This window comes from Panicum virgatum, chromosome 6K, assembly GCF_016808335.1.
Source record: "Panicum virgatum strain AP13 chromosome 6K, P.virgatum_v5, whole genome shotgun sequence".
Lineage (NCBI taxonomy): Eukaryota > Viridiplantae > Streptophyta > Magnoliopsida > Poales > Poaceae > Panicum > Panicum virgatum.
In genome coordinates this window covers 43,419,537-43,552,848 of record NC_053141.1, presented here as the reverse complement: position 1 = coordinate 43,552,848, position 133,312 = coordinate 43,419,537, and the positions used below count along the sequence as shown (strand labels likewise).

The 133,312-nt window shown below is 48.5% G+C and overlaps 11 protein-coding genes, 1 non-coding gene and 2 pseudogenes across 24 annotated transcripts; 9 read left to right on the top strand and 5 right to left on the bottom strand.

Annotated features, from left to right (window-relative positions):
* Nucleotides 1-19,778: 19,778 nt before the first annotated feature.
* Nucleotides 19,779-22,090, top strand: LOC120712812 (protein CUP-SHAPED COTYLEDON 3-like). Its single transcript, XM_039998704.1, has 2 exons — nucleotides 19,779-20,450; nucleotides 21,376-22,090. The coding sequence occupies exons 1-2, from the start codon at nucleotides 19,968-19,970 to the stop codon at nucleotides 21,850-21,852; spliced, it is 960 nt and encodes a 319-aa protein (XP_039854638.1). The 5' UTR covers nucleotides 19,779-19,967; the 3' UTR covers nucleotides 21,853-22,090.
* Nucleotides 22,091-35,046: 12,956 nt separating this feature from the next.
* On the top strand, nucleotides 35,047-37,788 carry LOC120712811 (NAC domain-containing protein 46-like). Its single transcript, XM_039998703.1, has 2 exons — nucleotides 35,047-35,831; nucleotides 36,885-37,788. Exons 1-2 carry the CDS (start codon nucleotides 35,160-35,162, stop codon nucleotides 37,416-37,418), a joined length of 1,206 nt encoding a protein of 401 aa, XP_039854637.1. The 5' UTR covers nucleotides 35,047-35,159; the 3' UTR covers nucleotides 37,419-37,788.
* Nucleotides 37,789-40,431: 2,643 nt separating this feature from the next.
* LOC120713523 lies at nucleotides 40,432-41,401 on the top strand (annotated as a pseudogene).
* A 2,910-nt stretch (nucleotides 41,402-44,311) lies between these two features.
* Nucleotides 44,312-47,611, bottom strand: LOC120712810 (non-structural maintenance of chromosomes element 4 homolog B-like). The gene is made up of 7 exons (XM_039998701.1): nucleotides 46,686-47,611; nucleotides 46,473-46,544; nucleotides 45,881-46,124; nucleotides 45,689-45,773; nucleotides 45,069-45,291; nucleotides 44,888-44,979; nucleotides 44,312-44,758 (listed from the first exon to the last, which is right to left on the bottom strand). Exons 1-7 carry the CDS (start codon nucleotides 47,254-47,256, stop codon nucleotides 44,747-44,749), a joined length of 1,299 nt encoding a protein of 432 aa, XP_039854635.1. The 5' UTR covers nucleotides 47,257-47,611; the 3' UTR covers nucleotides 44,312-44,746.
* Nucleotides 47,612-51,081: 3,470 nt separating this feature from the next.
* LOC120712809 lies at nucleotides 51,082-52,750 on the top strand. Its single transcript, XM_039998700.1, has one exon. The coding sequence runs from the start codon at nucleotides 51,314-51,316 to the stop codon at nucleotides 52,442-52,444; it is 1,131 nt and encodes a 376-aa protein (XP_039854634.1). The 5' UTR covers nucleotides 51,082-51,313; the 3' UTR covers nucleotides 52,445-52,750.
* Nucleotides 52,751-70,524: 17,774 nt separating this feature from the next.
* On the top strand, nucleotides 70,525-75,038 carry LOC120712808 (cilia- and flagella-associated protein 91-like). Its single transcript, XM_039998699.1, has 3 exons — nucleotides 70,525-71,299; nucleotides 71,493-72,066; nucleotides 73,947-75,038. Exons 1-3 carry the CDS (start codon nucleotides 70,917-70,919, stop codon nucleotides 74,898-74,900), a joined length of 1,911 nt encoding a protein of 636 aa, XP_039854633.1. The 5' UTR covers nucleotides 70,525-70,916; the 3' UTR covers nucleotides 74,901-75,038.
* Nucleotides 75,039-76,491: 1,453 nt separating this feature from the next.
* On the bottom strand, nucleotides 76,492-76,564 carry TRNAF-GAA. Its single transcript has one exon. It is a non-coding gene; the product is annotated as a tRNA-Phe (tRNA).
* A 499-nt stretch (nucleotides 76,565-77,063) lies between these two features.
* LOC120712806 (protein EMSY-LIKE 4-like) lies at nucleotides 77,064-80,852 on the bottom strand. 4 transcript variants are annotated; one of them, XM_039998697.1, is made up of 8 exons: nucleotides 80,582-80,852; nucleotides 79,677-79,876; nucleotides 79,478-79,587; nucleotides 79,176-79,362; nucleotides 78,543-78,749; nucleotides 78,385-78,447; nucleotides 78,214-78,277; nucleotides 77,064-77,510 (listed from the first exon to the last, which is right to left on the bottom strand). In XM_039998697.1, exons 1-8 carry the CDS (start codon nucleotides 80,607-80,609, stop codon nucleotides 77,452-77,454), a joined length of 918 nt encoding a protein of 305 aa, XP_039854631.1. In that variant the 5' UTR covers nucleotides 80,610-80,852; the 3' UTR covers nucleotides 77,064-77,451. The 4 variants fall into 4 exon arrangements, with proteins under 4 accessions (XP_039854631.1, XP_039854632.1, XP_039854630.1 ...); XM_039998698.1 differs by having other exon boundaries at nucleotides 79,185-79,362; nucleotides 80,582-80,760; XM_039998696.1 differs by lacking the exon at nucleotides 77,064-77,510 and adding an exon at nucleotides 77,684-78,073 and having other exon boundaries at nucleotides 79,185-79,362; nucleotides 80,582-80,762.
* A 5,179-nt stretch (nucleotides 80,853-86,031) lies between these two features.
* On the top strand, nucleotides 86,032-87,385 carry LOC120712805 (3-oxoacyl-[acyl-carrier-protein] reductase-like). Its single transcript, XM_039998694.1, has 3 exons — nucleotides 86,032-86,505; nucleotides 86,670-86,899; nucleotides 86,977-87,385. Exons 1-3 carry the CDS (start codon nucleotides 86,181-86,183, stop codon nucleotides 87,253-87,255), a joined length of 834 nt encoding a protein of 277 aa, XP_039854628.1. The 5' UTR covers nucleotides 86,032-86,180; the 3' UTR covers nucleotides 87,256-87,385.
* Nucleotides 87,386-88,590: 1,205 nt separating this feature from the next.
* LOC120712804 (potassium transporter 26-like) lies at nucleotides 88,591-92,563 on the bottom strand. Its single transcript, XM_039998693.1, has 8 exons — nucleotides 92,351-92,563; nucleotides 92,018-92,240; nucleotides 91,378-91,626; nucleotides 90,861-90,911; nucleotides 90,475-90,735; nucleotides 90,252-90,304; nucleotides 89,812-90,181; nucleotides 88,591-89,570 (listed from the first exon to the last, which is right to left on the bottom strand). The coding sequence occupies exons 1-8, from the start codon at nucleotides 92,561-92,563 to the stop codon at nucleotides 88,756-88,758; spliced, it is 2,235 nt and encodes a 744-aa protein (XP_039854627.1). The 3' UTR covers nucleotides 88,591-88,755.
* A 2,298-nt stretch (nucleotides 92,564-94,861) lies between these two features.
* Nucleotides 94,862-96,611, top strand: LOC120713522 (annotated as a pseudogene).
* Nucleotides 96,612-101,794: 5,183 nt separating this feature from the next.
* Nucleotides 101,795-107,252, top strand: LOC120712803 (cylicin-2-like). 3 transcript variants are annotated; one of them, XM_039998692.1, is made up of 3 exons: nucleotides 101,795-102,049; nucleotides 102,192-102,388; nucleotides 106,442-107,252. In XM_039998692.1, exons 2-3 carry the CDS (start codon nucleotides 102,291-102,293, stop codon nucleotides 106,911-106,913), a joined length of 570 nt encoding a protein of 189 aa, XP_039854626.1. In that variant the 5' UTR covers nucleotides 101,795-102,049; nucleotides 102,192-102,290; the 3' UTR covers nucleotides 106,914-107,252. The 3 variants fall into 3 exon arrangements, with proteins under 3 accessions (XP_039854626.1, XP_039854625.1, XP_039854624.1); XM_039998691.1 differs by having other exon boundaries at nucleotides 101,795-102,056; nucleotides 102,189-102,388; XM_039998690.1 differs by having other exon boundaries at nucleotides 101,796-102,056.
* Nucleotides 107,253-121,223: 13,971 nt separating this feature from the next.
* On the top strand, nucleotides 121,224-125,507 carry LOC120712800 (squamosa promoter-binding-like protein 14). The gene is made up of 3 exons (XM_039998682.1): nucleotides 121,224-122,076; nucleotides 124,367-124,503; nucleotides 124,592-125,507. Exons 1-3 carry the CDS (start codon nucleotides 121,694-121,696, stop codon nucleotides 125,245-125,247), a joined length of 1,176 nt encoding a protein of 391 aa, XP_039854616.1. The 5' UTR covers nucleotides 121,224-121,693; the 3' UTR covers nucleotides 125,248-125,507.
* A 760-nt stretch (nucleotides 125,508-126,267) lies between these two features.
* On the bottom strand, nucleotides 126,268-130,903 carry LOC120712801 (G patch domain-containing protein 11). 8 transcript variants are annotated; one of them, XR_005691019.1, is made up of 5 exons: nucleotides 130,174-130,903; nucleotides 129,738-129,803; nucleotides 129,398-129,502; nucleotides 129,111-129,213; nucleotides 127,771-128,173 (listed from the first exon to the last, which is right to left on the bottom strand). XR_005691019.1 is itself a non-coding variant. In XM_039998684.1 (4 exons), the coding sequence occupies exons 1-3, from the start codon at nucleotides 130,801-130,803 to the stop codon at nucleotides 129,443-129,445; spliced, it is 756 nt and encodes a 251-aa protein (XP_039854618.1). In that variant the 5' UTR covers nucleotides 130,804-130,903; the 3' UTR covers nucleotides 126,268-126,663; nucleotides 129,398-129,442. The 8 variants fall into 8 exon arrangements, 5 of the variants coding, with proteins under 5 accessions (XP_039854618.1, XP_039854617.1, XP_039854621.1 ...); XR_005691020.1 differs by having other exon boundaries at nucleotides 127,771-128,110; XR_005691018.1 differs by having other exon boundaries at nucleotides 129,118-129,213.
* Between the last annotated feature and the right edge of the window lie 2,409 nt (nucleotides 130,904-133,312).

The following is a 133,312-nucleotide window of genomic DNA, read 5'->3' as shown; positions in this document are numbered from 1 at the left end:
GTGCTCTAACAACTACACTAAATATATTTTCGCTAAATATTAATCAAAATATTGCAAGATACAAATCGAACTCTAACATCTAAGTTACAGATTGTTGGCAAACATAACTATCAAATACATATAAATATATTTCATAATTATAAAAAACTTTATATGAATACAATTATGTACAATTTGCTCCGTATTCAAGGTGAACCAAAATTGAATTCAATCCTCAAATTTAGATTTTGCAAGTTTAAGTACTAAAATATGCAACTATAATATAGAATAAAGCAACATAAAAAGTGATGATTGATATGAACTCCTATGCATAGAAAATGAGAGGTAAATAAATTACAAAATACATCTCTTCTGTCAATGTAAATATTTTTAAAGAATTAAATAAAAAACTAGCTACCCGCGCTATTAGCGCGGGCCACCTTGCTAGTGTTGTCTGATTTTATAGTTAAAAGTTGAAAATTAGTCTTTTGCGATAATTCGAGAGTAAAAATTGAACTTTTTTCTTTCAAAAAAAACTCGACCTGCTGGGATATGACGGCCCGGGTACTTGTGTTAATAAAAAGACCTTCTCATGCCGGCTGAGAATATCACCGAACTCTTATCTCATCCATAGACGGCGGCACTGCAGTACACGTGAGAGTTGAGACTGGCTAGTCTTAGATCCGTGCTTTGACGTGGGATAGGCAAGGAGTTTTTTTTTTTCCAACGCGCAACGAAGTGTGCCATCTCTAGACGGTAAATCCGCCTTCAAACCCCGACTGGGAGGGTGCGACGCGCACAGCCAGACCAGCCGGACCAGCTTGCGCTCGCATCCTAGTACCATTTCATACCAGGTCTCCATGGAAAACGTGAAATTAGATCGAAGACAAATCTGTTCATTTTTCGATTTCTGAGGAATCCGTTCGTATTTCGTGCTATTGCTGCTACCTGAATGTGAAGGACACGAACAGTAAAGCCAGTAACCCATTTGGTAACTAAATGGAAACTAATAAAGAACTAGAAACAATACTAGTACTAGTAGCACTACCACTCCTAAATAAACTCGGAGTGCATGTTTCAGCGGACGCATGCATGCGAGCAGGAACTTGCAGTTCCTGACAAGCCTAGCAGCAGGCAGCCGCAGCCAGCCAGCCTGCACTGCAAGGCAACCGAGCGGGTCGTCAGACACGGCTGTCTTGCCAGTGCCAGGCCTCGCCGCGCTCCCTGGCGCCTGGCGAGAGCGACTCCTAGCCTCGAATGCCAGCGCGACAGGGCCCTGCGCCGCGCACGCCCGCAGACGCCGGCCGCGTGCATCATCCACTGAACAGGCTCGTCATCAGGTTGTAAATCTTGCTTCTTATGCATGCCACTTGTTAGTTGGTGGGGGTGGTCAGGCGGCAGCTCTTGGGCGATGGCCGGCCGGGACCGAGAACCCAGCCGGCGCTGGAGCTCCGGCGGCAGCGAGCAGTGTTGCGCACACGGGCACAGCGCCTCGGCAGCCTACAGGCGTTAGGACGACGAGCGTGTCGATCGATCGTACCAGCACTGTGACGGGGTAACCACCAGTACACGGTCTTGCTTGCCGCCCAACCCCTGGCCTGCGCTCTCTAGGCTCCTAGCCTCAGGTGGTGGCGACTGCGAGACCCGCTGGGGCCGGACGGCCGGGCCGGCCATGGCCCATGGGGGCGAGGACAGAGGAGAACGGGGGGGAAAGCACGGGGAGCGGCAGCAGGAGCCAGGACGGGGGCGCGCGCAGTGGTGGACACGGGGGAGAGGGATGGGCAGCGGCACGCCGCGGCAGGCGGCCGCGGCAGCGCATGGCAGGAAAGCTGGACGATCGCGTGTGCGCGCGCACGAGCGTCCCCGCGCCCCGACTCGTCACCTCCGCCCGCCGCTCTCGCACGTGGCCATGCTCCCCTCTCCCTCTTCTCTTCTCTTCTCTTCTCCCCTGCAGCTGCAACCCTGCCACTGCCACTGCCACCCTTCTCTCTCTCTCTACGAGTAGGCCTCAAGGGAGGGGCAACAAGTAGCTGGGCGCGGCTGCCATGGCTGGCAGGGGGGCGCGCCCTGGCCCCTTGGGCGTGGCAGTTTGGCGCCTGCGACGCCGCGCGCGGCGAGATGAGATAATTAAAGGCTGCCCTGCGCCGCGCCCAACAAACTCCGCGCCCTCGGCCCTCGCCGTGCCCTGGCGCGCGCGGCTTCCTGATCTCCTCCGGCGGGCCAGGCCAGCAGGGCCCAGGCGGGGAGCGAGCTGCGAGCGACAGTGGCCGGCCAGGGCAACAGTGCGCGCCTGATTTGCGCTGCACACGCTCTGCCGCGCCCTGCAGTGGGAGTACGTCTCACCCGTGTGCCCCATGGGTTTCTTCGCGCACTGTGCGCAGCTACTGCTTCTACATGCATGTGCCGCCGTCCTCGCTCGCCCGTTATCACCGTACCATTGTTACCGTTCCTTGTTGAGGCCTCTTCCTTGTTACTGCTGGCTGCACCCAGGAGAAAGGATTAGTCTTTGGTACGTATACTCCAGGAGAATGACCTAGTTGATGACCAACTTGGCTAACGCATCCTAAAACCCAGTTGAGCATTGCGGATCAGCACCCTTTTTTCCCTATAACCTCTACAAACGATTTTGTAAAAAGCTTTAGTTCGGGTAGGTTTGTTACAACCAGATGTCATGGTGGATAGTGGACTTCAAATCAGAGTACGTACAATCCAAGCACAAGCAGAAAAAGATCGAGTAAAGTTTGTCATTTCGAATGCCGCGATGTGGTGGCTACTAGGTGGTCGTTTGGGTTTGAAGCGTGTCTGTTCCTGCGTCCTCAACCGACTGATAAATTGACAGGCTTGCTGTATTCTATTGGTGAGGTGAGAGGAGATGTGCTCTGTAGAGAGGAATGCCACGGAGTCCGAAACTGGCGGCCTACGCTGAATAACTCACGTTCTAGCTGTCTTTAGCTCCAGTTTGCCATTTTGCAACGGCAATGCGCCAATGATTGGGACACGATAACCAAAATTATTGCCTCCTAGCTACACAGCATAGGTCATTTGTTTTCCTCACCTAGCTTAGCTACACCTTAAAAAATATTTTTACCACTCGTGCACGCACGCATGGCGCATGTCCTACACTCCTACGGCTACGTTACCCTTCTCGGAATTAGCGCTGCACCGCTCGAACAGTAGAATCCGGCCGGGGCAGTCGGGCACAGGCCCCTAAGGTTGAAAACGGACGGATAAAATCCGGTCCCGTTCCGTATTTATATATTTATCCGGCCTGATTCTGTTTTTATGGAAAAATACGGAAATAGTACGGGAAGCGAGAAGAGGTGTATCTCGTCCGTATTTACGGGATCCCGTTTTTAGCCGGAATGATCCCGTATTTATAAAATATGGTAAAAATTTAATTGGCACACTATATACCCTCTTTTGTTACTAATCAATTGATGTACTTCACGGTTTAATCATAGAAAACATGAAATATTGATCATATTTTTAGAAAAATAGCTTGCGCAAAAGAGCATATAGTGTTATATTCATAAAAGGTGAATGATGATTAAATAATAATGCATTCCGGTAGAATTTCCGATTCCCACCCGTTTCCGTAACCTGAATATCCCGTTTTTACTCCCGTTCCCGGCTATTTGGCTCCCGTTTCCGTTTTCTATAATAAAATACGGAAACGAAAACGGTTGAAGTGTTTTCCCACATGTTCGTGTACGTTTTCATTCCTACATGCCTCTGACCCTGGCCCTGAATGAGGCCAAAGAATTGAATCACATCGGCCTGCCTCCTCTGGGCTCTGGCCACCTTTCTTTTCCCCTCTGCTCCTTCCAACCTTTTTACTCCTCTCAGGTCGTCGTCTTCTTCTTCCTCGGGGGCGCACGCCCGTGCAGAGGGTCGCAGCGCCTCAACCCCCCATGCGGAACCGGGCATGCGTCTCATGATCCTCAGCTTGCCTAATCAGAACATGGCATTGGCACAGCTCGATCACGCGAATGTTAGGCTCTGCTGTGAGCATGACAACATCTCCATGGTTCAGCCAAGAGCGACGACGAGTTGGCCATTCGTGTTTCAGTAAGGTCCTGTTTACTTGCCTTCAAAATTTCAAAATTTTACAAGATTTCCCATCATATCGAATATTTCAACACATGCATGAAGTATTAAATATAGTTAAACAAAATAACTAATTACACAATTTGTCTATAATTTGTGAGACAAATCTTTTGAGCCTAATTAACCCATGACAAGATAATAATTACCAAATAAAAACGAAAATGCTACAGTGCTTTACACCCAAAATTTTACGCATATAAACAAGGCCTAAACCTTGGAAGTGGTTAACATTGCAGAGGAGGTTGTCACCATTCCAGGGCAGGGCAAGCCCTTTCTTGTTGGTGATAGTTCCCTGGAACATTATCAAACATTTGATCCTTTTTTGAAGACATTAACTGAACATTGCAATGTAGCAACGATCGACCGATCGATGGATCGTTGATGTTATCCGTTGAAGCACGACGTTTTGGCAGCGCTTTTTTTTTTGGAACGGTTTTGGCAGCGCGGTTGATCCAACGGGAAAGGGAGAGAGTACAAAGGGGAGAGTACCGGGATTCCGGAGGCCATGTACAGTGCTACAGGAGAAATTGATGGCCGTCCACGTCCTCGTGCAAACTCGCTCCGATAGTCCTCCCAAACCCCGATGCACGGCAGCAGCACCTGCCATTCCTTCTTCCGGTAGTCCAAAATAAATGCATAACCAGACAAATGCACCAAGACAGAGACAGTAGAGAGAGAGAGATGTGAAAGTTTCATGGTGCAAACAAAAAGGTCGTGCATGCAACTTGCATGTAAGGTCTGCATATATATACTCGGTTTATGTTAAGCAGCAGGTACTAGTATTGCGCAAAGGTAATTTATTTGTCAAATGAGCATGCATGTTATCTTCCAATGCAAAAACGTCTTCATTACACACACACAGAGACAGATATGTATACTGATGGTGTGTTTGCAAGCAGCACATTGTACCCTCAAAGAAGTACACGGCAACAATCTGTACCTGGCTGGCATACATGCTTGACTACTCGTCAGGTATCCGCAAGGCCCATTGCACCATCTGCATCTTCACTCTGTTGCACTGGCAACATGTCCCAGTGTTGTTCTCTCACATCAAATCAATACCAGCCATCAACCATCAGCCAACTAGCCAGCAGTACTTTTCTCTTACAGCAAATCAGCACCGGCCACCAGTCACAGCGAGCCGAGCAGAGAGAGTAGTATTTGCTCACACATCTACCTTTCCGAATGCACATGTATGTCCAGATATCCGGGTACAGACGCATGCACTCCATTCAACATCTCAAGCACGTACGACGAAGGAGGTGTACGTACGTGCACAGGCACAACTACACCCATGCATAAATACATGTACGCGTTGCACGGCGGCGACGAATAAAGGATCGGATGTGCACGCATACGTTTTCGGCCTCGTGTCCTTTTTTTTTCTTTTGTGTTCAAAAGTCGCGTTGCGTCAATGCAAGCATGTATATTATTATATATGTTCGTGTACGCACGCATGCATGCTGCGTGCAGGCTCTAGGCAGGTGTGGTATGCCGAGACTTTTCACCAGCAGCTAGCTAGGTACTAGCTTAGTAGCTAGATGTGCAACAGTTTCCCGTTAAGCTCCATCAGGTTTCCTCATCGGGCCCATGCCAGGTGCCACCCTGCCCATCGCCATCCTTTAATCTCACCATTCCTGTCCCTCTAGAGAGAGAGAGAGAGTTCTCATTGTCATGGAGGCATGGTGCGTGGTAGCTTTGGAGGTCAACGACCGCCTCTGGGCAGAAATCGCAATGGGCGAGGTCCGGGCAACGAGAGATTTGGAGATCATCGGAATTTCCCTCAGCAAGCGCAATTCCCCAATTACGGCCAGGGTGACTTTAGAGGTAGGCGTAATTTTTATCCCCAATGGAGGCCAAGAGGTACAAGCAGGGGGAACTTGCACAATCAGACCAGAGATGGTTGTTTCGACCTTAGAGAGAATCTTAACCAGAACAGGCGCAATATGGAAGGTGGAGATCCAATGACAGAGGGGAGCAGGAAGGTAGATGACCCACAGCTCAAGGATTTGGATCATTCAGAGCACACAAACAAACTAGAAGGAGATAAGGATCAGGGTATTACTGCTGAAAAAAAGGATGACCTGAAGAGAAATTCATAAAAGAAAGGAACCATGGCTTTAGGTTTCTGTGGAAGATGTGGAAAAATTGGCCACTGCTCAGAAGAGTGCCTCAAACCAATTCTGTGTGGTAGATGTAAGCAAGAAGGGCATGTGGCAAGAGCTTGTGAAGATGTGTTGTCCTGGGAGTGCATAGCCCCCTTTGTGGGTCTTGCATCCCCAGCTAAGGTTTTCATGTTATCCAAAATGAGGGTCTGGAGGAAACCAACAGGGAAATGACCAACTGTGCTTTGATAAGAATTACCAAGGGATCAGTAACTGTTAGGCAAATAGAAAATGAGTTCAAAGCCCAATCAGGGCCGCAGTCCACTTGGAGATGGTTTGCCAAGAGAATTTCAGAAAACATCTTCCAGATGATGTTCCCAACGGCCAAGAAGGTGGAGGAGCTATCCTTTTTTACTGGTATGCAAATGGGCATTGTACCTGATGTGACTTTCAAAGTGGAGCAATGGAATGCTAATGTAGGAGCTAAAGGCATGCTTGAAATAGCTTGGTTTAGGATTTTTGGTATCCCCATGGAAAAAAAAGATCTGTCCAAAGGGCTTGCATTATTGCTTCTCTAGTTGGTTTACCTTTGGAAGTAGACTCACAAAATCTAAAGAGGTGGGACTTTGTAAGAGTCAAAATTGGGTGTAGAGATGTGAGGAAGGTACCAGCTGTAGTGGAGGGTCTGCTGGAATTCTATTTTTATGACTTAACTTTTCAGAGAGAGGTACCAACAGAAGGAGTAACTAATGCTGCTGGTACCAGATGGACTAGAAACTCAGAAAGACATGATGAAGACAGCCCATCTCCTAAAAAACCCCAAAAAAGGAGATCCACCACAGGAGACCAAGAACCCTGTGCAATCCAGTGAAGGATTTACCAAAGACAAGAGCACTGAAGTTGAAACTGCTAGAGAGGAATATGTAAAAGATCATGTAGAGCTGAACCATGTGGAGGAGAATTTGGATAAGGATCAAAATCAGAAGGGAACATCCACTAAATATGCAACAGTGGGGATTCACACAGACTATGATACTTCTAAGGAGGTGGAAGATACCCTTGAAAACTCTAAGCATGGAGACTGCTTTGATGATTTCATCTCTCCAGGAGGGGAGCACTTTACTTTTGGCTCTTTCCAAAATGTGGTGATTAAAAACCTATGGAAGGTAGAGACTGGAATGAACTCCTCAACAGTAATAAATGAATATGGCTCTAACATGTTCAAATCCAAGTCTGATCCCCTAGTTGCTGTGGAGGCAAAACAAGCTATTATGTCTGGTCAACATTCCCCTATAGAGCCCATCTTGGAGAATTCTCAAGCTCAAGACTATCTACAAGAGGACCAGTTGGCAGAAGCTGATGATGACTCTCTGGGAAGGGTGTCAATCCCAAGTCCCTATAACAGCACCCAAGAAACTGTGGAAAGACCCATCCAAAAACCTCTCTCACAAGAATCTCATACTTTGGGAGAGACTGTTCCAAGTCAAAAACAAAGTGACAGGCTGCAGCAACAAGGCAATTTCAACAAGACAATTGCTGAAAAGGCAGAAGCCATCCTTGCAATGAAGAATCTTGAAGGTAACTCACTCTCCTCTAAGAATTCCTTTGCAATCCTAGAAAACAATGATATCATTATCAAAGCTGGTAAATTAGGAATTGATTCCCAAAATCTTACTTATGAAAAAATAGAGATTCTAAAGGATCTAGAAAGAGCCAGAGCTGGCCTTTCAACTAGGACTGATCCTAATACCATCTCAATGAATAAGGCAGATAGTGATTCTCTCCCCTCCGAGGAGCTGAAATTACTGGAATGGCATTCTGAAAATTCTGAAGATGATGGATTTCAACTGGTTTCTAATACAAAAACTAAAAAGAAAAGAAAAGGACTTATTTCTAGGCAAAATAAAATAGTTAGGAGAGATAATCCTCCACCTTTTGAGGGGGAAATCTCTCTTGACAAGGGAGTATCCAATATTAGCTCTGGTTACAACCTTAGAGATAAGAGAACTCCAAAATACAAAAAATTTACATGATAGGAGTCTTATGGAATTGTAGGGGAGTGTCCAAGAAAGGAATGTCTGGTATGCTAAAAGAGTTGCTAATTGACTATGATGTGGATTTTGTGGGACTGAAAGAAACTATGAGGAAAAATTATACTGAGAAGTTTTTTAGGAAGATTGATTTTGGTAAGAAGTATGTTTGGCACTGGATCCCATCTAATGGAAAATCTGGTGGCATCCTTTGTGGGATTAACTTGGATAGATATGAGGTGGCAAGCTTTGTTGAAGGATCCTTCTCTGTCTTGGCAGTGGTCAAAGACAAAAAAGAAAAAAGAAATATCTCAATTGTCACTATCTATGGGCTTGCCCATGAGGAAAATAGGGAAGCTTTTCTAGCTGAGATCTCTCAGATTTGCACTTCTAATAAAAACCCCATGATGTTGGGTGGTGATTTTTATATTTTGAGATTTAGCTCTGATAAAAACAAAAGCTTCACTGAAAATAAAGCTTATGATCTTTTCAACTGGGTGATCAATACACATGAGATGAGAGAACTACCTTTGCAAGGAGGAAAATATACCTGGAGTAATAATAAAAAACCCTACTTTGGAGAAGCTGGACAGAATTCTGGTCTCAGAAGAATGGGAAAAATTGTTCCCCTTAACCAATGTAAGAAAACTGGCAAGAGAATTATCTGATCATAACCCTCTGTTGTTATGCTCAAGACAGCCTACTATGGGAAAAACCAAAGCCTTTTGCTTTGAAACCTCATGGTTAAAACACCAAGACTTCCTCCCAAAAATAAGAGAGATCTGGGCTAAGCAGGTTACAGAAAAAGATGCAGTGGATAAATGGTGCATCAAAATAAATAGAGTAAAGAAATTTTTGAAAGGTTGGGGATTGAGTTTGAAAGGTCACAGTAAAAAGTATAAGAAAAGTTTGAGGGAAGAATTGGAAGGCCTAGAAAAAATGGAGGAAGATGTTTCCCTGTCAGCCCCCTTGTTAGAAAGGAAAACTTTTATTCTAGCTGAAATCAGTAGACTTCTGGAAGAAGAGGAACTTTTCTGGCATAAAAGGTCAAATAATAAATGGCTTGTGGAGGGAGATCTGAATACAGAGTTTTTTCATAGAGTGGCCAATGGAAAAAAGAGAAAAATACTATATTCAGTATTCAAAAAGATGGTCAGGAGAGAGAAGACATGGATAAAATCCTAGACTTGGCAACAAGTTACTACAAGGACTTGTTTGGTAAATCCTCAACTGCTGATATTAAGTTAAGTCAGGATTGCTGGACTGCTAAGGAGAAAATAACTCAAGCTGAGAGTGAGGCCCTGTGTAAGAAGTTTGGGCTGGAAGAAGTAAAACAAGCTATTTTTGGTATGGAAAAAAATACTGCCCCTGGACCTGACCACTTACCTATAGAATTCTACCAGGGGTGTTGGGATGTGATTAAGGATGATCTCATGGAGATATTTGAAGAATTCTATGAAAACAAGATGGAAATTAACAGACTGAATTATGGAACAATAACTTTGATCCCTAAAATCAAGGAGGCTAATCAGATTCAGCAGTATAGGCCAATCTGCCTGCTTAATGTGGTTTTCAAGATTTTTTCCAGAACCCTGATGCTTAGGATGGAGTCTGTAACATCCCAGTTTTCATCATGATTAAGGGGGAGTGTTGAAATTTATAATGCAAATTTCTAGAAGGTTCTATAAAAATAAGGATAAACTATGGCGTAATTTTGTTCACCATGACAAGGTTCTAGAATGTTCCACAAGAATCATAAGAAGACAAGAAGCTTGGATATTTTCTTGCCATGGTAAAATTTAGAATTTTCTAGAACTAGATATTTATGGAGAACTTAGATATTTATAGGGAACTTCCTAGAGTGTGACAAGTGTCACTCATCCAAGAGGGTATGGGTGCCTATATAAGGAGGGTGCCACCCCTTGCCATGCCATACTACTCCACCCCATCCCACACACATCCAAGGGCATGGTAGAAGTGAGCATAGGTAGAGTGTGCTAGGTGTGTTCCTTTGTTGCTCCAATAAGGTAAGCGTCTTTATAAGTGCTAGTCTTCCGGTTAAGCTTAGTACTTAGGGTATAAGTTGTGATCCATCGAAGGTTGGCTCTGCCACCCGGGATCACAAAAGGGTCTGGGCTTCATCGAAGGTTGGCTCTGCCACCCGGAAGCCAGCTTCATCTGTTGGTAGGCTCTGCCTCCCGGAAGCAAAAGGCGGCTCTGCCGTCAAAAGGACCCGGTACACTATGTAACTAGAAGCTGACCGACTCTGAAGTGAGTTGGTGTAGATCCTTAACTTAGTAGGGCCACCTCAAATTCCAGCAATCACTAAAATAAAACTTAGGATGCAATTAAACTAGTAAGGTGAAATAATACTAATGTTATACGAGGTATTACATAACTATTAGGTAAACTATTTTATACTCTTGCCTTGCATTAGTACATTCGTTCCCTCCAGTAACCAGCATACGCATGCTTACACCTACGACAAAAATCATCTCGTTTCCATAAAAGTCTCTTAAGTCACCGTACCATGCCAAAATTCCCAGACAATCATGACAGCGCCCACCTCCTTTGCCATAACTTCATCATTCCCTGGAAGCCACAGAGTACCCACACCATTGACCTTGAAAAGACCCGTCATGGCAGCACTCACCTCCCTAAAAATCGGGGTCGCCACGCACAGTGCCGGCCGAGATTTTTTCCGCCGAACCGCCTCACCCGCTCGCTCTCGCTCGCGCACGCGCGACACGCCGGCCCCACGACGGGACCGCGCACTGCCGCCGGCATCATGCCGTGCCGCCCACTCCCGCGTCCCCACCTCGCCCACGCTGCTGCAGCGTCCTCGCCGGCTTTGCCGCCTCGGCGCTCACGCCTTCAGTGCTGCCACTGTTCGCGTTGACGGCGAGCTACCGCAGCCCACGCCGTCGCCGTCCTTGCGCGACGCCGCTGCTGCTCTCCTCGCCTATAAAAGGAGCAAGGCCGCGACGAGCCCCGTCACCAGCCCAAGCACACCGAGCCGCTTCGCTCCGCTAGCTAAACCACTCCTCCCGAGCCCAGCTCACTCACGAAACGAAGCTCCAACAGTTGGCCCTCTTCCTCTTCCTTACTTCCAAAGGGATAGATGTCATACTCGGTATGGACTGGCTCACCAAGCACCGCGGAAACATAGCCTGTGCTGAGAGAGCAGTGACAGTCACCAACCGCCAAGGGTTAACAGTCACATGCCAAATCCAGCCTAGCCTGTCAGACTCCATGGTGAACCACATCCAAGCAGAATCCCCAGAGGAGGTGCCAGTAGTTCGGGAGTTCGCAGATGTGTTCCCAGATGAATTACCCGGTATGCCTCCAGAAAGAGATGTAGAGTTCACTATTGACTTAGTCCCTGGAACCAAGCCTATAGCAAAGAATGCCTATCGATTAGCAGCCCCAGAGCTTGCCGAGTTGAAGAAGCAGCTTGAAGAGCTTCAACAAAAGGGATTTATTAGACCCGCTGCTTCTCCGTGGGGAGCCCCAGTGCTCTTCGTGAAGAAGAAAGATGGAAGCATGAGACTTTGTGTGGACTACCATGACCTGAATGCAGTCACCATCAAGAACAAGTACCCTTTGCCTCGGATTGATGACCTGTTTGATCAGCTGAAGGGAGCTAAGTTCTTCTCCAAGATAGATCTAAGGTCAGGTTATCATCAGCTCAGAGTGCGACAAGAGGACATCTCCAAGACAGCCTTCAGGACCCGTTATGGCCAGTATGAGTTCACAGTGATGCCTTTTGGTCTGACTAATGCCCCTGCCTTTTTCATGACCCTCATGAATAAGGTGTTTATGGAAGAGTTAGATCGGTTTGTCGTGGTATTCATAGATGACATACTGGTCTACTCTAAGAGTGCTGAGGAGCATGGACAACATCTCAGAATTGTGCTGGGAAAGCTCAGAAAACACCAGTTGTATGCCAAGTTTAGCAAGTGTGAATTCTGGCTGCAGAGAGTCAGTTTTCTGGGTCATGTCTTAACAGCTGAAGGTGTTGAAGTGGACCCAGAAAAGGTCAAGGCAGTATCAGAATGGAAGTAACCAACCTCAGCCTCGGAGATCAGGAGTTTTTTGGGATTAGCCGGCTATTACCGGAGATTCATCGAAGGTTTCTCTAAGATAGCCCGGCCTATGACCGAGTTGCTCCGAAAGGACACGAAATTTGTTTAGTCTGAAGCTTGCGAGAGAATCTTTCAAGAGTTGAAGAGGCGACTAACTTCTGCCCCAGTGCTAGTCTTGCCAGATAATCAGAAGAGCTTTGTCATTTATTGCGACGCATCCCGACAAGAATTGGGTTGTGTGCTTATGCAAGAAGGAAGAGTTGTAGCTTATGCCTCAAGACAGTTGAGAACACATGAGCAGAACTACCCCACCCATGACTTGGAATTAGCCGCAGTAGTGCATTCCCTCAAGATTTGGAGACATTATCTGATTGGGAATAAGTGTGAAATCTACACGGATCACAAGAGCCTGAAGTACATTTTCACCCAGTCAGACCTCAACCTGAGACAGAGAAGATGGTTGGAGTTGATCAAAGACTATGATTTGGAAATTCATTACCACCCTGGAAAAGCTAATGTGGTGGCTGATGCGCTCAGTCGTAAAGCATATTGCCATCACTTAGTCACACAAGCCCCAGAGCTGAGTGAAGAAATGAGGAAGTTAAACCTAAGGGTTGTACGCCGCTCTTGCAACTATAACCTTAGTGTCCATCCCGTCCTGGATGACCAAATAAAGAAAGCTCAGATGGAAGATAAAAGATTGGTATGGATTAAAGGTCGCAACAGTGAAGGCAAAGCCCCAGATTTTAGAGTAGATAAAGATGGAGTCTTGTGGTTCAAGAAGAGATTATGTGTGCCTAACCAAGGTCATTTCCGCAGGACCATCTTGGATGAAGCCCATAACTCAGCCTATTCCATTCACCCTGGCACTACGAAAATGTACCTGGACCTTAAGGAGAAGTATTGGTGGAATGGTATGAAGGGGGATATCGCTCGATTCGTCGCTCATTGTGATGTGTGCAAAAGAGTCAAGACAGAGCATCAGAAGCCTAGTGGATTACTTTAGCCGTTGCCGATCCCAGTATGGAAGTGGGATGAAGTTAGTATGGATTTTATCACCGGTCTACCAAGAACCCAGAGCGGTCATGACTCAGTTTGGGTGATTGTTGACCGACTCACTAAAGTGGCACACTTCATCCCAGTGCGTACCACTTATGGTGGTGATAGATTAGCCAAATTATATATTGAGCGTATTGTGAAGTTGCATGGAGTACCTAAGAGGATTGTGTCAGATAGAGGCACCCAGTTCACTTCGAGATTCTGGAGCAGGTTACATGAAGCACTTGGTACACAGTTGGACTTCAGTTCAGCCTATCATCCTCAGACTGATGGCCAGACCGAAAGAGTTAATCAGATCCTTGAAGACATGCTAAGAGCCTGTGTTCTTACTTATGGCAAAAATTGGGAAGACAGTTTGCCATATGCAGAGTTCTCTTACAACAACAGCTACCAGTCAAGCTTAAAGATGTCGCCATTTGAAGCCCTCTACGGGAGGAAGTGTCGCACACCTCTCATGTGGACCGAAGTCGGTGACCGCATTATTGAGGGCCCAGATTTTATTAAAGAAGCAGAAGACAAGATAGCAGAAATCAGAGAGAATCTAAAGGCAGCTCAATCCCGCCAGAAAAGTTATGCCGATAAAAGAAGACGTACTCTCAGCTTCGAAGTTGGAGACTATGTGTACCTTAAAGTTTCCCCAATTCGCGGCACACGCAGATTCCAGGTACGAGGAAAGTTGGCTCCACGTTACATTGGACTTTTCCCAATTATCAAGAAAGTGGGAGCGGTAGCCTATAAACTTCAGTTGCCAGCAGAGATGTCAGATGTACACGATGTATTCCATGTGTCCCAACTCAGAAAGTGCATGCGAGTACCAGAAGAACAAGTGGCCCTAGAGACAATCGACCTGCAGGATGATCTCAGAAATCAAGAGGTACCAGTAAAAATTATGGACACTGTGACGCGAAGAACCCGCAACTCAGAAGTCAGGATTTGCCGAGTTCAGTGGAGCAGGCATTCGGAAGCAGAAGCAACCTGAGAGAGAGAGAAGACGCGCTCCGAGCTGAGTTTCCCAGTCTCCTTATTGGTGAAGCTGAATCTCGAGGACGAGATTCAACCTAAGTGGGGTAGGTTTGTAACATCCCAGTTTTCATCATGATTAAGGGGGAGTGTTGAAATTTATAATGCAAATTTCTAGAAGGTTCTATAAAAATAAGGATAAACCATGGCGTAATTTTGTTCACCATGACAAGGTTCTAGAATGTTCCACAAGAATCATAAGAAGACAAGAAGCTTGGATATTTTCTTGCCATGGTAAAATTTAGAATTTTCTAGAACTAGATATTTATGGAGAACTTAGATATTTGTAGGGAACTTCCTAGAGTGTGACAAGTGTCACTCATCCAAGAGGGTATGGGTGCCTATATAAGGAGGGTGCCACCCCTTGCCATGCCATACTACTCCACCTCATCCCACACACATCCAAGGGCATGGTAGAAGTGAGCATAGGTAGAGTGTGCTAGGTGTGTTCCTTTGTTGCTCCAATAAGGTAAGCGTCTTTATAAGTGCTAGTCTTCCGGTTAAGCTTAGTACTTAGGGTATAAGTTGTGATCCATCGAAGGTTGGCTCTGCCACCCGGGATCACAAAAGGGTCTGGGCTTCATCGAAGGTTGGCTCTGCCACCCGGAAGCCAGCTTCATCTGTTGGTAGGCTCTGCCTCCCGGAAGCAAAAGGCGGCTCTGCCGTCAAAAGGACCCGGTACACTATGTAACTAGAAGCTGACCGACTCTGAAGTGAGTTGGTGTAGATCCTTAACTTAGTAGGGCCACCTCAAATTCCAGCAATCACTAAAATAAAACTTAGGATGCAATTAAACTAGTAAGGTGAAATAATACTAATGTTATACGAGGTATTACATAACTATTAGGTAAACTATTTTATACTCTTGCCTTGCATTAGTACATTCGTTCCCTCCAGTAACCAGCATACGCATGCTTACACCTACGACAAAAATCATCTCGTTTCCATAAAAGTCTCTTAAGTCACCGTACCATGCCAAAATTCCCAGACAATCATGACAGCGCCCACCTCCTTTGCCATAACTTCATCATTCCCTGGAAGCCACAGAGTACCCACACCATTGACCTTGAAAAGACCCGTCATGGCAGCACTCACCTCCCTAAAAATCGGGGTCGCCACGCACAGTGCCGGCCGAGATTTTTTCCGCCGAACCGCCTCACCCGCTCGCTCTCGCTCGCGCACGCGCGACACGCCGGCCCCACGACGGGACCGCGCACTGCCGCCGGCATCATGCCGTGCCGCCCACTCCCGCGTCCCCACCTCGCCCACGCTGCTGCAGCGTCCTCGCCGGCTTTGCCGCCTCGGCGCTCACGCCTTCAGTGCTGCCACTGTTCGCGTTGACGGCGAGCTACCGCAGCCCACGCCGTCGCCGTCCTTGCGCGACGCCGCTGCTGCTCTCCTCGCCTATAAAAGGAGCAAGGCCGCGACGAGCCCCGTCACCAGCCCAAGCACACCGAGCCGCTTCGCTCCGCTAGCTAAACCACTCCTCCCGAGCCCAGCTCACTCACGAAACGAAGCTCCAACAGTTGGCCCTCTTCCTCGATCTGTTCCGCGCCAAGGTGAGATGGCAGGCAGCTCCCCCGACCATTAACTCCACTAACAAAGGCCCAAAGCACCTACCAAGCCGTGAGCACTTAATCCAAATCATTCCACCAACCAATACTGTAAACTCAATATCTCCTTCATATCAACTCCTTTTCATGTGACTCTTTTTTCCTAAACTCTCCTCAAATCATATACTATCTATTCCTCCTACCTTCATCTCCATTTGAGCTTATTTTATTGCTTGTTTGTGTTTGTTTGCCGGTTGTGCCGTTCTCACCCGTAGATCACGGAGTGACCGAGGAGGAGCCTGCCAAGGAGCCAGAAGACCCGTACCGCGAGCAGGAAGCCGCCGCCGACGCGTACGAAAGCGAAGGCAAGTTTCATCGACCCCTACGTGAGCGGTTGCATCCATGTGAGGACGTTTAGCTGTAGCTTGGGTCTAGGATCGATTACATATACCAGTACTTGAGTGATTGAGTGTGCTCATACATGCATATGAGTAGTTATGCATATCCAGAGTTGAGACTAGGATATGAAGGGTTTTGGATGAGGCTAGGGCAGCTGGGTATGCTGGAGCCGGCGCTACCGTGGTGGTAGACTGGCAGGTGAGTGCTACCGTGGTGGTAGGCTCGAGTTGATATGTTGAGGGATGATTGCTGCCCTGGTGAACAATATGACCGAGTTGTTTTGACATCTCACCTAGCTTACTTTAGTACGACCACATGTTCCGGTATGGGCCGGGCTTAGCCTAATCCCACTGGTTAGCCTGACGGTCGCAGGGATGGTTTACGGGTATAGACCATTGGGGTCAGGGTCCGAGGGTTTGTGCGGCCGGGCTGGGGCGTGACCACGGCTGGGTGTCGGCTATGTCGGTTGTCCGTTCGGACAGCCGAGCGTGTGGGTACAGTGTACGACCTCTGCAGAGTGTATAATCCATTCGAATGGTCCGTGTCCACGGTATGGACAGGCTACAGTGTGGTCCTGACAACTAGTGAGCTACCTATTGTGAGTTGTGTCGGGAAGAGTTGCATACCATTAGTTGCATTGTTAGTAGAATGTGCTTATTATGTGTCGTGCATGTCAGTCCCCTCCCGTAGGGTGAGGTAGAGCTTGCTGAGTACTTTTGTACTCATCCCTGTTGATTTTTCTCCAGAGGATCCTGACTTTGTGCCAGAAGACTACGAGTAGATCGTGTCCGCACCCAAGCTGATCGAGTGGAGCCGTGATGGATGAAGAGCTAGTCCTGCATGTCGCTATGCTAGTTGTTATCCTATGGTTGTTCTGTGTAGCTTTGTGTTGTCACTTTACTCCTCATGTACGTGTTAAATAAAACTCTGTATGACTCTGGACTCCACTTGATGTAACATGTATTATGCCGGAGACCTTATTCGGTAATTAATACATGGTTTAGCCTTGATCTTCGGGTCGGGGCGCTTCAGAGTCTGTTATGGAAAGAATAATTAGTAAAGTGCAGAATGTTTTTCTTAAAGGGAGAAATATTATGGAGGGCACAATGTGTCTGCATGAAGTCATCCATGACACAAAAATCAAAAAGAAAGAAGGACTAGTGTTGAAACTGGACTTTGAAAAGGCTTACGATAAAGTTAGCTGGGAGTTCTTGTTTGACTGTTTAACCCAGAGAGGTTTCCCAGCAAGATGGTGTAGTTGGATAAAGAAAGTTGTGGCTCAGGGAACCCTCAGTGTTAAAGTCAATGACAAACTTGGTCCTTACTTCACAAGTGGTAAAGGTGTTAGACAGGGTGACCCTCTGTCACCCCTTCTTTTTAATCTCGCAGCTGACACTTTGGCCAAAATGATTCAAATGGGTCAACAAAATCAGTTGATCCAGGGTCTGGTCCCTGAATATATAGATGGAGGTCTAGCCCTGTTACAATATGCGGATGCCACGATTCTTTGTGTCCAAGATGATATAGAAATAGCCCAAAATCTGAAACTTCTCCTTTATTTATATGAGGGCATGTCAGGTTTAAAGATTAACTTCAACAAGAGTGAAGTAATCATGATTAGTCAAGACACTGAGAAAAGCATGATGTATGCAGATATGTTCAATTGTGCAACTGGAAGTTGGCCTATAAAATACCTTGGGGTTCCTGTCTCTGGGAATAATGCTCAAGTCTCTAAATGGCTCCCCCTAGTGGAAAAAATTAATAAGAGGCTGGATGGCTGGAAAGGTGGGGCTTTGTCTTTGGGAGGAAGATTGACTCTACTCAATACTTGCCTCAGTAGCATTTCTATTTACAGTATGTCCATGTACCTGCTGCCAAAAACAGTTTTAAAAAAAAATGATGTGATCAGGAAAAATTTCTTTTGGCAAGGTGGTGGTCTGAAAAAGAAGTATCATTTGGTAAAATGGAAAAGAGTCAGTCAGTTGAAGAAAAAAGGTGGTTTAGGAGTGAAAGATTTAAGGAAAATGAATGTAAGCCTTTTATGCAAATGGTGGTGGAAACTGGAGCATGATCAAGGTTTGTGGCAAAAGAAAATAAAAGAAAAATATCTAAAGAGCTCCTGCATCTCTATACTCAAAAAGAAACCTAAGAATTCCCCTGTGTGGAACCAACTAATCTCTATTAGAGATGTTTATACCTCTGGCAGGAAAATCATTGTGGGAAGAGGTAATTCTACCAGTTTTTGGAGGGATGTCTGGCTATGTGACATTTCCTTGAAGGAGAAATTCCCTTTGCTCTTTGATATCTGCACCAAACCAGATGTTACTGTTGCTGAGATAGCACAGCAAGGGTGGAGACTATCTTTTAGAAGATGGTTGAATGAGGATCTCCAAATTCAGTTCAGAAAGTTAACTGATTTATTGAACACCTTTGCAGTAAACAATGAAAATGACAAACCCCGATGGAGTTGGGGCAATAATGGTTTGTTTTCTGTCAAATCTGTATATGAGCACCTTTGCATTAACGAGTCCGGCGCCAATTATAACTTGATCTGATCTGGAAGGCAAAACTTCCCTTAAAGATCAAAGTTTGGCTTTGGCTAATAGAACACGATGCTATTCTTACCAAGGACAACCTGGCCAAGCGAAAATGGTCAGGAGATATGATGTGCTGCTTCTGCAACAATCCTGAAACCATAGATCACCTCTTCTTTAACTGTCCTACTGCGAAATACATTTGGAGTCTGATAGCGTTGGTTTTGGGTGCTAACCACAGACCTACCTCGTTCGGCCAATATTGGCAGTGGGTCTCTGCTCTCCTTCCAAGCAGAAAGCATTTTCATATGATAGGGTTGGCCGTCATTTGCTGTGCGATCTGGAAAACCCGCAACTCATGCTGCTTTGAAAAGAAAACAATCAAAACACCGACGGAAATTATTTGCTTAGCTAGCTCTTTTCTGAACTACTGGGCAGGACTCCAGGCAGGACACAACAAGGAGGATCTTGAAGCTGGGGCAGCAGCACTCCTCAAGACGGCGCTCCACTTTCATGCTCAAGCAAACAGAGATGATACTGGAATGGTGCTCCTTCAGTGATGTGGTGGTTTCTGCGTCAAATTGTGCTTTTGCCTTTTGTTTCGGTAGTGCATTAGGCTGGAAAAATTTCCGCTTCCCTTCGGCTCGTGGCTGTGCGAACATTTGCTACTTTTATCTCGTTTTGTAAGGCTCTGTAAATAAGTGCAGGGAGCACGCACTCTGTGCTGCATCTTTAGTTGCTGGTCTGGATGCTTGTGACACACTTAGATTTCTGAGACTTTGTAATTTCGTTGCTTTTCTAGTAATGAAATTCGGGCTTTGCCCTTCGTGGAAAAAAAAAATGGTGCGTGGTAGCTCCCCACTATATAAGAGCCCCCCATGGGCTTCACACACACCGCACCAAAACACAAGAGCAGCTTAGAACTCCTTTTCATCTTGTAGAAGAAGAGAAGAGAATAGAGAAGTTAGCTTGGGTAGGGTTCTTGGGCGTCTCCCACACCGCTTGGTCCTACTCCTTCATCACCTCCTGCTTAGCTTTTTGATCAGATCACCACTACTAGTGTGCAGTCGTGGGTATGCACTAGCACCACCAGGCCATGGGCGACGCGCTGTGGGACCTGCTCGGGGAGGAGATGGCGGCGGCCGGCGAGCACGGCGGCCTGCCCCCGGGGTTCCGGTTCCACCCCACCGACGAGGAGCTGGTCACCTTCTACCTCGCCGCCAAGGTCCTGAACGGCGCCTGCTGCGGCGTGGACATCGCCGAGGTGGACCTGAACCGGTGCGAGCCGTGGGAGCTCCCCGACGCGGCGCGGATGGGCGAGCGCGAGTGGTACTTCTTGAGCCTCCGCGACCGCAAGTACCCGACGGGGATGCGCACCAACCGCGCCACCGCCGCCGGCTACTGGAAGGCCACCGGCAAGGACCGCGAGGTGCTCAGCGCCGCCACCGGCGCCCTGCTCGGCATGAAGAAGACGCTCGTCTTCTACAAGGGACGCGCCCCGCGCGGCGAGAAGACCAAGTGGGTCCTCCACGAGTACCGCCTCGACGGCGACTTCGCCGCCGCCCGCCGCTCCTGCAAGGTACAGTGATGCATGATATCTCTAAATGTCCAGCAGGTAACTACTGCTCGTGCTGTCATGTTCACATGACCACATCAACATAAACCATGCATCCAGCCCAGCTATACAAGCAAATGCTGCAGTAGCACTGCATGAGTCCATGAACAGATTTGTTCAGTTTTTTTTTCAGGGCGGATTTCTACAGTTTTTAACACTAAAATGGCGTTTCAGCTAGCATTGTATTACTCCATGAATGGATTTGTTAAGGTTTTAGGGCAGATCTTTTCAGTTTCTTCTGTATTCTGCCTATGACTTGAAAACGCAACAGTGTGACATTAGTAGAGATGTGATATCCTTGACAAGAAGTAGGAGTTGCAGACATATGCTGGCTGCAATGAATGTTAGCGTGCATGCGTATGCACATAGCTCAAGGAGGGACTTGGGTGACAGTGACACATGCACATAGCAATGAGCTAGTTCAACTACAGTGCTGCGCTCAGCTTCAGGCCTTCAGCAGCAGCATGCATGCATGGCCAGGAGTAATTCCATCTCTGCTCAAAATCTATTTGCACTGACACGCAGGATCCAAGCCCCTCCAGCCAGTGATCCTGCTGTTGCTGTGTTTGTGTTGTGCGGCTGTGCCCTCAGGGCGCATCATTGCTGTACTTTACATAATCTCCAAACACTGACATGCCTCCCTTCCAAATCTTTGTCGTACAGTACAAATAATAAAATCATCCTCAAATAAACTAGTAATGTGTGCATCCAGTGTGCTCATTTGTTCCTTTTTTTAATATGTAAATAAACGTGCTATCTGCTGAAGTTGGATCAGGAAGGAATTTTCTATAGTACATCATCCTGTCTGTTCTGCGCCTATAGATCACAATCCACAGAAAACATCCTTTTTTATGTTTGATTTACTGAATCTTTTCTTATACACATGCAGGAGGAATGGGTGATCTGCAGGATACTCCACAAGTCAGGCGACCAGTCCAGCAAGCTGATGATAATGACGAACCCCTACTACCTCCCCATGGGAATGGACGCCTCCAGCTTCTGCTTCCAGCATGACCCCGCCGCCGCCCCTCCCCTCCCAAACCCTAGCGGCTGCACGAGCGTCGTCAGCCTCCCCTTACACCACGGCGACCACGGCATGCAGCCTCCACTGCTGCCCGCGAGCAGCAACCAGGTCAGCAAGATCAGCAACGGCTACGGCGGCAGCAGCAACGCCATGGGCATGCCGCCATACCCTCTTCCCTTCACCTCCATCGTCGCTGGCAGGCCGGCCCCGCCGCCGCCGCCGCCCCAGGCCGGGGTCAACGCCGGCCCACAGGAGCCACTGCCGGCGCCACCTACCTGGCTGGATGGCGGGATCCTTTATGAGCTGGGCCCGGGTGCAACGGCGCCCAGGGACGCAGCATGATCCGGACCGCTGGTTCCTTAGGGTTACCGCGCTGGTCGATCGGTTTACCTTGTGAGATCTTGTCCTGCGGTTGCTCGGTTGCTAGCTAGTAGATCCTGTGTAATCTTTCTTTTTTCAGCTTAATTTGCAAGGGAGATATTCAGACAAAGAGCGCTTGCAGCTTAGATCTCTCAGTAATTTCTTCTTTGCTAGTTTCTTATTAGTTATTGTCAGCAAATCATGCAGTGTTTGGATATTCAGACAAAGAGCGCTTGTTAGTAACTTGCATGCATGCATTTGGATCATCAGAGTCCATGCTCTGTTGATCCATCCACATGCAGTGTGGTACAGATTGGTACGTAGAGTAGGTCTGAACAATGTTTAGGTGCGTGTATATACAAATGGCCTCTGTACAGTACGTGCTTGGTTCAGTCATTCGCCGGTGGTACTCAATCATGGCGACGAACGTACAGTGGGGTAGTATGTAGTATGCAAGTATTATCGGCGCCACTGTGCGCACAGTGCGGTGAGGATTTGGTCCCTGGCGCCAAGATCTCAAGAAGAGGCCGCGCAGGCGCGCACACGTCCTGCAGCGAGCCTGATCCTCTGGTAATGTTTAGAAAAGATTTCGTACACGGATGCAGCAGAAGAACATACAGTAACAAAAGAAGAAAATTGAGGTTTAAAAAAGATGCAGTGTGATCAGCGTGAGGGATGGATGGGAAGATCAGAATCAAAGGACTTGTTTAAAAAAATAGGTTTTAAAAAGAATGATCGCCGTCAGTCGTCAGAGAATGATCGCCGCTGCGTGCGTGGCTGGCCGGGGCCCGGGCCGGACGGAGCTGGACACCAGGCCAGGACAGGAGGGGGCGATTTGACGGCTTACAATAATTCTGTTTCTAGGAGTAGTAGATGCTAGTCGGAGCAGCTAGCAGCTGCGACTGCTGCGGCGCGGCCTGCTGCAGTGGCCATGACGTGGTGCTTTGTTTTACTGCAGTGGCAGCGATCATGATCCATTGATCCGCTGCGCGCTTGCTTTCGCACCAAAGTGGCAGCGATCATGATCCATTGATCCGGTGCTCATCATCATCTCGGGCCTCTAGCCAGCTCGGCAGGCTAGAAGCTCGGCCTCGTCATCTCGGGCTCTCGTGTACGTCAGCCAGCGGGTTAGCGTGATAGGGTGTGTTTAGTTCCCACCAAATTTCCAAACTTTCCATCACATCCATCACATCTTCTATCACATCGAAACATTAAATACAGTAAATAACTCATGCATGGAGTACTAAATGTAGTTAAATAAAAAAACTAATTGCATAGTTTTGATGTACGTTGCGAGACAAATCTTTTGAGCCTAGTTAGGTCACTGCTACAGTGTGCTACAGTGACTGATGTGGCTTTTTCTCCCCTTTTCACCTCATCTAACACACAGCCATATTAGCTTTGCTGCAAATCTCGTACGGACCTGGGATATGCAGGCGGTAACACTGTCTACTACTCCCTCGGGCCACAGAAAAATGCAATTATGAGAGCCGTTCCCGGTCAAGAAAGATCATATTTGACCAACTTTATATTAAATAATATTAGCATTTATGTTTCTAAATAATTTAGTTATGAAAATATATTATATAACTAATTCAATGATATTTATTTTATATCATGGATGTTAGTACTTTTTTATATATATATTTAGTCAAAATTTGAAATGTTTGACTCATCGAAATATGAGAATTATTTTTTTTTGTGGACGGAGGGAGCAACCGACTATCGCTCTGTTCGGATGAGTGGTTCTGGCTGAGCAGCCCAGCCAGACTCACCCAGCTGACACAGGCTGAGTGGTAGGTTCGTTCTACATGTCACTAATACAATTCCAGCGGAAAAAAAAACGGACATGAGTAACAATTAATGGAGGTGATGTACTTAACTTTTACTCTACTAATAGAGGGGGTACTTAAGGCCTATATTTGTATCCCACCAACTAAACTTTACTTGTTTTAGCTAATGGATAAATTTTAGCTGGGTGTAGGTAATAATTAAGATAAGTGGTAGCTGTTAATTCAGCTACGATCCAGTCAAATCACCAGCTAAACAAAACTTTAGTTGGGTGGGATCCAAACAAGCTAAGGCCTAATATAACTGAAGTGAGCTTTGCGGCCAAATAAAATTACCGAGCTAATTGTCCCCAGGTGAGCGTTTACGATATGATTTTACTACTACTCCTGGTTTACAAGCATCAACAGTGCTGGAGTGGATAGATAGGCTACGAGAACGAAAGAACCGAACGCCTTCTTGAATTCAATGCGACGCTCGCCTTCTTGTCGAATTGCTGTCGGCCGGCCGGAGTCCGGCGGAGCTGTAGAGCTGGTAGCCCGGTACTCATGCGGAGGCGTGCATGGCGTATAGCTCGTGGCCGGCCGGCTTAGCTTGTTACGAACTGTCGGCCGGTCCATCAACTCCGGCCGGCCGGGCGGCGACCTGTCGCTTGCTCTCTGCAGAGCAAAACGCTCTGGCCAGCAGGGTCGCCACTGTAGAAACTGGGCAGCCACTGTAGCACATATCTTTCCACAGGGCTGCACTGTAGTGAGATGTCAAATTGTAACGTTTGATCGGGCTGCACTGTAGTGTCTTTCAGGGTCTGTTTGGACAAAACATAGCAAGTCTGCAGTGGCATTTTAGTCCTACAGGGAAAATTCCGTGCGTATTCTTTTGAAGAAACAAATAAATTAACGCGTCCTATACATGGAGTAGACTGCTGCATCGATCGTTAAGATCAAATGCTGGAAACAAGCTAGATCGTCGCCGCTGCCGGCGGCGGGGCAGCAGCGGTGGTCCGGTGGAGGACCAGCTGGCCGGTAACTTCTTCAGTCCTCACGGTGGCCGGCCGGCCGGCTGACCGACCGCATTGCAGCATCCTGCACGCTAGCAGTCGAGCACAAACATCATCAGGCCTCCTTCGTGGTGGGCCCATTTACTTGGGCTGCCAAACTAGGCCTTGATATCTACGATTGGGCTTTGAAGCCCGCTTGGATCTCTGCCAGCTTCCTTCACTTGTTTTTTTTCTCCCTCTCAAAAAAACAAAAAATCTTGTTTTTTTTCCTTCATTCATGTGACTCAAAAAAAAAAACATCCGGCAGCTGTTGGTCCCGCCAGGCATTGGCTTCTTCAGGTTCAGCTCCATCAGCAGTTCATTGGAAGACCAGAAGCAGCCGAAGTTCCAAAGACCAGGGCTGAAACACGCATGCTCCATTTTGTTGGAGTGCAAAACATCTGATGCAGGAGTAAAAGAATGATTTTCCGAGAAACACTTGGAACAAATGCTAGAGAACGATATATAATGGTATTTGCAGTTCAGCAGGGCATCGATTGGCCGCACCATGAATGCATACAAGTCGTTAGAGTAAACTGCACTTTCTTTCAGTCAGTGAAATCTTTGTGTATTTGGCAAGGTGCTGATTTCTAGTCCCAGAGATGATTAACCTTAATGTGAAACTGACGGGAGCTTCAGAGTTTAGTTCTTCAAGGGACAGCCGATAGTCCTCAAGTGTCCAAACATCAAGTGATGACATTGATTTATCAAAAAGACCCAAGGACAACTTTGTATCAATTTTAGTGAAGAGACTATGTGCTAGTAGCAATTGCAGGCGCTTAGTCACTTTGTTCCCTACTACCAGGCAACAGTATTTTTCTCTCACACCAAACCAACACCAGCTACCAGTTACCAGCCAGCCAGCAGTACTTTTCTCTCACAGCAAATCAGCATCAGCTAGCAGCCACAACCAGCCGAACTGAATGGAAATTTTTCCGCAACAGTACGGAAAACAACAATTCTGTTGTCTGCGGGCACCCACCAATCAAAGCTCTTACCAGTTGGACCAACGTCGAAGAATAATGAGATCAACCTTGACTGCATATTCCAAAAATTGAGAATTTCACTTTTCGCATTTCTTGGTAGCCCAGATAGCTGAATGCGGATGACAGGGTAGTAAGCTCTGTAGGAACTCTAAATGGCAATTAGTACCAGAGCTAGAAATAACGCTAGTTAACACCAGCACTCAACCAAAAATAAACTCTGAATGCATGTTTTACCAGACGCATGCATATGCAATGACGCGAGCAGAAACTTGCAGTTCCTGGCACGACTAGCCCCAGCAGGCGCAGCTGTCACACCCGGTTTTAAGGACAAAACCGAATGCATAACTATATATATGCCAGGATTAAGTTTCGTACATATAGAGACATTATAAGTGAATAATCACTAACAGTATCACGTAAAAGCAATAATTAAAAGATTATCAGAGTTATATAGCTTATTCTGGAAACGATGGCTTCAACTTCACAGGCAATCGACTGGGGGTTGCGTATGCCTAGAACTCAGCAACATTTTTAAAAGACTTCACCACAACTTTCTCCTTCTAAGCAGCAGGAAGCAAGGGTGAGTACACTTATGGTTGGTATTCAGCAAAGTCACAAGAAATAACCAGAATATGATTTATATTTTTATTAATCATGTGAGGGTCCAAGCCGCTCGTGACCGTGAGCACGGCTGATATATTAGTTTTACACTCTGCAGAGGTTGTACACTTTCACCATAATTCGCGTAAAAGTTCCGAAGAACTTTGAACCCAACCACGCAATGTGCTAGCTATGCACAATACCATACTTCCGAGGTGTGATTGCATAGGGACGCTACGAGGCCTTTACAAAGATTCCCTAACATATGACAATCCGCTAAGATTTCAAGCCAAAGCGGTCATAACACTGTCCTAATGAGGTGGTACCTTACCAAAGGACCATTAAACAATACCAATTGCCCCAAGAGGACCGAGCTATACCCCGTCGATGCATCCCCTCTTGCCCTTTCGGTAAGATTGTCACAAGCTAGAGTCTCTAATTAATCAGCCAAGACCAGAGCCATATAGTATTGTAGTTGTACGATTTTCTTGGGTGGTTCTCCATGTTCCAATTAAATCATCATAATACTCTTGTAAATAAGCATAGACAGAAAGATGGTTAGGGTCACTTGCCTTTCTCCAACGAAAAGCTATTCTTACTGCTCCGCTCTGGCTCACTTGGAAATCTTGATTCGTCAATCTTCGAACAGCGATCCTTCTACTCGAAGCAAACACCGAGCAAACATGCAAAGCAAACAAATAAAAACCACTAAGAACAGTACACCAATCATATAAAAGCATTAAAAGGTTGTACTAAAGAATCGGGCTCGCTGCTACGGTTACGAGAGCGCAAAAAAACACAGAAAACAGAACTAAAACGGCGATTCTATAGACTAAACGGTGTTTCAGGGATCTAGTCGCGATTAACTAAAGGTTTAAGGTCTAACAGAAAAGATTGGTGAGACACAAAAAAAGTGTGGTCACAGAGGATAACAAGGTGATAAAGCTATTGCACACGTCCTAAGGATCACGTGAGCATAAGAATTGATGAAAACAGAGCTAAAACAGAGAAGTTATAGCCAAAACATGGTTCTAGGGGCTTAATTGTAAGAGTTTTGAACTTCCAAGGGCTAGCTCTAAAGAAACCAGGGACTAAAATGAGATTAAACCTAAACTATAGGGGCTAGAAAGAAAAACTAGAGGTCCTGGGCGGCGGGTTAGATTTTAGGAAAAGGCAGGGGCTAAACCAAAAAAATAAAGGGCTTCCATGTAAATACTTTTTGAACATGTGTGGATCGCGGGTTGATATCCATAAAAGAGAGGGGCTCTTTTGAAAAACTTCCTCGGTTGACCGGCACCTGGCTTGTTTGACTCGAGTAAGATCTAATATGCACCGTTGGATCTTGATCGGGCGGTAGATGGTGGACGGCTCGGCTTGGCGGCTCAGGCTGTCGGCTCGGCTCGGCAGAAGACTCGGCTGCAGGCGGAGATACAGGCGAGCGGAGCATTGGCTCGTCTTAGCCCTGGGCGAAGCCGGCGGTAGAGCGCGACGGCGAGCGGCGGCGGGGTCGCCGGAGCTACACAATAACGCATTTCCGGGCACGATTTAGATCGCGGTTTGGCCCGAGAGAGAGAGCGCGAGACGGGGAACTCAGCTACGGATCTTGGGTGGCGGGTTAGAGACCGTGCATACGGGCGCGGCGGCAAGAGGCTGCTCGGGTGGTCGGAGCTCGTTCTGATGAGCTATCTGCGCGCAAACGAAGGGGGAAACAGAGGGAAAAGGGGGCCGGCGTGATCCTCACCACCACGCGAATCTCCGGCGGGGGTCGAACACGACGAGGTCGCAACGAAACGGCGCCGCGGCGTGCGTCTCCGAGCTCCAAGCTCCAATGGCGTAGGCGGCGCTAGGGTTTGGTGAGGGCAAGGCGGCGCGGGTCGAAGGGAGTCCAGAGGGGAAGCCACGGCGCTATTTATAGGGCGAGGCCGGGGATCCTTGGCGTGCGTGCCAAGGCGCAGGGGCGGCGTACTGTGTGGCTGGGTCGGACAAGTCCTTGAGTCCGGCTCGGGCACGGGGTTGAAGGAAGGCCCGACAGGTGGGGCCTGTGCGTCGGCGACACAGAGGGACAGGAGAGGGTAGCAGTTTGGGCCGGGAACTGGGCCGGCGGAAGTGGGCTGCGTGGGAGAGAAGGAGAGAAAGGAAGGGAGAGATTGATGCGCTGGGTTGGGCCAAAAAAAAAAGAGAACCGAGCCGGTTTAGGCTGAAGAAGGAATAGGGAGATAGAGAGGTTTTGCAATTTCAACTAGAGTCAAACAAGTTCAATTTAAATTCAAATTCAAGGAATTCAAATTTAATTGAACAACAAACAATAAAAACAATGCAAAAGCAACATGAATGCAACAAAACAACCTCATTTAATTTTTAGAAAAACAAACATTTATTTTATTTTCTTATACTAAATTTGTAAAGAGAATAAGTGTTGGGAAAATTTTAAAATTATGATAAAATTGTTGATTTATTTTTAATTTTAATCACATCCTGAAATCCAAAAATTTTAGGGTGTGACAGCAGCTGCAAGGCGAGCTGCAGGCAGGGTTTAAGTTACCGACCGGTCCGGCCAAACCGGCGGGGTCCGGTACTGGTATACCGGACCGGTTTGGCCGGAAACCGGTCCAAACCGGTCGAAGTCAAATTTGAATTTAAAATCATCTGTGCAAACGCTTCGTACCGGTATATCGGTCTGTTTGACCGGTTTACCGGCCGGTTTGACTGGTAACCGGCCAAATTTAATTTTTTTTTTTTTGGTTTAAATTCAAATGCCCGCAAAGTATACTAAATGAATGTTTATATAACATTTTTTAGTCTAAATGAACCCTCCAATCCTTTTTTTACTACTTTTATATTGTATTTGTTTATTTTTGTATGTTCGCTTTTTTTGTTTAACTTTAAATTCCCGCAAACTATACTAAATGAACAAATTTTTGAAAATTTTTTACACCATTAGATTCGTCGCACCTTAAAGTATTTTTATGAATTTTTTGAGAATTTTTCATTTTTTTAAATTTAATTTGAATTATGAACCTCGGTCGGTTTGGTACCGGTCCAAACCGGAATCGGACCGGACCGGTTTGTCCGGTTTGGTAAACACTGCCTGCAGGTGGTCTCCCTTCCTGCAGCTCCGAATCCCCCACCTGAAGGGCCAGGCACGGCTGCCAGGCCTCGCCGGCCGCGCTCCGCTGTCAGCTCTCCCTCCCGAGTCCCGAGCAATTCCAAAAAAAAAAAACCCTTCCAAAGCCTGTGCTGAACGCCAATGGTGACGGGACCTGCGCCGCGCACGCACGCACATGAGGGCCGTGTTTAGTTAGACGTCAAATTAAAATTACAAAAAAAACGAATGTCCGCATAGAGAATGTCCGCATAGAGTATTAAATGAAATTTATTTGTAAAACTTTTTTAAGGATGTGTGTAATTTTTCGAGACCAATCTAATGATGATAATTAATTAATAATTTGCTACAGTAATACTATAATAATCAACCTCTAATCATGCGGTCAAATGTCTCATTAGATTCGTCTCGCGATTTAAACGGAGTTGTGGAAATGGTTTTATAATTAGACTTTATTTAATACTTGTAATTAGTGATCAAAGATGAAAAAAAAATTCCATCAATTCTTAACCAAACACGGCCCAGACGCCGCCTGCATCCACTCCAATGGCTCCATCTCCCTCCGTGCTCCCAGCTTCTGCCCGCGCGTACGTCTTCCATCTCCGTCGATGTCAAAATTTCGCCGCCATCGATCTCATGCTGCCCATCAGCCGGGGCCACGAAACCAGCCAGCGCCCAGCACCGAGCAGTGTTACATGCACGGATGGTAGGAGCACCGGCACTGTGATGGCTGGCAGTACAAGATTTTGCTTGCCGTCCAACGCAACTCGCAGCCTGCGCTCTCCCTACGCTCTAGCCGCAGGTGGTGAGTGCGCGCGAAACCGAGGCCGTGTTTAGTTCCCCGACTCCTCCAAATTTTCTATACATCGAAATCACGTCGAAATATTAAATATAACAAATGACTCATGCATGAAGTACTAAATGTAAGTAAATAAAAAAAATAATTGCATAGTTTTGATGTACATTGCGAGACGAATGTTTTGAGCCTAGTTAGTCTATGGTAGGACAATATTTACCACATACAAACGAAAAATACTACAGTGCTTTTCACAAACACTTTTCGCACAGCCCGAGAAATGTATGTGGATGCGCAGGAAAAAGCATAGGAGGCCACACCGCCACAGGCAACGGCTGGCCGGCACAAGCCAGGACGGGCCCTCCTCCGGGAGGGAGGGAAGGAGGGAGACGGGGATGTGCAGGGGCACGCCGCGGCACGGCGGCAGCGCATGGCGAGAAAAGCTGGGGCACCGCAGCAGTAGCGGGCAGTGTAGATTGGACGATTGCGTTCGCGTGCGCGCGCGCACGAGCGTCCCCCCGCTCCGACTCGTCACCTCCGCCCGCCGCTCTCGCACGTGGCCATGCCTCCCTCCCCTGCAGGCTGCAGCCGGCAGGGGCGTGGCAGTTCTTCCGATCCGCGCCAGCTGCGACGCCGCGGCGAGGCCATTAAAGGCTGCCCCGCGCCGCGGCCGCGCCCAACAAACTTCCCGATCTCGCCGGCCGGCCGGCTCGTCCTCGTCCTGCCGTCCGGCGGGCCAGGGGCGGCAAGCAACAGTGGGCGCCTGGTTCGCACTGCGCCGCCCCCGGCCTCCGCTACCTCCTGCAGTACGTCGCCGTCGTCGTCTGGGCGCCTGCGCTGCGCGCTCTGCTGCTTTCTCTCTTGCATTGCATGCTCCCTGAGCTGCTGGTCTGGTCTCGCCCGTGTGCCCTGCCCCATGGGTTTCTTCGCGCACTGTGGGCTGCCGTTGCTTGTACACGCATGTACGTGCCACTGTCCTCCCTCAGATCGATCACCACCGTGCGTCCGTGTCATTGTTTACCGCTCCTCGTGCTCCTTCTTACCGCGCCAGGTTGTTTAACCATCTGTTAAAGGAGGATGAAATTAAAGCCTGCAGCCCATGGCCATGCATCAAACTCACTGAAGCTTGATCGATAGATTCGTTACTGATACCAATGTCATCAAGACATTAACCGATAACCATGGCTAGCTAGGTGAGACATCACTAACCGATTACATTGACTGCATCAAACTGACTGCATGTGTTTGCAACGGGAACGCGCCAATGATTGGGACACGATTAGCAAATTATTGCCTCCTAGCTACACAGTATAGGTAAGTAGGTCGTTTGTGTTTTGTTTAGCCACCCCTTAAAATATTTTTACCACCGGCACTCACGCACGCACGGACGGAGCATGTCCTACGTTAACCTTCTCGGAATAGCAGTAGCAGCCGGCCGCCCGGGGCAGAGAGAGGCCAGAGGTCCTGGCGCTGAATGAGGCCAAAGAAAGAATTGAATCACATCGTTGGCCTGCCTCTGGGGTAGCTCTGGCCACCTTTCTTTTCCCCTCTGCTTCTTCCAACCTTTACTCTTCTTCCTCGAGGACGAAAACTTTTATGGACTGGCACACGGAGCTTGGGAGCTGCACTGCCTCGCCCGGTCCATGCGCGGAACCGGGCATGCGTCTTATGATCCTGGGCTTGCCTAATCAGAACATGACATTGACATGAAGCTCAGCTCAGCTCATGTGTGAGCAACTGAGCATGCCAACATTCCATGCATGGCTGGCTGTAGACCTGTAGTAGCAATCAGGAATGACGAGATCGATCTAGCTCCATTGTGTGTTCAAAGTTCAAACCATGCAAGATCCATCGTCACCATTGGCGTTTATAAACATAGGAAGCCCTTGCTTTTTTTTATCACCATTCCATGGTAGGGCAAGCTGCCAAGATCTTTCTCTTGTAATCTTGTTAGTGTTATTCATTCATTCATCTCGTGGCTTTGGTTGGACATCGATTTGTCAAATTGTCATGAACTCTAGTTACGTTAAGTTGTAGAGGAATGTATTCCGTCGTATAAAGATTAGGGACCAACACATTGTAATGTATATATTTGCTGAAACTATACCGTTGTTGATGCATCTTGTGTCAATTGTCCAGGCATGTGTTTGACAGCTTTGTTGATGGGGAACAGAAGAAATTGATGGCCGTCCTCGTGCAAACTCGCTTCGATCGTCCTCCCAAACCCCAATGCACGCAGCAGCACCTGCCATTCCTTCTTCTGGTAGTCCAAAATAAATGCACAACCAGACAAATGAACCAAGACAGAAATAGTACCATGTCCATGTTTGAGAGAGAGAGAGAGAGTGGGCTGTGAGAGTCATGGAGTCATGGTGCAAACAAAAAGGTGGTGCATGCAACTTGCATGTAGGTCTGCGTTTATCTTAAGCAGCTAGTACTACTACTATTGTGCAAAGGTACATGAGCATGCAGGTTATCTTCCAATGCAAAAACGTCTTCTTTGCGCTCGCCCACACACACCGATCTGTATACTGATGGTGTCTTTTGCAAGCAGTACATTGTACCCTCAAAGAAGTACACGGCAACAATCTGTACCTGGCTCTGGCTGGCATACATGCTTGACTACTCGTCAGGTATCCGCAAGGCCCATGGCACCATCTGCATCCTCGTATTTTTGCTCACACATCTACCTACACGAACGCACATACATGTCCAGATATCCTGCCGCCCGGCACAGACGCAGGCACTCCGTTCAAGATCTCAAGCACGGCGGAGGTGTAGTACGTGCACAAGCACAGCTACATGTACACATGCATACATACATGTCCGCAGTGCACGGCGATGAATAAAGGACGTGCACGTGTACGTTTCTGGCCTCGTGCCCTTTTTTCTTCTTTTTTTGTGTTCAAATTAAAGAGTTAAATGCGTCAACGGCGGGGGTCGCTAGTTTACAGGCGACCGTAGGGGAGCCTCCATACGGTCGATTTCCGACACGTGTTTTTTCTCCTTTTTAGTAACATTTTTGTCTTTTTCTGATAATTTTTTTAGAAAAGAATTCAAAGGAAAATTTGGAAAGGAGTGAAAAAATTTGATGAGAAAAAATTGAAAGAGGAAAATTTTAAGAAACAAATTGAAAAAATTTGAAGAGAAAATTTTTTACATCCAAATTTTTTTGCATCGGAAACAGAAAACTCGGGCTAGAAAATTTTGTGAGTAGAAGCAAACAAAAAAAACTCGGGGTTAAAATTTTCGTAAAAATTTTTTGCATCAAAAAATTTAGAAAATAAAAAACAAAAAAGGGAAAAAAAAACTGTTGTGCCTGCCGTCGTCTCGGCCGCTGCGCGCGGGCCATCTCTGCCACGGACGCGCCGCAGCGGGGCCTCCTCGCCGGCGTTGCACCTCCCCGCCGGCGCCCCGCTGCCGGCGACTCACCTCCCCGCAGCCGTGACACGCCATCCTGCCGCCGCCGCCGCGCATTCCAGCTGCCGCCACGCCTCCCCTCCGCCGCGGCCGCACCAGCTCCAACCGCCGGGAGCCGCCGCCGCGCCAGCTCCGACCGCCAGAAGCCGCCGCCGCGTTGGATCTGGGAGGCAAGGGGAGATGGAGGAGAGGAGGGAAAGAGATAAGGGGGGGAAGGGAAAAAGGAAAGGGGAGGGGGAGCTGGTGAGAGATTGACCGTAAGAGTTGAAAGTTACGGTCGTTCGTATATTCAACATTGGGGTCAACAGCCCCTGAACTTGTAAAGAACTTGTAAAAGGGTGCCACTTATGTTCATAGACTTTAAAAATATATTTTGGGTTCCAAAACTACTAAACTTGTTAAGTATTGCACAACACATCCTAAATTTATAAAGTAGTGCCTCGCAAGTCCATTTCTGGACCATACTAACCACTGTGGTGCACTTAACAATTTTATTAAGGCCCTGTCTAGTTCCTAAAAAATTTTCTACAGTATCTGTCACATCGAATGTTTAGACACATGCATGGAGCACTAAATGTAGTTGAAAAAAATAACTAATAACACAGTCAAACTGATTAGCACGAGATGAATCTTTTAAACCTAATTAGTCCATAATTGGACATTAATTGTCAAATAACAATGAAAGTGCTACAGTATCAACATCCAAAAAATTCACAAACTAAACAGGACCTAAGGATTAAGCAATGTATTTTTAAAGTTTGTGGATCTAAGTGGCATTTTAAAGTTTGTGGATCTAAGTGGCATTTCTTGACAAATCTATTATCTTATTATTTGGCCAACAAACGGAGCCTCCACGTTCGCTCTGGAGACCTAAAAATTCCCACGTTAATCGAAGAAAAATAGTAAAATAAAAATTAGCCCAAAATACCCCTATGCCTAATTAAAAATCACCCACCAATGCCATTATGAAAAATTAAATATAAAATAACATTTAGTTATGTATCAGTTATAAATATATACTATTAACAAAAACTAAAGCTAACAACAATCAATGAAAATAAAAATAATTATCTGCATAATATTATTAAAGCTCAACAAATCAAATTGTTATTATAGGTAGATTATAGTTGAATTGTTTTAATCAATAATAAGACATAATTTATGATAATGAACAGAATAATGTATGATAAAAAAATAGTATAATCTTCAAATGAGCGGGCTATCCGCATAGTTTTGGTACATACTGTGTGCAGGCTCTAGGCAGGCCGCAGGCGTAACCGAGACTTTTCAGCAGCAGCTAGGTAGGTAGAACTAGCTTAGTAGCTAGATGTGCAACAGTTTCTCGTTAAGCTCCATCAGGTTTCCTCATCGGGCCGTGCCAGGTGCCAGGTGCCACCGCCCATCGCCATCCTTTAATCTCACCATTCATGTCCAGAGAGAGAGAGAGTGTGTGCTCATTGTCATCCTTTAATCTCACCATTCATGTCCAGAGAGAGAGAGAGTGTGCTCATTGTCATGGAGGCATGGTGCTAGCTCCCCACTATATAATAGAGACCCCCCATGGGCTTCATCCTCCACACACACCGCACCAAAACACAAGAGCAGCTCAGAACCTCCTTTTCATCTTGTAGAAGAGGAAGAGAAGAGAATAGAGAAGTTAGCTTGGGTAGGGTTCTTGGGGAAGAGTGTCTCCCACCGTTCGATACTTCTTGTAGCCTTTGGATCCATCAGATGCATCGCCAGGCCATGGGCGACGCGCTGTTGGATCTGCTCGGGGAGGAGATGGCAGCGGCGGCGGCCGGCGAGCACGGCCTGCCCCCGGGGTTCCGGTTCCACCCCACCGACGAGGAGCTGGTGACCTTCTACCTCGCCGCCAAGGTCCTGAACGGCGCCTGCTGCGGCGTGGACATCGCCGAGGTGGACCTGAACCGGTGCGAGCCGTGGGAGCTCCCCGACGCGGCGCGGATGGGCGAGCGCGAGTGGTACTTCTTGAGCCTCCGCGACCGCAAGTACCCGACGGGGATGCGCACCAACCGCGCCACCGCCGCCGGCTACTGGAAGGCCACCGGCAAGGACCGCGAGGTGCTCAGCGCCGCCACCGGCGCCCTGCTCGGCATGAAGAAGACGCTCGTCTTCTACAAGGGCCGCGCCCCGCGCGGCGAGAAGACCAAGTGGGTCCTCCACGAGTACCGCCTCGACGGCGACTTCGCCGCCGCCCGCCGCTCCTGCAAGGTACATGCCAGACAACTTGCACATGACCACATCAAAATAATGCAGCTATGCATCATTCTAAGAAAATCAGCCATTGTATTTATCAATGTACAGATCTAAATTTCCCATTTATCAGTGTTGCATAGCAGCAGGTAGCACCGCGTGAGTCCATGAACCGATTTCCTCAGGTTTCTTCAGGGAACATTTCTTCGGTTTTTGTTTTTTAACGGCGCAGGTAGCACTGCATTAATTACTCCGTGAATGGATTTGTTAAGGTTTTAGGGCAGATCCTTTCACTTTCTGTATGTGAGATGCTGTCCACCACTTGAAAACGCAACAGCGTGACAGTAGTAGAGATGTGACGATATCATTGACAAGAAGTAGGAGTTGCAGATATGCTGGCTGCAATGAATGTGGCATGCATGCAAATGCACATAGCTTAAGTAGGAGGGGACTTGGGTGACATGGGCATGCAGATTGATAGACGTAGGCTCTATGTGCTTTTGTGCATTCAATGGTGTTAGCAGGTGTAAGCATGATAATATGTGCAGCTTCAGGTAGGCTTTCAGCAGCAGCATGCATGGCAGCATGGGCAGGAGTAGTTCCATCTCTGCTCAAGATCTATTCGCACTGACACACAGGATCCAAGCCACCAGCTAGTAGTGATCCCTGCTGGTGCTGTGTTCGTGTTGTGCCCTCAAGGGCAGGGTGCATCATGGATGTACGTAGTTTGCATATGTCCAAACACTGACATACCCTCCCTTCCAAATCTTTGTCGTACAGATAATGAAATCCAATGTGCTCAATGGCTCCATTTTTTAATCTGTAAAGTAAACGTGTGCCATCTGCAGAAGTTCTAGTTCAGGAGGAAATTTGTATACTAGTATACACAGTTGTCTGTCCTGCCTAGTATAGATCACAATCCACAAAAAATAGTCTTTTTTATGTTTCTATATGCAACTGACTGATGATTCGATGAATCTAGCTTCTGTCTTGCCTATAGATCACAATCCACAGAAAACATCCCTTTTTTTATGTATGATTTGCTGAATCTTTTCTTATACATACATGCAGGAGGAATGGGTGATCTGCAGGATACTCCACAAGGCAGGCGACCAGTACAGCAAGCTGATGATGGTGAAGAGCCCCTACTACCTCCCCATGGGAGTGGACCCATCCAGCCTCTGCTTCCAGCAGGACCCCGCCGCCGCCCCTCCTCTCCCAAACCCTAGCGGCTGCTCGACCGCCGGCCTCCCCTTCCACCACGGCCACCACCCCGGCATGCACCCTCCACTGCTGCCGGCCAACCAGCTCAAGCTCAGCAACGGCTGCGGCTTCCCTGCGTCGGCCTGCACGCAGGAGCCGCCGCCGAGCGGCTGCGGCGGCAGCAGCAACGCCGCCATGGGCATGCCGCCGCCATACCCTCCTCCCTTCACCTCCATCGTCGCTGGCAAGCCGGCCGCGCCGCCGCCCCATGCGGCCGGGGTCGTCAGCGCCGGCGCGCCGGAGCCACCGGCGCCGCCACCAACCAGCTGGCTGGAGGCTTACGTGCAGCACGGCGGGTTCCTTTATGAGATGGGCCCGGGTGCAGCGCCCAGGGGCGCATGATCCGGACCGTTGGTCCCTTACGGTTGTCGCGCTGGTCGATCGGTTTATTTTATTACCTTATGATCTTATCTTGCGGTTGCTAGTACTAGTAGTAGCCGATCTTCTTGTGATCTTTCTTTCAGCTCAGTAATTTGCAAGTGCGAGGTTCAGACAAGAGCACTTGTAGCTTAGATCTGTCGTCAGTCATTTTCCTGCTGTTAGCTCCTTTGTTGTCAACAAATCATTTGTACCTAGCTAGCTAGTTCTCAGTAATTTGCATGCATGCATTTGGATCATCAGATCAACAAAGAGCAGCAGTAGTGGTAGCACTTGTACTGTTGATCCATCCACATGCAGTGTGCTTGGTAATTTTATGCATCACTTTGTTTCATCGGCACTGAATGGCACGACGACATCGATCCTTGCTAGTCTCAAAATCAGTGTCCAATAATAACACGATCTCTGTGAAGCTCCAGATTGTGATCCATGCCATGGATGCATTTCACTGGGGTCTGAACAATGCTCCTGTATGTATAAAAATGAGCACAGTGGACCGTGCATGCCTGGGGTGACATGATACGGTATATTGTTTGTTCAGTCCAGTCGCGAGTAGTACTCAATGATGGCTATGAACAGTGGGGTAGCACAGTGCGGTGAGGATTTGGTCCCTGGCGCGAGATCTTCGAAGAGGGCGTGCACACGTCCCTGCAACCTGATGCATCTGCAATTCATATAGTACAAAATTTTACTTCAAGAAAAAAAGAAGTCGTGGAAGAGCATTACAAAAGAAGGACACAATTAAGGTTTGAAACAAAAGAAGCGGTAGTGCGATCACTCGCTGCTGATCAGTGATGGATGGAAGAAGGATCGAAGGAGACATGGGATGTGATTCAGGTCAGGCCGTCAGAGCGGGAGAGGCGACGGAGACGGAGGGAGGGGAAGGATGCAGGGCGAGGCCGGCTGGCCGGGGCCTGGGCCGGCTGCTGGGGATGATTTGACGGGTTGCAATAATACTGCTTCTTTCCTGCTAGGAGGAGTAGCTGCCGCTGCCGCTGATGGCGTCCCGTAGGTAGGAATAGGATCATCCCGACGCCGAAGATGCGATGCATGCACCGTGACGTGGTGCGCCTCAGGCGATGGGACGGGGGCGCCGACGACGTGACCCCTAATCGGGCATCCCGGGAGGGATGGGCGTTACTGCAGCGGCCAACGCCAGCTAGCGATCTCGCCGCCGTCGTCGTCTCTGATCGCCCCGGCGCTGCGCCCGCCGCGCGCTAGCTTGGCCGCCCAAGTCAAGCCGATCCAGTAGTACTGCCAGCTTGCAGCTGCCGCTGCTTGCATTGTTAACCGGCCGGCCGGAGGCAGCTCGCCGGGGCTAGCACTCTAGCAGGCTCTGCATTGTTGCTCCCAGTCCCAGGTTGGCGTGCTCTAACAGTAACCCTACCTGTTGATCCCCTATATATAGTAGCTGTCTGCCTGTATAGTTGATTACTCCGTCATCTCGGAATAATCCACTATATGATCACTTCTATAAGCACTAGTATTCCAAGTGACAAAAAAGAGCTAACACGAGTAGTTTGGTACGGTTGAAGTAAGGTGAGGTTGAAGCTGAAAAGGAATTAAACCCCTACTAAACAAAATTATACCGTGCTAATAATCCACCCCAGGCTTTTACGGTTTTACCCCTAGTACGTTACAAGCAGCCGCTCGGCGTGAACAGTGATGCAGCGGATAGGCAACGGGAAAGAAAGAACAGAACAGAACGCCTCCATGAATGCGATGCTCGCGATCGCTCGCCTTGTTGTCAAATTGCTGTCGGCCGGCCGGCCGGCCGGCGGAGCTATAGCCGGTGCTGATGCGGAGGCGCGCATGTGGGCAGCCGCCCGGCTTGTTACGAACTGTCGGTCCATCAACTCCGGCCGGCCGGCCACCGACTTGTCGCTCGCTTACTCTCTGCAGCCGTAGATGGTAAGCGCTCTTGGCCGGCAGCGGTGTCCACTGTAGAAACTGGGACGGAACTGTGGCACTGAGATCTTTTTACAGGACGGCACTGTAGCAAGGGCAGGCAACGATTGTCAAAGCGCGGCTACTGTTTCCTGAGATGTCAAAGCGTCTGAACGGGGGGCAAGGGCTGCAATGGATGAATCCAAGCCAAGTCGACGGCCCCGATGGCATCCCAAAAGTACCAAAAGTGAAGCACGCATGGTGTGCCATCTCTCATGCCACGTATCTGGAGAAAACATAGGAACTTTGTTCCATTCTAGTCGTGTGGAAAAATACCATATAGAACGAAACAAGCTGAAAGTTGTGTCTGGCGTTGTCCTGTGCTCCGAAACTTACACGGGTCGTTTAGCTTTTGTCCTAAGCTCCATGCTCATCTAACTTTCATTGAACTTGTAGTTGTAGGGAAAAAATGGCAACAACAGATTATTTCTGGTAAATCAAAAGTATCGTGGATGTTAATATATTTTGTATAAAGTTAGTTAAAGCTAAAGAAAAATTGATTTCAGATAATAAAGCTAAAACGACTTTGGAACTAAGGAAAGGACGCCGTGTTATTCCTACCAAAGGTTTGCACGCACCCTGTTCGGTGTACACAGATGGTGATCGTGACGCGATTACCGAATGATAGTGTACGATACTGGCACAGTGGTTTATTAGACGTTCGTTAGCATTCACAAAGGATACACATACATCGTTCTGTAATGCATTTTTGTAGCGCTGATTTTGAGTTCGTCTAATAAGTGGAGCATCATATTGGTTACCTCAACATGTTCCTTCCCTCCTATTTAAAAATCGCGTTTTAAAAAAATCAAACAATTTCATGAAATGTTGCAGGCAACGAAACTTTGTGCCAAACAACTTTGATGAAGAATACATCCAGAAAGGAATAAAAGAGCACAAGGAAGGGCCTGGAACCTTCTAGAATGGTTGAAGGGTGTCTTTGTGGTTAGGAGATACTTTTTTAGTGGTTAGAGCAAAAGGCACCTTTAAAGTTTAAAGAGAACCCGCTAGCTGGATGCTTCTCTCCCCAATGTCCAACTTTAATCCAATCCCCAAATCCACGTTTTGTAGACGCGTCCTCCTTCCCGTGGAAAGGATTTGCCTCTTCCTCTCTGCACACGAATCATCGCCTGCCCAATGGCGTTGCCGGCGTTCGTGTCGAAGACGTACGCGATGGTGGAGGACCCACCGACGACACCATCTCCTGGAACGACACCGGCACGGCCTTGGTGGTGTGGCGCCCCGACGAGTTCGCCCGCGACCTCCTCCCCAAGCACTTCGACCACAATCACCTCTCCTCCGTGCGCCAGCTCAACAACTACGTGCGTGCCCAACCACCCCTCCTCTCCTTCTTCTATTACCCATTTACCCAACGGTCTGCACGGTTAGATCGAGATCACGACGGGTTCTGCGTTCTCGCAGTGCAGGGATTCAAGAATGTGGTGTTGGACAGGTTTGAGTTCGCCAACGACGGCTTCCGACGAGGGGAGAAGCACCTGCTGGGAGGGATACGGAGGCGGAAAAGAACCGGCGCCGGGGCCGCGGGGGGCGGGGAGCCGGCGGTCTCCTTGTCGCGGCCGCGCGGCGGGGTTGAGCGGCGCAGTGGCCAAGTTGGAGGAGAAGAACGCGCGGCTGCGGCGAGAGAACGCGAGGCAGGCTTGGGAGCTGGCCGCCACGCGGCGCATCTTCTGCGATGGCGTGACCACGGCGGCGCGGCGCCGCCGGGGGGGAGGCACTGGCAGCCACGGAACGAAGCTGATACTGTTTGGCGTCGCCATCGGTGCCAAGCGCCCGGCCGCCCGCGCGGTGCGGTGGACGGGGAGGAGTGGGACGACGTGGATGCGGCCGCCGAGGAAGACAGCGAGGAGGAGGACGAGGAACATGACGACGACGAGAGGCACGCGAGCGCGGAAGCGATTGCGACGATGCTAACACCGTATCACCACCGTATCGATATCGAAATTGGTTTTTTTTTTAATTCATACCATTACAATTTTTAAAGTTTGGAGAAACGCTATTACTATTCGTCTATTTCGAAACATACAATTACAATTTTTCGCTTCTCACAAAAAATGACACGGAATACGTATGGAGACAACCTGGTCCCAGCTGCAGGTGTATATGAATACATATATTGCATTGAAGACCCTCTCTCCTATCACTGACTCGCGGGCCCCACATGTCATCTTCTTCTTCCTCCTCTCGCCATCTTCCCATTGCTGAGCCGCATCCGCCACCGTCGATGATGAGCAGCAGCACGTCGAGCTCCGTGTCGGCCACGTCCTCCGCCGCCCTCTTGCTCGTGTGCTCCACCTTGGCCGCTCGCCCGCGAGCTCTGCGCGCTCTGCCCTGTGTCGCGAGCTCTGCCCTGGCCGCTCGCCCGCGAGCTCCGCGCGCTGCCTGGAGCGCGCCCTCCGTGTCGGTCGCGTAGCACGCCATCCGCTCGCTCAGCCTCCCTCTCCCTCCCTGGCTTGGCCCCACGCAGATCCGGCGGTTGGCGGCGGCGCGCTCCTGGCGGCTGCTTCACCGGCCGTAGCGCTCAACCGGCGAATCCGCTCACGCCGCCCGGCCGCCGCTCGCCAGCCGCGCATCTGACTAGCGCTTGCCCCCCCCAGCTCAGCGTAGCTCGCGACATTCCAGCGCAGCTCAGCGGAGTAGGGTGAGGCCGGCCAAGCAGAGCGGCATTCCAAGCCGCGGGGGACAGCAGGGGCGTAAAGAAGAAGCCTAGGTAGGGGAGCGGGCGGGGGACCTGGCGCAGGCGCATCGCGTCGACCATCAGCAGCTCGCCGCCGCCGCCGAGCCACCCGAGCTCTGTGCCTTCGCGATTGACAGCCATGGATGGTGCTCACCAAGAGTCATGTGAGGCCCGTGAGTCAGTGATAGGAGAGAAGACCTTCAATGCAATGTACATATTCATATACACCTGCAGCTGGGCCCAGATTGTCTCCATATGTATTCCGTGTCATTTTTGTGAGAAGCGAAAAATTGTAATGATATGTTTCGAAATAGACGAATAGTAATGACGTTTCTTCAAACTTTGAAAATTGTAATGGTAGGTATCCAAAAAACCATTGAAATTTACATAGTTTGCACAAAAGGATTACTTCCACTGACTTTATAGAAAAAAATGATAACATTAGATCTGGTAAATTCAAAGTATTGTAAATGTTAATATATTTTGTATAAAGTTAGTTAGTGCTAAAGAAATTTGACTTCAGATAATTAATAAAGCTACAAGGACTTTGGAATGCAGGAAAGGACACAGTGTGACCCTGTTCGTTGTACACGGATGGATCCCTACACTACACCCTGCGGCCGACTGACCTGCCGGTGACCGTGACGTCACCGCATTTCAATCGGGCTTATGGTTGGCGCTGGGCCACAGTCCACCCAACAAGAACGCACCAGGCCGCGTGGGCCAAAAGCCCTTTAAGCCTTAACAGGCCGGCGCGGAAAGGGGGCTCAGAAAATTGGGCCTCCGGTTATTCTTTTGGCCCAGATAGCGCCTGCCCATGAAGTCTCGCCAGTCGCCGCATCGAATCGCTGCCGCAGCCTCTCGATCCAACGGTTGAGAGGAGCCTGACCCTGGACGGTGAATCAAATACCGTCCTGGTGGGTGGTCGGGTCGCTGCTCACTCCGTGGCTCCCCGCCTCGCCGGCGCGCCCCAGTTGGCCTCCGCCGCCGCGGCCGGTGTCCCAGATGCCCCCCGTCGAAGAGGTGGAGAAGTTACGCGCATGCACAGGCGAGTGCTTGCTGGTCCCCGTCAAAGCAGGTCTTCTCGATCGCCGTCGCGGCGTCGTCAGACGCTGCCACGCCATGGACTCGTGGTGAACTGGTGACCGCGTTCATGGCCCCCCGTGTCCGGCGGCACCAGCCCGGTGCCTCACTGCACCGCGGAATCACCTGACACTGTTTAGGACGACGGTCTCCTCTCGGTGCCGGTGCGGGGCGCCTCGTCGGCGGCGGCGTGCGGCGGGAGGCCGGTGGGGATTGCGTGTCGCCGCGGACGGCGGGCTCGGCGTGGCCATGCTCGCGGCTCATGCAGCCACGCTGCTGACCGATCGACGTGCAGTCGTGCTGGCTGGCTCCGTGCTCTAGTACGGGGGCACGGGGCATGAACCGGAGCAGCGCTCTGCTCGGCACCGGCGGCGGCGAGCCTGTGTCGCTCGTCTGCAAGGGTGCCAAGGACCAGTCTGCCGGAATGCCGGATCACCTGGAACTGTAAACCATCAAATGTGCGCAGGAGAATGAATTTGCAGCTGTGTAAAAGCCAATCAGAAGTATCAAAAGACCACTAGACCGGGGCTGAAATGCGGACCGCCCATTTTTGCTGGATTGCAGAACATCTGATGCAGAACCTCCACGTTTGCATATATAGTTCTGAGGAAAGCTTTTTTTTTCTTCTTCTGGGGAATATAATCATCTCCAGAGTTTGCATTTTTGTTGCATAGCCTCCTCCATTTTTGTTGGAATGCAGAGCCTCCAAGTTTGCATATATAATTCTGATGCAGAGCCTCCAAGTCTGCATCTGATGCTGAACTAATTAAGTTCTAACAGATGCTAGAAATCGCCAGCGGCATATGCAGTTCAGCAATTGGCCACACCATGACATGCAGGCCAAGTAAACTGCAAGCTCTCTCAGTTCTCTTTTCATTTCCAGCATTTACCGGCACAGGCACACCAGATGTATCCGTGAAATCGTTGTGTATCAGGCACATAATATTGCTCAGACACTACATGCAAAGAAAACTCTGAAGAAATTAAACATCCCTAGCGTAACTCCAGGCCGCCGAGCTTGAGCGATTCCTCTTAGCATCCGTCTCCGTCGAGGAGGAGCAGATGTTCACATGCCCTTGCATTAGCACTATATAGGGCAAGTAACTATATAGGGCAAGTAATTTACAGAGCATTAATCTGAACTTCTGAAGCATCATTTCCTCCTAGCAGAAACAAAAGGGGAAAGAAAAGATGCCTAATCATGCCTACAACCGCTTTGTAACCAGTTTCTTCAAAATAGTGTTAACTTGCTATGTCAGCGAGCCTACTTCGTCGCTCAGTTACCCTTTCTTCCTAGTCATCTGCAGAAAACAACCTCCTAGCGACACAGTCTTTTCCTCTTCTTCAGAGTGTCATCTTCAGAGCACCAATTGGTCAAGTTCTCCATCACTGCTTCGTCATTTGTGAACTCTACTGAGTCTTCTTTTGCAAAATTCTCTTCTTTCAGGTGCTTGGAATCTGAACCCAACTTAGTGCAATCACGAGCAGAACATGATTGTGTGTTCCTGTATTCACCTCCATGGTAACTGCTTCTGTGAGGCATTACTTCCTCTCCTGGGTTGACCACTCATTGCATTATCTATGAACATGCAGAATATGGCAAAACATTAATAGTGACCGATGAAATATCAATGCAGGAAGCTGAATTATATGGATGGAGGTAGCGTGGAAGTACTAAAGATGGAAGATCAAGCTTAGTGACCCAAACCTGCCAATCTTCAGTATCAAACCGGAACACAAATTGGCTATTGGAAACTTTCCTGGAGGTTATCAATCCAGCTGCAGGAGCATTCCTTGGAGCTATATTAAGAATGTAATCCACGAATTGATCAACATTAGACAACATTCACATTGGTGTATGGGATGGATCACCAGAAAAAAAAGCTTACCGACAAAATGATCCCCACCATCAACCACATTTATCTCAGCTCTCCCATCCTTCACCAGAAATGAGAGCACAAATATGTTCTCAACGGTTTGCGCAAAGGACTGCCGGTTCAGAATGAGATGTTCCAGCTTTACACTTTTGTGATGACATAGGAGGTCGAACATGACAGCTATGTTCTTGTCGGTGTCATTCCTTTCATCCTGGTCTAGCGCCAATGCATGAGGCTGGAAAAGAAGTACGATGTCATATCTTGACATAGACAAAACAATTAAAGAGAATGATTCAGTGATCAACAAAAGTACTTGAAACAATGAAAAAGATATAAAATCAGTCATGTGGTCAACAGAAAGATGGTGTAATGACACCATTCAATGATTATTGAGGAGCCTGCGTAATTTCAGAAATATGTGAACACTTCAGTGATAATTGATTAATAATTCATCTTTTAGGTAGTGATTGAACTATTAATGCACACAAAAATTAAAATGCTCTAGTTCTATGTATACCGTGAAGGGTACTATCGCAAGGGTGCAGCTGAATTCTCCCTAATAATTGCTAACAAATTCTTTCAAGTTACCAGAAATTTGATCTCCCTTAACCTGGTAAGAAATTATAACTCACCTCTGCAGGTCTACTGTCTAAGCGGACAGATTCTCTTCTAAACGCATGCCTCCGTTCCTTGATTTCACGACCCATTGGACCATGCCTATCATCAAACAGGAGGCGCACAAACAGTTCAGATTTCTAAAACTGCAGCTTGTGAACAAACCAATCACCTCAACAAATATTTGCGTAAAGGAAATAAGATTTTACATTGTTTGGCACCCGGTTGCTGTCATGAACAATGTCGATGCTGCACCACCAAGACTCGACCAGGAGAATGGCTCATTAGAATCATCAAGCGGTGTGGCTGTACCACCGAATTTCCTGAGCAGGGCTGTAACAAATTCAGATGGGGTCGGCCCATCTCTGTTTTCCGCCTTGGTAGATGAGACTAGAACATCAGCAAGATCCAGCAGAGCCTCAGCATCTGAGAGCTGCTCCAGTGGTCTTTGCACTGGGAAATAATCAGGAAGCAGATTAGACCATTGAGATATGCTTGTTTGACAATTTATTGTGAAGCATTATAGGATATGTTATTTGATTATGCACATCATAATTTCGCCTTTCAATTTCGTTAGAAATGTCGAGTTAAAAGTAGAATACAGATGATATTTTTTTTTGCAGTACTGCTGAGAAAAAAAAAGGAGCATTCTCAGTGCATAATCTTCGGCAACCGATTACTACAAAGTGAGGTGTTCAGATACAAAGCACTCAACCAATCATAGCACCAAAGTCCCAAAGCGCTTAAAGAAACAGCAAGGAAAACGGAAGGGAAGAGAGTAAGCAGCGGGAAAGCAAGCACCTTTCTCATGAAGCTTTTCAATCCTATGCATGGCGGCGTCGAACTTGTCGAGAGCAGGATCATCCTTGAGCTCTGCAATCAACACGCGCGCGCATTAAAAAAATGCACACCAGAGGACCCGCGAGACGCCGGCCGGCCGCCGTCAGTTGCAGCGCGGCAACGATCACCAGAGCCACGGCGAGGACATCGGGGAGGGAAGGCGCATGCACGTACCGCGTATCATCTCCCTGGCCGCGCCGTAGGCCGACCGGAGCGCGCCCCTCTCCTCGCAGCTCTGGCCCCAGGCGGCGGCGAACTCCTCCTGCCACGGCAGCGGACGAGGCCGTTGAAGGTGTGGATCAAGTTCTGCGACGACGACCGGCCGCTTATGCGGGCTGAGGTGCCGATCGGCGTGCTCGGGCTGGCGTTCCAGCCCGGCCTCGCGGCGGTCGGCGACCCGCGGGAGCTCCGCTTCAACCTCATCGCCGCCTTCGCGTGGGGCCCCGCGCTCCGCCTCTGGTACCGCCCCGACGACCCGGGCCTCCCCTTCTTCGCGCTCACCGTCCGCGCGGGGCGCGGCCCGCTCGGCTCCCCGGCGCGCGCGCCCTTCGCGCTGGCCGCCGAGTTCTTCAACCTCCTCTCCTCCGACCCGTCCACGCCGGCCTTCTTCCTCCGGGTCAAGCCCCGCCTCCGCGATTTCTCGCTCTCCAACTCCAACACGCTCCGCTCCCCCGCCGACGGCGCTGCCCCGCTCGCCCGCGCCGCCGCCGGTCCCGAATGCACTGCTCCCCGTGCTGTTCCACATCTGTTCCCTCGCGCAGGCCTCGCCGCGGTGCGGTGCCGTGCGGAGCGGAGGCGAGGTGGCGCGCGGCGGGTGACGCGCCGGAAACTGGGACGCCGTGGGTGGGTGGCGCGGCGGGTGGTGCACGGCGGGTGGGGCGGCAGCGAGGTGGCGTGCGGCGGGTGGGGCGCCGGCGAGGAGGGGCGCCGGGAAGATCTCGCACCGCCGCCGCCAGGAAGAGCTCGGGCCGCCGCCGCCGCGAAGAGCTCGGGCGGCCGCCGGAAAGATCTCGGGCCCCTGCCGCCGGGAGGAGCTCAGGCTGCCGCCTGCCAAGAAGAGCTCGGGCAGCACCGGCGGGATGGCCTAGCACGAGCGAGCAGAGGAAGACTGGGAGTCTGGGACACAGATTTAAGTGCATGCGTTTGCTTCTTAAAGGCACGCTGTGCCTTTGATTCTGTACCCAGCCATTTATTTCTACATTAACGTCTCATATTTTTCCTAAGATAAATCTAAACTCCTTAGCATTTTTAGCCAGTGTGGCCTAGCAAATCCACAGTTTCAAATTATGATCCCATTTGTTAATATTTGAACAGCGTGATAGCTTGCTAGGATGGAGATTTAGCATAAAAAAGAGCCAATACTATGCAGGTGCAGCTCGTAGCTTGGCTCGGCGCGTTAAAAGCATGAGCTGACTTGTTAAGCTCATGAGCTCGGCCCGTTTAATTTCCAAAAATTTTCACCCAAAAATTTTCACCTCCCCTTTGAACACATATATGAAGCACTAAATGTAATTAAATAATAAAACTAATTACACAGTTTGGTTGTACACGACAAGACGAATCTTTTGAGCCTAATTAGTGCATGATTAGCCATAAGTGCTACAGTAACCCACATGTGCTAATGATGCGGTCAAAGGCCTCAAAAAATTCGTCTCGCGGTTTCCAAGTGAGTTCTGAAATTAGTTTTTTAATTAGTGTTCGAAAAACCCTCCCGGCATCTGGTCAAATCCTCGATTTGACATCCAAAAATTTTTGCTTCCGGAACTAAACGGCCCCTTTATCTTGATCAATATAGGCTGCAAAAAAACAATCACGATATCGATCCACTCCAAGGAACAATTAAAAAAAAACAACCCTTGTTGTTTCGTTTCAGCAATAAAAGCTTGTCGTGGTGCTGCAAACCACAGCCGGGTGGCGGAAGGCACCCGTCCTAGCCCAGAGGGTGTGTACTCGGGGGTTAGCTAGTCCTAGTTAGATCTCACTCAAGAACACGATGAACACAGCAAGATTTAGAGTTGTTCGGGCCGCCGGAGCGTAATACCTTACGTCCACTGTGTGTTGTATTGCCCTCCCACGAGAGTGAGAGAGTTCACGAGAGCTTGTGTGTCTGGGGAGACCCCCGTGCACAGCGAGCGCCTCCCTTTTATATCTCAAGGGGGGCGCGTACACAGCCGTTGGGTCCCCGACAGGTGGGTCCAACGATGTAGTATAAAATGGCGTACTGTCCATACATTATGGCGTTGCAGGCAAAGGAGATCTCTCTCCTGGATTCCTTTGCCTGCTCCTGGAGCCCTTCATTCATCATGTCCTGGCGCTGTCTTGTCGGGACGATGCCAGAGGTAGTTAGTGGCGTCGCCTGCCACGTAGCTTAAGCGGACTGTGTAGCTTGCGGCGTAGGCGGCATGATGGAAAAGTGCCGTGCCGTCGTATCCATTTAATGCTGCAGACGGGCTCTGCGTGGGTGCGGCACAGGCGGCTGCACTGTGCACCTTGGTAATACGCGGTGCACAGCGAGGCCTGACAAAGGCTGTCTCACGTACCGCGGCGGCAGAGCACACCTTGTCCATCTGCATTAAATGTAGTGGGCGCGCGAGTCTTCCAGCGGAAGGCTCGCGCTCGAGCCCGTGCCTCCGGGCCACGTGGCGGCTCCGGACCACTTACGCAGTGCGGGAGGTCCGGATGGACGCGGGAGGTCCCGGACCCCTACGGGGGGTCCGAGGTCTTGGTTGTCGACATGAAGCTTCCCTTTCTTAGAGATACGTGGCGTCTCCGGACCCATCCCCAGGCGGGGAACGGGTCCGGGGCCGTTGGCCTGGTGAGGGAAGGGTCTGACCCGTGGGGCCTGACTACTCCGTCCTTTCCACGCAGTTACGGATAACTACGCGGGTCCTGCCTTGCTGCAGTAAGAGTGGGTGTCCCTGCTACAGGGTACCGACAAAGCTAGCTGTCCAAATTGATTTGATCCCTGCAACTCTGAATCATAAGTAACACAAATCTGCTCTTTTTTCCCAAAATTCAGAACAAAATATCCAAAGAATCGGCACTGCATCAAGGCTATCGATCAACGCCAACGGAGAGAGGGATTGGAGCAGCACCAAGATGATTAAAATGACGTGATGATTAAAATGAAGTGATTAGTTACGACTACTACTAGTTAAATTAAGGTGAGGTCCACAGTAAATATGGTATGCTAGTCACTAGCATACCATAATGTTATTCGGTGCATGTCATGACGAAGCATATATTAGAAATTAACACGATGCCCATAGTGTTTGGTAGAGATACTAGTAAATAGACAATCACCTTTCAGAGATTCGAACCGGTTGAGCAATGAAACCTCGTCATGAAGAGAGGAAACGTTCACCAAAACAAACCGGTTGCTGCTCGGCGTCTCGTGATCAAATCAAATACTTGTACCTACTACGCAGTACCGTTCTTTATCTGTTTGCAGGATCTTCTGTCAGGCCGTGTTTGGCTTACATGATCCAAAATTTTTCACAAAAAGACAAATATGTGCATAAAGTATTAAACGAAGTTTATTTGCGAAACATTTTCATGGATGATTGTAATTTTTCGAGATGAATTTAATAAACCAAGTTTCATCATAATTGACTACAGTGATGCTACAATAACCGGGTCTAATAATTCCTATTCGTATAGTCAAAAGTCTCATTAGCTACAGTAAATGCTACAGTACCATAGTTTTGGAGATGATTCGATAATTAGACTTTATTTAGTACATCTAATTAGTTGTCAAAACTGCTAAAAATTTTCATAATTTTTTTCCCTCCTAACCAAACATGGCCGAGAGCGAAGGAGAAGCCGATTTGTACACTGCACCAGTCCAACCGTTCGGGAATCTTTTTAAAATCAACCTCTGCAGACGAGTCGAACCGGGGGCAGTAGAAAAATCAGCAGCACACAGTAACTCATACGTGGGCTGCGTTTAGTTAACTGTCCCATCAAATTTATATAAAAAGACGAACGTCCGCATGAGTACTAAATGAAGTCTATTTGTAAAATTTTTTCTGGGACGGATGTAACTTTTTGAGATGAATCTAATGACAGTAATTAATTGATGATTTGCTACAGTGATGCTACAGTAACCATCCTCTAATCGCGCGGTCAAAGACCTTATTAGATTCGTCTCGCGATTTACACGGGGTTGTGGAAGTGGTTTTGTAATTAGACTTGGTTTACTACTCTAAAATTTTGGTCAAAGCGTGCTACAGTAAATCCACGAAAAAAACCAAACACGGCCGTGGATGCCCCTGGTTCAGCTTGGAGAGGAGAGAATGCTGCTCCTTTTTATTTCTTTAATCACCATGCGGGCTCCACAATTCGATTTGTACACAGCAGGGGACGAACCAAACTTTTGTTCGATCTTCGTAAATCGACACTGGTTGATGGATGATGCATTGCTTCTGAAAGAGGCCACCGTCTGATGGATGATGCATTGATTCGTGTCTGATAAACCACAGCTTCTCTGCCTGTGTGGGAGCTGCAGCTCTACTTCCCACCATGAAAGACGAAGTGACCAACACATGGCGGTGGGTGACCTCGCCAGAAGTAGCCAATGCCGAGGCGGATGGCACGCTAGTAATTACACGTGAAGAGCAGCTGCAAAAGAAAGAAAGGACACGCCCCGCGCCCAGCCCACCTCTGCCTTCCACTCCCAATCCAAATCGATCCCCACCTCGCAGTCGCCGCAGGGTGTCCATCTCGCCGGCGGCGCCGCCGCCCGGAACCCACCTCCCGGTACCACGAGCTCTGACCGGGCGACCGAGCAGCCGGCGAGCCCGATGAAGGCCTCGATCAAGTTCCGCGACGACGACCGGCCGCTGATGCGGGCCAAGGTTCCCGTCGGCGTGCTCGGGCTGCCGTTCCAGTCGGGCCTCGCGGCGGGCGGCGACCCGCGCGAGCTCCGCTTCGACCTCTCCACCGCCTTCGCGTCCGGCCCGGCGCTCCGCCTCTCGTACCGCCCCAACGACCCGGGCCTCCCCTTCGCGCTCGCCGTCCGCGCGGGGCTCGGCCCGCTCGGCTCCCCGGCGCGGGCGCCCTTCGTGCTCGCCGCCGAGTTCAACCTCCTCTCCTCCGACCCCTCCACGCCGGCCTTCTTCCTCCGGCTAAAGCCCCGCCTCGGCGACTTCTCGCTCTCCCACACGCTCCGCTCCGCCGCCGACGGCGCCGCCCCGGCGCCCCGTAAGGTCGGGGAGGCGCCCCCCGACGCCGACGGCCTCGGCCACGGCCGCGAGCAGGAGTTCGGCTACAGGCCGCCGTTCTCGTTCACCGGGAGCGGGCTCGCAGCGGCGGGGACCAAGAGCGGGGTCGGCGCGCTGCTGTCCGGGATGCGGCTGACGACGCGTAGCGTGCTCCCGCTGTGGGGCAGGGCGAGCCTGCGGTTCAACTGGGGCCTGCGCGTGCCGCCGAAGCTCCTCGCGGACGGCGGCGGCGGCCGCAGCAGCAAGGGCGCGCGCGCGCCCGTCAGCAAGATGCCGCTGCTGGTCATGAGCAAGCTCTCCATCGAGCAGTCCCCGCGCGCCGACGCGGGCAGAAGGAACCCCTCCCCGCTGTGCGTGGACGCGCCGGACGGCCCGGGAGACGGCGAGGCGGCGGCGTTCTCGCTGGTGAGGCGGCAGCTGGAGTCGCTGAACGTGGACAACATGCTGCTGCGCCGCGCCGTGGAGGACCTCCGCGCCGAGATCCGGAGCGGCAGCAGGAGGAGCACGCCCGCGGCTGTCGCCGGCGCCAGAGGCGAGGGCAGGGTGGCGGCGACCGCGCCGCCGCCGCCGCCGCCGCCGCCTTACCACGCGTTCCCCGCGAAGCCGGACCGCCCCCGGGGTGCCGCGAGGGAACCCGCGCCCGAGAAGGCGGCCGCGCCGGACGACGTGGGCGAGGAGCTCAAGAAGGCATTGGAGGCGCGCCTGCGGTGAGCTTAGCCCCGGCGGCCATCGCGCAGCCACGCCGGCAGGCGGCAGCTCACCGCCGCGGGCAAGCTGCAGCCCTGCTCCTAGTTTCGCGCCTACAGCTTTACTAGCTCTAGCAATCCGCTACTATTAGCGATTTGAGGCTGCTCATTTGTCCGTGCTGCTTGATTTTAGCCATGGTTTTTGAGCAAATAATGTATTGAAGGATGGTGGCAACTTGTGGGTGGATTGTTCTGGTTATTTCTGTGCTGGATCATGTAAGCAACTAGTTCAGCATCACAATCTGAATGCGAGAACAATGCTTATGCCTTCTTTCGCCCTTGTAAAAACAAATAAAAAAATAAAATAAAAAAGGCACTCTTGGAGATGCAGACTGAATGGCAACCTAATTGCAATCCTAACTCACAGGGCTGCTGGATTTAGCTAGCCCCACCTGTAAGTGACGCACTGAATTGATCCCTATCTAAGAGTGGCACCCGAATTCGCTGCAAGCCACGACGACGACGACGGCTGTCGAAGTCCTCTAGGTCGTCCTCTGAGAACGATAAGTGGACTCTCGCGACGACTCGTCCTCACATTTCTCTCGATCGAGGACTCTTCTGAGAGCAGTGTAACACCTAGGGTGTTAATTACCAATCATTAAGGCTAGTGGCAGTCATTAGTGCCACAAACCATTAGGGAAAAACTCTTCCAACAATCCTTGAGTCAGTTCAGCTCGGACCGGTCTGATCGGTCAGGACAACCGGTCTAACCGGTTGAACTTGTAGTGACAGGTGTGCTCCACAATTATTTAAATAGAAAATATTACTCTCTCTCTTCCTCACTCTCACTTTCTCCGGTCACCTCTCTCCCTCACTTCACTCACGAGCTCACTCTCTCCCTCATGAGCCCTCCCTCTCCATGATGCCCTAAACGTGATTCCAAGACCAAGGAAGCTTCAAATCGGGTGAGGAACCTTCCTCCCCACGAGCTCCTCCCAAGGGTACCTTGGATTTCAATTTCTTCGTGCAAGAAAAGCTCATCATAGGTATTCAAACTTGTGCCGTCCCGATCTATCTTTCTAGGAGATTCTAAGCGATTTTCTTTGATCGACCATCTCTATATGCATCCCTCCACTAGGATTTAAAAGGGTTTCGATTTTGATTGGTTAGTTTTCCCGTAATAAGAATCTCTGTTTTTGGCTGAAAACGTGCTTGTGGGAACTTCCTACCCCATGTCGGAACTTCCGACAAATTAATTCCAATCGGCCGAGGACCCTTTATCGGAACTTACCCGAAACTTCTGTCGGTGGTCGGAACTTCCGTCACCTTGTCGGAACTTCCGATCAACATTGTGCAACAGTACTTGTAAAATACACAAAAAAATTGCAAAAAAATCAGAAAAATACAAAACTAATTTTGTTAGCTTCGTATCTTCATACTCTATATGATTAAACCATGAAATGTGTTATTTGACAACTTTTTATATGCATTTTTATTTATGTTTGATAAAATACTTTTCTAACTTGTTAAATGTATAATTGGAGTTAGGAGCATGCTAAAAACATAAAACCAGTTGGATTAGATTTGATTTGATGTGTAGTACTTAGGAAAGTTAAGTCAATTTGTTAGCAATTGTTTTCGGATATCGGGTGTTCAAAGATTGAAAAACCATATTTGCATTCACTCATATCATATGCATACGTGTAGCAGCCGCGACAGAGGAGGTGGTGTACGAGGTGGTTGCGGGGCCACAGGAGCCACAGGGGCAAGCCCCGCAGCAGGAGGTTCGTGAGGAATCGGCCTAAGGCCTAGTTGACCCTAGCGCTGAGCAGCAATCTCAAGACAAGCCCCGGTGCACATCCTACTATTTTAATTTATGACTCAATATATGTATCTATTACTTGCGCATTACGTTCAGGAGTTATTTGGAACCCTAGTTGCATGATCCCTAGGTACTCTGGAGTTATACTAGTATGTATAGGACGATAGTAATGATATGCTTAATAGTTCTCGGTAGAAGTCGAGTAATTTCCAGTTACTCGCGAGATATAGGATGTTTTATAATTTCTGGATATGAGTTACGGAATCCAAGAATGGAAGGAAATGGAATGTGAGACCGGACGGGGAAGGTGTAGCTTCGTCTGTGTCGGTTAAGGACCGTCCGTTATCTGGGCCTGCTGATCATGTTTGAAATGTACTAACCGCATACTGGGAGTAGGAGGTAGTCGAAACCGGTGAGCCTAGTACGCCTCGCTTCGAAAGTACAGGAACCCGCACCCAACTCCTAGGGTAGTCGAGTGGCCGCGGAGAAAGGGGTTGCATATGTTTACTTTTGGCGGTCTCACGTAGGGCTCGGCTGACTATATGTCGTTGGCCTGGTTCCTGTAGTTCGAGGCGGGGAGGGGAAGTGTTGGTGCGTGTGGTCCGACGGGGCTTACGCGTGCCGTGTTGGTTAGATCCACCTTGCAAGGTTAAATCGGATCGATTTGCCGTCAGTCACTCTCGGATATGAGCACCTTGATCGCAGCACCGCATCGTAGTAATGCTTTATGGAATTTAAGTGATGGTTGAAATTAATTATCTTGAATTAATATTCAATAGTTGCTATGGTTGCTTAGGAGATGCAAATACTAGTTGATGATTTAAGCATATAGAAAATGGAGCTAAAAGTTGAAAATAAGGAATTACTTTAGTCGCTTTTTCTGCAAAATAAACCACCAGCAAAATGTCTTGCATGTCTAGGTATATGGGCTAAGTATACCCACTGGTCGGGTAAGTCTTGCTGAGTATTAGTTGTTCAGGGTTTGTTGCCACCAATTTTTGTTTCAGGACACCTAGACGTTGACTTCTGTCCCTGCTGCGTCAAGTTCATCCACCGAGACGCAGAGGAATGTGAGGTCATGGGACCAGATGTGAGAACCGCCCAATTTGATACTATTTTAAATGAACCACCGGTCATTATCATCCAGATGAGAGTTAACACGTGCTTGCCGGAGAGCGTGCCACGTGTTATCCCACATCTAGAGACACGAATAACCGACACGTTATCCATCCAAAAATAATATCAAATCCGGTAGTCCCGGTATGTGCTCCAACATACGCCCAGAATCAGCATATGCACATACCGTTTACAATCGAATACATCGCCAATAATCCACAAAGAGCAGTTTTACAATACCAGAGTTCGAAACTTAATATTACAAGTTCGATAAAGGTAGGTTTCAAGCTTCACTTAAAAGCCTTGGGCTCACGAAAGTTATATTTAACAGAAACGTAAAATTTATTGAATTTACATGCCCTCCCGAAGCTCAGCTACGATAAAACATACTTAAGATGATGATGCATTGCTCAAGGACATCACCACAGCCGCAACAGCCTACTCCTCACCCGCATTAGGTTCAGCGGGGTAGAAGTGGCCGAACACCACTTCTGGCTCACCTGCAACTAGGTTTAGAAAGCACCCTGAGTACAAAGGTACTCCGCAAGACTTACGCGATTAAATATGCAGGGATCATGCATTGGCTCAAGTAAAAGCTTTAGGGTTAAGTAATTATTGCATAAGCATGAGCTTCCTAGAATATCTCCTAGCAAAATTAATTAGGGTTGCCCGAAGCCCCCAAAATTTTAGTTGATTAAAAGGATAACATAATAATCAATAGATCATTGACAAGACATGATTCCAAAACCAACAATACCGAAACTCTCTAAGAGGAATTCGGCGAACCAAGAGCTTGCTCATATCTGAGAGCGCGGCAATTCGAATTGATTATAACCTTGCAAGGGTGTACTACTTTACCCACACGACACGAGGACCATGCGACTCACCCAACCGATCACACCGGGCAAGGGGGTACTCACGTCAACCGTTCCCAACAAGGCTCGATCATTGAACCTCACACCTAGCTTACGAGTAGAGACTTAGTTCCACCAGTGATATTTCTAAACTTTCCTACACATAGGTCCACCTGGGGACACACTATGCCTCTCTGCATAGCCCGTAGCCACGTAGCTAGTACTGCACATCAATGATCAAGTCAAAGAAGGTAATTGGCTTATCCGTTCCATTATGTTGGATATGTGGTAGCACGGAAAGGTGCTCAAGGCCGATGGCATCCACTCGGTCCTTAATAGATCCAAGCGGACTATGCCCATGTGACTTCATTCTCTAGGCCCTAACATTCCGCTCGAACCTCGGTACTCCCACTTCTTTACCACCCAAACCGAACCAGTGCGATCAAGGATTATTGGTAAGTGTGAACTTCCAAACCATTCTTGTCTAGCGAGCAAAAGAAGTATTCTAAGCAGGGCTAAGCATCTAGTCAAGTTAAGTAATTAACTAACTAACTAGTGCCAAGAATAAGGATAACAAATCAAGGAAGGTTTATGCATAAAGATAGGTATAACAATGCAATACATACATACTAAACATATATAGCCCACAATACCCAAGTGGAATAGCTAAACTAAAACAGATTAGATAGGTGCAAGGAATATGCTTAGCTGCTTGCCTTGGTTAACTTCGGGTTCGACCACGAACGGGATTCCGGGTTCAGGCTCAACGGACTCGGCGGGCTCCACGAGTTCGTTCTCCGACGGTTCGGTCACTAAAATGCATGAATGCGATGCAAGAATTAAGAAATTAACTTAACGACAATCATAAATCATGGAAATAATTGAGCATGCAGAGAACAATACAAGGAACTCATGAAAATTGGTTTTGCAGCAAAAAAACATTTTCCTATAATTAATCATAAACATATAAGTTTTCAGCCACTCTAAATAAGGTAAAACAGAAAAGGAATGCAAACTTAACTAAACAAATCCAAGAAAAATATCATAGAAACTAGGCATGAAAACAAAGCTAACAAAATTGGTTTTTACTATTTTCTCATTTTCCAGCAAAAAGTTCTATATTAAACCACATTTTGGACAGCAAGCACAAAATCGAAATAAAACCCTAACAAGCAGCAAGGAAACACATGAGTAAGTTGCACCACTAGAAATAATATTTCACGAGGAACCTAACAAAATTTGATTTTGCATTTTTCGAGCAGTATACAAATAAATAAGCATTAAACACACTTTTGCAAGATAAAACTATAGATAAATCCATAGCAAGGTAACATGCAAAACAATATTTTTTCTAAGTAGATCTCAGCTAGAGGAATCCAACACAATAAGTTTCATAATTTTTGGAGCTATACACGAATTACTATGGGTTTTACAAGATTGCAGAAATACTAAACCTAATAAAACCCTAGCTAAATCGCTAGGTGCACCCACAGCCAGCCAGCCCTGAGGCTGACAGGCGGGGCCCACAGGCCAGCGGCCCACCAGCCCGAGTCAAGGCCAACCAGTGGCCTTGACCCGCGGCGGGGCGCGGCCAGGGCGCGCCGTGGGCGCGTGGGGCGCGCGGACACCGCTCGCGCGGCGCGACACGTGCGACGCGGCGGCGCCAGCGGACGGCGGCGTGAGGCGGCGTGGAGAGGCGGGGCCGGAGTGGGGAAGGGAAGGCGCGCACGGGGTGGAGGGAACGGCGGCGATTCTCACCGGCGGGTTGGACGGTGGGGAACGATGCGACGAGCAGAGGCGGCGGCGGGCGGAGGCGCTCGCCGGCGGCCCTGCAGGGAGGGAGAGGGGCCGAGTTAGGGGCGAAAGCGGTCATGGGGAGGGAGGTGAAGCTCCCAGTGCAAGGAATCGAGGCAACGCTCACCGGAGACAGCGAATCGGCGACGGGGAGGGAGCTCGGGGCGGCGGTAATCGAGGAAGGGAGCAGGCTAGGGTTTGAGGGGGAGCGAGACCGGGGCTGGGTCTTGAGGCGATGAGAAGAGGGAGGGGTTGGCACGGAACACGAGAATGGCCGGCACGTGGCGCGTCTCGCGAGGTTGAACGCCGGCGACGGGCGACGCATGCGCGCGGCGCCGAGCAGAACAGAGAGAAGGGAGGGAAGGGGAGGCTGATGGGTGGGCCCGGCGTGGGATTTTTATTTTATTTTCTTTTCTTTTTTTCCAGGGCTGTGACAACTCTCCCCCCCTAAGAAAATCTCGTCCCAAGATTTATGTAGACAAGAGGAGAGGATAAAACTCGGACTAGGTTGAGGCCATATTCACCTAGACAAGATAAACATCTAAGAGATGATGCACAAAGGCAGGGATAATGTGGTGTGAGACATTCCTAGGGTTTTCTTGATGGTGACTGTGTACACATATATAACATCTAGAACTATGAACTTCATCAAGAAAGTGGGGTGATAGAGAGAAAACTTACCCGTCAGAAAAGAATTCAGGGTATTCCTGACGTAACCCATCCTCACGCTCCCACGTGGCTTCATCTTCGAAATGATTGCTCCATTGAACCTTTATAAACTTCACCATGTTACGCTTCACCTTTCTTTCATCTCGATCAAGAATGGCAATTGGGTGTTCTTCGTAGGTAAGACCCGGTTGAAGATCAAGTGACTCTAGGTCAATGGCGTCAGTTGGAACACGATGGCACTGCTTCAATTGAGAGATATGGAAGACATTGTGCACTGCGGAGAGTGATTGAGGAAGTTTCAATTGGTAAGCCACGGCTCCAACTTTCTTGATGATCCGAAAAGGTCCGACATAGCGTGACGCTAATTTTCCTCTGACTTGAAAACGGCGAGTGCCCTTAAATGGAGAAACCTTAAGATAGACATAATCGCCAACTTTAAGATAAAGTTCTCGGTGACGACGATCAGCATAAGTCTTTTGATGAGATTGAGCAATGTGAAGATTCTCACGAATAATGCTGACTTGATCCTCAGCATCTTTTACCAAATCCGGACCAAAGAAAGGCCTTTCTCCAGATTCGGACCAATTGATCGGAGTTCTGCACCGTCTTCCATAGAGAGCTTCAAAAGGTGACATTTTGATACTTGCTTGATAACTATTGTTATAGGAGAACTCTGCAAATGGTAAGCAAGTAACCCATTACTTCTCATATATATGAGCACAGGCTCGCAGCATGTCTTCTAAGACTTGATTGACTCTCTCGGCTTGACCGTCGGTTTGAGGATGATAAGCAGTGCTATAGGTGAGATCAGTTCCCATGGCTTCATGAAGACTTCTCCAAAAGTGAGCAACAAACTGAGGAGCACGATCAGAGACAATTTTCTTAGGAACACCATGAAGACAGACAATGCGAGTGAGATATAACTCCTCATATTGCTTGACATGATACGTAGTCTTTACTGGAAGGAAATGGGCCGATTTTGTCAAACGATCCACGATTACCCATATGGAATCATATCCTTGAGAAGACTTGGGTAATCCAGTGATGAAATCCATTCCAATTTCTTCCCACTTCCATGATGGAATAGGTAAGGGCTGAAGAGTACCAGCTGGTTTGAGATGCTCAGCTTTAACCCTTTGGCAAACATCGCACTCGGTGACATATCGAGCGATTTCTCGCTTCATGCGGGTCCACCAAAACCTTTGCTTGAGATCTTGATACATTTTGGTACTGCCCGGATGAATGGAGAATTGAGAACTGTGGGCTTCATCAAGGATAATTCGCCTGAGGTTATGATCCTTAGGCACCACAATTCACTTTCCAAAGAATAGAACTCCTTCATTATCCGTAGAGAAACATCGAGCTTTGCCCTCATTCATTAACTCCCGAATTCGAGCCATACCCTTATTCTTCTTTTGGACTTCCTTAATTTGATCATAAAAATCAGATTTGACTGTAAGGGTAGCAAGATAGCCTTCTTTGACCATAGAAATTCTGAGTTTCTGAAGATCATCACAGAGAGTATGCACAGGATGAGCTATGGTCAAGTAGTTGCATTGAGCCTTTCGGCTTAGTGCATCGGCGATGACATTTGCCTTACCGGGATGATAGTGCACTTCAATATCATAATCCTTGATCAGTTCAAGCCACCGACGTTGCCTCATGTTGAGATCAGATTGAGTGAAAATGTATTTGAGACTCTTATGATCAGTATAGATATTGCAATGATTGCCAAGCAGATAATGACGCCATATCTTTAGAGCATGGACAACAGCCGCAAGCTCTAAATCATGGGTAGGATAATTTTCTTCATGTCGCTTGAGTTGACGAGAAGCATAGGCCACCACTCGGCCTTCTTGCATAAGAACACAGCCAAGACCGATGCGAGAAGCATCGCAATACACATCGAAACTTTTGGAAATATCTGGCTGAGAAAGAACTGGAGCAGTAGTGAGGCGATCCTTAAGGGTTTGAAAGGCTACTTCACAGGCTGGGGACCACTCAAACTTGACCCCATTTTTCAGTAACTCGGTCATAGGCTTCGAAATTTTAGAGAAGTTCTCTATGAACCGGCGATAATATCCCGCAAGTCCAAGAAAACTCCGAATCTCATGGACATTCTGAGGTTGCTTCCAATCAAGAACATCTTGCACCTTGCTAGGATCCACAACAATACCATCCTTGGAGAGGACATGACCAAGAAAAGAGACCTTTTCAAGCCAAAACTTACATTTGCTGAACTTGGCATAAAGACGATGTTCTCTAAGCTTTTGGAGGACGATATGAATATGACGAGCATGATCTTCTTGAGTCTTGGAATAAATGAGAATATCATCAATGAAGATGATCACAAAGACATCAAGTTCCTCCATGAAGATGCTATTCATCAAATACATGAAATAAGCCGGCGCATTGGTGAGGCCGAAGGACATAACAGTGAATTCATAGAGACCATATCTAGTAGAGAAAGCCGTTTTTGGAATATCTTCTTTCCGGATCTTGATTTGATGATAACCTAACCTTAAATCAATCTTGGAGAAATATCGAGCTCCCGAGAGTTGATCAAATAAGATATCAATCTGAGGAAGATGATATTTGTTCTTGACAGTGACTTCGTTTAATGGACGGTAATCAACACATATTCGTAAACTATCATCTTTCTTCTTCACAAAAAGAGCCGGGCATCCCCAAGGAGAGGAGCTCGGACGAATGAAACCCTTATCCAACAGAATCTTGAGTTGTTTCTTCAATTCCTTCAACTCATTGGGAGGCATTCGGTAAGGCTGTCTAGAGATAGGAGCAGTCCCGGGCATGAGCTCTATAATGAATTCCACCTCACAATCAGGAGGCATACCCGGTAATTCTTCTGGAAAGACATCCGGATACTCACAAACCACGGGAATATCTTCCAACGCTGTGGCTTTGGTACTCATCGAGGCATATAAACAAGATTCCCCCTTGGCAAGAGACAGTAAAACTCTACTCCCAGAAGGGTGTAAAAGATCAATGGTACGGGGCCCACATTTGATAACTCCGTCATGCTTACCCAACCAATTCATCCCAAGAATCACATCTAACTCCAGCTTGTCTAAAATGAGAAAATTGGCTCGAAAAGTAACTCCCTCAATGAGAATTGGAACCTCACTAGCAAAGTGTCTGGCAATGATTTCCCCACCTGGTGATTCTATATGGTATGACACTTGTAGGTTTTGCATCTCAAGCTTACTATGCAGCATAAATTTCTTACTGATGAAAGAAAAAGTTACTCCAGAATCAAAAAGAACCATAACAGGATGGGAATTAATTAGGAGCGTACCCATGAGGACTTCGGCATTCTCCGGAATTTCTTCGGCGGTAGTGTAGTTGAGGCGGCCACGTTTAGGAGCTTGTTGTGGCTTAATTTCTTGGCGCTGTGCTAGAGGTAGAGGATTATTAGGCCTGGGTGCATTGAAGGCACCGCCACGCCTCGGAGAGGGGCATTCCCTGGAGAAATGGCCTATACCACCACAATTGTAGCATGGACTCTTTGCGGCAACATTTGGATTGCTCCAATAGGCATTGATCGGCCTAGGAGCTTGTCCTTGAGGAGGTTGAGGGTGACGCACAATCCACATAGGACGGGGAGGTTGAGTACCCGGTGCCCGAGGTGGAAAAGGAGAAGGCCCCAGACGTGGACGTGAGGAGCTACTGCCTGCCGAGGTAGAAGCGGGGCGCTTGTTCTTGGCTTCCAGATTCTTCATCTTGTGCTCAGCTCTGATAGCGATATTCACCAAGTCGTTGAAATCTTCAAACTTGGTAGTAGAGAGCTTGTCTTGCAACTCTGCAGAGAGCCCATCGTACATGTGTTCTTGCTTCTTGGCATCGGTGGCCACTTCTTCAGGTGCATATTGGGAGAGAGTGTTGAAGGCGTTGACATAGGCCATCACATCCCGACTTCCTTGAGTGAGATTCAGAAATTCCTTCTTCTTGATGTCCATGATACCCTTGGGAATATGGAAGGAGCGAAAAGCTGTACGGAACTCCTCCCAGGTGAAGCGGTGGTTGGCAGGGTGAGATGCCTTGAAGTTCCGCCACCAAGCCCCAGGGGCATCATGCAGTTGATGAGCAGCAAATAAAACCTTCTCATATGGCTCACACTCAATAAGACCAAGTTTTTCTTCAATGACATTGAGCCAGAAATCCGCATCCAGAGGATCCTTGGAGCCACGAAAGATGGGCGGGTTGGTGCGGAAGAAATCCCCAAACCTGTTCACTTGAGGCTCAGCCCTTGGACCATTATTGCCGGCATTGCCCATCTGATTGACTAGGTGAGCCATGAGTTCAGTTTGTCGGGCCAGGACATCCGCGAGGGTTGGGTGAACGGTAGGATTAGGAAGGGGATCCTCGTTGTTGCGATTGTTATTGCCACCCGAACCATTGGCACCATCCCTCTCGGTTCCCGAACGCAACACCATCCTGTTAATAAACAAAATGGTTAGCGGTCAGGAATGAAAGATGGAGAATGCTCAAAGGAAGGGTGGAAAGACAATGTGTAGATAAAAATCTAACACACGATCAACACCGGAGTAGCAACTCTAAGAGATAGAGTAGATTTGGTCCACTAAGATTAGCAAGAACGAGTTCAACGAAATCTAGATCACGACACACTAGATTGGTTAGATGCAGATTTGAAAACCAAAAGAAAGTATGCATGCATGCAAGGTATGAATGCAACATGACGTCTCCTCACATCGTGAGCACGCCTTAACGTTCTAGCACTCACTTACGACCCAAAACAACCGCATTGTCCAGCAGCGCTAGAACCCTCCTAATAGCGCTCAGGACAATTGGTGATTCCCACCTTCTCAACCACGATAAAAGGCTCAAAAGGTTTCCAGCAGGTGAAAGGGTGTTCCTACGCTCCCGCTACTCATGCAGACAAGAGGGGTTAAGCACATTTTAATTAAACAAATGAAGCAATAAGGAGGAATTAGCTCTAAGACCAAGGAAGAAAGGTAGCATTTCACCTTAGATTCAAATTTTTAACAAATGTAAATCTTAGTGCAAGTGATCAAATTTTATTTTACCCAAACCCTACTAAGCAAATTTTAGGTTCACTTTATGGAAACCTCAGCTCTGATACCCGTTGTGAGAACCGCCCAATTTGATACTATTTTAAACGAACCACCGGTCATTATCATCCAGATGAGAGTTAACACGTGCTTGCCGGAGAGCGTGCCACGTGTTATCCCACATCTAGAGACACGAATAACCGACACGTTATTCATCCAAAAATAATATCAAATCCGGTAGTCCCGGTATGTGCTCCAACATACGCCCAGAATCAGCATATGCACATACCGTTTACAATCGAATACATCGCCAATAATCCACAAAGAGCAGTTTTACAATACCAGAGTTCGAAACTTAATATTACAAGTTCGATATAGGTAGGTTTCAAGCTTCACTTAAAAGCCTTGGGCTCACGAAAGTTATATTTAATAGAAACGTAAAATTTATTGAATTTACATGCCCTCCCGAAGTTCAGCTACGATAAAACATACTTAAGATGATGATGCCTTGCTGAAGGACATCACCACAGCCGCAACGGCCTACTCCTCCCCCGCATTAGGATTAGCGGGGTAGAAGTGGCCGAACACCACTTCTGGCTCACCTGCAACTAGGTTTAGAAAGCACCCTGAGTACAAAGGTACTCCGCAAGACTTACGCGATTAAATATGCAAGGATCATGCATTGGCTCAAGTAAAAGCTTTAGGGTTAAGTAATTATTGCATAAGCATGAGCTTCCTAGAATATCTCCTAGCAAAATTAATTAGGGTTGCCCGAAGCCCCCAAAATTTTAGTTGATTAAAAGGATAACATAATAATCAATAGATCATTGACAAGACATGATTCCAAAACCAACAATACCGAAACTCTCTAAGAGGAATTCGGCGAACCAAGAGCTTGCTCATATCTGAGAGCGCGGCAATTCGAATTGATTATAACTTTGCAAGGGTGTACTACTTTACCCACACGACGCGAGGACCATGCGACTCACCCGACCAATCACGCCGGGCAAGGGGGTACTCACGTCAACCGTTCCCAACAAGACTCGATCATTGAACCTCACACCTATCTTACGAGTAGAGACTTAGTTCCACCAGGGACATTTCTAAACTTTCCTACACATAGGTCCACCTGGGGACACACTAAGCCTCTCTGCATAGCCCGTAGCCACATAGCTAGTACTGCACATCAATGATCAAGTCAAAAAAGGTAATTGGCTTATCCGTTCCATTATATTGGATATGTGGTAGCACGGAAAGGTGCTCAAGGCCGATGGCATCCACTCGGTCCTTAATAGATCCAAGCGGACTATGCCCATGTGACTTCATTCTCTAGGCCCTAACATTCCGCTCGAACCTCGGTACTCCCACTTCTTTACCACCCAAACCGGACCAGTGCGATCAAGGATTATCGGTAAGTGTGAACTTCCAAACCATTCTTGTCTAGTGAGCAAAAGAAGTATTCTAAGCAGGGCTAAGCATCTAGTCAAGTTAAATAATTAACTAACTAACTAGTGCCAAGAATAAGGATAACAAATTAAGGAAGGTTTATGCATAAAGATAGGTACAACAATGCAATACATACATACTAAACATATATAGCCACAATACCCAAGTGGAATAGCTAAACTAAAACAGATTAGATAGGTGCAAGGAATATGTTTAGCTGCTTGCCTTGGTTAACTTCGGATTCGACCACGAACGGGATTCCGGGTTCAGGCTCAACGGACTCAGCGGGCTCCACGAGTTCGTTCTCCGACGGTTCGGTCACTAAAATGCATGAATGTGATGCAAGAATTAAGAAATTAACTTAACGACAAGAATAAATCATGGAAATAATTGAGCATGCATAGAACAATACAAGGAACTCATGAAAATTGGTTTTGTAGCAGAAAAACATTTTCCTATAATTAATCATAAACATATAAGTTTTCAGCCACTCTAAACAAGGTAAAATAGAAAAGGAATGCAAACTTAACTAAACAAATCCAAGAAAAATATCATAGAAACTAGGCATGAAAACAAAGCTAAAAAGACTGGTTTTACTATTTTCTCATTTTCCAGCAAAAAGTTCTATATTAAAAGACATTTTGGACAGCAAGCACGAAATCGAAATAAACCCCTAACAAGCAGCAAGGAAACATGAGTAAGTTGCACCACTGGAAAGAATATTTCACGAGGAACCTAACAAAATTTGGTTTGGCATTTTTCGAGCAGTATACAAATAACTAAGCATTAAACTCTCTTTTGAAAGATAAAACTATAGATAAATCCATATTAAGGTAACATGGAAAACAATATTTTTCCTAAGTAGATCTCAGCTAGAGGAATCTAACACAATAAGTTTCATAATTTTTGGAGCTATACACGAATTTCTATGGATTTTACAAGATTGCAGAAATACTAAACCTAATAAAAATCTATCTAAATCGCTAGGTGCACCCACAGCCAGCCAGCCCTGAGGCTGACAGGCGGGGCCCATGGGCCAGCGGCCCACCAGCCCTAGTCAAGGCCAACCAGTGGCCTTGACCCGCGGCGGGGCGCGGCCAGGGCGCGCCGTGGGCGCGTGGTGCGCGCGGACACCGCGCGCGCGGCGCGACGCGCGCGACGCGGCGTGAGGCGGCGCGGAGAGGCGGGACCGGAGTGGGGAAGGGAAGGCGCGCACGGGGTGGAGGGAACGGCGGCGATTCTCACCGGCGGGTTGGACGGCGGGGAACGGCGGCGGAGGAGCGGCGCGACGAGCAGAGGCGGCGGCGGGTAGAGGCGCTCGTCGGCGGCCCTGCAGGGAGGGAGAGGGGGCCGAGTTAGGGGCGAAATCGGTCACGTGGAGGGAGGTGAAGCTCCCCGCGCAAGGAATTGAGGCGGCGCTCACCGGAGACGGCGAATCGGCGACGGGGAGGGAGCTCGGGGCGGCAGTAATGGAGGAGGGGAGCGGGCTAGGGTTTGAGGGGGAGCGAGACTGGGGCTGGGTCTTGAGGCGATGAGAAGAGGGAGGGGTTGGCACGGAACACGAGGATGGCCGTCATGTGGCGCGTCTCGCGAGGATGAACGCCGGCGACGGGCAACACGTGCGCGCGGCGCCGAGCAGAACAGAGAGAAGGGAGGGAAGGGGAGGCTGACGGGTGGGCCCGGCGTGGGATTTTTATTTTATTTTCTTTTCTTTTTTTTCCAGGGCTGTGACACCAGATAGTTAGATTAGGAGGCTGCGGGGTTGTGCATGTGTGGGCTGCATGTGCAACCTGTCTGTTTTGTTAGACCGGTCTGACCGGTCCGTGGACCGGTCTGACCGGTAGTTCAAGTGGTTTTCATTGTAGGCCGGTCTGGCCGGTTGGGTGAACCGGTCTGGCCGGTGGTATAGAGGCAGAACACTAGTATAGTTCTAGGTTTTTTTCCCGTTTGAAATTTGGCTACTTTATTATAAAGTTTGTAAATTATTTAAGTTATATAAATTATGTAAGTCTTATGTGTATTTGAACTTGGTTTGTTAAACTTCATATCTCTATCGTGTGTTACTCTCGTATTTTTAAGTAATTGTCGTGCTTCTACCATCTGTGTCTGTCTTCGCGTGGGACTATCGGTGTTGTTTCGATCGGGCTATGGGTTGAGAAAGGACTGCCAAATTAAACTGTTAAGCACATACGCCTGATGTATTCAAATGACAGTCATTATGCTTAATTTAGAGTTTTAATTTGACGGTTCTGTCACGAGGTGCTCAAGTTCCTCTCGATCTTGCGACGACTAGTCGGAGGCGACGAGCAAGCCGCCGGCTTCCATATGCTGTTCCTCGAGAAATCACTGGCCAAGAATCAATCCTGAAGCCTCCCATACATGCGGTCACCGGTTAGGTTCAGAGCGGAGAACTCGCCGAGATGCTTGGGTTCAAGACTACCTCTACACTACTCATACGAAAATCATGAGTGCAGAAGAGGAGGATGCATCACATGCACGAGGCATTAGCACCTCTTTTTCTAAGTTGGTTTCCCACCTCTCTAGTGTCTTCTCCCTGGATCTTTGCTATTTTCTTCTGCTTCTTTTTGCCTTCGTTCAGCTTGTATATAAAGAACCTGATGAGAGGCCTGAGGTGCATGCATAGGCAGTACAGTGCGTCAATGTGCGAGCGTGCTGCCACAATCATAGCTCCATAATGCTTGGTGGTTGACCCCTCAAATTAAAAAAAATAATGCTTGGTGGTTAGCTCTTTACCTTGTTCCTGGTGAATCGGATGTTCCAGTTAATGTGTTTACTATGTATACCTTTGTTCCTGCAAGCCTCAGAAATGCCCAAAACCAGGCAAAACTAACAAGTAAGTGGTAACCAAACATAGGTGCTAATCAGGTGCACCAGGAGAGATGATTAAGCCTCTCTTTTATATAAAATTTGGACTGAAGAAGAAATTGTCCTGTGTAGGCTTAATTTTGCAAGCAAGTTCAGTTTATATAGAAAAAAAAATTCGATACTCCTATTTTGGAAGCTATTGTCACCCAAGCTATACGACTTGAGATCTTTCTGCACAAATGATCAGTGATATCAGGGAAGGAAGGATGTACACATGATCCACATAATCAAGGAAGAACAAGCAAGGAATACGTCTGGCAGCAACATCCAGTCATATCACCAAACGTAATGAATCATCTCTAGTTGATCGCTATTTCGTATCAGAGTTCACAATGGCTATGGCATGCATTTGCTGCACCAAATTAAACAGATCAATTTCAATGAAAACTACACGTTCAAGGATACACATTCAGTCTGATAAAGTGACAGATTGAACACCTGACTCAATGGCAAAGAGCTCAGGGAATCGAAACGCATTCAGATGACCACTCACATCATGGCCAAGTGCTCGAATTCAGAAGTATGGAACACGATGGCAGCCCGTACTCAACTCTGTGTTCCCCTAACACCGAATGTACACAGGATCAAAGACTGGTGGAATCGCCTATGTGCAGCAAACAGCCAATGTACAACTAGATCGGCATCTGCAAAACATCGTCTACATTGCATGAAACCTTTGGAAGGAGCGCCAGATGTTCGACAGCAAGGCACAGAGCCCGTCACAACTAATAGAGGTCATCACACAAGACCTTCATGATACTCGATTAGCACGGGCACAAAGGGAGAGTAGTTGATTGATCTGTAATTACTGTAATATAGTCTTCCTTTTTTTTGTTTTCATAACCTCTTGTACATACATACTTTGCTTCCAACTATAGTGCAAAAGCAGAGCACCTACTTTATTCCTTACAAAAAAGAGAGGCTGATTAAGAACTCGAACTTTAGTCTGAAACCCAGGGCCATCTTGCCAGAAGAGGATCGGCAGGCCATCTACATCCATGTCAGCAGCCCCGATTCTGGATACAGGAGGAGACGTACACTTGCTCCACACTACCCAGTCGTACCTCTACGACCAGGACTGTCTGCCTGACCTGCTGCGCGAGAGCGAGCTCATACACGAGGGGCACTACTCGAGCGCACAGCTCATCTACCAGCTCGAGAGAGATACAAGATTTGCACTGCACCATGGCTCTTGAGAACTCCAGACGCCTCCGTGAGGCCAAGGGGGCTTCCATTTACAGTTCTTCGAACAGCCAAGAATCAATCCTGATGCCTCCCATACTCATACACGCGGTCACTAGTTATAGGTTCATTTTTGAAATATACACTGGTTAGGTTCAAAGAGGAGAACTCGTCGAGAGGTGTGGAAGAGGAGGATGCATCACATGCATGAGGCATTAGCATTTGTTTTTTCTAAGTTGGTTTCCCACCTCTCCAGTGTCTTTTTTCCTGGATCTTGCCTTCGTTCAGCTTGTATATAAAGAACCTGATGAGAGGCCGGAGGTGCATAGGCAGTACAGTGCGTCAATGCGCCAGTGTCCTGACACAATCATAGCTCCATAATGCTTGGTGGTTAGCTCTTTACCTTGTGTCCTGGTGAATCGGATATTCCCGTTGATGTGTTTACTATGTACACCTTTGTTCAGGCAAAACCTGAAAGAAATGCCCAAAACCAGACCAAACACGGGTGCTAATCAGATGCGCCAAGAGAGATGATTAAGCCTTTGTAAGAGAAATTTGGAGTGCAGAGGAAATTGCCCTGCGTAGGCTTGATTTTGAAAGCAAGTTCCGTTTTAAAAAAAATGGGCAAAGAAAAATTCGGTACTCCTATTTTGGAAGCTATTGTCACCCAAGCTATGCGACTTGAGTATCTTTCTCAACAAAATGATCAGTGAGATCAAGTAAGGAAAGATGTGCTTATGATCAGCAAAATCAAGAAAGAACAAGAGCAAGGAGGCAAGGAGCTGCACGTCTGGCAGCAACATCCAGTCATATCACCTAACGTACTGAATCATCTCTAGTTGTTGAGTCTTTCGTATCAGAGTTCACATTGACCGTGGCATGCATTTGCTGCACCAAGCAGATTATTAGTTCCATAATACAAGGATACACATTCAGTCTGATAAAGTGACAGACCGAACACAGGCTCGAGCCAAATATGCCAAGTCGTCGAAACAGAGTACTACTGGTAAAGTGACACGCATTCAGACCGAGTGATCGTCTGCTCAAGCGTTGCAAACATTCAGAATTAGGGAGCCTCTCGAGGGGGTAGAAGCCGCGGAGCGAGCGGCCGCGCCATTTCTTTCTTTTTTGAAAGGATGCGCCATTTCTTTCTCGAGGCTCCGGTCCGCTCCTACAGAAAGAACAGTAGTACAGTATACCACCACACGATTTGCCGGGTTATTTCGTACGACGGCGAGGCCAGGCGCCATGATGCAGGGGAGAATATCAGAATTGAAAATTCGTTTGAATAATGGTAGGTAGGCCCGGGCATGAATTGTTTGGAAAATTCAATTTGGTCCCATTTCGCGAAAGACCCGCGCAGAACCTCAGAATTGCCCAAAGGGGCTTCACCGGCTCCATTTCTGAAACCGAACCAAATAAAGAAAAAAAAATAAACGAGAGGGGCGAAAAGGACCAGGTGGTGGGGATGGGGGCCGGAACCAAAACCTAGACGAACCACACAGGGAGATAGGTAGCCAGGAGGGGGCGACGGCGCGGGGGCAGGGGGGTGCTAGCCCAACCAGACCAACCAAACCCTAGCTCACCTCCCATCCCGATCCATGGAGGCGGCGCTGTGAGCCGCCGCCGCCTCCACTGACGCCGCACGCGGAGCCGGTACTCCTGGGGGAGGCGAGGATGACGGCCAGATCGGACGATCCCGGCGTCTCGCCGGGGACCTCGGCGGCGGCGGCCGGCGGGGAGATCTGGGGCACGTGGGAGGAGCTCCTCCTGGCGTGCGCCGTGCGGCGGCACGGCACGGCGAGCTGGGACTCCGTGGCCATGGAGGTCCAGTCGCGCTGCCCCGCCTCCGCCGCCGCGCGCCTCACGCCCACCGGGTGCCGCCTCCGGTTCCGCCTCCTCCACCGCCGGTTCGCCGCCGGCGCCGAGAACGGTGACGGCGGCGCCGACGCCGACGAGGACCCCGACGCGGCCGCCGCCGACGGGTGGGTGGAGGAGCTCCGCAAGCTGCGCGTCGCCGAGCTCCGCCGCGAGGTCGAGCGATACGACCTCTCGATCGGGTAAAGCAAGGGAGGAAGGAAAAATCAACAGCCTGGACAATAATGAGAAAACACCAAAATGCGTTTAAAGCCGGCCGTGCTCGATCAGCCGCGGCGCGTCGTGAGCCGTCCGATGCTGATCGGGCGGCCGCTGTTTTTCCCCGGCGGAAAAGCTGATTACATTTTTTTTCTCTCTCATCATCGGAATGATTAGGTCGTTGCAATCCAAACTGAAACGGCTCACGGAGGAGAGGGAGCGGAGCATCTCCGGCGAGGCCAACCCGCCGGCGGTGAAGGCGGAGGAGGACGAGGAGCCGGCGGCGGGGAAGGGATCGCGGGAGGACGACGCCGCCGGAGGGGAGTCCGGGCGGTCATGCAGGGAGTCCAACTCGTCAGATCTGAAGCGGCCCGTGAGCGACGCCGGCACCGCCTCCGCCGCCGGCGACGGCGGCGCAGCGGCGAGGGAGGAGGGGGAGGAGGAGGCCGCCGCCGCCGTCGGCGTGTCGGTGGACGTGAAGGGCGAGGAGGTCTCCGGCGAGTCGGTGGCCGGGTCAAAGGAAGCCGAAAAGGAGAGCAGCGACGTGCAGAGCTCGGCCAGCCCGTCCCGCCGCCGCGAGCGGGAGGGCGGCGGCGAGGGCGGGGAGGAGGAGGAGACCGAGGAGGCCTCCGCGTCGCCGTCGGCGCGCCCGCCCCTCCCCGCGGCGGAGTCCGAGGCGCTGCTCGCGTTCCTCGAGTCGGTGCGGACCAGCAAGCCGGGCTCCGTGTTCAAGCGGCGGCTCGAGAGCCAGGTAAAAAAAATTCAATTCTCCCCTCCCATTCGTTTTTCTACCCGCAGTAATAAACCGCAAAAAAAAAGAGAAGAGAAATTTACCCCCCGTGTAAAATCTGAAGCTACCGAGCCCTCCAAACACAAGCTCCCAAACCGGCTGTCACCTCCTGATCATCTCGCGTTATGTCGAGTGCTCTACACCTAATCTCGCCGCGCGCGGGATCATCGTGTCTTCGCGGTGGTCTAGACTACTCCTGGGAATGGATCAAAGTCCATGTCCAAATAAAAGAAAATCAATGAAGATCCAAATATTACTAATCCATGTCCAACCTAGTCCAACTTCGATTGAAAAAAAAAATCCAATCCAATCCATCCACTCGGCTAAATGTCCAAGTCCATATGGATGATCCACTCCATCCGCTTTCTTGAAGAGTTGTCGCCGTCGCATGTGCGCCACTCCGCGAGAACCTTCAGGCGGCGAGCACGGCCACGAAGGCGCAGCTGCAGCTCCTAGTCCTGGGCAACACGACCAGGTGGCGAGCGCGGCCACCCTGCCGGCCTCCGCGCAGCCCTGACAGCGCGCAGCTGCAGCTCCTGGGCAAACACGGCCACCAGGTGGCGAGTGCGGCCACAGTGCCCCTTCGCGCGGCCCCGACGGCGCAACTGCAGCTTCTGGGCACCACGACGAGGAGGCGAGTGCGGCCATCCCTGCCCTCCACGCAGCCCCAACGGCACAACCGCAGCTCCAGGCAACACGATCGACCAAGCGGCGAGAGTGCGGCCACCTTGCCTTCTGCGGGGCCCGACGGCACCCCTGCGACTCCTGGGCAACATGACGAGGCAGCCGAAGTCGCATGGCCAGTCCTCGTCGATCCGCGCCATGGCCGGTGCTCTGGCTCCGCGGATGAGCTCCTAAAGGTCCTCGTCCTGACTCCCGCGCGCCGCGCATAGCGCCCACTGCGGCGCCTGCCACAGCCAGCGCATGTGGTAGAGATGCTTGCCGCCTGCCTCGATGAGAGCAGCAGCTCGCCACCACCCTGTAGGCACCGCTGCCACACGTTCATTACTGCCAAGTCCTGTTCTCTAGATAGTTTAGAAATCCAACATGAATTGGATTATCCTACTTTTTTCATCCAACAAATCCAATGATATTTGGATGTAAACTAAATGGATGTCCATATCCTATTAAGTCCAAATCCAGTAAAATCCAATGCCAAAATCCAACTGGATGATGGACAATATCAAATCCAATCCCAGGAGTAGTCTAGACGCTCGCAGTCTCGCTCGCTTTGCGTGCACACGCAAAAGCGACCACCTCGCCTCGTCGTCGCCGGCGAGCGGAGATTGACGTGTCCGTACGGACGCGTCGGGTGGCCCCGGTAATGGACTCGGTGGGGCACGCGCCCACGTACTCGCGGCCGTGCCGCGCGAGGCGTGTTGATCGGGCGCCGTCCGATCCGGGGCGTGGTGAGCTGGAGATAAGGGTCGAGATGCGTAGGTGGGAGGCGTTGGTGGTGGCGCGGTTCGCGCTCGCGGGGTGGTCCCGGTCCAAGGAGGCCCAATAGTGCGCCGCCACGTGGAGGTTAACATGACGGTGGGCCCTCCTTGTCGGCCATTGTTCCGTGCTGCCGCGAAATGCAGTGGTGTTGCGACTAAAATAAACTGCGATCCTTTCAAGGGAGAGAAAAAAGGTTCATGGTATCACGTGCAAGCGTGCATCCATTTTCAGCTGCTTTTGCGTGTATAAATCTGTTCGCCCTCTTTTTGTTTAATTTGATTTGATTCGATTCGGTTTTTTGGAATTCATTTTATGTTCAACCAGTATTTACCTTTTCTTTGGATGGGTGGGGATTTTTTTATTGGCTTTTCCGCTGACCGGTAGGCCAAAATTGCTCGCAGGATGATGCGAACTACAAAAGCACCATCAGGCGCCACGTGGACCTGGAGACGGTCAGATCCAAGCTGGAAGGCGGCGGCGGCGGCGCGTGCTACGGCTCCGCGTCCGAGTTCTACCGCGACCTGCTCCTGCTCTGCGCCAACGCGCTAGTCTTCTTCCCGCGCGGCTCGCCCGAGCACGCCGCCGCGGCGCGGACGCGCGCCCTCGTCTCCAACCACATGGCCGCGTCCCTCCGCAAGGACCAGCCCGGGACCTCGAGGAAGGCTGCGGCGCCGGCGTCCAAGAAGGCCAAGGCGGAGGCCGACGTCGGCTCGCTGCTGGAGAAGACGGCGCCCATCATCGTCTGCCGGAAGCGAAGCTCCATCGCGAAGGCTGCTGCTGCCGCGGCCTCCAAGGACGATAAGGCGGAGAAGGCGGAGGCCGACAAGGAGGAGGAGAACGAGGCGGCGGGCAAGAAGAAGGCGGGCGGCGGCGCCAAGGACAAGGCGCCGCGAGGGTTGAGGACGAACAAGACCCGCGCCGCTCCTGCCAGGAAGGCAGCTTCGAATCAGAAGACGGGGGACAACGACGACGACTCGGAGAGCGACGGGCCCGCTGAAGGGACGAGGAAGCCTGGAAAGAAAGGCGGTGCCGGCGCGGCGGGAAGCGGCGCCGGGGCCGCCAAGAAGCGGAACGCCGTGAATTTTTTGAACCGGATGAAGCAAGGGTCGGCCCCCTCGACGGAGCGCGTGTCGCTGCTGGAGACGCTGAAGCTCTCCGCGGCAGCGGAGCAGAAGAAGGCCGGGAAGGGCGGCGAGGGCAAGAAGGAGGCCGCGGGTGGCTCCGGCACCAAGAGGGGCACTCCGCCGGGGAGGAGAAATGTCGGCAGGCCCCCGAAGCGTGCAGCCGCGCCCCCGTCGCCACCGCCAGCGAAGAGGGGAAGGGGCGGCGGGGGCAAGCGCGGGGGGAGGAAGTGAGGGGGAATCGGACTGGGAGGAGCTAGGAAGTGATAGAGTCTCAGGTGTGTGTAAATGCTGTAGGTTGTAGCCTGTAGGTGGGGTTCCGAGCTTGTACTATATTGCCAGGGTTTTAGGGGTGCTACTTGGGCTGTGTTTAGCCCGTGTTCAGTTCCAAACTTCCAAATTCCAAATTTTTTTTCCGGCACTCGCATGGAGATTTAAATCTAGATGAAATAAAAAACGCATTGCGACTACTGTCTATAAATGGCGAGACGAATCTAATGAGCCTAATTAGGCTATAATTAGATGCTAAATTGCTACAGTAATGCTACAGTAAATAATCTCTAATGACAAATTAATTAGGCTCATTAGATTCGTCTCGCGATTTACAGACGAGTTCTGTAATTATTTTTGTGATTAGTCTATGTTTAGTACTTCAAATATAGAAAGATGTCTTTTCAAAATTTTTACAGCCTGCAACCAAAATTTTTACAGACTGCAACCAAACAGTCCCCTGAAATCTACTGTAGCAGTGCGAAAAAACACTGTAGCATGTTTCGTTTGTTTGTGGTAGATATTGTCCTACCATGACCTAATTAGGCTCAAAAGATTCGTCTCGCAACGTACATCAAAACTATGCAATTAGTTTTTTTATTTATCTATATTTAGTACTCCATGTATGGGTTATTTGGTACATTTAATGTTTCGATGTGATGGAGATGTGATGGAGACGTGGGGGTTTTTGAGGGAACTAAACGGGGAAACTGGATGAACTGACCGGCGCCTCTCATGGTCTCCTCTCATGTGACTTGCAACTTGAAAGGAAGACGATTCCTTTTTCAAACTGTCGTCGTGTATGGCCCTGTTTGTTTGGCTGGCTGGTGCTGGAGTCTGCTATTGGAGTGGTGTGAGAGGAAAATACTGTTGGCTGGCTAGTGTTGGAGACTGCTGCTGGAGTAGTGTGGGAGGAAAATACTGCTGGCTGGTTGGAGGCTGCTGGAGCAGAACAGAGTCTATGTTTTGGACTGAATTTTGAAACTTATACTCAAGAGCAGAAACTGCTGACCATGGAAAACCAGCCAGTAAGTCTCATGTCGCTCATCTGAAGCAGCATAGCATCATTGTGTTTGAGATGAACTTGTTACTGAGCTGTTTTGCTAGAGCATAAAGGAAACGAAGAAATAATTTAAAAAACGGAAATAATTAAAAAAAACGTTGCATGATGTTTTTGCTTAACTTGTTACTTTGGGATAGTGTGCTAGCGACCTGTTTTTTAATGGGAACTAGTGAGCTGTTTTGCTAGGCCATAAATAAAATGAGGAAAGAAAAGACCGTTACGCGGTGTACTACTGCAGATGAACTTGTTACTGAGCTGTTTTGCTAGAGCATAAAGGAAACGAGGAAATAATTAAAAAAACGGAAATAATTAAAAAAACGTTGCATGATGTTTTTGCTTAACTTGTTACTTTGGGATAGTGTGCTAGCGACCTGTTTTTTAATGGGAACTAGTGAGCTGTTTTGCTAGGCCATAAATAAAATGAGGAAAGAAAAGACCGTTACGCGGTGTACTACTGCTACGAAAAGAAGCGAGGCAAAAATAAAATGGCAATGCGGTGAGCGTGGATCGAACACGCGACCTTCAGATCTTCAGTCTGACGCTCTCCCAACTGAGCTATCCCCGCTTTGTGTCAATGCATCACTAGATTCTTATAAACCATTTTTCTGTTAACAAACCTTTGCTCCCCATCATATCGCGGCGTGCATCTGGTATGTAGTACTGTAGTGTCTATCCAAATCTCTAGATCGAAGAAATTTGCTGATCCGCAGCCGTGTAGCTCGTCAACAACGGTTACAGCTCAGGAATTCTCACAGGACTGAAGCACTCGTTAAGATGAACTAGTCGGATCCACTTCAACTGCGGATTACGTTCCCCTCAGATACGTGCGCTTGGTTAAACAAAGGTCCTCTTTAGCTCTAGCTCCCAGCTCCACCTCAGATCTAGAGTTTGTATGCCAAGATCATGAGCCTTGAGACTATATGTTTTTTAGAAGTCTGGAATGGAAAGAACAATAGCTTAACCAAACTCTAATATACCCACAGCTCTACCTTCACAATTTCATAGAGCTTTTCTTTTCAAAAAGAAAGAACATTGAGCTGGGGCTTTGCCAAATAACCACCAAGTTCAGGATCAACTCTACCAAAGTTTATATAATAACATATATAACTTTAAACATCCTTACATAGTAGCAGCGGCACTGGATGTCCATGGACAACAAATCTACAAGAGTACAGCTACTGAATCCTCAGTTCTGAAGGACAAGCATAGATAGCCAACTAGGCTTTCCACAAAAAAAAAAGATAGCCAACTAAGCTCGACTACAGATGAAATAGCATCACAACATCATGGTGTTGAACATACACATTCCCATAACAGCATGTGCAGATTTGTCCTAGTGCTAAAGAACCTAACCTACCAGACCAATAAGTTGAAAACTAGCAGTCTGAACTGGGAACTCCAAAATATCCAGTTGCTGCTTGTAATGTGTAGTTCTGCACCTAACTGATAACTTCAACACCCATGCCACCCCACTATAGCACCAATCTGTCCTTCAAGGAGCACAGCATCGTCTGTTACATAAAGAGCTGTTAATGAAATTGATCAATATCAAAAACAATGTGCAAGAATTGTTCACCTTCACCCATGCAAAATGTTTTAGGAATTCTCAAAAGTTGGATATTCTAATCAGGTTCTGTCTAGAAGCAGGATCAGTTTCGCATGTGGGCCAGACAGAATCATTGTATGCAGAAATCTACAAGCCTCCTACAGCACTATGGCAGAGTACCAGAGTAACAATGCTACATATTGGAGGTAGACTTGACCTTCCCTTGTTATACACAACACACAACAGCCATTACAACCTCTTAGAAAAAGCAGAGAGATAAGGAGCGCATGCAGTGAGATGTCTCCATTTTTGACTAAAAAAGAAGAGGATGATAAAAAGTTTACGGACTACAGGATACTTCTATTCTTGATCATTATACAGTAGATGCTCTTTATCTATACTACTCTTGACCTGCATTTGGTACTTGAGTTTTTACATGCCACGTGGCACAGGTTTGCCAACTTTTTATAGTATTCCAAAGACATTGTGAAAGCTGCCAGCACATCTTCAAAATAATACGTTGCCGAACTACATACATACCAGACAACTTATTCAGTACAAAAAAAATGGAGTTTGCTGTGTTATAAATGATAATACTATTAACATTGTACTGCAGGCTTCATCTAAATAGCAGATTCATGAATTCTAAGAAACACAGGGCAACTTACCACTTTCACCATCAGATGCTTCATCAAGTTTTGCAATTGCATTAAGCAATGACTGCTCTTGGTCCTGCAATGATAATGATTTACCATGTAAATTTTTAAGAAGAAATGGATGGTAGTTTCAGTTCAAGTTCTCTTCAGAACTACTGAGGAGAACAGAGAAAACCAACTTACTATAAGCAGTTTCTTTGCCTTTTGAATTGCATACACATCTGGACGGGATAATACCCTCTCTACCTGTTAAGAACACACGTAAGAAATTGAAATAACGATTTTCCGTTTGATTGCGCCAAAAAAATCTCGACCCACACCAAAAATCTCGACCAACATACCATCTTCACAAGATTGCCAGTATTAGGTACATCAATATGATTGGAGTTGAAAAGGCTGAAGCCATTGGGTGAAGCATGATACCCATTCTCATGAAACCTTTCAATTCTCCTTCCTGTGCCTGGCATAGCACCATCAGATGACAGCCAACCAACCTGATTTGGAAGGGTTTGATAGGCAGAGCCCCATCTTATGTTTTCAGGTGCCATCTGTAAGGGGACATTTTTTAACATCCAATAGGGCACATTGCATGCAACACTAACTACATGAATGCTGCTCCTGACAACTAAGATTTCGAAACAATAGGATGTGTGTTGGACCAGGCTCACATAGCACAATATCAGACATTAAGATTTATAGGGCAATGCTTGATTACGCGTTCACTAAAAGCTGTAATAGCGTATCAAGACAGCAACTAATGAATTTTGGCTCCTCATCAACGAAATATTGCCAGTGAAAACTGAAAAACGATGCAGCAACATGAGATATTCTTGTATTTCCTTTCCTGATTTGCATAATTTCAAAAGATTAATTTGTCATCTTGGTTTGGCTTCTGTGCATGTGCGCGCATGCACATGGAAGATGAACATATTTGATAGTAAAAAAAAGCAAGATCAGAAACACATCAAACCTACTGTATCTGCCTTGTTGCCTGCCATTGCATGTAAAGGCATTATGGGTGATTGAGGACCCACAGGGAGTGAATAGACAGGAACAGGAACGGGATGGGATTTCTTCTGCCTCTTTAGAGGTACAAGATTGTAAGCAACTACACTGTTACGATGCAAGCTAGATTGCATTCCACATCCCTGCCTTGACTGCCTACAGAAGTTTGTGAAACGCAAAGCACAATTTAATGATCATTTAATCATTATTACTGAAGCTATTGGTTTGTTCATTTCAACGAGTGCAAGTGCCTTAGCCTTTGCACAGGTACCTTATTCTATGGACAGCTTCCTCTTCATTGACCTTGTTTAATAGCGCTCTGTGTTCCTCATCAGAGACTTTCAGTTCTCTTCTTAATTCAGTAATTAAACTTTCTTTCTCCTGCACAAAAAGAAAAGGTTTTTAATTCCCTCAGCAAGGAATTAAACAAGTTATGATAACCACTAAGAATTTTCCATCATTGAAATTACCCAAGTTAGGGCATCAGATTGCATTTTGAATGCTCTGAGAACACCAGTATATGCTTGTTGTTCCATCTGATGTATGTCACTATCCAAATTGCTGTGTGGCCTTGGCTGAGAAAGTGTGCCTGATAACGCCCTTCCGTTGCCCCTGAAATGCACTCCTGGTCCTCGAAATTTATATGTTGGAGGGAGCTCATCATCGGTCCCTAAAATTAAGGAAAATAATCAAGTGCTATGTACAAGTCAAAAACACATCTTGCGACAGTTTTAGAGCATTAATAAAGTTTTTACATATTTAAAACCCATCCTCCGGTAATGCAAATACTAAAATATTCATTAAAGCAACAAACTTAAGTTTTCTCAAAATAACAGTGTTCAGATAAGTTACTTAGCCTTAAGTTGTATCAACAACAATAACCTCTCACCTCATGCAGTCATACTGCAACAACATGCTACTCAGTCCAACTCTTCACCAATCCAAATATGTGACATTTATATGATATGCATAATGCATTTACATGGAAGAAACAATTTGTAAGCCGTTTTCTACTCCCAGCACTCAAAAGCAGTGATCTCCCATCAGTATTTCGAAAGCATCAACCAGCCAAGCCACGCTATTTTCCACACTATCCCCATTAGCCTATCGCTACAGTTCACATTAACGACAATATGCAATGGACTCGGCCCTGAAACATACACATAGCGCATTTTTTGGCATTGATATGCTTACACTTTTCCATAGAAAATATATAAAAATTTCAACACCACGCCAGTGAGCACGCATCTGTACCTATCCTGAAACAATCGCCCGCAGCCTAATGCTGCTTCCATCGATATCACAGACGAGCAGGGCTTCCTCGCAGAAATCGGCATCAAACGAACAACAAATCGACCGAGTAAACGGGACTCACCGCTGCTGTCGAAGACCCGGTACTCCATGACCTTCCGGATCGCAAAGGAGCCAACAAACCCTACAAACTGGTGGCGTCTCCTCCGGATCCGCGCGTCGGAACCCACCAGATCTCAAATCCGGCAAATATTGGATCCTGAGCCTGAGGTCCAACGCGGGGGGGGGGGGGGGGGGGGGGGGGGGGGGGATAGCGGGGTGGAATCGGATGGGGATTTTGGTAAGCCTTGCTCCAACGGTACCCGGAACCGCCCCCCAACGTAGGGGGAGCTTGGCGGGGGCGGGGGGATTCCTCCAACAGTTCCGCCTAAACCTCCCCTTTATACGGGGAGTTGAACTCCTAAAAAGTTTCAAACTCCTCCTATATTTTAATCACAATGTTTCTTCACGATATTAATTTTGTTTGAGCCCCGTAATATGATGATAATGTGTATTATAACAGTACAAATACTGTATGATTTTTTTAAATTCAAAAACAATAAATAAATAGTTAGTTAACGAGTGATAGTATATAGAGGGAATAGATATTGGTGGAATGGTTAGAGTAGGGATGACAACGGGTACAAACCCGTCGGGTATCACTAACCCAAATCCGCACCCGTCAGGATAAAATCATACCCGTTAAAAAACTCATACCCGTCGCGGGTATGATTTCATGCCCGTGCCCGTACCCGTACCCGTGCGGATTTTTTTTACCCGCGGGTTTCCCATACCCGATAGAAGAAGCAACAAAATTTAATAGAAAACATAAACAAATACACAATGTATTATAGCTAAATGAGTCTATGAATAGGTAATCATCGATGGAATGGAAGTACATGAGCCTAAGTCTCTTTTAACATGTGATTGGACCTTATTTTGATACAAGATCTTGTGACATTAGTATTTTAGGTTATATGTTGTCGGGTTTATTGTACCCACGGGTTTGCAGGTTTGGGTACTTGAAGAACAAACCCGCACCCGCAAACCCGACAGGTATGAAATTTATCCCATTAAGAAACCCGCGGATATATAATTTAATCTATGCCCGCACCCTAATAGAGAAAAAACCATCGGGTTTCGGGTACCCGTTGCCATCCCTAGGTTGGAGAGAAGGAGTTATATGCGGAGGAATTTTTTGGAGGGATGTAGTAAAATATAGTAAATAGTACGTTTGGGGGAGTTGGAGAGGGGGAATGGTTGGAGATAGACTAAGCACGAGGGTTCGAGGCGAAGCCGATCACCAAATTTAGAGGTAAGTTTCTGAGTAGCCCCCTGAAACTTTTTATAGTGTCACCTGGCTCTATAAAAATGGGCAAATCCAATTTTCTGAAAGGCAGACAAAACAAAATTTGATTTTTTTAAGTTGGTCCGATTTCATTTATGTCCTTTCTACTTTGGCAAAACCGTCTTTTGGAAAAGAAAAATTTGCTCCACTAGGAAAGGAATATTTAATATCCCTTTACATATTGCTCATTAAATATGGATTATACTAGATAATTCTGTCTATGCGTTGCTACGGACAAAGTTGGTATACATGTCGGATATGTATATATAGTTGCCTGTTAATTTGTAGGGATCCACGTGATGGAGTCATGGGCTAAGGGCTAGTCCGACTAGCATAAGGGATGGACTAAGACCTACCTGTTAATGACACAAGGCGGACCGAACCAAAAATTTAGGAGGCCAAACAAAAAATTTAGATGGAAACTTTACTCGTTTTAAAAATAGATATAGATCTATATCCATATATACCCACTTATAAAGAGCGGACCGTTTCTGCGGTAAATTGACTTTGGTTCGTCCTGACAAGTGGGGCCCATCTGTCAGCCAGACATACAACATTTTTCTTCGTTGAGTCCGCATCAGGCCCGCCGTCCTCCGTTTACGCTGTATCCCCGGCGAATATACCCGAGTCCATATCTGACTCCTCGACTGCGTTGGATCTTCGAACTCGCCCAAGCCCCCCGGCGAGCGAGGAAGGCCAGGAGGCCCTGCTCGCATCGGCTGGAGAGGCCCTACCGTCACTTGCTGGCGTGCAAGCGAGAGATGAGCGAGGTAGCTGATGGCCGGTGGTGCCTAGGCCCTCGCAGTGTGCTAGCGGTGCCCAAAAAACTGGGACCCATGGTAAAAAATTGGAGTCGCTCCCTTTGCATTGCTGGGCAGAATTCGACACCAACGCTATCTCACAGCGGATCCACACACAAAATAAAAACAATTACCACAGCAGTTTCCTTCGCGCGAGCCTCTATCCTTCCTTTCTCCGCTGATGAGCACGAGGAAGCAAATTCCATGCCAATTTCTCTATCTCCCAAATAAATTGGCCTCTCTCCTTCCAGATCCTGCCTTCCTAGCCAGTCTATTCCTCCGATCTAGTGGCATCTGAAGGAGCTGGAGTTGGGTCAGGGCAAGCCACGCGGAGGACATCGGCGGCGGCGCGGGAGCACGTCGACGCCAGCGGCGCGGGAGCACGACGGAGGCAGCGGCAGCGGCACGAGAGCACGTCGACGGTAGCGGCGGTTTGCTGCATGCTACAGTATTTTTATCATTTGTTTATAAAGTGGGCACCGATGCACGTACTTGCTCCGCATCGCTTGCAATTGGCATCGCAGGCTGCAGCGGTGGGAGCGATGCTCCAAAACACTCACTCCTCTTTAAGCATCACTCTAGAAACACATTGTGGAGAGCCTTATTCAGACGGAACATGTGAGAGAGGACAGAGAGAAGAAGAGGTGAAGTCTAAAATATCTTTGATATTTTACAATATAGCCCTTAATAGAGATATAACAAATAAAGCAAGGTTATTTATGTAGGTAGGCTTGTTTCCAAAAAAATATGTAGGTAGGAAGGACTGTAAATAAAATAAAAATTACATCTTAGTTCTTCCACACAGCCTTGGCCTTTTCCAACATAACTCAGCTGATAATAAACAAATCAAAAAATGTTATTGTAGTTTGATAGGAAGTTACATAATAACCAATCTTGCTTTTGTGTCACTCCTATGCATATCCAGCTAGGTGAGTTGTTAATCTAGCTTTCTCTATAAAAAAATCACACATATCACAAACTCCTATGTATGCATTAGCCGTTATTCTCACATTGGGGCTACATGAGTGCAATTCCATCATATCCATATGTATTGGAGACTAATAATCACATGAATCACTTTAGCATTGCGTTTGATATTGCGTCATTTTTTAATCATGTCTCAGGGCACGAAAATTGCAGAAATTATTCTCTTCTATTATCGATTTTATACATTAAGATGTTTGATGATGATTGATCGATCGATTTGTACGTCTTAAGTATACTCTTTTATTTATCCACTGTGTTCTGTATTTTTTTTATTTATTCCAGTATACTCTTTAGAATTGGTATTGACATGTGCGTAACTAACTCTTTGCATTAAAATGTATTTGAAATGCATTGCGAGAATATTACTAGCTAAGAAAGAAAATAGGATGATTCTACTCACAATACGTTTATAAGTTTATAAGATAGTTTACTGATGTCGCTCGCAATAATGCCATTATTTTTTTCCGTAGCAACGCACGGGCATACGTGCTAGTTAGATAATAACTTTAGTTTGGACCATACGCATTCTAATTTATTCCCTAGAGGGGTGAGTCATAGTATATGGCCAAAACGATGCTTCAAATAAAGAAGAGAAACATCAATAAGCAAGCAGATGCATCGATGCTTGAATATTAAAACTATGAATGAAGCCAACGAGCAAGCTGCGGCAAACCACTTATACTTTGGCGAAATATAGGAAGAGTGATGTTTTTATTTGTTTTCTGCTATTTTTTTGGAAAATATTTTCTGCTATTACTATACAGGATCTACAGACAATGAGACAAGACTTGCACGTTGTAGCAAAATTAAATTGGAGCGTCGTTAATGAATAATGATGTGGTGTACGTTGGCCCCCTCCACTCAAAAAGTTTAAGCCACGTTGATCAACAAATTTCATCATATTAAATCTTCCAAAATTCAGCTGTTCTTAAAATATGTCTCCCTTAACTTTTGCTCTAGATCTGTCTCTGTGTCACGTTTGGAAAATCAAATATAATGCCGAACACTATGACTACGCTAAGACCAACGTAGATGGTAGGTTCTTTAGTTTTATATCTACATTTATAATATAGTATCTGGCTTGTACATGTTAGTTTGAAGTTTAGTGTGATTTCCTAATAATAACTCGTTTCATATCCAAAACCCTATATATTTACTTTTGGAAAAAAAACCATTTACACTTCAAGTATCAATCGTTCAGCATGCACCAAAATAAGCCTTCAAGTGTAAAAATATAGATTTGTCCTCTTCATTGAAAAAAAAACACTGATTGTATCCCTCTCTGCTTTGGGAGTAATTTTACATATAAAATGGGAAAAAGTCCATTTTACTCCACTCACCTAATCGCTTTGTCCATTTCACGCCCCAAACTAAATATTGGTTATATTTACTCCCTCCTTTTATGCATACCGGGTTAATTTAGCCCCTATGCGGTATTTGCACCTAGTTTTGCGACGTGGCCTGATTTTGACCAGTCAGCTTGTGTTTTTTTTTGAAGCGTAACTGCACCAATCCGAGCCATCGTGCCTCACACCACCAGAACCAACTCACGCCATCTGCGGCTCAAGCCGAGTCGAACCGTGCTGTGCCCACCAGAAGCTAACGCCAAACGTCGATTCGCGCCAAGTCCCCCAACTACGACCCCATTCGAATGAACTAAATTGGCTGGGCTGATCAGCCCCAGCCGCAGCCCAGCCGTTCGACAGCTTCGTGCTTCGTTTCGTCTTCTGAGGCGGCCATGCTGTGAGCGCGGACGTGGTGGGAGCGCTGGTTCGTGCCCCGGGGAGCAAGAGGGAGAGGGAGGTTTGAGTCTTCGTCCTTGGCCAGTCCAGCCAATTTAAGCTCATCCGAACGGCGCCTACATCGCCCCCAAACCACCCTCTCGCAGCCCCTGTTTTTCATTCGCACACTGCAGGAAGTTCGCCAACTCTCCATGCTATTCTTGCGCCGTGGAGAACGAAGGGAGGAGTTGGCGAACTGCTTGTGGAGTGCGGACGAAGAATAGGGGCTACGCGGGAGAGATTTGGAGGCGATGCAGTTGGGGACTTGGCGCGAATTGGCGTTTGGTGTTAGCTTCTAGTGGGCACAGCGCAGCTCAGCTCGGCTTGAGCAGCAGATGGCGCGAGTTGGTTCTGGTGGTGTGAGGCACGACGGCTTGGATTGGCTTAGTTCCAAGTCAGGCACCAAAACAAGCTGACTCTAGTTAAAATCAGGCCATGTGGACAAAACCGGGTGCAGATACAATTTAGGGGCTAAATTAACCGAATATGCATAGAATGAGGAAGTTAATTAAATCAATATTTAGTTTGGAGAATCAAACGGATAAAGTGATTAGGAAGGGTAGTAAAATGGACCTTTTTCTATAAAAGGCAAGGGTGAGTCATGACTCATGAGTGAGTGACATACTCACCATACGTGTTTATTTTTTTTTTCGCGACCGTGCCATTGAATAGGGAAACGTGACATACTCGCAAGCTGCACAGACAAGTGGCGCTGAGCCTCTGGCTCTCAGATCCCCTTCCTCCTCTCGCGAGAGCGCAGCAGCAGCTATGGCGTCGGTGGGGGCGCCGCCGCCTTGGAGCAGGCTGGATGGCCAGGTGGTGCTGGTGACGGGCGCCTCCTCCGGCATCGGCCGCGACTTCTGCCTGGACCTAGCGCGCGCCGGCTGCCGCGTCGTCGCCGCTGCCCGCCGCGCCGACCGCCTCCGCTCGCTCTGCGACGAGATCAACGCCTCCGCGGCCGCCGACGCGCCCCGCGCGGCGGCCGTGGAGCTCGACGTCGCGGCCGGGGGCTCGGCCCTGGAGGCGGCGGTGCAGAGGGCCTGGGACGCCTTCGGCCGCATCGACGTCTTGATCAACAACGCCGGCGTCCGAGGTTCCATCAAATTAGAGCTAAGATATATGTTCTTTTAGGCGATCTAAGTGATTCTCCAACTGAAATACGCATCAAATTAGGCTCAAATTATCCTAATTCGTTAGCAACCAAGTACATATCGGCCTGAGTGGATGGTAATACTGGTGTCCTTGGTGCCTCAACAGGTGCAGTGCATTCTCCCCTTGATTGGCCTGAGGATGAGTGGGACAAGATCATCAAGACGAACCTTACCGGATTATGGCTTGTGGCCAAACATGTCTGTCGACGCATGCGTGATGCTAAGCTAAAGGGTTCGGTTATTAACATTTCGTCTATTGCTGGTCTTAACCGTGGCCATCTGCCTGGTTCCATTGGATACGCGTCGTCCAAGTCCGCTGTGCATTCTGCCACAAAGGTAGTGTTGTTCTTCCTCAGAAAACATTAGTTTTGCTCCTACGCTCATAGTAAACCAGTTTGAGTATATTGGTGCAGATAATGGCTTTGGAATTGGGAGCATATGGCATTAGAGTGAACGCGATTGCGCCGGGACTGTTCAAATCAGAGATAACTGCTCCTCTGCTGCAAAAGAGATGGTTGAACACTGTGGCTTCAAAGATAGTGCCACTTAAGGAACATGGCACTACTGATCCAGCATTGACATCGCTGGTTCGTTTCCTGATTCATGAAGCATCGTCATATGTGACTGGCAACATCTTCATTGTAGATTCAGGCGTCACCATACCTGGTGTTCCATTATTCTCCTCTCTGTAAATTTTCATTTAGATTACTGTAGCTGTGTTACATATGATTGCATAAAGCAACCAGTTAAGACCCCATGAAGGAAGCCGGCACTTATGTATTGTTGATTTGTGATGGTATTATTCACGAGTTCTGCTTTCCACCACTGTTCTAATGTATTTACTCCAGAAATGAATACTTAGGTGTAGAATAGCAATATTAGAGCAATTTACTCTTTTATTTTATAACATGTCAACACCACTTAAAACTAAATTTTGTTTTATGAAACACACCTAAAACTAAAATGATATAGTAGAACAATGCACGGTGGCGTGCCGAGCAAAGTGGCATTCCGGCTAGATGAAGACTCTAGTTGTCCTGTTGAAACAAAAGCGGCTCACAGGCATTGCACCTAGCATCACTGAAGAGACCATTTGATTTCCCAGTTGTATCATCTAGGAATTGGTAGATCAAAAGAAAATGGTAAAAAGTGCACCTTGAGTCTGGTCACCTAAATTGGGCATTTATTCTGTTTGTGATTGTCCGTATTTATTTGCCCGTAATGAATATTACTTTCATTTCAAAAGTTCAAACTTTTTCCCCCCACATTCCATGTTTGATCTAAAGGATTTTTATACAAATACAATTACCCCTCATGGACAGCATACATATAAATCATATTGATGAAAATGGGTATTTATCAGGCTTCTAATCAGCAACCTGCACTACTTTCTTTGTTATTTGAAATATGATATTTTGATGGCAATATGCAATCCTGAAAATATCATATATTTTCATATATTCTGACAAAAAATTTCATACTTCATATATAAATATGTAACCCTGATGCTGTAGTTAGAATTTAGTAATCAAGTCAAGCAATAGAAATAAGTTAGCTATATATGTATGAAGAGGTATCGCTCAACATTAGAAGAATTTATTGATCCAGTTCAGGCCGCACCTTCCGAATTACCTTGGTGTCAACATTAGGATAGTTACAGAGACATTGTTGTTCTTGTCATGCACAGTCAACTGAGCCATTCACAAAACTATGTCCTGAAGGCAAGTAGTGTATTCTGCAAGGCAACTATGTCCTGAAGGCAACGGTGTCTCCTTGCTCGGAGCTATCTTAATCCAAAGTTTGAGATGTTTGAATTATGGCTATGGCAGCAAAAGGTCTTGACTGAATGCTGAGAGGGAAGTTGTCCTAATACGTTTTGTAGGTTTTATGTGTTGCAAGCAACAAAACAAAAAGCATTCTGATCAATGCTTCACATTTACGTATTCTAAATTGGATTAAAGAAAAATAATTTCATCATTCTTTAAAAAAATATATGTAATACCGGTGTGAAACAAAAACCTTGCTCAAACAAATACAAAACCTACAATGATCTTGTTACAGCTTATATGGAGAAGCTGACCAAAATAGATAGTTTGATGGTGTTACCAACTGCATATAAGAAATACATAAACTCCATATATCTGCATTTCCTAAAATCTCATTTAGGATTTCAACATGTAAAGTTCCTCTTCTCAAATCTCGTAGTGTATTCCAATCTGCAGTGTCTTACTAGGAGCTATCTTTAGACTGGAAAGGTTGGACCTAAAGTTCTTTTGCAAGAACCTGTAAAGGTTGTTAATAATAAAGCGCTTGAAACAGTTGTGATTGTCACTCATCTTTAAGATGACCCTTCCAAATATAAAGGTTGATCCATTTGCCAATGCTGAATCCATCATTGCGACCTCATCAGCATTTTGAGCTATTTCCTTCAGGGATGCAATGATTGATACAACATACTCATCATCCTCCATACTCTGTTTGTCCATATAACCATATTGCACAATGCACCTGTAAACCCCAAAAGGCTCCAGTCTGTCGAAGAGAAAGCGCTCTTCAGGAAGTACAGAAGTAACAGGAAGATACCTCACAGTGACAAACACCATCAGTTCACGGAGGCAACCCATATGCTGAACATAATGACCCACAATTGGTGGAATGCCATTCATCAAGTCTGTGCAAAAGATACATATTCCAGGTACTCTGTTGCTCATAGCAACTGTTTTAATGAATTCCTGACTATCCATCAAGTTGTTTGTTTCATATTCATTCTTCTTGCTTCGCCCATAGGTCCAAGAAAGTGTAATTATAAGGAAAAATGCAGTTATCGCAAATGGAACCCAACCACCTTGTGCAATCTTGTATAGAAGTGATATCGTGAAAAGACCTTCAATGACAGTGTAGACAGCATAAAAGAATCCAGCTAATGCAATATGAATTTGCCATATTATAACCATGACCACTGTGATCAAATGTGTTGTAATAAGCATAACCCATATCACTGCAACACCTGCAGATCACAAGGAAAAAGGTCTAATCAGATGATGTCTAATAAATTCTATTCTGACGACTTTTTAATAAAGCTTGCTATATGCATTAGGTTAAACCCTAAACTGCTATTTCAACTTTATACGCATCACCTCAGCTCTGGAAACCAAACATGTGTGCTTTAAAGCCCACAATGTGTGTACCGCAAAATGATGAAGAAAAGTAACAGACAAAAGTAATACAACATGTGCTAGATTGCTTACCATAGGCTTGCCCAATCTCTGGCCCACCCTTAAAACCAACGGTAATCAAGATACAGGCGATCATCAAGAAGTAGTTGATCTCTGGAGAGTATACTTGGCCTTCATACTTTTTAGAGGTATGATTCATGGTGACTCTAGGAAAACAACCTAAAGCAATCGATTGCCTGATGATGGAGAAACTGGCAGATATCAATGCCTGGCTTGCGACCACGGCAGACAGAGTAGCTACAATAAACATGGGCCAAAACAGTGGTTCCGGTATGCTACTATAAAATGTTGTGCTGAGCTTAGATGGGTTCTTGATCAAAAATGCTGCCTGACCAGCGTATGCAAGGATCAACGATGGATAAACTAGGCATGAATATGCCATCTGCAAGAGGAAATGAAAGAAACGTAACTAATGGTTTCTTATTCAATAGGAAAATAACCATATTAATTACCTGGATTGATTTCTTGTTGAAATGACCCAGGTCAGCAAACATTGCTTCAGCACCTAATAACAAGACTCCATATATTTAGTTGTGCGGTGATTAAACTGGCTAGTAGTATTATATTACAAAATCATAAAACGTTTGCTTGTTTCTTGTTTCTTGTAGTTTTAAAGATGATACTGCATGTTTCTTGTCGAAATAAAAAAAATTGTAGTTATGTTACAAGTCTTACCTGTTATGCACAAAACAACTGTTCCAAGTTGCTCCCAGCCAGCCCTTTTGTTCTTCGCGAAGAAAATATATATGTAGTGTGGTGATATGGCTTTCAGAACTGGGGGATAATACTTGATAATATTGTATAGTCCAATTGATGCAATTAACACGAACCACACAAGCATAATTGGGGAAAAACTGAAGCTAACTTTGCTCGTGCCATATCGTTGGTAAAGAAAAAGGAACACCAGGATAATCACACATAGGAGGACAACATGACCTGAAATAGTAAGCAATATAAAATGTTCCTCACTGTTTTCCTTCCAAAAATAAAATTGGTCTGGCCAAAGTACCATGATCATAGATGGTAGCTCGCAGAATAGTTTGAAATATAACTAGCAGTACCTTGTGTAATTCTAGAAGATCTTGATTGTATTCCCTGAACAGCTGATAGAACTGGATAATTTAAAGAGAACACAGCATTAGGAAATCCAAAAGAGAATTAAGCCGGAATTTAGTTTTACCAATGTTTAATTGTAAAGACAATAAATACTATGTGGCCGATGGACAAACAACATGGCTTCAAAAGGATTTAGGGTGTGGAAGTTGTCATGAAAGGTCCAGACAATGCTTGTGTGGGGTTAGTGTATTTGGAAGGGGATAAAAGATTGAGAGAGTAATAAGTCTAATTCAATTCTCGCATAAATACCTGATTGGGTGAAGTCTGTCTACAGCATTGTCCGATATTCAGAAATAAGTTAGTCTATCTACATGTTTCATACTGAAAAAGTTCATTCTCAGTTTACGCCATTGTTTCAGTTGTTCACTTTTTTTTTCTACATGTTGTGTTCACTAGTGAGATTCTTCACTTTTCTAGGATTCTGGGGTAACCATAACCTTCTGAAAAAAAAAATGTATGTACCTGAGATAGACGGAGTGAGGGCACCATCACCCATCACCATGCAGGTCCCAATCAGCACAAGGTAGGTGATGACCGCCTGCGCAATGACACTTCCTTCCAAGAACCTGAGCATCCTCGGTTGCAGGCTGCTCTTCTTGCTGTGGAACTTGAGGTTGGCATCAGATGCCAACCTTGTCACCGGCACCGGCATCCTCTTCCCGGTGAAATTCACATGCTGACGCAGGAGCGAGTACAGGGCAAATGTACCACCTGCACAGATGCAATCAGACAGTTAATCTGCACAGCTTATCATAACATCATCGTGTCGCATTATTTATATTCTCTAGCACTTGAATACCACACCTCGAGAGGAAATTGTAAGTAAAAATAATCTGCTAATGCACACCGATTTGAAACATTTATGCGCCTGTTGGAGATTTATACCACTACCAGGATCTAGTTTTTCTGTTGGGCTAGCCCCCAAAACTTGGCATTTCTAACCAAACTGACACCAGAATTTTCCCAGATCTTAGGCGATACATGCAGCCGGTTAGGCGGTTAAAGTAGATTTTCTTTTTGACGCATTCCAAGGAAGGAGAAGAACAGAAAAAAAAATCAAGATGATTTATTTGTATATATAGCATCTAGCACGTGCGCGTACCTTCCCCGTGGTCGTCTGCGTGGAGCACGATGAAGACGTACTTGACCAGGCTGACGAGCGTGAGCGTCCAGAGGATGAGGCTGAGGATGCCGAGCAGGTCGTCCTGGTCGGGGTCCGGCAGGGTGAAGGACGAGAAGGTGTAGAGCGGCGACGTCCCGATGTCGCCGTACACCACGCCCAGCGACTGGTAGGCCAGCAGCGCCACCTCCCACGGCGTGAACTCCTGCACGCAACCCATGCCCCGGCCATCGCCGGCGGCGCCATCGATCAGCAGCCGCTGCTTATTTGGATCGGAAACAGCGGAGGTGCGGTGGCGGCGGTGGCGGCACGTACCATAGGGTTGCGGTGCCTCATCCTGTACGACTCGCTGAAGGTGCGGCGCGTCAGGCCTCCGGCGCCGCCGATGATCGTCTTGACATCGTCGTCGCCGCCGTCGCCGACCTCCTCGATCTGGCTCGTCGAGCTCCGGTCGTCCACGGCGGCCACCGCGGCGGCGCTCACCTGGATGATGACGTCGTCCGGCGCCGGCGGCGCGTGGTGCTCCATCGCGCCGCTTCGGTGAGAGGGAGAACGAAACGAACGCGCTTCGATCGACGAGCGCAGCCGCCGCGAGACGAGGCGTGCAAGGAATGTCGTCACGATGCCTCTCTATATATACATCACGCTGCCGCTGCTTCGTGCGTGCGCCGCCGCCGCCTCTCCTCCCAAGCCCAACTGAATCCGCGGCGACGTCGTGGGCCGGCTCATGCGACGCAACCGAAAAGAAATCTATGCGCGTCAGATCTGGGTCCATTGGAAAAAAAATCCCAACCGAAGCACGCGGCGAATCTAATCTTAGCCGAGATCCCGTGCTGCGTGGCTGCTGGTCGTTGGATTCTCTCGCCGTCGACTCGTGGCCGTCGATCGTCACGCGCTTGTGCCACGGTGGCAAACGTCCAGGTAGCCATGGGCCGGCCACTGCAGACTGCAGAGAGAGCTCCATCAACCGCACGACGCGCTAGGTGCCTCGGTGTCTCGAGGAGGAAGACGGTGTCGTCCGGTGGGCGCGACGTCGATCACGGGACAAGTGCTGGACGGACGACCTCTCACCGGAGTCCAGAGAGATGCGCTGAATTGCACCAACGCCGGCGTCCGGCGAGGAAGGAAGCCGTGGCGTGGCTGTAGCGCGTTCAGACTGCAGTTGTCACTTGTCAGTTCTCCAGCTGTACTGCTCATGGTAACATCAGTCCTGTTTCTTGAAGGCGCTTTTCTTGAATAGCAAAAATGGTTACATATTTCAGTGCACTGATGGGCTTTCAACGAATTCAACAACTCCTTTCAGAGCATCAAGGAACTGGGTTTTGATTTCAAGGTATTTAGGAGACAATCAGACATACAGGTACTGTCAGTGCAGTAGAAAATAGGGAAAATTCGATTCATGCCACCACAACTCCGTGAAATTGGGTTTCACGTTGAAAATCATGCCACTCAATGGCATCGATTTCAACATAAAATCAAAAATCGTGAAATTGTAGTGGCATGAATCCAACTGACCCTAGAAAATAACATTGGGCGATTCACATGGCCAAAAAAAAAATGTGCAGAGGAAACGACCACCAAAGTGCAGACAAACATTATGCTTCACCCAACCCGTCATCTGCGCTTTTCATCAAGATGCTCATTGTCATACAAGCACGTGCACTAGGAGAGGCTTCAGCTTCGTGATACAGTAACAGACACTGTGCTACACTGTGTTGAACTGTAGCAATAAGCTATATCGAAAACCGAGGTGCTACACCCAACTACGCTGGGGAGAAGCTGGTGAAGCTACAAACCGTGACTTCGACGGCTTCGTACTACAGTGTACTACAGTGCTGCTATAGTAGATGAAGCCGGTGAAGCAAAAGCGGTGCCAAACTGTAACATCCCACCCGTGGGCCAGTTGGGCTAGGCCAGTGGGCCGATTTGTGAGTTATTGTAGCTGCCGGGGTGCCGGGATGCTGTAGCGTCGTGGAATATTGTAGCAGCGTGGGTTTAGTCCATACGGGATAGCTAAGGGGGTACATATCAATTTAAATACCAGGCCCAGGGAGGCTGAATAACTCTGGTTGCAATTTTTGTGCGAAGCGAGGACGAAAGCGCAAGAGAGTTATTTAGCAAGTGTGTTTTACTCAACGTGCAGAGTAGATCTTAGTCGTTCTCCCGGGCCGGGTCGTTACAATGGTATCAGAGCCGACTCTCGCAGTTTCACACCACTTGCGGGCAAAAGTGCGCGGATATGAGCACGGGCGCGTGGGGCGCGCAGATACCACCGGCATGTGGACGGGCGCGTGCGAGGCACGGACGTCGCACAGGGACCGTTGGCACTGGACGCACGGACGTGGCACATGGGACCGTTAGCACTAGACATATGGGACGTGGCCAAGAGATAAAATTCTGATCCTTTTAAGCCTAAAGAGTGGGTGATTGTAACATCCTAGCTCACAGGACAGATGGGCCAGGCCGAATCTCGGGGTACTGTAGCGGTGGCTACCGTAGCGCCGAAAAATACTGTAGCACGTGAGCGATTGTCCCATATCGGTAACTGAGGGAGAAGCGAATCAGCTTAAAAGGCTGACCCTGGGAAGGCTAGTAACTCCGGGTTAATCCTTTTTGCGCGAAGCGAGGACGAAAGCGCAAGAGAGTTATGTAGCAGGTGTGGTCTGATCAACGTATAAAATAGATCTTAATCGTTTCACAAGACAGGTCGTTACACAAACGAGCCCTAAGACACATCAGTCTATCGCTTGGAGACCTCCTGTCTTCATACCCCTATATAACAGAGGCGCAACTAGAGTTTCAGCCACTCTGACCAAGAAGAAAGCTATGGCAAACTCTAGCCTTCCCCCTTCTTTGCTTCTTATCCTCTTGTTTGCCTTCTTCTCCAATGCTTTCAACTTGCCATCAGCGATGGACTGCAACAGCAGTGACCGAGCTGCCCTCCTAAAGATCAAGGAGCAGCTCGGCAACCCTCCCGAGCTATCTTCATGGCTCCCAGCCACGAACTGTTGTGCCTGGGACAACACCGTTATCTGCTTCGAGACTGGTCGCGTCTACCTTGTGGCCCTATTTCGACTCAATGTCACTGCTCCCATTCCTTCAGCCTATGGTGACCTGCCAATGTTGAAGACCATTCAGCTTGACACCATGCCGGGCCTGTATGGTCCTATCCCCTCTTCCTTTGCCAAGGTCTCGCAGCTTGAGCTTCTTGATATCACTGGCACACAAGTCTCCGGGCCAATTCCAGACTTCCTAGTGAAAACCAACCTCAGTGCTCTGACCATCACCAACAGTAAGCTGACAGGGCCTATTCCCCAGTACCTGAGTAGTCTCTCCAACCTTAGATACATAGACCTCAGCAGCAACATGCTCAGTGGAACTATACCTCCTGGATTGCTCCATGGAAGCTTCTGATTCCTCATCCTGTCCAATAACATGCTTACAGGACAGATCCCGGAGGATTATGCCTATGGAGACATCGACACCATTGATCTTTCACACAACCAGCTCACTGGTGACCCATCGTTCTTATTTGGTATCGCAAAGCCGATGACAAAGATTGATCTGTCATGGAATGAGCTCACGCTCGACATGACGAAGATCTGGTTTCCCCACCACCTGACCTATTTGGACCTCAGCCATAACCATATCAAAGGAGGGGTGTCCAAGTTTCTCAAGGATATAAAGCTTGGGCACTTCAATGTCAGCTACAATGATCTTTGCGGCGAGATACCAACTGAGCGGTTCATGATATACTATGGAGCAGATTCTTATGTTCATAACAAGTGCCTCAGTGGTAAAGATGGCAATGGGGTATGAAATACCCGCGTATCCGCGGGTACGAAACCCGGCAGGCGCAGATTCGGGCGCAAGTTTGAACCCGCGGGCATGGGTGCGGGCAGGGTTTAAAACCCAGTGGATATTTGTTAATGGATAATAAAACAGCCTACCCGAACCCACGTACCCGCAAACCCACTTCAGTCCTACTAACAAGTGGGGTCACAACCACAAATATATATATAATAGAACCCTGAAACCCTATTTTTCAATCCCGGCTCCCACCCCATCCGCCGCCGCTCACTTCCACCTCCCGCTCTCGGCACCCTCTCCCACCCCGACCAGGCCTCCGCAACCGGCGCCGGCCGCGCTGCCGCTCACCATCTCCGCCTCCCCTGCTGCTGCCGCTGCCGCGCACCGTCCCCGCCGCCGTCGCGCCCTCCACCCTCCGCCTTCCCCGCCGCCGTCCCCGGTCGCCGCCACCCTCCGCTGTCTCTGCCGCCATCCCCAGCCGCCGCCGCCGTCCCCGGTCACCGCCATCGTGCCCTCCACCAGATCCAGCGGCCGGGCTGGCGGGTACGGGCATGCCCGTGGGCATGTGTTACCCGCGGATAGCGGGCGCGGGCGTAAGGCGGTGCCCGTTGCGGGTGACGGGCGCGGGTGCGGGCACGGTTTTTGCTCCGCGGGTTCGGGTTTACAGAGTCACTATCCGCGCGGATAGTATCCGTTGCCATCTATACTCTGTGGCACACCTTTACCCCCCCCCCCCCTGCAAGAAACGAGAGTAGCGAATAATTAGCTAGGTGAATAAAGCAATAAGTAAAAAATTATGTACTTTTTTGCGACTGTTGCTCTTATTTCTCTTCTGGTTTTGGTTAGATGTGAAGTGCGCTGTTGGTATTTTTGCGAGGCATTTGTGGTGAGATCAACAGATCATCGACCTGAAATGCAACTCCTTGCTGAATTCGTCAATATTAATACCAGATCCGTTTCACAGTATTACTAACAGCGCATCTTTAAGTGTTTCAATATTCCATCTCCAGTTGTTCATGTTCTTATTTACTATGCTGTGGCATGCTGAATCTTTTATCTAGTTGTGCTACTATCTTATTCTAGTAGCCATATTAAATATAAAAGTAAGACTTGAGTTGCTAGAATAAACATGGCTGTTGCTTATAAAGGCATTATTATGAAAGAGTGACTATGTTTACAAATCTCTATATTGATGGGCTTGCAACTAACCCCAACGACTACTTTAAGCACATTCCAAACCTCTTTCCCACCCAATCACAAGATATCAATGATTAAGTTTTTGAGATAGAGATTCATTTCTGTGTGTCAGATTTTTTAAATTTGCTAGACGCCCAAAATTTTGCACGACGCATGCCAATAAGTGGATGCTGAGCATAAATGAACTAAACAAGGCAGAGGAATGCTTAGCGGACCATTACATAAAAGAGAAACAAACCCAAGCCAAGATGATCATCACAGCCGCAACCAGTTGATCCTTGTGGCATGCCAAAAGAAAAAAAAATGCAGATAAGGAATATATTTCAGCCAATCTGTCATCATGCTTTCCACCTAGATGTGCACTATTAAATGTGCAAGCATGTGCACTTCAGAATCAGGTTTTTCTCCACTTAGTCGCATCACCCTACTTCTTGCAGACCTAATTTCACCACACCCCTGTATTAAGGAGGGAGTACTCCACTAGTATTTTCAGCCACTCAACCAATGCAGATCCATGGCACACTATCCTTACCCTTTCCTCTTATGTTAGCAACCAAATGCCTTCATCCTGTCATCAGCCATGGCCTGCCACAGCAGCGACCTAGCTGAATATTGGATTATCTAGTTCAGAAGTTGTATCCGATAACATTTTAAGATCAGGGAGACAGCAACAGTGCGTACTATGTGACAGACCCGCCGAGTTAAAATGCTTAATTAAGCATAACCGCCATTATTTGAACACATCAGGCGCATTAGCTTAATTAAGTGTAATTTGACAAGCTGTTTCCAACCCACAGGCCGATCAAAACAGACCAGAAGTCTCGCATGAATGCGAGCCCAGAAGGTACCAGCATAAAAAAAAACTTACAAAAATAGTAAATAAGATCAAGACTTTTACAAAACCGCTTTAAATTTAAATTTTACAAAAGAAAAGATAGCAGCAGAGGAGAATCTAACTTACAGGGCATTTGTACTAGAGAAAAAAATAAAATTAACAAAATAAATCGAGAACTACCGAGACGTGAAGACAAGACGGCACATCAAGCCCACCGATGTGAACCTAGTTAGCTCCTATACCTGAAATAGGATAAACAACAAACCCTGAGCAACTAATACTCAGCAAGACTTACCCGACCAGTGGGTATAACTTAGCCCACATATCTAGACATGCAAGCCATTTGGTTGGTGGTTTATTTTGCAGAAAAAACATCTAAAAATCGATCCTTATTTTCAATATTTTAGCTCCAGGTTCTATATAGATTAACTATAATCTAATATTTGCCTAAACCAACTAGAGCACACATGGTAGAACAATTATACTATAATTCAATGTAACCGTCATCATAAATGTATAATCCATATTCCATATTATATCACTACGATGCGGTGCTGCGATCAAGGTGCTCATATCCAAGAGCGACTGACGGCGAATCGATCCGATTTAACCTTGCAAGGTGGACCTAACCAACACGGCACGCATAAGTCCCGTCGGACCACACGCACGAACCATTCCCCTCCCCGCCTCGAACTACAGGAACCAGCCCAATGACATATGGTCAGCCGAGCTCAACGTGAGACCACCAAAAGTAAACATATGCATCCTCAATTCTCCGCGACTACTCGACCACCCCAGGAGTTGGGTGCGGGTTCCTGTACTTTCGAAGCAAGGTAGTACTCGGCTTACCGGTTTCGACTACCTCCTACTTCTGGCATGCGGCTAGTACAATTCAAACTCGATCACAGGGCCAGACAACGGACGGTCCTTAACCGACACAGACGGGACTAAGACACCCAGGAATCATGTCCTGCTGCCATACCTATATATCATCATCATTTCCCGTCCGGTCTCACTTCTCCATTCATTCCATATCAAATTCAACAACTCATGTACTGAAATATAAATATATCTTATATCTCGCGAGTAACCGGAAATTACTCGACTCTTAAACATCCTATATCTCGCGAGTGATAGGAAATCACTCGACTTCTATCGAGCCTATTAAGCATAGCAGCGCTACCGACCTATCCATACTAGTATATGGCCCATGGAAATCTAGGGATCACGCAACTAAGGTTTCAAACAACTCCTGAAACGTAATGTACAAGTAATACGCATATATGGTGATTCATAAATTGAAATAGTAGGACATGCACCGGGGCTTGCCTGAGGGTAACACTAAGTTAGTGTTAATTCTAGCAAGGCCTTGGGCCCTTCCGACCATTGGGCCGGGTCTTCACGAATTCCTTCTCAATCCTGCTTCGCCGATCCTGGGCTTCACGATCCATTCGTGGACGATGTTCTCACCACGGGTACTATATGAATGCATATGGAATGCCAATTAATGCACAAGAATATGGTGCTGCATGGTGAGGATCGAAGTTGCAGTATATGCTATATATATATAAGCTAAAATAGTTAATCAAACCTAAAAGATTATTTTAAAAGATCCCTTAATTGATTTGGAAACAAAGCTAGTTTAGGAACAATTCATATTAAACATTACTTTTTATATAAGAAATTAATTATTATTACTAAAACTATCAAGGTACGGCTAAGCAGGACAACTCAACAATTAAAACACTACAAACCTATACATTCGGAGACTCTGGATATATGCCCGGAGTTTCTGGACTACTACTACCGGTCAGACCGGTGTCCCAGACCGGTCCTATACTAATACTGGCTACACTACCGGTCAGACCGGTTACCTAACCGGTCAGACCGGCGACCGAAAATTAAACTCCCGTTAAGTCCTAAAACACTGATATAGTTTTCTAATTTAATTTAACATGACTCTTCTTAATTGTAAACTATCCCTTAACTTCTAAATATACTAACACATGGATAAATCAACTAACACCTCAAACTATGTTTTCTAAACATGAAACTTTTACGGTAGACTACACATGCCTAAATCAAACTACTACCTAAATTTTACAATTTTCAGACTAATAGATTGCCATAAACAACTTAAATAAGTCTAAATACCATTTAACTTCTAACAAGGGTCAAAAAGAACAATTCACAAGAATAAACAATTTTTCCATGTAGATATAAACGTAACCAATCTAACAAAGCTAGTTTTGTATTTTTAGGATTTTTCTTTGATTTGTTTGGCAATCTACAAGTTTATGTCAAATGAATAAAATGGCCCTTACCCTTTAATTTTGCTACTAGCAAAATAAATTAACTAAAGTAAACCATAAGTACATCTTAGTGATGAACATACTCAATATAGTGCAAAAACTGGATATATATCCGGAATATCCGGGCTATTATCCGGAGTGTCCGGACCCCCAAGTCCGGAGTATCCGGACTTATACCCGTAGTTTTCCCCAGAGTGTTCCAAATCCGGAGTATCCGGGCTTATACCCGGAGTCTCCGGGTATACCTAAACAGCAGCCAACCTTACGTGCTCATGGTGAACGGTGGCGCGTGCGGCGCACGGAGCAACGGAGAAAAGGCCGGGGAAAGGGGTGGGGGAGGTGGAGGAGCTCACCACGAACCCATTTGTGCGGTAGATTTGGGCGGAGGAGGGCCGGAGGAGCGGATCAACGCGAAGGGCGGAGCTCGAGTAGTGCTCCCATGGCGGTCGGCGGTAGGGCCGTCGATTCCGGCGGGAAAGAGCTCGAGTGAGGCATGGGGAGGTGTGGAGGAGGTGTGGGACGAGGTTGTGGAGGTCCTTACGGAAGGGATCGACGAACGGCGGCTGGAGATGGCCGGGGCGCCGGCGGAGGCGAGCTCAGCTCGACTCAGTTCGAGCAGGAGGGGGAAGGAAATGAGGGAGAGAGAAGAGCGCAGGGTAAATAAGGTCGGAGAGGTCCGGAGTATCCGGGCAAATTCCCGGAGTATCCGGGGTGTTACATGCTATGATCTATAAACGATTTCCTAAGCAGTCACTGCAACAATCGCCAAGCGCAAGTCCAGTGTTGGCCAAGTACAATTCTACATCTAAACGGCTATTGTAGATCAGCTCTATAGAAGTCAAATCCGATCCGTAAGAACTTCGCGAATTGAACCCATAATCGACAAATTGTAACAAAAGCCCTAATAATCCAAGAGATTCAAGTGGAACAAGCAGGTCAAAAATCAATAGGAAATCTGGGATAAAGCCATCTTGGACTCAAGGAAGGACCAACTCATCCGATTGGAAGTGGATGAGGCTCCGGTGGCCCGTTGTCGTCTATGTGCGCCGCGGCGGCGGTAAGGTGGAACCGCCGAGGAGTTCATGGCCATGGAGCTATTCACCGGTAGCGCGCCCGGCCCTCCCACGACGGCGAGGGGTGTCATCTTCCTCCACGGTGGCTCGAATGCGACAGAGAATCCACGATGTCTGCAAGGTGGCATGTCACTCATTCGAATTATTTGTGGTTTTTACGTATTTACCACTCTAGTTCGTGCGAGTCTAACTATTTACTAATTAATTTTTGAGAAACTTAGCTGCTTGTTTAGTGGCAGAAATATAATCTAATCTTTAATGGTACGCTGCCTGCCCTTAACATATGGTGATGAAGAATGTTGGTTTTAAAGCAATTGAGCAATGTGATTGAGTGGTTAATCTCCAAAATTATGGATCATTAGAGCGTATCCGATAGAGTAGTTATTTTTAGCTCTCCTTTTGACTTTTAAAAAAAATCTCTACTTACTCCAACAGACTCTACATTTTTTATTTTCTAAATACCAACAGCTCCTTCAACTCTTTCCCTCCACACACTGATATATGGATCCCACACATTATCCTCTTCCTTTCCCCTTGTTTATCCTCTCCGACCTCAACCTCCCCTCTCCGCTCCCCTCCGCCCGCCCTCACACGCTCTCCCTCTCCCTCTCATCTCCGCCAACCCCAGCCTCCTTCCTGGCGATGACAGCCGGCCCGTCCTTCCCCTCCTGTTTCGGCCTCCCCTCTCCTCCCCTCCGCCTGCGCCCTCACCTCGTGCCCGTGGTGAGGCGCGGCGGCCATCAGGGGGCAGCGAGGAGCCAGAGTGCATTCTTCTACGTTAAAAATTGTGAGAGGTGCATGATTTCCATGCTTGTAGCACTCTGAACTGTTGATTTCTCTTCACGTTTGTTTAAGCCCACGTGAATCGCCTAAAAATGTTTTTTTTCTTTTTTAGATAACGACCTGATGAGGTTCTTTTTTTCTAGTAGATAACGTTTCTATGAAGCTACTCCTCTCAAAGAGAAAAGATATCTATCAAGCTACTTTGTCGGGACAGGATTTGACTTGAAGCTCAGGTTTCCGCTCCGATGCTCACATTCACCAACTGGCGGTGTGAGTCTGTGGTCTGTGTGGACGTCGAGCGGCGGATCCAACCGGCGGCGATGATAATCGATGAAGGCAGCGGGTAAGCAATGCTTTTTTTGAAGTTAACGGGTAAGCCATGCTCGTGGCAGTAGGTTAGTTGCATTGAAGCAACTAGAGCTGGGACTTGGACTGTGTCATTTCTGGACGGGCCGCGGCACGATCATTTGACACGACCTAAAGCACGGCACGAAATATTTTAGGCCGTGCCGGCACGACACGAATACGAGGGACGTGCCGTGTCTGGAATCTCAGCACGACGGACTGTATGGCACGACCCGCATTTTGAACCGTGCTTGGACCGGCACGGCACGAAATCAACCCATTGGCCGGTACATAATCCATTGTTCTACTATAACAGTTAATATGGGGGCTGCTGGGGGCGCTCCATCGCACTAGCCTCTCCCCCACTCCAGTTCTTTGCTTTAGGCCTAAACTAGTCCAACAAACTGGTCTGTGTATATAATTCAGTCAAATTTGTTCCGGAACAATTTTTTAATTGTTCCAGCAATACAAACAAAATGTTCGGAAACAAAAAAGAAAATTGTTTCGGAACAAAAAAAATAATTAATGGGTCTTGTGCGATGGTTTAACTGCCAGTAGCCCGCGCTACTCCTAACATTTGCGGTTAATCTTCTTTTCTAATTAATAACAATCTTGAAAGAAAATATTATTCATTCAAGAAATTCATGTAATTTTTCTACCATTGATAGTTTATATGCTTACTAATTACAATAGTAACATTTCTGCATCGATGCAAATAAATTTATTTGCAAGTATCTGGAGGGTCGTGCTTGGGCCGGCATGGCACGAAAACATACCGGCATGCTGAGGGCACGACACTAAAAATTTAGACCCGACACGGCACTGGGCACGAGAAGGCGGGGCCAAAAATTTAGACCCGAGACACCGCACTAGGCACGAGAAGGCCGGGCCGGACCGCCCGGCCGGGCAAGTCCCAGCTCTAGGAGCAACAGGCGTGACGAGACCCAGCCATGAATTCAGCAGGCACTACAGGTAGGTTCATTCGTCCAAGCCATGAAGCCCAGTGCCAACTGTCTCGCCAACTGCCGGTCCACAGGTGGAATCATAGACCAACCCCCTATGACTATGAGCAGTCAAATCTGATCCCTCACTCCACTTTCATGAGCACCGATGCCCCCTGAATCTTGACCACCTTTCCCTGTGCCGAAGCTACACGAACAAGCAAAGTGGTGAGCTCGGAATCACCGCGGCGCGGTAGCAGCTGCAGGACAGCAGGAGAAGCACTGCTGCCGGCCTGCCGCGAGACCAGCAGAGTCCAGCCAGCGGCAGCATCAACGAGCCTTGACCGGCCGCACCGCCAGGTTTGAACGCGTACCGGCCACTACTACGGCCACTGCTCTGCCCAGGTTCCGTCGGTCTGGCAGCTGCGTGCGTGCATGTGTGCGAGAGCAGGCCTGGACTGAACATTGCATTGGGTGAGAGCCTTCGAAGGAACAGGGAAAGGCGCCGAGGCGGTCAGGGCACGGGCACGATAGCCCCCGGCCGGCCCCGGCGTGCGTCCTCCTCGACCTGCAGGTGCCCGCATGCCCATGTCGGCGACACCGGCAGACAGCACCTGCCCGCGACTCCTTGTCCCCTTCCGTAGCCGCCGGGGGCAGCGCTGGCCGCCCGCCACCTCCTGCCTGCACGCTGCCCTCCCCTCCCCTCCCCAATCACTGCGTTCGGCTGGTACGTAGTACTCCAGAGCTACAGTATTTCCTTCTCACATCTTTCCATCCACCAGCTAGATAACAGTATTTTTTCTCACGGCACTACAGCTCCAACATGCCGAACACAGTGAATTCCTCCCTCCCTTCTTCCACACTGTTCACCCCGGCCGTCGCCGCTCCTTTTTTTTCTCCTGCCCACTCATCTAGCTCGGTGTGCCTGACGACGACGCTGACAGCGCGGTGGCCAGCCAAAGTTTACGCTAGCAGGAGGATGGGTCAGAGGTGGAGTGATGGCGAAGGCACGGGTGGCTGTGAGTCACCCACGGCCGGCCTCGTCGTCGTCTGATCCGCCACCACCACCGAGGCCTCCTTTTCGTGCGGCGGAAGCGAACGCCGCCGCAAGCTGCTGCTGCTGCTGCTGCGCGCGGCGGGGGAGGTCAATTTTTTTATTTTTGACTCGCCGGAGGGAGGGGGCGCATCATATCAAGTGGTTGGATCCGTCGAGATTTGCAGCGAGATCATCGCCGCGCCGGGAAGAAAGCTCCATCTTTGCAGTGACAGGGACGTCGTCGTGTGTCGATCGTCGGCCTCACGCTTCAAGCTTTTTGTACACGTCCAAAGCTCTAGTACTGCATGCGCCAGGAAGCACCGTGTTTAGTACGAACGCAAAGCTCGTTTAACTTCTCCCGCTGAAGAAAGAAAAAAAAATGAAGTCTCGTTCTCTTTTTCCGGCCTAACTTAGCTGCATGGTGTATGTAGACTACGTGAAGCTTAATTAGCGCAACGTACCACGACAAGTGATTGAGAATTAGCAGCTGGGATCGTGAAAATGCCATTGATCTATCGACCAGAGGATAAAATGCTACTGCGTTCTGAACTTCTGATCCGATATGGTTCATGTTTTTTTTTCCTTCCAATTTTAGTGTATAAATCATCACGTGACAAATGGCAAGAGAATTGAACCCTTTTTTGCGTCTCTGTCAGGCAACAGAATCACGCACGTGTCCTTTTTTATATACTATTATGAGACGATGATTAGCAGCTGATGAAGTTAGTACGACCTACACGAAATAAACAAGAGGACCTCATGTAATTTCCAACCGGATCCGACCTGTGCTACAAAGCTAATGAGCACGTGCCTCTCACTTTTTCTTCGAAACGGTGCAGCTAATTAATCCCTCGCTGGTGCTAATTTGAGTTTTGGTATTGTAACACATTTTATTGTTACTTGCCAAACAATGTCTAATCATGGGCTAATTAAGCTTAAAAGATTCATCTCGTGGTAATTAGCTAGACTGTGTAATTAGTTATTTTTTTCAATTATATTTAATACTACATGCATGTTTCGAAAGATTCGATGTGACGGATACTGTAGGTAATTTTTAGGAACTAAACAGGGCCTTAGTAGCTGCTACTCTTTCCTGTGAACACTCCAGACCCCGCTCTCATCAGCATCGCCACCTGCCGAGTCCGCTGACAACATCTGGAGCATTGTCCACCGGCCTATAGAAACCACGCATCGCCACACCACGGAGTCCCACACTGCTTCCTCGAGCTGCCTTCCTCCCTGGGGCCTGCTGGTCGATCTCTGCATTCATCCTATCCCGGATCGTTTCCAAGAACCACACAAACCTCTATCGAGGAAATCTCTCGGCAGCCGGTGCGCAGAATAATCCGTCAGTCCCAGAGGGATCGGATGGGTTGCTCTTGAGCCTCTACGAGCAAGGCAGGGCAGGGCGCAAGCAGATACAGGCACGAGGCGGGAAGAGGTCAGCGTCTGCACTCTGCAGTTCCATTCCTTTGTTCCTGTATCCTGTTTCTGTTCGATCCGTGTTCGTGCTCTTTGTTTGGTTAGGATTCAGGTTTCAGAATCCCTCTGGTGAGAGTTAGTCGTCGTTGTGGTGATGGAGTGTATGTCTATCAGTCTAGTATGAATGATGCTCTCGAGTCCCTTTCTGTAACCGCTGAGAGTTCTTGGTAATAGATGGCTGCTTTCTCCTCGAGCCTCTCCATGTTGCTGTTCATCATCCTGGTCCTCTTTGCTCGATCCATTGGTTCTTCAGATGGTTAGCCTAGCTCAAGGCTCCACGCCCTTTGCGCACCTTTCGAGCAGTAGCGCAACTGCAGCTCAGCGCTCTGCCTCCGTGCTCGTCGTCATCATACAGCAAGCACCTGATTTTTGAATTTTTTTCACTACTCCATGTCAATCAACTGTAGCCTGTACCTTTGTTTCATCTCGAACATCTGTGGCACATCCATTTTTCCGAGTGCATGCTACCTTTATCCTCTTCAGTTTCAGACAAGTAGAACGGTTTTTGCATCGGCTGAGGTGTAGTGTATATGACTGAGATGCGTAGACTGGCAAGCAAGATGCCTGACGTGTTTCTTGTGCAATTTTGCAGCTCTGGACAAGTAGGGAGGCCCCCTTGTTTGGTTGGAACCATTGGATACATGGGCAGGCCTCGAGGGAAGAGTAAGAAAGCGATCGAAGCCGCGAGCAACGACGACGAAGACGGCAGCAGCGGCGGCGAGGAGGTGCCGCCCACCCCTAAGAGGAGGGGAAGAAGGCCTCATCAGAAGCCTCTCAACGACGACGCCGACGACAAGGACGCCGTCGAGGCCGAGGAGGATGCCGGAGACGGCGGCGCAAAACCCGTCGTGCGGCCAAGCAAGGACTCCAAGAGCAGCTCGGCTGAGGGCGGAGGCAAGAAGCGGCGGCGCCGCCGGCTGAAGCGCGGCCCCGACGAGCTGGCGGAAGAAGCGGGCGAGGAGGATGGCCGTGTGAAGTCCAAGTCCAATGGGTTCCGGCCGAACGGAAGCCGGCGGAAGAGCACTCCCCGGCGAGCCGCCGAGGCCGGGGTGGAGTGCAAGTGAAGCGAGCATCTGCCGGATAAGCTAGAGCGAGCTACCAGTGTTTTTACCCTCTTTTTTTTGCATTTTCACTGAAGCTTCTACCCATTTCTGTTACAGAGATGAAACAAACATGCATCTTTGACGCGTGTGGTAGTTCCATTTCATTTCTTAGGAACACGACCATGTTCGTGCCATTATGTGCTGGTCGGTGGCTGACAAGCTACTAAGCTAGCTAGTTATTATTGTAGGCTTATAGCTCGTGCGTTCGTTAGCCTCAAGGTAGTAGTAGTAGTAGTGGCTGGTGGTTTGCGTTGAAAGTTTAAGCAAGCATTCCCGGTGAAAATTTTAGTATTTACCCTCTGTTTTGTGAATTCCTGTTTAGTTACCGCAACAAAGTGCGGGAAGTCTACGCCACTGGTGTGGCTTTTTACCGCAACACTTGTGGTCGCTCACAGCATCGGTATCCGCTATCTGTAGGCAATTTTTTTTTCACGGGATAAAGATTGAGTGTACTATAGCTAGTACACATCCAATTGAGTTGTCTTTGACGAGATGATGTTTCTCCTTTAGGAACACAAGATGCACGGTGCTCCTTTTTTCTGCCGTCACTTTTCTCTGTCGAACAATGGAAGTTTCGATCTCGACAACTAAGTTGTTCTACTCGATCAAATTGCACACACTGTATTTTTCGCGACCGTGCCTGAGCACGTTTTTCATTAAGAAGAAAGCAGTTACAAACATAATCTTGTTGCGGCCAAACAAAACTTGGCCAACACAAGAACACAAAGGACTAAATAAAAAGAAACACTAAAGAAAAAGCACAAACAAACTCACAAACGGCCGCAGCCGCGGACACAACAGAAGAAGCACGAAGGGGGGACCCTCCAAACAAGACGCCCGAACAGTAGCCACCCGAAGAGCAAGACCTGCACAAAGTACTGTCGCAACCACGAAGCAGGAGACGGTAGAAAAGCATCCACCGAAAAGCACAACGCCGGGAAGGGGCGGCCAGGCGGACGAAGGAGCAAGCGACGCGAGCACCCGAGGCGAGCAGCAGAGGCCACGGCCCCCGAGTGGCACCAGCGGCGGCGAGGTCCCCCGAAGTTGGAGGCGGACGCGACGCCCGACCAGGGGCGGCCACCCCAGGGCGAACACCGACGAGGGGCGACGGCAGCCGAGGACGGCGAAGCGCAGCAGGGCAGCACGCGGCCGTGCCCAGCGGCGGCGGCGGCCAACCGGAGCGCGCCGGGATCCCACAACACCCGCCGGGGGAGGGAGGCCACGAGCAGATCCGGCCATGGTGGGGGTAGATCCAGCGATGGGGAGGCCGGATCCGGCCCCCGACGGCCGCCGGCGGCGAGGGGCGGGGCGGGACGGCGACCATGGTTTGGAGGCAGGGGAAGGAGAGAGAGGGGGAGGGAAGGAGGAGGCAAGCGGAGCCGGCTTCGGCTCGGCCGCCGGCCGCCGCCGCCGCCCGGCCGGACGCCGGCGGCGGCAGCGGCCACCGGAGGCAGCGAGGCGAGGTCGGGAAGCGGTGGCGCGGAGTCGCCCCTGAGTCGCGAGGGAGAGCCTTTCGAAAAACTTCACTCTCTTCTTTTAACCTCGTTTAAATTGCACACACTGTATCTCCCGGGAAAAAAAATTGCACCCTACCACCGATCTTTTCTTGTCCAGTTACTTATGCTTGTTTTTTAGACGTGTCAAATTTTATAAAACTGGTACTGCTAGATAGAATCAAACTAAAGGAGGGACTCTTAGGGAGGGGGTGCGGGTGGGCATCGCTTTAGGTGATGAAATTACCATTTATCACCTTAAGGTGGCATGAAGTGCGGCCTATTGGTTCATATCTTCTTCCTACGCCTATCGTCTTCCTCCTGACGCCCCGCGCTCGTCGCGAACGCCTGACACCTAGCCCCTCCCCCATCCCATCGGCGCGAGGGGGCTAGGGTCCTGCTGAGCTCCACGCCGAAGCTCTGACATGATCCTAACCCGCCCGCGCCGCTGCCTCTGTCCACCTCCATCTTCACTGTCGACCCCTCCCCCCTCCCGCCCTGATGCCGGCCCAACCGCTGTCTCCCGCCGCCCGGCCGGCGGCGAGCAGCCGCCCTTGGCAGCCCCGAAACCCAAACTCCAAAGACCCCGAACCCAATCCTATGGCGGGCAAGCAGAGCACCAGCTCGAGGAGGAAGAAGGCGTGTGGTTGGACTGCCTTGGGCCCTTCAGAGGCAGTGGGAGGAGGAGAAAATAGCCCAATATTACCTTCAAGCAACAGATCCACAAACTATAGCATTTATGATGTATGGCCTCCCCGTTCAGAGAGACCTTTAAGGCTATCCACACTCGTCATACTCCAAATTCACTCTCTAAACGGAATATTTCATCCTAGTCATCAATATTCTCTTCTCTATATTCAGTTTCTCCGCACCCATTCATTCTCTATATCACTCTTTATACCAACTGCCAGCCACGGGACCCACACGTCAGATTTTTTATCTCTTTCTTTTTACCCTTTCCATTCTCTCTCTCCTCCTCCCATTCTCTCTCTCCTCTCCCCGCCGCATCTGGACCTCGGCGCCCCCGGCGACCTCGTGGCGGAGCAGGGCCCCCGCCCCCGGCGCGTCCGTCCCTCGCCATGGTTCCGTTGCCGGCGAGGCGTGGGCCGGCGCCCACCCCATCCATCCTCCTCGGCGAGGGGCGGGGCGCGAAGCAGGGGTGGTCGGCGGGCCTCGTCGTCGCGGCACGCCCCATGGCCCCTGCCCCTCGGCGGCGCCCGCCCTGCCCCCCGGCGCGCCGTGGACGCCCGCTCGGGGTGGCGCCAGATCTCGGCGCGGCTCACCGGGGAAGCCCGCGTGGGGCGGCGGCCGAGCTTCGCGCGAGGACGGTGCGGCGGTGGACTGCGCGCGGCCCCTCGTGCGCGGCGCTGGCGGAGCGGCCCTAGCCCGTGGGCATGGCGGCGCGGCACAACGGCTCCCCAGTGGAGGAAGCACGCCGGCAGGAGCGGCTCGTGCGGCAGGCACACGGGCCCTCGTCTGCTCCCTCGAAGCTCGGCGGCTGCCGCCATGGCCGCGCTCACCGGCGCCCTGTTGGAAATATGCCCTAGAGGCAATCATATTTCCTTGTATTCATTATTAATAAAGTGTATCTTGAATATTCATGGATAACAACTTGTATTGATTAATGCCCTAGCAGTCCGGATCGCGACGCTTCTTCCCGTACGTGTGGATACCTTGGAGGTGCTGCATCTGCTGCACAAGGACGAGCCGCACGAGAGGAGGTTCTCGCAACTGCATTGCCGGTTTCCATCTGCACTACACCGACGCGCTACAGAAGTTCCACAACCGCGCGTCTAGTGGTAATCCCGTGATCTATAACTGCAGTAATCCTGGTTTATGCGGTAGAAAATTTTTGTTTTTGCTACCCCATATTCCTACACGCCCGCGGCGGCCGGCGAGGGCTCGAGCTCCGGGCGTGCGGCGAGGCGGACCGCGGCGGTGCGCAACGGCTAGGGAGGTCCGGCCACCTCGCCGAGCTCGAGCAACCCCTCCGACGGCAGGGGGAGTAGCGGCTAGGGAGGTCCGGTCGGCGGGTGCGCTCGCCGCCGCCGCCTGCTCTGGCCGGGCGGTCGAGGCGGCGGCGGGCCCTCCCCGGCGCGGATCCGGTCCTCCCTCGAGTGGATCAGACACAGACGGCGGTGGATCGGGCGAGGTCGGAGGCGAATTGGCGGCGGCGGGGCCTCGGCCTCGGGGCCGGCCGCTCTGGAGCAGGCCCGTGCGCGTGCGGGAGCCGGGGCGGAGCGTGACGCCTCCCTTCCTGCTCCGCCCCGTCGCCGCCGCCGTCTTCCCTCTCTCTCCGCGCACATGGCCGAGGAAGACGAGGTGGTTGGAGCGAGCGCCGGGGCCCGCGCCACGTAGCCGATGGCACACGTCCTGCACCGCGCTGAGAATAACGATGAAAAGTTGGCTTTCTACTTTACCGTTCAGTTTACATAGCCCCGCTACGGCACTTTTTTTTCTCCAAAGTTGAACTGTAAAAGGCTAGCGCGTGGGATACAAATCCCAGTGCGGACAGCCTAAGGACATCGACCTGTACCTCTAACATTAGATTCGGCGATGTAATATCGAATTGCTTCCTCCTCTTCTAGTCAGTGCCGCCCTCCCTTCTTCTAAGCTCACTGTCGGCTCAACTCCATCCACATCCGCATCCACCGTTCATGATCCTCAGCCATCCCAACTAGCAGCACCAGCACCGTTAAGCTGGCATGCCATGTTGTCTTCTTCATTTCCGTTAGTCCCAGCTCTAAAAAATCCTGACCTTTTTTTTGAGATTTTTTAAAAAAATCCTGACCTATAACCCCATCGGAGATTTTTTTTAAAAAAAAGAAAAGACGAAACTGGGCTCGGACCAACGTCGAAAGAGGTCTGGCCACACGGTGCAGTGGGCGCGTGGGCCTCATGGACCCAGCATCCTGGCTGATTTCTCGCGGGCTTAAAATGAGCCCAAAACGAAGGTTACGGCCTAGGCTTGGTCCGCCTTGGCGTGGATTCCGCGCTCGCATGGGCCGCCGAACAGATCAGATAAAATTTTCGTTCGGGCCTGAGGCTGACGAAGCATTCTGCCTTTCCGACGATTCCAAACTACTACTCTCCACCAAAAATCGGCAGGTGACGAATCAATAATTATTATCAAGCTGAAAGACGTGCAGATCCTTGATTCCTCGCTGCAGGGACTATTGCAACATTGTTTTTTGAACGTATGTTGCATCGTTTTTTTTCCTGCTGCCTTTTTTGTTGGAAAAAAAAACGGTAACCAGCATGGCTACATGTTGCCATGCTGCTTGCTGCAGAACCAAAGGTCCCCATGGCGGCAGCCGGCAGGGGGAGGCAAACAAGTTTTACTCGAGCCGCAGAATGGCACCTGGATGACGCCACGACGCCACTGGCCACCGATCCGGCGCCGCCAATCCCCTCCCGGATCGCAGAATCACCCATCACCGTCGCTGTCCCCGCGACCGATGATTCCCTGTCGGCTAAGGGACGCCAGCAACGGAGCCGGAGGATCCAGTGGCCGGCTGGGCGGCTCCCGCCGGCCGGCCTCCACAGTGCGGCGCGTGCTGCATGCGCCGGGGGGCTTCGGACTTTGGTGGCAGTGCCCGCGCCGCGCGCGTCACGCGAGGGGGCCGGCCGGGCCGTAGGAGCGAGAGCTCACGCGCAGGCTCAGCTCTCTTTTGTTGCAGGCCGCCAGGCAGGGCCCCCCGAGCGAATCCAGCGGCCGGGGAACAAAATCTCCTTTTGGGCGTGTTCGTGGCGTCCATTCCTTCCCAGGCCGCGACGCGTACGGCGGCGGTCCTCCTTCTGCAGCCAGCAGGTGCAGCAGCGGGCAGCGGCCAGCGGCCAGAGAGAGCGGGGCATGACTCGTGAGATGACGAGAGGGAGGACGACAACGAGCCCATGAACAGTCCCCGCGGGGCCTGTAGCGCGCGCCTCTTTGGGCCCCGGCCCGCCCGATCCGTCTCGTTGCCCCGCACGCGCAGATCTGCGCTGTGCCGCCGCGAGCCCGCCCGCGTACGGCACGCACTGTAGGTAAGCCGTCGTACGCCGATGGCCACTGTTGGTCGATCGTGCTGGTATGAGATGGCACGGGCCTGTGCCACCGGTACAAAATACGAATAGACTGATTTTTTTAGCCGATTTCAAACTAAAAACACAAAATCCTAAGAGGCAGTCTACCCGCAACATGCAATTCCACTCAGGATCACGCGTGTGACCCCCGAGCAGCACCCGTACCCGCGGGCCCGCCCGTGTTGTTACGCTAGTGGGCCTTCCTCGTGGCGGCAGCAGCAGCCAGCCCATGAGACGATGGAAAGGCGTCCCCCGCGAGCCCCTGAAGGGCCCATGAATAGTCCCTGCAGGGAGGGCCTGTAGCGCGCGCCTCTTTGGGCCCCGGCCCGCCCGATCCGTCTCGTTGCCCCGCGCGCGCAGATCTGCGCTGTGCCGCCGCGAGCCCGCGCCGTACGGCACGCCCTGTAGGTAAGCCGCCGTACGCCGACGGCCACTGTTGGTCGATCGCGCTGGTATGAGATGGCACGGGCCTCCGCCATGCCGCCACCGGTGCAAAATACGAATAGACTGATTTTTTTTAGCCGATTTCAAACTAAAAACAAAAAATTCTAAGAGGCAGTCTACCCGCAACATGCAATTCCACTCAGGATCACGCGTGTGACCCCGAGCAGCACCCGTACCCGCGGGCCCGCCCGTGTTGTTACGCTAGTGGGCCTTCCTCGTGGCGGCAGCAGCAGCCAGCCCATGAGACGATGGAAAGGCGTCCCCCGCGAGCCCCTGAAGGGCCCATGAATAGTCCCTGCGGGGAGGGCCTGTAGCGCGCGCCTCTTTGGGCCCCGGCCCGCCCGATCCGTCTCGTTGCCCCGCGCGCGCAGATCTGCGCTGTGCCGCCGCGAGCCCGCGCCGTACGGCACGCCCTGTAGGTACGCCGACGGCCACTGTTGATCGATCGCGCTGGTATGAGATGGCACGGGCCTGCGCCACCGGTGCAAAATACGAATAGATTGATTTTTTTAGCCGATTTCAAACTAAAAACACAAAATTCTAAGAGGCAGTCTACCCGCAACCTGCAATTCCACTCAGGATCACGCGTGTGACCCCCGAGCAGCACCCGTACCCGCGGGCCCGCCCGTGTTGTTACGCTAGTGGGCCTTCCTCGTGTCGGCAGCAGCAGCCAGCCCATGAGACGATGGAAAGGCGTCCCCCGCGAGCCCCTGAAGGGCCCATGAATAGTCCCTGCGGGGAGGGCCTGTAGCGCGCGCCTCTTTGGGCCCCGGCCCGCCCGATCCGTCTCGTTGCCCCGCGCGCGCAGATCTGCGCTGTGCCGCCGCGAGCCCGCGCCGTACGGCACGCCCTGTAGGTAAGCCGCCGTACGCCGACGGCCACTGTTGGTCGATCGCGCTGGTATGAGATGGCACGGGCCTCCGCCATGCCGCCACCGGTGCAAACTTATCCCCGGCCCACCGGCCCTGTACCCGTGCCCCGGGGACCATGCAGGCAGGCAGATGCAGGATCCATGTACGGGCAAATGGTGGATTGGTGGTGACTGCTAGTAGCTAGGGAATGAAGCATCATATTCGCGTGGGTATACTGTGGATTTTTTAATATAAAATATCAGGGGGCCAGACCTCGCTGATAAAGAAAATTGCTTAAATGCCTTGCAAACTTTTAGTTATTCCGTGTGTACTATAAAAAATTTAGCCTCGTTACCATCGGATTTTAAATTTTCATTCAATACGTATCATTCCGTTAAAATCCACACGTTACTATCTCCATCTTGCCAGTAAAAACCTCGGCACCGTCAGCGTCACGGCGTGTCGCTATCTCCATCTTCCCGGGTCTGCCTGCGGCCAAGTCGCCAAGACCACTCGTATCCCACGTCGTCATGCTCGGGCTGATCACTATACATGCTCGCGCGGCAAAAGGGCAAGCGCTGCCGGACCAAGAACGTAAAAGAGGCGGCAGGTAGTGTTCCTGGCTAGACAAGTGCAAGTAGGCGGCAACGCTCTCACTCCTACAACAAATGGAGCTACCAGACCATTCGATTGATCTTACGCTCTCTCCTTGACCAATTGACTTAATTTGCTCGTCGCAGACTGTTCTTGATGGGCTTGAAGAAGTATGGCAGAGTGGATTGGAGGAACATCTCGTGCAAATTCGTGATGGCAATCGAACTGACGCGCGGGGTCCACTGCAGTATTCATCACTGTTAACGGTGGGTTTTAACAGAATCGCATTATTCAAAGAATGCAAATTTTAATTTGTTGGCAATGAAGGGGTAACTAAGTTTTCGATAGTACGTAAAGTATATTTATTTTCTCTTAATTTTACCGTGGGGTAAACGTAACGCTGATGAGACGGGACACCTTCGTTCGGCGCGCTCGTGACGGCCGCCGGCGGACACGCGGCGACGGGGATCACCGGCCCCGCGCGCGCCCCCGCGGCCGGCAGCGGCCCGCGTGCGCGCCAGCGCCGGCGTGGGCTATAGCCCCCCGGCCGCCCCCACCACCAACGTGCGCCATCAGCGCGGCCCGGCCGGCGGCTCGCATCGGACACGACAGCGAGAAGGCGACGCGCGCGCGCGGTCACACTCGATCGTGCGCGTACGGGTCAGCTCTGGCCGTGAATCTGTGCAGCAGGAGGATAACGTCAGGGAACGCGACGCATGCCTGGCGCGGCACGGGCAGCAGGGGCCGCCGGCGGCCAGCCGGTGGTCGTGGAGCTAGGGCGCGCGGCGTCGTGCGCGTGCAAGCGAGGGGAAGAGAAGCATCGGCGGATGGGGGGGCCGCCGCCCGCCGGCCGGGACGGCGGGGCTAGCTCTGCCCGCGCTGCGGTCCGGCGTGGTACTCGCCGTCCGGCGCGGCCGTGGCGCTGCCGGCCCGGCCTCCTCCTCTCGCCCGCCCGCCGTCCTCGATGGCCTGCCGCGCGGCGCACGGGCATCGATCGCTTTATACGAAGGGTGGGGATGAGCTCCTACGCGACTGACGCATGCGGTCCTGCGTGCAGGAGTTCCGCTGGAGGTTCTCCGATCCGCGCGCCGCGGGGGTAGCCTGTGGATCTTCGATTCTCAGCTGAATTTGTTTTCGTTTCGGCCTCCGGATTTGCATTGGGACAGACAGACATCCAATTTCGAGAAAAAAAACACACACATCCTAATTCGACACTTCAAATCTACATGGATAATATATTCGTATTCCACTAAATTTCAGTCACTTGATATCTCTTTTGCAGGAATCTGGACTCGCGTCTCTCTTCTCTTCTTAAACGATGAAGCAGAGAGCTCCTGCAATATTATTTTTAGAAAAAAAAGGGGGATGGTGATGATCCCGGACTTTTATTGCATTAACATTTCTGTCAACCACTGCCATGCATGTTCATTGTGGGTGGGCCGGGTTCTGCATGCAGTCTACGTACGTACTGCCTGTTCATGGATCACATGCTTACGCATGAAAGGCCAATCCAGCTCTCTGGATCAGTTATGTGGCAACAGTAGTCGGAACGAACAAAATACAACCATAGGCAGCGCCTATTGGTTACTGCAAGCTAAGCTGTTCCTTCCTGGCTTCCTCTCGACTTCCAAACGCCTCCCCACGCATGGGGTTCCAATTATACAAGATTAATTCCCTCATCGATATTCCCTTCGTCCAACCCACTCCTAAAAGATGATTAGATGAGCTAGCGTGAATCTGCAATGGTGATCGATCTTGACATCGTCGACAAGCTGTAAAAACATTGTTTGTCCACACTCCGCATGTCCAAGGGACTAGCTCAGAGCGCGAAACATCCTCCTTTAATTTTGATAATATCATATGCAGTGGCGGATGCATAATAGGATTTGCGGGTGGGAGTATCTTTTTTTTCTTCCACTATCTCTCTATTTTTCTTTTTTTCCTCCACCTCTTCTTCTCCCTCACTCTCCCAATAGTTCTTTTTCTATGCTCCCATATTTCTATTGATGCACCACCTGCAGGGGCTGGTCGTATACATCGTGCCTCCACCGACCACCGGATGTCCCTCACTGCCCAGCTACAGTGGTTCACTCGCCGTCTTCGCTCCCCTACCATCTCTCCCACCAACACCTACGGCCGGTGCACCTCCTTGAAGCTTCCTATAGACTTGCAATCGACAAGTAACCTCAAATCCCCAAACCCCTCCATTCTTAATCTCCAAAAAAATTGACTCGTAAATCCCTAACCCCAATCTCAATCTTCCGGCGGTCCAGATCTTACCTTCACTGCCTCGCACTAATAACCTGCTGGAGCTAGATGCCTGCCTCCATCGCCCACCGGATGCCCCTCACCGCTGTCCGGCAAGGGAGCCCCACCACCGCCAGCCGGAGCACCGCCTCGAAGCTAAGCTTCTTGTAGACCCGCGAGAAAAGTAAACTCAAATCTCCAAACATACCCGTTATTCTAAAAAAAATTCCCCAAATTAACTCCTAAAACCCTAACCCCAATCTCTATCCCCGTTTCTAGTACAGATTCTCAAGGACTGATGGATAAGAGAGATTTCAACCGGATGATGAGTGGTAAATCTGATCAAGTAATAATATACTCCCTCCATATTTGAAAAAAAATATCATTTTGGATGGCAATAATGTCTCTAAAGCTTAACTTTGACTTCTTATTCTTATAAAAATATTCATCGCAAAATTATATATTTATACTTTTATGAAAGTATTTTTCTCTATTCGTATGGTTTTTGTATTTTAAAACTCAACAATTTGAAAGTTATTCATGATTTAAATTTCTAATATTTGATCCAAACCTTATCCAAAACGACATTCTTTTCGAGTACGGAGGGAGTAGCTCCTAGTAGGCTGATCAGACAAAGAAATATACAGAGCGGTTAGTTTGCCTTCGTCCACGTGTGCATAGCTTGCATGTCTTCGGATTCAGCATGGTTTGCTCCAATGCAAGCATGTCTGTCTAGCTTAGCAAGACCTGCCGATTGGCACAGGTACACCAGCATCAAGTCCTAGTTTATTGCCGCTCCTTGGGTGCTTCTTTTTCTTCTTAAGATGCTGCTCGTGCTCAGCACCGATATGCATTCCCTTTTTCTCCCTTGGTGCTGCTGTGGTGGTCCGCATCGCCTGGACGTGGTTGTTTTATGCCGTCGATCTGTTTACGCATGTATCTTTTTTTCCCGTCAGGCCAATGCAGGCATGCCAGTGTATTAAACTAATGGTGTTCTCAAATGAAACCATGCAATGCTGTCACCATTGGTCGCAGAAGATCATGTCTGTAGATTGCAGTATATTCTTTTAGTTAGCTGGAGTTCGACGATTCGTCGCTCCAAAAAGATGCCACTTCTGCTTGCTCCTCGGTACTAGGGTTCGTCGGGCTTTTGGACGAGAACATTTTTTCGTTGCTCTCTTGTACTTAAAAAACTATTTCTCCTCTTCAATTGGAAGGCATTCATTCAAAATTTTTTTTTTTGCTCTCAAGTACTCATATGTCATATGTTTTCCTCTACAGCTGAATGATGCCCAGTGCTCATCATGCTGAAAATGGCATTGCGCCGCCCTGTGAAAATCCGAAGAGATCTTTAAAGAGGAGAGGGCGAGATCTGGATGTTCCGGGTGTATGCGCGCGCCTGTCCGGACCTTTTTTCTGCTCTCTACCAGTAGACTTGTTTAGATGCATAAAATTTTGAGTGTAAAACATTGTAGCACTTTCGTTTATATTTGATAATTATTGTCCCGCTATGGATTAACTAGTCTCAAAGGATTCGTCTTGCAAATTATAGACAAAATATGTAATTAGTTATTTTATTTAGTTATATCTAATATTTCATACATGTATTGAAAAATTCGATATGATGGGAAATTTTATAAAATTTTGGAGTTTTGAAGGGAAAAACAATCTACCGCCTTATTCCGAGCTTCTGTACCGTGAGGTTTCACCGCAGATTCCAACGGGCAAATGGAAGTAGCAGCAGTACACGGTGTACTGCCACTGCCAGTGAGAAGTGACTACTCCTAGGGACCACTGAGAGCATGGAAAGGTTCCAAGAAGGCCATGCCAATCAGCTGGTGTTTTGAGGCAACGGCCGGGATCGCTCCAATTGGCCTTGTTTGGTTTTGCGGGTCGCTACTTTTACCACTAATTAGAAGTATTAAATAAAAATAATTTATAAAATTATTTTTGGAATACTATATTAATTCGGGAGACGAATTGAATGAGACATTTGACTGCATGATTAGAGAATAGTTACTGTAACACCACGGTAGTCAATTATGAATTAATTTGACTCATTTGATTCCTCGCACAAAGTTACACTCATTTATAAAACAAATTTACAAATAAATCTTATTTAGTACTCTATGCATGCAAGATTCTTTTCTAAAACTAGAATTCTATAAGGAACCAAACTAGAATTCCGCCGAGTCACCATGGATTCCACCAGATAGGCGGTTTAAAGAGGAAAATATACTGTCGGATCTTAAACTTGACTTTAAGGTGTCGTTCATATCCTTCAATTTTTAAAATGCACATTCAAATTATTAAACTTGCTAATTGTATCATGTGAGGACCAAATTATAGTTACTTAAGCTAAACTTAAAAATTGTATGATTTGTTCAAATATCAAATTATATATAAAATATGTAAACAAATAATAGCAAATTTACATGTACAAATATCTTGAAGTATAAAATATCTGTGTAAAAAATTGTATGAAAATAAAGCTCATGAAAAAAATTCTAAAAAATCATAAATTTAGGAGGAAATATTTTAGGACATAAAGTATTGAAATATTATTTCAGAAAAAAATCGAAAATATAAGAATTGAGAGCGAAAATTCAAAAAAAATTGTCCCACAAGTAAGCTTCACGTTAGCAAAAATATTTTCGTTTTATAACTTAAAATGGTGATTAGAACTTTTACGTGACACAATTAACAAGTTTGAGAATCTGAATGTGCATTTTGAAAATTGGGGACCTAGATAATACTACAAGTCAAGCTAAATTCGAGAACTGGTGGTGCATTTTACTTTGAGATTAAAATATGGTAGGAGATCTTGTCAAGCGCTAACCCAGAAATGCAAGCAGAAACACGAAGTACCATGGGTTAAAACAAAACTCCGTGCGTTTTGATGGATTAAGGGGGACTAGAGTACAAGGTAGATGTAGATCGATATGCAAACCATTGAGCACAGAGGCACACGTACTCACGGTTACGAGCCCGTCTGGCATGGCTGCGACTTCTTCAGAAAGGCTCCGGCCGCGGTTTCTCGTGTGGCGCTGAAACTGTTTTAAGAAACATTTAGGAAAACAATTTATATTTTTTTTATGAATAGACAAATGAGGCGAAGCCTTTTTATACGGATTCGCCAAAAGCGATTAGAGAAGCTGGTTGAGAAGTTTATGTCCACATTTGCGAGGACTCTGGCTCCCTGCAAAAAGGGCGGAGCTGGTTTTTATGGCTCCGACTCTCCATCTTCTTGCAGAAAAAGCCGGTTTCACGGCTCTCACAATCCATAGGACAGAGCCGCTCCACCTTCAGAGTGTTTAATAGAGCTCCAAGAGCCGCCGAGGGAACCGGAGGTGGAGCCTACCAAAGAGGCCCTATACGGACCTAAATACCTCCCCGGAAGTGGTGAAAAGTCGTTTGGCTTCCAAATTTTTTCCAATAGTACTCGTTACATCGAATATTCGGACACATGCATGGAGCATTAAATGTAGTTGAAAAAAATAATCAATTACACAGTCTAACTGATTACCACGAGATGAATTTTTTAAGTCTAATTAATTCATGGTTGGACATTATTTGTCAAGTAACAAAGAAATATACTACAGTACCAAAACTCAAATTTTTTACCAACTAAATACACTCGGTAGTAAAAGGAGTACTATCTAGTTCAAAAATAATAAAAAAGCACCATGGTGAACGTGGCCTCTTACCACAAAAAGGCAAATGAAAAACCCACTGGCGGAACTTTGTAAGGGCAAAAGGGGGGCCATGACCTCCCCTAACTTTGTAAATTCTACACCAGATGAACAGTGATTTTGACACTGTTCATTACTGTAACGAAAGAGTGATCCCTCCGATTTTTCTGAAATTAGAGATCAAGCTCCGCCGCTGGGAAAGCGGATCCGGCCCACGCGCTACAGTACTCCCGGCCTACTTTTACCCCTGCGGGTGCGGGGGGCATGGTGAAACTCCCGCCACCGCCGCCTCGCCCGGCTCCGGCCGGCCGCTCGCTCGCCGCTGTCAGCTGAAGAGAGCAGCCCAGCCATCATGAATGCTGCCGCCAAAACAGGCCGCGACCCAGCGCGTCAGTGGGCGCGGCACGAGGCATGAGCAGTGCCATGACAAGCCCCTTGGATTTGATACCGGATGCCCCTCCTCCCTGTGTCTGTGGCAGAGAAGATGAGGCTGGCTGGAGGGCCCCAGCCCCCAGAGGGGAACATCTACTGTGTCCGCAGCAGCGGCGGCCTGCTGGGCTGGGCTGGGCTGGCCTGGCCCGTCGCTGCTGCCAACACACGCAGAGCAGCCGTGCTGTTCATTCATGGCCTGCTACGTTGCCTCTCTCTATCCTCTCTCACAGTGACGCAGCGTCACTGAACGGAGAGAGAGGAAAAACAGCTGGGGGCAGGGCTGTGGCGGCACTGTGCCGCGGTGTAGGGCGCCAAAGATGGCACGGCCGGGCACGGCCTCTCTCTCTCTCTGGCCGGGCACAGCCTCTCTCTCTCGCTCGCTCTCTCTCTCTCTCGATACGCGCTCTCCCCCGTGCGCCAGCCGGCCAGGATCCGGCCTACAAAAACCCCGGCAGCAGGCGCGTCGGCACGGCCGCCATACCAAGCACAGCAATAGCAAGAGCGCAGCCACACCTGCCGCGCAAACGAGAGGAAAGGTGGCTGCCGCAGTGGCGCGGGTAGCTAGGCCGGCTCGTGTGCGTGCGTGAGAGACCGTGCGCGGAGGGAGCGGACAGCAGAGAGAGAGACCTCAGCCCTCACTCGCAGTCACACACACACGGTCTCACGCGCACAGTGGAGGGAGGGGGAGAGCACAACAGGGGAGTTATTTTAAGGGCAAGGCGCCCGCTCTCGTCCCTCTCCTTCACCTCCCTCCTCTCTTTCCTCCCTCTTGGAGGAGAGGAGAGAAGAGGGGGCCCCAAGAACCGGACCCCAAGAACCCCACCAACACCGCCGCGCCGTTGCGGCCGCGGTCTCGTCATCGCCGCCGCCGCGCGCGCGCGCGTGCTTCGTTCGTTTCGCTCCGCGGGAGGCCGGGGGCAGCAATGGAGGCGGCCAGTGCCGGCGGCGGAAGCGGCGGGGGCGGGGACGACCACCTGCACGGGCTCAAGTTCGGCAAGAAGATCTACTTCGAGGACGCCGGCGCCAGCGGCAGCGGCAGCGGCAGCGGCAGCAGCGGCGGCAGCGAGCCTCCGCCACCGCCGTCCGCCTCGCCGCCCAGGGCGCCCGCCGGCAGGAGGGGGAGGGCCGCGGCCGGCGGGGCGGCCGGCCCGTCGGCGCCCCCCCGGTGCCAGGTGGAGGGGTGTAACGTGGATCTGACCGGCGCCAAGACCTACCACTGCCGCCACAAGGTGTGCGCCATGCACTCCAAGGCTCCCCTTGTCGTCGTCAACGGCATCGAACAGCGCTTCTGCCAGCAGTGCAGCAGGTTACCCGCCATTGCTCTCTCCTCTTTCTCTCTTCTGCTGCTGCAGCAGCTGCAGCATTTTTTTAGATTTATTTTAAGCTGGCATTTTCGTGCATTTGCTCTGCTCCCTGTGCTTTTTTTAAATTATTTTCGTTCTTTAGGGTTTATACGACGACTACATGAAATAAAAAAAAACAAATTCAAGGTTTATGGGCACATTACATTAGATGCGCTATCTAGTAATATTTTAGCATAGGTTTGTTTTTTTTCAAAGGACTTTTAGCACAGGTTGATGATGAAGCTTCCGTGACTATAACAACTGCTTTGTGATATCTGCTGTTTTGGAAACAAAAACTCTGTTCTACTGGCTGCGGCTGGTGGCTGGTGCTGGTTTGTTATGAGAGAAAATTACTGGTGGCTGGTGCTGGTTTGGTGTGAGAGAAAAATACAGTTGGTTGGCTGGAACAGCAGCCAGCATAACATAGTGAAAAGAGTACAAGAACTTGCTTTGCCACTGTATTATACTTTTATGTTTCATTTGAATGGTGCTCATGAGAACTTTAAAGTTGGTAGGTTGATGGATGCTCCTATATATGATAGAGTGATGTGACTCAGCCTGCCTGCCTGTCAGTTTGCTTTGCATTAGATTCCTGAGTTAACTTAGTATCTCAATGATGCCAGTCAGTAAATTAGTCATTAGTATATGAAGTTTGCATTCGGCATGATCAGTATTGTCAGTGGTCCCCTAAGGAAGAACTGGGAGAAAGATCAAAGAACTAGCATTTGCCACTGTATTCTAAGTGTTACAACTTGTAAAGTGATAGTATTAAATGTTTAGTGCCTCAAACAAGTTTTAAAATATCATATCTTCTGTTGCTTGACCAGTTTAGTTTATTCACCAGTTCAGAGAGCTTTCTAGTCCTTTCAGGTATATAGCTGTTGTTAGTTTAATTTCATACGTAGATAATCTCTGGAACAACATGTTTCATAATTATTGTTCGAAAACAAAGCATGTTTCATAATTAGTATACACAGCATACCAATTTTTGTTTTCACTGCCGATACTTTGAGACTACACAGAAAATTCCAGCTGTTTGACACCTTAATGGTTGGAACTACACGAAAGAGGGGATAAAAGAACAAGTGGAGTTAACCTAAACAGTAGATAACTAATCTCCCTGTCTTATATTCGATAAACATCTCATTTTAAAGCAAAGTTTCTGGTCCTTGTCCACCAGATTATACTTGATACTTAAGGTTATGTTGATGACTGCTTTTGCCATTTTGTTTGCCACGCAAATTACTAGCAGTAGAGGGAAACTGAAAAAGACAAGAGACTACATTTTTTTTAGAACAAAATTAAGGAGGTTGGGCATTAATTATAACCGAGCGATCAGTATTGTTATAACCGAGTGACAACAACCTTGTGCTCTAGTACTAGGCTGCATGCAAGCCTGTCTTAGCTTGCATCACAATCAAAAGAAAGTATGACCCAATTCTCTATTTGAGCTGTGCTAAACTGCTAATCCATAATGCCACATAGCCAAGTATAGCAATAACTACTGTCCTAATGCGTCATTAGAAAAGCTAAGTTGGACCACAAGCTTTCTTGTGAAGGACACCTGCCTCCACACCAGAAGGACAATTCATTTGTGGATGTGTATTGTTGCGACCCAACATCTCACATCTCTATGAATGATTGCAGTCTTGTTTAACGTACACATGGTTCCTTTCTCCTTTTCCTTTATTACTTGGATGCGTCAATGCAATTATGAAAGCCATAATGATATAGTTTGGTCTTTAATGGATGTGCAGAACACTAGCCTAGGAAGAAGAGGAATATTACTCTAATGTACTAGCATTGCCACTGGCTTTGACCTGTACTGTGGTTTTCCATATCTATGTCATGCTAATGCCATGCATGTTAGTAGTAGGATAAGTTAACATTGTAATTTAATTCTTGAACTTGTTATATCCTGTTATTAAGCTGCACTTAAACTTCATTGTTATTATGATGTCTGCTTTATCTGTATATTTTTTACTTTCTGCTCAGTTTACATTCTATATAAAAAAATACTCCCTCTGTTCTCAAATATATGACGCCTGGCCACCTAGGACAAGCAAATTAGTTCATTTTTTGAACTAAATAATTTGTCCTAAATTTTGTCGGAGGTACAAGGAGTAGTATCTATTTGCACTTAGACTTTGAGATCTGGATATTGCAACTTGTATGCTCCCTGTTCCTCACCCTTTAAATTTATATAAAAAAAAGAAGCTTGAATCATCATTTCTCTATTCACATAAACTGCAGGTTCCACCAGTTGCATGAATTTGACCAACAAAAACGCAGCTGCCGTAGACGCCTTACAGGCCACAATGAACGCCGGAGGAGGCCGCCTGCTGGACCTTTTGCATCACGCTATGGTCGCTTTGCTGCATCCTTGGGCGGTAACAAAGCCTCCTATTTTTTTCTACCTTGTGATGTGCGTGCCACTTTTTTTTTTAGCATTTGCTAATGTTCGTGTGCTTAATCCAGGAGAGCCTGGCAGGTTCAGAAGCTTTCTGTTGGATTTCACATACCCAAGGGTTCCAAGCAGCATGAGGGATGGGTGGCAGGCGGTTCGTCCTGGGGAAAGGGTGCCTGATAGTATCCAGTGGCAAGCAAGCTTAGATCCTCATCATCACAGTGCAATCGCAGGATATGGTGCCCACTCATATGGCAGCCAGGGTAGCGCCTCATCAGGGCCACCGGTGTTCCCCGGGCCGGAGCTCCCTCCGGGTGGATGTCTTGCAGGAGTCCCTGTTGACTCTAGCTGTGCTCTCTCTCTTCTGTCAACTCAGCCATGGGATACTACCCAAAGCGCTGGCCACAGCCGTGCTGCGTCAATGCCTGCAACAGCGGGCTTTGATGGCAACCCTGTGGCACCCTCCCTCATGGCGAGTAGCTACATTGCGTTGAGCCCCTGGACTGGCTCTCAGGGCCACTCAGGCGGGCGCAACGTGACACCTCAGTTGCCACCTGAAGTCCCCCTCGATGAGGTGCATTCTGGCTATAGCAGCCATCATGGCCAGTTCTCAGGTGAGCTCGAGCTTGCCCTGCAGGGAAACAGGCCTGCGCCAGCGCCGCGCATCGATCAGGGCTCCACAAGCACATTCGACCAGGCCAGCAACACATCGGACTGGTCACTCTAGGAGGCCAAATAAACCACCACCGAGATCATAGTCGCTCGGAGAGATGGAACTGATGAAAGCCTGATGCTGCATGCGGTTTGCTAGCGTCAAACTTCCAGTATGATATGTAAGAAACCCCTGCAATGTCAGGCGACTAATTTCTTTTGTGGTTGTCCATGAACTCATCTGTTGTGTCATGTAGACCTCCATGATTTGAAGTTATCAGTATGCTTATCGATGACTCGTTGTTTAAATCTCATGCTCATCCTGAAGTTTGTTCAGTTTTTGGATAATCACTGGAAACATGCATACCATCTGCCGGCTGCTGATATATACCATTTTTAGCTGATAATATACTTGTTTAATGAGAGTATAGTCCAGCTCAATTCTGAATTCTGCCATATGGTCCATCCATGCTGCTGGTACTGTGATCTTTACATCTGAAGCAGATGCACCTTTCAGGAGAATGACCTGGAGAAAAACAGCCATGGCACCATGCATCATCTCTCATCTCTGCTGGATATTGTACTTAGACTGCTATACTTGCATGCCTCTTTTTGCTGTAGCCTCTAATGTTGCCTGGCACTGCCAAGAATCGGTTCCGTGGGAGTGTTGTTTATGTAAAGCGAGACCACAGAAACAGCGTGGCTTTGCAGCATGCTCTGAGCGCCAGTGGTGTTGTGCTGATGAGGCGACTGAGGCCAGAATGAGATCCATCTAGCAGTTTCTTTCAGATCTTCAAAACTTCATTCGGAGAACAGTGGTGTATTCCGTGCAAAAGATCAACACTTTCTTTCTTGTGAAAATGATATTCTTGGCGAATCGAAATTTGTTGCACGCATCTCCTCTTTCCAGAAAAGAGGGTAGGGACTAGCCCCTGCCTTAGGAAGGCATCTCTGATTAGCGGGCCTTGAACCCCGGCCTCTTTTGTCTAATCACTGTTGGTCTGTTGTGCTGGTGTTTCATTTCTTCCCAGAGAGTGGTTTCTGGCGTGCTTTGGATTTGTTGTGCAAGCTGACACTGTTGGGGCCCAGCGAAATCTGAAGTCAAAGCTGGCTGATCGATTACCCACACTATAAAGAAAACCAATGAAATTGGCTTAACCTAGAATGTTGTAGCCATATGGGACTATGGTAGCTCCTGTGACAGTAAACAGTGATTAATAATTCCAGGCATACCACCAGTGACAACGGATCCTAGACGACACACAGCACAGAGATTCCATCATCATACTGTAGAAGTTGGAGAAAGTGGGGTTGGGAATTCACGAGTCTGATCTCTCAACTACAAACCCATCATCATACTGTAGAAGTTGGAGAAAGTGGGGTTGGGAATTCACGAGTCTGATCTCTCAACTACAAACTCAAGCAGATGTTCAAAAATATAGATCCCCCACTCCCTCAGTTGGAAAGCTGATACTGCTTTACGACCTGCAGACTAGAAAATTAGCCGTTAGAATATCAAAGCTGCAATTTCTAACAAACACTAGAAAATTAATTAGAACATCGGAGCTGCAATTTCTACCTAACAAACTGACATCGCATATGCACAGTTACGATAATAAGTTTAATCTTGTTAAAACGCTTCACTTTGTATTTTGTAAGCGCAAGCAATATGGCATGGAAGCTGGTAAGTGCATTGACAGCAGACGGATACAAAGGCAATAAAGCTGAAGGCAGTGCTGTTATTGTTCTATACTCTATCAGATGCGAAGGTACTGTTATTACAGGTATAAATTTGAATAGCACCAGAATTGTTAGCACTAATGTGATTGCACAAGGTAATGTGACAGACACTCCAATCATGAAACAGTTTGTCAACAATTTGAGACCAAAAAGTTAAGAGAAGTTGACCAAAATTACCAAAATGGCAAAATCCATAAGCATACAATGTATCATCTATTCAAGAATCCACTCAAAGTCAATTTCCTGTATAATAAATACAACAGCGAAGGAGGTTGCAGGAGAATCACCAAATTTTACTTGCTACTACTTTGAATGTGCTGACAACAAAGCATTATAGAGCAGTAAAAACAGTGAGGAACAATGTTCAGGTATGCAAACTATTGGCCTCAAAAGAATATACAAATCATATCCTATTATTTTCTTAAGCAGACAGTAACAGGCTACTTAGCCAAATCAAACAGACAGTAAAGAACAATAAACAAGAACACAAGCAGGCAGACAATATTGGCAAATTGGCACACAAGCAGGCAGACAGTAAAGAACAATAAACAAGAACAATAAATCATTGTAACTGTTTCTATTTTTCTAAACAAAGAATCAGGCATGGTTCGTGTAAAAGAGATTATATTGGCAAATTTGTTGCCTGCATCTACCTTTTTTTATCCGGTGACTATTTGTTATGGTGTTTTCCCCTTTTATTTCAAAGAGCAGTTTCATTCTTCTGTACAACTTGAAAATGTTGCTGTTGGAAAACAGTCTAATTCCAAGACCAAACGGAATGAGGAACCTACATTAGAAAACAGACCAATGAAATTGCCTTTGGTGGGGTCCAAACGCTCAAAACTGTGCAATGATGCAGTTTAAACCAGTGCAAAATAAGAATCGGCCTCATGCTAAATAATGCTGAAGCTGTATAGCATTATGGTACGAAACAGTAATCACAGCCCTTCCTACGCATATCATCAGCAATCATGTATCCTTATACGACACACAAGACAAAATTGACATTGCAGTGTGCAGAGATTCCATTCTAGCAGTGGACTGTAATGACTACAAAGTCAAGCAGACAAATTAGCCAAACTCCTTGCACGCACGCAGCAGATATGCAATCTTCCTAGTTACTATTCTCTTGTAGGTTCTAGCTAAGAAGTGCCTTGATAAGGATTGAGGGCCTTCTGAAGATGCAGCTCAGCTCCGTTCTGTTGCATAGCAAGTAGTAAATATCCGCATATCATATGGAAACCCATCTTTCCAGCTGTAAACTGATGAAGAAGGATATAAACCTTAGGGCCTGTTTGGCAAAGCTCCGGCTCCTCCAAAAACGGCTCCGGCTCCGGCTCCTCAAGTGGAGCGGCTTTTCTGGTGGAGCTGGAGCCGTTTTCCAAACCGTTTGGCAAAACAGCTTCACCTGTTGAAATGAGATTGTAAAATGTCTAAATTGCCCTTCTCTATATTTTTTTACCCTTTTCTTCTTCTTTTTTCCTTTTCTTTTTTTCTTTTTTTTTTCTTTTTTTTTCTTTTTTTCTCCTCTCCTTTTCTTTTTCTTTCCATTTTCTTTTTCTCCTCCTCTCCTTATCCATTCGCCCACCTTATCCCGTCGCCTTCCTCGCGCCTCCTCCCGAACTCTGTCTGCGCCGCCGCCACCGGCATTCACCCGCGCCTCCTCCTCCGCGGCGGCGGCCTCGCGCCTCCTCCTCCTCCCACGGGCCTGCGCCGCCGCCGCTGCCACCGGCGGCCTTTGCCCGCGCCTCCTCCTCCCACGAGCCCGCGCCGACACCTCCCGAGCTCCGCCCGCGCCTCCTCCTCCTCCACGGCGGCCTCGCGCCTTCTCCTCCTCTGCGGCGGCCCGCCCCTCCCCCTCCGACTGGCCAGCGCCGCCACCTCCCGAGCTCCGCCCACGCCGCCACGGCGGCCTAGCTTTGGCCTGCACCTCGCGGCCCCTCCACGAGGACAAGGCGGTCCGATGGGTGGGAGGAGCAGCGCGGAGCCGTGCGGAGCCACGTTTTCGTGGCTCCGCCTCCATCGATGGGCTCCAGAGAGCGAGTTTTCAGGGGCTCCTCCGATGGAGCCGCCTCCCGGCACCCCGTTTGGGAGGGCTTCGCCTGGAGCCGCTCGCGGAGCCGCTCTTGGAGCCCTCCCAAACAGGGCCTTAGTATTCATGTTGAGATATTGTGCATGTAATAGGGAATAGTGACTTACATCTTACAAGTCTAGAGGGGATGGCTTCCAGCACTTGCAGGATAGTCAATTCTGTCCTATTGTCAACTTAAGGATTCATCACCTTATATAAAATCACTACAAACTATAGTAAACAAGAAGTATAAGTGTAGCCCACATGGCCAACAAAAACAAGACATCTCCAGTGCTCAATTGTGTCTGTTTGATAATGACAAGACGACAAAGCTTGTGGCATCCAGCAAATTAAGAATCCAATGCGGTACTCCAATCATGACAGAACAACATTGCAGTGAGTATAGAATCGTCACCTGTTTGTATCTAGGATAATTCTTTGTCACCATTAATACAACAAATCAATGGTCATCCTCATTAGGGCCAGGGCATTCCTTTGCCAGTGCTTCCGTTGATTCATACTGAAAAAGGGGAAACGACTTCGCTTAAAAGGCATGGAAGATGCTCTATCAAAAACTCAATTACTAAAACTGTTACTGAAATTTTAGCAGTACAGGGGATGGAGGAATCAGGAATGTGTGCCAACACTAACTATAATTTTGATTTGAGCTTCCGAAGATGCAATGTTACTAGATGGCAAAAGTATCCATGTTCTCCAAACACAAACAGTCTATTCTTCTCCAGAATAAAGCTCACCTTGCATCCACAATATAGGCAGTACTGGTATTGATCGCGCAACTTAGATAATATATTCTGCAAATCCTGCAAGACAAAACATGAAATGTTAATCTCGTCACTTCAGAACTCACACTTCATATCCATGTGATTCGCCACTGCCTTCACATGATGCAATATGAATGAACAGGCATGCCATTGTCAGGCAACAATAAGCATTTATGTTTAGTCCTTTTGTGAAACGAAAATCGCAACAATAAGCATTTATCCAATCATGTTATGCCTACCAAAAATCATGGTCATGATCACATTGGTGAAAAAATGACTGAGCAGTCCCGGACAGAAACTTTCAGTGTTCTAGTTGATAGCACAACACATAGGCCAGTGATCTAATATCTGTGACCAACAGAACGAACATGGGTGTGAATTTGGAAGCATAAGAGTAAATTGGGAGTACCTCTTCTGTGATCACCTCCTCTTCCTCCTCTGCCTCCTTATCCTTCTCCCCATCCGGCGCCGGCGGCTCCACCTCCCGGTTCTCCAGCTGCGCGAGCGCCACCTCGGCCTTGCGGAAGTCCCACACCACCCTCCGCCCCCTCCACTGCGTGCTCTTCCTCGCCCTCAGCTCCCCCATCATCTCCTCCTGCCGCCTCCGCTCCATCTCCACCGCCTTCCGCGTCTTCTCCACCGGAACCGGCGCCGGCGTCGGCGCCGCCGCAGGCTCCGCCCCGAGGCCGGCCCTCGAGCGGCGGATCTCTATGCCGACCGGCTCGGCGGCGCCGGCGCGCGCCCCGGGGTCGTACCCCATCTGCTTCAACATCCTGAACCCTACGTTGCTCTCCGGGATGGCCTCCGCGAGCCCAGCCATCGTGCGGGCGTCCTCCTCCCGCTGCTTCCTCTCGCGCTCCTGCCGCCGCCGCTCCTGCCACGGCACCCCCTTCCCGCGCTTCGCCCGCGTCTGCGCCGGCGCCTGCGCGGGTGGTTCCTTCCGGCGCCCGACGTTACTCGATGGGGTGGGGGAGGACGGACTCGGCGGGAGGAAGTTGGAGAGGTCGCCCATGTAATCCTCGTCGGCGTCCGGCTCCATGGCGCGCGCCGCGGGCAGTGGTCGGGGGGCGGAGCGGAGGGAAGACGGCCAGAAGGAGACGGGCCAAGGAAGCAATTCGGTGCGGTTTGGTCGCCGACGATGGGCTGGGTAGCGGGTTTTTATTATTGGGCTTTGTTTACTGGGCCGGTTTTCTTGCTGTCGGCGTGGCGGCGGGAGTCATTCTATTTTCCAGGAAGGCAATCTGATCAGCACTTCAGAGCGGGACCAATAATGTTAACTAGTTAGGTTGGCGCGCTACGCGCGCCTATAAAAAAACGTGGATCTAAAATATTAATAGAAAAATATTATCCGTTACTATGTTCGAAGCAACATCGTATCGATATATTGAGTTAGATCTAAAAGTTACAGTAAAGCGGCATAGTAGTTTTGTGTCTGAGAGCGCGTCAATCTCAAGCATTGTAGTATAGAGGTACATGTAATTTTTCCTTAGGAATTTTTTTTGGGTCAGTAGGTATAGTTTAATTACTTTAGTAGGAAAAAAAGTAGGATTAAAAATGAATGAACATTTTAATTAAATTTTGTGGATTTACGGAAGGAAATCAAAACCCAAGAAATAGTACAACTACCATATGTAAATGTAGTATACAAAGTTTAGTTATTATTTTTGTAGGTAGAAAGTAGTTAAATATATTTTGTATTGTCAAATAATAGAAGAAAAATATTTTTTAAGATAAAGAGACTAACTTAATAGAATCGTGGGCCCCACATGGGCCCCGCCCAAATAGTACATGGGTCCCACGTGGGCCCCGCCTGAATAGTATGTGGGCCCACATGGGTCCCGCCTGAATAGTACGTGGGCCCCACGTGATTCCCACGTGAATAGTATGTGGGACCCGCATGAACAGTAATCGGGCCCCCGTGGGGCCACGACTCATGAGGAGGCCCCAAATCTTGGCCCTTTAGTATATGTACTTAATGTATATCACTATATCCACACAAAATGTTTAAATTGGCATTTTGAAATGATCATGTAATATTTTTGTCATCTAGATCATATGTCTTTTTGATAGTGTCATCTATCTAGATCATATGGCAAGTAGAAAATTTGTGAATAAGCATTGCAGGTGAAGCGTCATGTTCCCCTGTTCGGTTCGGCGGCTGGGGCTGGGGCTGGCGCTGGACTACTGAGTCTGCGGATGGGCCCAGCAGCTCCAGCCCAGCAGCTCTCTGCCCAGCCGAACAGGCTGATGGTCACCACTCACCCGCGTAGCAGCATGAGCAATAGACCTTCACAAATAATGGGTCACGCATGCAAACGATTGCAGATGATCCTCTCGTGCTCCCCCATCACTTCCCCACCGCCGGCAAGCCCTCCCCTCATTGGAATTTCACCTCCACCGCCGCAACCATTCCTAGGGACTACATTGCAAGCCCCAAGTTCTTTCTAGGATGTTTAGTGCAAAATCTAAGGACCTCAGTTGAATTTTACATTTTCAAGATTTATCTAATCTGTTGGTCTCCCTAGCCTTTAGGATGCTCTCTATTTATTTTACACTACAGGGTTGGAAAATCTCTAAATTTAGTCTGGAGGATAGCTCCTCTGTTGGAGTTGGCAATGAACAGACATGGTGAAATCAGAAGGGAATTTGATTCCTCATTTGTTGACCCCAAACTAATTAGAGAACATATCAGGTGCAAACCAACATCTCCGTACAAACTATGAAAACTTCAACCTGGGCCATCAGATCAACATCCAAGGGGAAGGGCGTAGAGAGGTGAGAGGGGAGATTTACAAAAATGTGATTACCCAATCCAAGGGCGGGTCCAAATTGTAAAATTACCCAATCCCCATACCCCTTGGATGTTGATCCAATAACTCAGATTAAAATTTTCATAGTTTGCACGGAAAAGTTGATTTGCACTTGATACGTTCGTAACTAATTAATAATTAATGAGCCATCCAACCCACGCCCCAGGCCACTGAATGGTTTAGATCGATCTCATGGTACACTTTGTCTCACTAGTGTCAAATGTATCACTTGACAGTATCACGAATATCATAGAAGCTTTTTTAAACAAATTTTTTTGATATAGATCATCACATGTACTTGCCTTGGTGGCATGTGCAAATTGCCATGATCGATTGGTCCAATAATTGCAGAGAATGGTGACCTGTTTGCACATGACATCCATGGCAATTTAGTGTCTTCAATTACACGTCAGATAATACCATGTGTTTCCGAGCAGCATGGCAAGTCTTCTGCTTGGCAAAATGGCAAGTTGGCCCTCTCGCTGTTGTACACCACACGTTGACTCCTCTATTATTAACCTACTATTACACGTCATATAATACCATGTGTTTCCATCTCCATGCTGTGCTTCACTCGATGGTGGTTGTGCTGCTCCATGCATTGTCCCTTGCATCTCTATAACGAAACTATATACAATGAAAGACACAGAGCTTATACTACTACCATGCATGTTGCTGCATCAACTAAAAATGTAGCGTGTTTCCGTCCATCTCCTGTCAGTAGTCTCGGATCGTGAC

Excerpts from the sequence above, each read along its gene's own strand:
- LOC120712812 (XM_039998704.1), top strand. The coding sequence starts at position 19,968 with ATGGGCGACGCGCTGTGGGACCTGCTCGGGGAGGAGATGGCGGCGGCC. Across the intron at positions 20,451-21,375 it reads CCGCCCGCCGCTCCTGCAAG|GAGGAATGGGTGATCTGCAG; the intron begins GTACAGTGATGC and ends ATACACATGCAG.
- LOC120712811 (XM_039998703.1), top strand. The coding sequence starts at position 35,160 with ATGGGCTTCATCCTCCACACACACCGCACCAAAACACAAGAGCAGCTC. Across the intron at positions 35,832-36,884 it reads CCGCCCGCCGCTCCTGCAAG|GAGGAATGGGTGATCTGCAG; the intron begins GTACATGCCAGA and ends ACATACATGCAG.
- LOC120712810 (XM_039998701.1), bottom strand. The coding sequence starts at position 47,256 with ATGTGGAACAGCACGGGGAGCAGTGCATTCGGGACCGGCGGCGGCGCG. Across the intron at positions 46,545-46,685 it reads GGCCAGGGAGATGATACGCG|AGCTCAAGGATGATCCTGCT; the intron begins GTACGTGCATGC and ends TGTTGATTGCAG. Across the intron at positions 45,292-45,688 it reads TAGACAGTAGACCTGCAGAG|CCTCATGCATTGGCGCTAGA; the intron begins GTGAGTTATAAT and ends CTTCTTTTCCAG.
- LOC120712809 (XM_039998700.1), top strand. The coding sequence starts at position 51,314 with ATGAAGGCCTCGATCAAGTTCCGCGACGACGACCGGCCGCTGATGCGG.
- LOC120712808 (XM_039998699.1), top strand. The coding sequence starts at position 70,917 with ATGACGGCCAGATCGGACGATCCCGGCGTCTCGCCGGGGACCTCGGCG. Across the intron at positions 71,300-71,492 it reads CGATACGACCTCTCGATCGG|GTCGTTGCAATCCAAACTGA; the intron begins GTAAAGCAAGGG and ends CGGAATGATTAG. Across the intron at positions 72,067-73,946 it reads AGCGGCGGCTCGAGAGCCAG|GATGATGCGAACTACAAAAG; the intron begins GTAAAAAAAATT and ends AATTGCTCGCAG.
- LOC120712806 (XM_039998695.1), bottom strand. The coding sequence starts at position 80,609 with ATGGAGTACCGGGTCTTCGACAGCAGCG. Across the intron at positions 78,750-79,175 it reads CAGGCAACAAGGCAGATACA|ATGGCACCTGAAAACATAAG; the intron begins GTAGGTTTGATG and ends GTCCCCTTACAG. Across the intron at positions 78,074-78,213 it reads AGCATCTGATGGTGAAAGTG|TTCGGCAACGTATTATTTTG; the intron begins GTAAGTTGCCCT and ends GTATGTATGTAG.
- LOC120712805 (XM_039998694.1), top strand. The coding sequence starts at position 86,181 with ATGGCGTCGGTGGGGGCGCCGCCGCCTTGGAGCAGGCTGGATGGCCAG. Across the intron at positions 86,506-86,669 it reads CAACAACGCCGGCGTCCGAG|GTGCAGTGCATTCTCCCCTT; the intron begins GTTCCATCAAAT and ends GTGCCTCAACAG. Across the intron at positions 86,900-86,976 it reads CTGTGCATTCTGCCACAAAG|ATAATGGCTTTGGAATTGGG; the intron begins GTAGTGTTGTTC and ends ATATTGGTGCAG.
- LOC120712804 (XM_039998693.1), bottom strand. The coding sequence starts at position 92,563 with ATGGAGCACCACGCGCCGCCGGCGCCGGACGACGTCATCATCCAGGTG. Across the intron at positions 90,736-90,860 it reads ATCTTCTAGAATTACACAAG|GTCATGTTGTCCTCCTATGT; the intron begins GTACTGCTAGTT and ends TTACTATTTCAG. Across the intron at positions 89,571-89,811 it reads AGAGATTGGGCAAGCCTATG|GTGTTGCAGTGATATGGGTT; the intron begins GTAAGCAATCTA and ends TGTGATCTGCAG.
- LOC120712803 (XM_039998692.1), top strand. The coding sequence starts at position 102,291 with ATGCTCACATTCACCAACTGGCGGTGTGAGTCTGTGGTCTGTGTGGAC. Across the intron at positions 102,389-106,441 it reads ATAATCGATGAAGGCAGCGG|CTCTGGACAAGTAGGGAGGC; the intron begins GTAAGCAATGCT and ends GCAATTTTGCAG.
- LOC120712800 (XM_039998682.1), top strand. The coding sequence starts at position 121,694 with ATGGAGGCGGCCAGTGCCGGCGGCGGAAGCGGCGGGGGCGGGGACGAC. Across the intron at positions 122,077-124,366 it reads TTCTGCCAGCAGTGCAGCAG|GTTCCACCAGTTGCATGAAT; the intron begins GTTACCCGCCAT and ends CATAAACTGCAG. Across the intron at positions 124,504-124,591 it reads CTTTGCTGCATCCTTGGGCG|GAGAGCCTGGCAGGTTCAGA; the intron begins GTAACAAAGCCT and ends TGCTTAATCCAG.
- LOC120712801 (XM_039998684.1), bottom strand. The coding sequence starts at position 130,803 with ATGGAGCCGGACGCCGACGAGGATTACATGGGCGACCTCTCCAACTTC. Across the intron at positions 129,804-130,173 it reads AGGAGGTGATCACAGAAGAG|GATTTGCAGAATATATTATC; the intron begins GTACTCCCAATT and ends TTTGTCTTGCAG. Across the intron at positions 129,503-129,737 it reads GCCTATATTGTGGATGCAAG|TATGAATCAACGGAAGCACT; the intron begins GTGAGCTTTATT and ends CCCCTTTTTCAG.